Genomic DNA, 144179 nt, shown 5'->3' on the forward strand with positions numbered 1-144179 from the left:
TTTCTCCCTGTCCATGACGCTATTTATGTATAAAGACCCATTCCTATTGTCAATTTTAAAGTACGAGTAGGAACTATCTGAATTATCCTTTATTATATTATATCTAATTTGGTCAAACACATCCTTCGAAACTGTTGATCTTAAGTCAGGATCGTCTGCAATGTTTCCAATGAATGTCAATGCAAGTAGCAGAAGATACATTGTCGCCTGCATCAGTGTTAGCCTATATTCCATGTCTGGAATGTTCATCGCTCTACTCTGAGTTGTCAAAAGTCGAAATTCCAAGTATGACAAAGCAGTATGTTGTTTAATCGATGCCTCTGGTAATACTCGCATTTTCCTTTTCTTCCCAAAGGATATTTACTTTGCGGTTCTTTGAGTGACAATATATCCGCTTTATAAATTCCCAAATTCAATAATGTTTTTCTGGGTTTACTGTAACACAGAGTCAAAGGGAAAACAAAAGCCTGTAGAAAAAAGGGTTATCATGACAAAGAGAAGCAAGTAATACGTAAATAGTTATTGTTTAGTCTCAATTTAATAAGTTTACTTCTCGAGTCCGGCAAGTCAACAAAACCTCATGGAATAAATAGCAGCATCGCTGATTTCGTGGTTCTTTTCACCGTGTCAAATCTTATTAAGTGAATTGTTCTAAAAACCGAGGATCTAGGACATAGGCACTTGATTCCGGGGTAAACTGATGTGTACACTCACCAATTAACACAAAATAACGAACTCTCGCCGATCAAAATCTGAACCTTCGATGATTCTGATCTAATTTTCCGATACTATATGCGCATTCAGTCACTCATAAAGTACACCACTGTAAAGAAGACACTCCACATCTTTCATCCATTACCATTAAAGTAATAACCGCGCCGGTGGCCTAGTGGTTAGAGCGTCCGCCTGCGTAGCGGGAAGTCGTGGGTTCGAACTCCGGTCGAGTCATACCAAAGACCTACAAAAATAGTACTAACAGCTGCCTCGCTAGGCCCTCAGCATTAAGAGGTTAGTGTTAGGACTGGTCGGCCTGGTGTCAGGATAATGTGACTGGGTGGGACATCATGCTACATGATGCCCCAGTGCTAGACATCACGATAAATGGCCACACTGTAGACATCGTAGCGATATGACTGATTTTTTTTAAAGCCACGTTAAAAATCCTAATCACACACACACACACACACACACACACACACACACACACACACACCATTTAAGTAACCTTACTGATTCTGAAGGGCCAATTTTGCGAAAAGTTTATCCGCTTCTTCGTGTCTTCCACACACAGGCGACCATTCCAAAGATCAGCTTCCGGTCTACTTCGGAGTAGATGCAGTTATTTGGTAGGATGTATATAAACAACGAATACATATAAATAGGAACGATTAAAATTAAAATTAAAATGAAGTTCATTTTCTTTCAGGATCATTTAATCAACATTTGTTTTCGTAAAATTGTTTCAACTAATCTGTTCATTTACTATATTTTACGTGTATCATTGCGGTCACCAAACTTTAACATTTGCATAAAAGGAAAGGCATCCCAAATGTGATACCTCGAAAAGAGGGAAATTCAAAATATTTTTTCTTAATTCGGAAAGCGCTAAAACCCAAACGTTTAGCACGACATATAGCTTAAGAAAATCTGGTTAATGTAGGGGTATGGCAGAAATTAAATCTCAACATGGTATGTGCTGGCTAGTAGACTGAAGTCCCCCTCCCATTCCTTCCCAAACACATGTGCTCGATGCTATGTTGCCAATGCAGCAATTTTGTAACTTTTGTATAGAAACGGGTGGGGTTAAAGTACTGGAAGTTACTGGAACCATATTTTTTAAGTTGTCGAATAGATTCACATATATTTCTTGCTCTGATTTATGGACGAAGAAAGACTACATAAACTGTATTATGTTGAAAAAAATATTGATGGAAAAGAGAACAAATCACCATGGCTCCAAACAAATCTCAGTAACTCACCCCTAATCCCCAAAAATTATATGGTCGGCCCCTAATATAATATGGAGTAACGTTGTTATTTAAACTTCCATGCATCCATATGCTCATATGGACATTCAAAATCTGTTTAATACAAACCCTACCAACAATATTAAACTTGCAACCATCCAAAGTTACCAGGTGCACGTGATTGGTGAGTTCACTAATGATAACACACTTAGTTGGGTTATCATTATACATTCCCCCACACCCCAAGTCTAATGCTAGTATATGAATGGTATTCATTTTGTGTTTAGACAACAGTGGTGGGTATAAGGTCCTCGAATTTTGGGATCGAATTTTAAAGCTGTCAAACATATTTAAAAAATATTTCTTGCCCTGATATAAAAAAACAATTAAAATAATAGATTAAACTTTATTATTGGGGAGGGATCAGACAAAAGAGATTTTTAACAAAGTCCTTGTTCAAAAATGATTTCGAGACACAAACCCCCTATCCAGGTAACAAGTAGATGACTAGAATACAAATTAATAAAGGAACTGTAAAATAAATAATATCATTTACATCATTTACTTACTTTTGGACTGGGCTTTATTATACAAAGTATAATTATCATGATTGAGATAAAATCACATATGTGATATGGCTATTTATATGCAGGTGAAGATGACTTTAATATATTTCAAGCCAAATCACCCAAATTCTTTCCTATCTTCATATTATGGCATCTACTCTTTGCAATACATCTACCTGCAATATACCTTAATTTTCCTCGTCCTGGCTCTGATGCAAGTATGGAAGCTGCACGTGCAACTTGTGTGGTACTGAAAATGTCAGTAGTATTGTTTTCCTAAACAATTTCACAAGTTCTGTCAAAAATATTTCCAAATGCAAATATTATCATCGTTTGGCACAGAATTTAAGAAACTTTAAAGAATTCGGATGCATTCCTGAGACATTGAGAACTGGTAAACTTCAAAATAATATTCAGTCCATGTCTTTGAATCTGGTTTTCTGACCTCTATATTACCACATACTTTATTAAAGATATTTGGAATTTTTTGGTACAATATCTCAAAAAATGTATTCAACTGTTGCAGTGGCTTTTTGACGATTTCTGTAAGTGTTACTTTAAGTTGTTTAATTTTTGTATGGTCAACATGATGCTCTAAAATGTCAGAGTCAACTGTGGTTAACCTACATCCTTGGTCACTACATGAAGGAGGCATGTCTTTCCCAATGGGCAACATTTCATCAACTTCTAAAATTTCTCCATCAGAAGAGTCAGAGTTATCTGAATCAGAACCTGTTTCATAATCAAAGTCAACACTGAGGTTCTCTAATAAAGAAACAGAATGTCTACATCATTCTAAACTTTAATCAAACTGTACAAATTTTTTATTGTATAATTCATACATGAAAGATATATATGGAATCACAGAGTTGGAATTGAAACTGATAACTCCTAGTCCCTTTTTATTTCTGGTCCTCATCTTTTCCGCACCTAACTGACCTGGTGCAGAAATATTTGATGCCTCAACTTTCAACTCTGTATAAAGTCAATCATTGTGCCTTGTGAATGATAATGCTGAAAGGACCACAAAAAAATTGATGCCCCAAAACCATTGCAAAAACGGTGGATTTGAAACAATATTCACCTGAATCACATGTCAATGGTTCAGGTACAGGCGGAAGCTGAAAAACGTTCCCACTTGCAATAACTTGCATACCTCCAAACAAAATTCTGACTGTTTAATCATTTGGCATACATGTTCAATTTGTTTAAAAAGTATCAGTGAAAGCATAGAATTTTAATCAATTATCAAACAGTCTGCTTTCAAAATATTTTGTTTCTATGAATCACCAGTGAGAAGTTTTATACATAGCTCATCACTGTCATATCTACCGTCACCAATCCCAGACCAGGAATACACTGTGCATCCTTTCACATTCAGTGCTGCAATGACTGTTGTGCCAGTTACACTGATATTTTGACCTGCTGCTTTCTTTTATATTTCCCTAACCACACAACGTTTGCTTGTCCCACTCTGGCCTTACAAAATGATATTGGGGCCTTCTACAACCTTTTCAACAGCAAATAATTGTAATTTATTCATTTTACATTCAAAACACACATACAGTGCTTAAACAAGTGAAGTATACAAAAATAAAATAGCTTTCATTTACAAAGAGTAAATTGTTACATAACCAGATCCAATCACATACATCACATTGTTTGTTAAGTGCCGTTCGTTCTACAGGTCATAACGTGTATACACTTTGAATAAACTTTTGTGTATGGAGATGTAAACTAGTGACATATAATTACACAAGAATTAACCAAGTTAATCCTTTTGTTGTTGTTTTTTTTGACAGTGTAAATTCTATATGAGATTCAATTTTGTGTTTGGGTATGCAAATTAGTGACAAATATCTACACAAGAACTAACCAAGTTAATCCTTTAGTTTTCTTGACAGTGATAATACTAAATAAGATCGATAGTACTTAACATAAAAAAGAATGTTTACAAAGCAATCTTTAACATTTTGTAGATAACATGTCAGTTTAAATTCGGGCAATTACTTAACTGTTAATTAAAAAAGTTGTGTTGGCATCCGTTAGTCTCGAGAGACGATGGAACTGCGCCCGTGAGAGATGTCTCGGTTGGTGGTTGTGCAGAGTCTGCTGTGGCTAAGTAGTCCAATGCGGGAGTGACAGTCCCTGCTGCATTTGCTGCACTTGAAGGTTGCGTCAGGTGTTGGTTGGAGCTGATTCTTCTTCATCTGCGATCGTCTTTCATCAGCTAGCAAGCGTTGCTTGTCCTCTCCGGCTTTCAGACCAGTGATCAGAGCATGTTGCCAGCTTGATCTGTCTAGAGCGAGCTCTTCCCAGGCGTTGACATCGATATCAAGGGTTTTCATGTCGTGCTTACAGACATCCTTGAAGCGGAGATGTGGCCGTCCGATCGACCTTTTGCCAGAGGCGAGTTCCGAATAAAGAATGTCTTTGGGGATCCGTCTGTCATCCATCCGACGTACATGGACCAGCCATCTGATGCGGCGTTGGCGGAGGAGTGTGATCATGCTGAGAATCTTGGCACGCTCGAGCACCTCGTTGTTTGTTACTCGATCGCTCCAGGTGATCCCGAGTATGCGTCGGAGGCATCGCATGTGAAGGGCTCTCAGTCTTTTCTCTTGTGAGGCGTACAGAGCCCAGGTTTCACTGACGTATATGAGAGTGCTTAGCACGCATGCACGGTACCACGGTACACGGTGGTCTTAGTGTTCATGGTCAGCATGCTGTTGTTCCACACTCTCTGCGACAACCTGGAGAGAGTTGTTGATGCCTTTCCGATCCGCTTGTTGAGCTCAGCATCGAGCGAGAGGTTGTTGGTGATGGTAGAGCCGAGGTACATGAACTGACTCACCACCTCAAGTTCGTAGTTGTTGATGATGATGCTTGGGGGGGGGGTCCGCGTCCTGAACCATCACGTTTGTTTTCTTTAGGCATATGGTTAACCCAAACTCATCGCATGCTTTAGCAAAGCGGGCCATCAGGCGCTGAAGCTCAGTTTCTGTGTGGGTGGCTAGAGCAGCATCGTCTGCGAAGAGCATGTCCCTGATGGTTACTTCACGCACTTTGCTCTTTGCCTTCAGTCGTGCCAGGTTGAACAGTCTGCCATCTGATCGTGTGTGCAGGTAAATCCCTTCTGTGGACGTCCCAAAGGCGTGCTTGAGCAGGACTGCGAAGAAGATGCCTAAGAGCGTGGGGGCAAGGACACAGCCCTGTTTAACTCCACTGCGGATGTCAAAGGGATCGGATGTTGAGCCATCGTACTGCACTGTGCCTTTCATGTCATCGTGGAAGGACTGGATCATGCTTAGCAGCTTTGGAGGGCAACCAATTTTCGCCAGGATTGTGAAGAGTCCGTCTCTGCTGACCAGATCGAATGCTTTGGTGAGGTCTATAAAGGCCAAGAAGAGGGGTCTGTGTTATTCTCTGCATTTTTCCTGCAGTTGCCTGACAGAGAAGATCATGTCGATTGTGGATCTCTCTTCGCGGAACCCGCACTGCGAATCTGGGTAAACTCTGTCAGCAAGCGTCTGCAGTCTGTTCAGGATGACGCGTGCGAAAACTTTACCCTCGATACTGAGAAGTGATATGCCCCTGTAGTTGTTGCAGTCGCTTCTGTCGCCCTTGTTCTTGAACAGGGTTAAGATGTTAGCGTCTCTCATGTCCTGAGGCACTGCACCTTCGTCCCAGCACTGGCAGAGGAGGTCGTGCAGGTGGGTAAGCAGCACGCTACATCCGCACTTGATGAGTTCTGCTGTGATACCATCATTACCTGGGGCTTTACCTAGGGACAGTTTCTTTAAGGCCTTCTTTAGTTCGTCTACAGTAGGTTTCTCTTCCAGTTCGGCCATGAGAGGGAGGTTTTCAATGGCGTTGAGGGCATCATTGGTCACGTGGTTCTCTTTGGAGTACAGTTCGGAGTAGTATTCCACCCAACGCTCCATCTGCTTGCCCTTGTTGTGGATGGTATCGCCCATCGCCTATGGCAGACTTCAGTGGTGCTGTCAGTTTCTTCGTGAGACCCATTGCTTTCTTTATGCCATCGTACATGACTCTGATGTTTCCAATATCTGCTGCTGACTGGATACTCTGCCAGAGCTGAAGCCAGTATTCATTGGCACACTGCCATGCTAATCTCTGCACTTTGCTTCTGGTAGATCTGTATGCCTGTAGTGTCTTCTGCCAGGGGGATCGCTTGTATTGCAGGTGAGCACTGCGACGCTCTTCTATGGCTGGCATGAGTGTGGCAGAGTTAGCCTCAAACCAGTCATTGTTCTTTGATTGCTTCTTACCAAAGATCCGTGTGGCTGTGCTGCATACAGTCTCTCTGATGTGATCCCATCTTTCTTTGGCACTGCCGTTGGGGGGTTCTGAGTCAAACGTCTTGGAAAGAGCATAGGTGAATTCCTCAGCCTTGTCTGGATATGATGTCTTGCTCACATCAATGCGTGGTTGACCCTCTTACCTAGAGCGGTGGATCTTCTTTGGCTGAAGCTTCATTTTGCAGCACACCAGCGAGTGGTCGGTGTCGCAGTCAGCACTGTGGAAGGTACGGGTAAGAAGCACACCCTTCATGGCTGACCGTCTTGTAATGATGAAGTCCAGCTGGTGCCAGTGTTTAGACCGGGGATGCCTCCAAGACACTTTGTGCTGTGGCTTTGTCTGAAAGAATGAATTGGTGATGCTGAGGTCGTGGTACGAGCACATCTCCAGAAGACGCTGACCATTCTCATTCATCTTCCCAACGCCAAACTTGCTAAGACAGGAGGGCCAAGAGTCATGATCGGCACCCACCCTAGCATTGAAGTCGCCCAGCAAAATCAAGTTCTCTTGCTTGGGAATTTTGTCTATGAGCGAGTTTAACTCATCATAAAACTCATCCTTGGTATCTGTGGAGGATCTTAGTGTGGGAGCGTAAACGCTGATCAGGTTGACAGGCCCGTTTGTGGTGTGGAGGCGGAGGGATAGCAGTCTTCCATTTCCTTGTTGGCAGGGTTCTATCATCCCCAGCAGAGTGTTCCAGACAGCGAACCAAACACCAAACTCTCTGGCTTCATCTGCGCTCTTTCCTTGCCAGAAGAATGTGTAGTTCTTTTCTCTGAGGGACCCATAATCTGGTAGTTGTGTCTCCTGTAGTGAGGCGATGTCGACCTGGAGCCTTACAAGTTCGTCGTTGATGACTTAAGTCTTACGAACAGCACTGCTTGTCTGGAGATCATCTGAAAGCCCAGTCAGCATGGTCCGGACATTCCAGGTACCTAGCTTGAGGATTGAAGTCTTCTTTTTTATTTTATTTTGTTATTTCTTAGTGCAGTAGTTGCAGTCCGCTTGTCAGGTACTCGCGTACCTTAAGCCTTACGCACCCAGCAAGGCAGGCGAACTGTGGCGGGACGGTACCTTATTGGCTGGGGGCTGCCCAGTTTGAGGCGGGCGGTAGCTGTCCAATGAAATATGTTGGTCTCTCCCTGGCGTCTGGCTCTACGCCAATCGAGCGGTGACTTATAACCGGTAAACTGCTGCTTCCCGTGTTGTGTCGACGCTGTGGAGCGAAGCTGGAGTGTCCTCTCCAGGGCGCAAGCCTGGGCAGGGTGATATGGAGAATCAACTGTTGCCCATGCAGGTGATCCCTCTCCACGCAGCTGATGGATCCAAGGGAAAGGACAAGCCGATACGTCATGGCACCAGCTGCGTCGCAGGAGTTGCCGAGATGACACTGAAATCAATGCCAAGTCGCCTTAGGGACTCCGTCTCCGGATTTTCTGTTGGGGTTTACTCCCTTAGCCATTCCCATGAGAGGGTATAGTCGCAAGGCAGCGAATGTTTGAAATCGGAGTTTACCTTCTCCTGGATGGGCGACCAGCCAAGGTTAACAAGCCCCATCTGCCCCAAGCATCTGGTTTTGAGGCGCCAGAAGCTCGCCTGTCATCTCTTTTCCAGTCAGTTTAAACAGGTTCCGCCACTCGTGAAGGCCTGGAGCTGGATTTGGTTGTCAGAGGCTCTATCAGATGCAAGCCATTGGGAGATTTCCAAGGGAAGTGGATGCTTTATCTCCCACATTAGCCCCCGGCGATGAAAACCCTTGAAACCCAATTAAAAAAATTAAAAAAATAAAAAAATAATAAAAGTATGCAATTTAAAAAACAATCTTTCTTCACACACAACCAGATATCACCTATATAGCCATTCAGAAAGCGCTAAGAAAACATTCAATGTAATTAACATGTCAAGAAATGTTGTTAAATATTTTCCCGGCAAATGTCACATAGTCTTGAGCACATGTAACGATCGGAACAGCGAAACGACTTGACTGAAAATACCGTGGATATTCTGATCGCATATTTGCCGGGTTAAGCCGAGATGTAGCAATTAAAAGCGATGTTTGTAAAGACTCATCCAATGAAAGAACCAAACACTTAGCCGTCACGATCAAATCTCATTCACCCCTAATAGACCGGAAGTTGATTTTTTGAATGGTCGCCTATGTGTGGAAGACACGAAGCAACGGACAAACTTTTCGCAAACTTGGCCCTTCGGAATCAGTAAGGTTATTTAAATGGTAATGAATTAAAGGTGTGGAATGTCTTCTTTACAGTTGTGTACGTTATGAGTGACTGAATGCGCAGAAAGTATTGGAAAATTAGATCGGAGTCATCGAGGGGGCTGATTGTGACCTTCTAGAGTTAGTTACCTTGTGTTAATTCGTGAGTGTACACATTAGTTTATCCCGGAATCAAGTGCCTATGCGTTGGGACCAATATTTAAGTCTGAGATCACTGCCACACCTTAGTCACACCTCCACGGATTAATTTAGCCAATCTAAGGCTGCCGTCAGTTTATGTGATAATTTACCGACCTACCGAAGTGAAAAGCAAAGACTATAATATACGCCGTTAAGTAACATATAGCTTTCAACCCGTGTCGAGTGCATTTGAATAGTTTGCTGGATTTTATGTAACTCGTTTATTGTCTTAATTTGAAGAGTGGTCAATGAGAGTTACACACGTCAATGGAAGCTATGACTTATTGTTACTGGATAGAGACAGTTAGTGCCTTTGGGCAGCAAGCCGTAATTATATGAAATTATATGAAAAGGTTTGCTACAATTAAAAATGTAAGCTTGGGCACGAGAGGCCAGATTTTAAATAAAAATTCCTGTGATGAATGTTCCTCAAATTTTATACCATTTTTGAAGTGTAAAAATATGCATTTCCCCTTTATTTTAACTCCACTTAGTGCTCTACGTACGATATGTCAAAGAAAAGTGATAATCATCCGACATATATCTCTCCGAAGTTCGTACTTTCACATGCGACTGTTTTACGATGGACACTTAATTGTTTATATCATGTGTTTAAATCTTACAGTTTGTCAGTTTTCTTTCCAAATCAATACGAATATTATTAGATAAAGTACGGTCTATACTCCTGCATTTTTGTCTCGTTTTTCTGAAATAACATCAAGTTTGATTAATCGCATTAGTATTACTTAATGACTGTTTATGGTAACATGCATAGTAAAGCCACTGCTTGCAAGTGACTTAATTTAACTTTTCGGGGTGGGGTGGGGTGATGTTCTTTCTGTATACAATGGATAAATTCTTTAAGTATTTCTTTACGTTCGCGGCTCAAAATCGTTTCACCGCCCTTTTTTCTTTAACAAGGGGATCACTTTCGCAAATCCTAAATTGTGAAATATAACAAGTGACTAATGCCACCTTAGTCACTCAAATATTTTCTTTGTAACGACTGGCGTTCTGCTTGAAACATAAGTGCAGCAAACTCAGCTAAAAATTAGAGTGTACTTATTCCATTGATGTATAATATCGTATAACACTTATCTAAGCCACTCAAACTTGATTCTAATCTCAATGGTGCTAAAGTTCCCTGTTTAACCTGATTTTGTTTCCAGAAAACACTTTTCGAAAGTTAAAAAGCAAATTTGTTCCTTGAAGAGGAATGTGTACATATGATACATCGGCGGCAGAGTGCCTTCTAAACTATCATGCATGCAATTACCAGCGAAATAATAATAATAATAATAATAATAATAATAATAATAATAATAAAACAGCACAGATGATATCAAGTCGTATTGACGTGCATTTTGAATTTAGGTAGGCAAGAATATTGCTGAGGAAAAGAAGAAAATAAGAAATAAAACAGTTAAATGGTAGAGTCGTGAAATCATGTGTCCGTTTTGACAAACACGCAAAGATCAGCTGACAACATAACACCTTCGTACTATAAAGGGTTGTCTGTCACAGTCACATATATCTAAGTACTAGATCCTAACCTGTTCACTAAAGCACTCAAAACTTTTAAATTCATCATTGTTCTCTTTTACTATAAGTGTTCCATTCTAACTTAGTCTCTTTGTCAATAAACTAGTGATAAACGATCATTTCTTATTCAGAAATGCAATACATGTTTAATCAAGACGGGTACGTTATTTATGCTCTATACTTTAAATGACTAACATTAGTGAAAAAAGAAAAGAAAATTATAAAATACGTCATTAGAAGTTCCCTATCTCATTGGTTAGCGTGCTGGATCCCAACACAGGAGTGCCAGGTTCCATCTCCAGACCAAGCCGTGTTGGACTTTTTGGCTAGACAATTTAATCTCATTGCCCAACAAAAATGAATTAGTCACTAAACAAAAGGCTTAAAAGTGGACTTTGTCCAGTCGAGCACAAATTTATGTTCTGCATCTCCGATGGAAATTGATAATTTTGTTAGTTGTTGTTATGGGTTAACGACATATTTCAGCACAGTATAGGCTATACATGGCGGCCAGTATAACTGGTGGAGGAAGAACCAGGTAAAAAGCCTTGTAAAAGCTACCGACTCGCGGGAAGTACTAGCAAGCTTTCTTACATATCCACCTTGGCAGAGACCGAGACTCGAACCCACGCGAGCAAAGGTAAGATTGCAGTGATCGGTACAGGAAAGCGATTTAGACCACTCGACCACCTTAGGTTCCCCGATAGTACTTTTAGCAAAATAATTTAAATTCGGTTTATCACACCCGAACCAACTAATCGCTAGTATGTTATTTCTTCTGATCTCTGTAAAACTTTTCAAGATGGACTTATGACCTGTTTAATATCGAACGTATATACCCCCAAAAAATCACAAATATTTCAACCGTTTAAAACGACGCCTGTCCTATCTTTAATATTGTATGCTTTATCTATTTCGCAATAAATACGCACTAAGCCAAAATTATTATTGATACACTTTAATTATCACCACATTATTATTGATACATCTTAATTATCACCACATTATTATTGATACACCTTAATTACCACCAACATTATTATTATTGATACACCTTAATTATCACCACATTATTATTGATACACCTTAATTACCACCAACATTATTATTATTGATACACCTTAATTATCACCACATTATTATTGATACATCTTAATTACCTCCAACATTATTATTATTGATACACCTTAATTATCACCACATTATTATTGATACACCTTAATTACCTCCAACATCATTATTACTGATACACCTTAATTATCACCACATTATTATTGATACATCTTAATTATCACCACATTATTATTGATACACCTTAATTATCTCCAAAATTAATGTTGATACACCTTAATTATCAACAAAAATATTATTGATAAACCTTAATTATCACCAAAATTATTATTGATACACCTTAATTATCACCACATTATTATTGATACACCTTAATTATCACCACATTATTATTGATACACCTTAATTATCTCCAAAATTAATATTGATACACCTTAAAATTATCAACAAAAATATTATTGATAAACCTTAATTATCACCAAAAGTATTATTGATACACCTTAATTATCACCAAAATTATTATTGATACACCTTAATTATCACCAAACTTTTAATTCAGACTTCGAAATTTGAGAAAGAAAGAGCTTAACTGCAGTGGACACTGCATTTCAAGAACGAGGGGGATCGGACAGGTAATGTCCAACATTTTCTTCATTTCTGTATGTACTTCTTTATATTTAAGGAAACATAATTAAACGAACATTATAAAACTTCTACAGATTTCCGGTTCTATTCCTTGCATACATTATGACATTTTCTTTTTGCAGTATCCTGTGACTTATAAAATTGATTTCATAATTTTTATCAGTTGTGATATACGATGTTTAAAAGTTTTATTAAAATCTAAAACGTTTAGAAATTGTATGACACTCTCACCTTTTTGGAATTCTTGGGTATACGTAATGATCTTAATGGAATGGCCTCTATCTTTGACATTCAGTTTAAATATAATTCAGGTAATGTAGCACGATCTCTGATACGCAGATAGATATCAATCTTGACAAGCATCCGGCTGGTATGGAAAGGTGGGTAAGACTTGCAATAGTCCTAAAGGTTAGATGGGATTGTCCTACTCCCTTTACAAGATCTTACACCTGTAGGGCCATGTAAAAATATCTTGCGGCATATTGGTTAGCCAACATTTAACGTATGTCTTTCATATGATACTTCCTATGACACGTCCCCTAATGATCTAATTATAATAGTACATGTTTTGATTCAATGGACGGCATATGTCAGATCAAAACGTCGGAAGAAAACATTTTACTGATTTTATTTGAAATAAGGACGGTGGTATTTTAATAGGATAAGACATAAATTATTTCCCCTTACTTGTCATGCGTCTTTCTCTTAAACAAAAACGTTTCGTTTAAAGAATTGTCATGGATTCAGCCATTTTACAATCACATCCATCATTGAAGCGCAACGCTATGGTTGTTTTGGGGTTTAACGATATTTCTCAGCGCAAGATAACGGACAGCATAACTCGTAGAGGAAGGACCCGGGAAAATCCCGGTAAGAAATACTGACCCATGGGAAAGTACTGGCAAGCTTTCTCGTGTACCCACTTTGGCCGAGACCGAGACGCGAACCCACTCGGACAGAGGTGAAATTGCAATGATCGGTAAAAACGAGCACTTTAAACCCAAGGGGGGTGGGGGGGGGTCCATTAAAACAGAATTGTGCAAAATATAAGGATCAGAATATGCGATATTCACAATATCCTTTTTAAAATTTAGTATTCTTATACCAAACACAATTTACACTTATGGTAAAATATCAATTTGATAGTTATCTCTTTAATCATGATTTTGGATAATATTTTCCTGGACTAGAGTCATTAATTATGAAAAGTTATTTGAAATTCAAAGAAACGAAAACTTGATTATTTATATATAACAAACATAGTTTACTCTAAGTTAAAATATAATCACTAACACATCTATTATATTACATTTTATGTATGCTTACACAACACGTGTGTGTGTGTGTGTGTCTACTTCTGCTTGACCTTCGGAAAAATTGTTAAAATTATTGCTATAATAGACCACTTAATCAATCTCAACAGAACATACAGAGGATTAACAAAAAGTATATATATATATATATATATATATATATATATATATATATATATATATATATATATATATATGTAAACACTGGCAAGCTATGATGGTACAAGAAGTTTTAATCTATAGCACAAATCGGATAACCCGCCTATGTTCACTTATTTACGCGATAACAAGTCGATTCCATCTTCAAACCATACTGACCCTATCTGCTTTAACACAATACTTCGTTTGTTCAAGTGATTTCTCCCAACAGACTTTACAGACCCAGTCTGTCGGTGCATTATGCAACGGCTGGTCTGAGTCTATGCAGTTGGAAATAATTTTAAAAAATTAATGTTCACAAAACAATTTCAGATTAACGTATTTTTCCATCTCAGTGGGCTTTAATATGCCAGGGACAATGCGAATGACTTTTCGATTTAAATCAGTTAATATTTTGTTATATTTTCCAACTGCAATTATATCACTTCAAATCTATTAGCAACAAATATCACTTTAACGCAAGGGAACTGTGTGGAATGCTATTTTATGGTCTAAAACTTGTACTCCTTAATCTTCTATTTGAATTACATGCTATTATGACAACATCGTAGACGGTGGAATTCCATGCTATTTATGACGGCTATATGTACGGCTGAATTCCATGCTATTATGACAACTTCATAGACGGATGAATTTCATGCTATTTATGACAACTTCATAGACGGTTGAATTCCATGCTGTTTATGACAACTTCATAGATGGATGAATTCCATGCTGTTTATGACAACTTCATAGATGGTTGAATTCCATGCTATTTATGACAACTTCATAGGCGGTTTAACCATACGTAGCTTGACTCTGAACATGCTAGGAGGTTTTTGTCTCCTGGCCGACGCAACTATGGTACACGATACGATACACAAGACAGTACATAATACATTACATAATAGCCAATTAGTTAGTTATTGCATAATTAAACAAGCGTGTGCCTCGAATATTAAGCACGACGATGAGCTATCCGAACTTAATTGGTCAGTATTGTTATTCATCTACATTCTAAGGTAAACCATTGCTGGCATAAGGATGAAAATAACAATATATTTATAATGGCACACCGCACATATGATCTGATAATACAGTTCACGTCAAAATGAGAGTGAAATACAAATTTTGTCAAAATCTGGATTATATTGACTCTGATTAGGGGATAACGGATAAATTTGAAATGGTTCAGATGAATGACGGCGGTGGGGTTGCCCGAATCTGTATCAAATCGAGTTCCCTGTATCAAATCGAGTTACCAAGTCAAAATCGTGATGCAAATTGGCATGGCTTACTTCATTGTTTTAGACAGTAGTTTTATACAGGGTTAAAGAGAAGAAAGGAGGATTAATCAAGACCCAAAGCATAAATAAAAAAGAACAAAATAATTAGCAATAAACTAAGCAGCAAAATAAATTTTCAAAGCTTTTTAGGTTCGAATGGCCTAATGAAATTGTACGCCACATGCCATTTACAGAATAGATGAGCATGAAATGATATGCATGTTATAACTCCATGGCCCTAAACTGAGTAACAGAAAGAAGCAGAACTAACCAGTTTCATAAAATGAACAATAAATTTAGTTTTAATAGTTACAAAGTAACATTTAAGAGGAAGTTACAGTACTATGAATTTAATTCCAGGTAATCCCAAAAGTTCTATTATAAGTCCAAAAGTATAAGATGTTCGAAATGAATTCCAGTATTGAATGTGCTGATGTACCAATAGTTTTGAATAGCTTGTACCGACAGTCTTGGTGTATCACAAAGATAAAACCCAGAACGACGTTGAATGAATTAACAATAGTCACAAACAGTGCCTAGTTCAAAGAGTCAACAAGCTCGGTGTAATTCCAATGAATTATTAAGAGAAAAAAAATGATTCTTCTCAAATTATATATGAAAACAACAATGAACGAATCCACACACTGAACTTACAAAGGTAAAGAAAAAATGTGTTTAGCATAGCCTTAGGTAAAAGCCAAAGACAATAAAATGACAAGGATGTGTGTCACAAGTTCTCTTCCAGAACATTCTAAGCCTGAAAATTAAGGTTGGATATTGAACTCATATACTAGTAAACAAAATTTATAGAAATGATAAAAGTCAGGTTGACCAAAACTACACTATCCTCAATCATGGACAGGGATAAATTTTGACTTGGTTTTGTCATAATGTGTAACCACTGTCACGCATTTTTTTTCTTGTTATTTCTATTCGATGATTTTCTTTATTTCTAGAGCTAATTTTAATCTCAACACATAGGAACAATATTCTGAGGGATGGATGGGTATGTCAAGAAGATGTCAGATAGAATAAACTTCTTGATAATCTCTAAAGAATGACACGCTTTAATACATTCTGTATGTGTTATTTACACTGTATATATACTGTATATATTTAAGGATTGCCTATAAAAATGCTTGCTAAAATTTAACAGATCCAAAAACAATTAGTAAAAAAGGGCATATTAAAGGTATCACAACACAATAGTAACAGTTTTGATCTGTTTTCGTTTGAATTTAACGATTTTCAGGGGATCATGCAACCTTCTGGTATGTATTCTTTTAGTTTATGACCTTTGCGAACGGTTTTGTAGTAAAACTTTTCTCTCAAGACATATGTGACAATTTTTTTAACGTGGGATGATACGAGGCCTCTTACACACTGGAGGATACAAATTATTTCTTACACCCAATGCCACGTTCGACATGGAATTCGAAACGTATCTCCTAATAAGTAAAAGGTCACTGAGATATACATAACCATTCAATGTAAAGCCACGTCTTATCAGTAATGACATATCAAGGTTGGAATTTAATCATCCGGCTACATAGGTTTTTCTGTTACAGTCGGGAAATAGTAGCCCGATTTATATCTGTCATTTCCCAACCGTGTTGAAAATTCGGACAGTAATATTGGTGTGAGAGGTCAGAGCGCATCGGTATTGAAAAGTTGGAATAAGCCGAAACCACGAGGTGGTGACATAGGGTAGTCGCTTACTGCCAGGCCAAGCCAACTTAAGCGGACATACATCGAGCATAATCTGCATGAAATCGAGGTGAAAATGGTTTATTTCTCACACCTAACAACACATATGTAGTCTCTTTCATAAACCAACACTCTTACCAAAAACTACACTAACCAATATCCGTTGCCTTTTCCGTCAAGTGGAGCAATACACCTCTCGCGTAGATAGCCGCCATTGAAAACTAAATTCGGGATAACGGCGGAAGGAGAAAAAGTCAGAATCAACACAACTTTGAGTAAGTATGGAAGTTCCTGCGGCTACCCTATGTCACAAAAGCGTATATAGGTGAATTTTGTCTTGTTCAACCGATGTTTTATATTATTCAGTGCCCAAAGTAAACTTTTTTTAGACACAGGCTCATTGGTTGGCGACTTAAAATAAACACACAAGCCCTGACTGAAATTCCACAAGTCCGGACTTAAATTTTCACATGTCCAGTTTTTCCCCTTTTTAAATATTGTCACAAAACGTTGCAATAGATATAAAATAAATATAAATTATATAAGGTTCAAATAGATTTGAAAGTAATGCAAGTGTCATTTGTGTTCATCACTGTACGCATTAGTGACTGGACGGTCCTGGTGTTCAAACTTCTCTGCTGGATCCTGAGTGACTCCTGGTCAGAACCGAGTTGACCTATGTCGATGTTGTGTTTTAAGTGCAAAGAATGAATAGCCCATCCCCTTACCTTTTTTTTCTTTCTGGCGTGCTTCACAAGAAACACTCCGTCAACTAATAGTTGAGCTTTGTTGATAGTTAATTGCTTCGTAAATCGGCTTAAAAAATGAATTACACTTTAATCAGTTAACTAAAATAATCATGGTATTAGCATCTTTTGCGTGTCTGTGTGTATTTTCATTTCATGTTCCATCAGAAATAGTTACGTTGGTCTATATATGAAAACTGTATAGGATTAGTGCAGTAAAATCCGACTTCAAAGAAACGTTGCCGCTATTCACATACTTGTCAAAAATATAATATTTATGGCTTAAATATTCTCATTCAAGGTAATGATATGTCATGACTTTTGTTCTTGTACACGCGTCTAGCATCTCTTTGATTTAGCTATAATGGGTTGGGACAGCTCCGGTGGCCTAGCGGTTAGAGCGTCCGCCTCGGATGCGGGAGGTGGTGGGTTCGATCTCCGGCCGATTCATACCAAAGGCTTACAAAAATGGTACGAAATTGGTAAAGCTACGTTAAAAATCCTAATCACACACACACGCTATAATGGGTTGTTCTGTTGATCTTACCTATGCAAATTAGCAAAATCGGCCCACCCTCTGCAGCCTTGAAACACATCTAACTAGCTATTGTCGGCCAGTTAAGTAATAAGTGAAATGGTGGTGTACATTTGACCTCTTTTCCTTTAAGTGCCGCTATTTAAAGTGCCCAAGGCACAGGGTCTCGTTACAAAGTAAATTAGGAGTATCTGTCAATGACTCGAGGTATAAGGGCCCGTGAGGGGTCTAATCTGTAACAATGTAACACAAAGGAAGACACGAGCCCGCACACGTAGGTACTTCCAACCCTGCTACTTTGTCCTAATTTTGCCTGCTAACTTCTAACGTAATCAAGAATAGTTCAATTTTCAAAACAGCTCGACATCATTAGTTCAGTTCGTGACATATTGGAGAAAATTCAACAACAACCCCCCTTCCCCCCCCCCCCGATATCAGCATCACTAGAACAACATAGCCAAGTCAGAAATTTATGTGTGTGTGTGTGTGTGTGTGTGTGTGTGTGTATGTCATGCTAAAATTATTTTTAAAGTACATTATGACTGTAAATGTCTTGTAAAATTGTTCTTACTTTGTACACTTCTTTAAAAAAAATATTTAACAAATATTTGCTTTCGGATTAGAGAGGTTCTATGATTGATAACTAAGAGCGTGTCTCATAGTCATCGTGTGCAACCGTAACATCCATTTTTAGCATTCTGGCAACATTGTCAAGGAATCTGGGTATTTTTCCTGACTATGACGGCAACAAAGAAAATACAGAAAACATATTCCATTGCACACAATTTTAATTCTTTCTCAAGAAGTCAGTCTTAGCACACATTATACACAATGTCATGCTTTTTGCTGCTCAAAAAGTAATAACATTATTATATTTGCATAAAATATAATTTCCTTCATACCATTTTGCTAGATAATGTCTCAATATGTGATATGTACAAATCGTTTGACAGAAACTATTTTGCACAAAAACTTTAAGGTGGCAGGGGACAGATTCGTATATTGGCCCCGGGCAACTTTCTTAACTTCATGGAATAGTGTGACTTTTCGTGCTTATATTGTGTAATAATGATAGATATGGATATATTTGTGAATTTGGTCTTTCCGGCTTGTGTTGTTTTTGAAATAGATACGTGGCATGTACACCTCATGTAGTCACTGGATAATGTGTTGCCAGTGAATTACCAATGGTATAACGGTACCAACTGCGCAAGTCCAGGTGGATGGAGCTTATGGTGTAGGGGGATTGCATTCAGAAATAAAGAAGAATACTAGCTGTGAATGGTGCATTATGTAAGAGTTGTACTTTCTGTTAGGCTTTAAAAAAAAGTTGTGCCTCTTGGCAACATGTGAGATTATGTTAATTCATATCTAGATCATATTTTGTATTTTTTATGATTTTTTTTTAAAATGTGGTACACAAGGCTGAAATTGTCTGTTGTGACTAGATAACTTTTACCCCTGTCTAATTCCAGCAGAGTTATCTCTCTTAAATGCAATGGAGTACCTGGTTTTGTCCTTGTCAAATTGACAATCTAGCATTGTTCTCTATGACAGTGTGTGACATGCATGCTGAGGTAGGATAAAAAGTATATTTATTTCGCAAAAAAATTAGCATTGAGGTTAATGGAAAAACAATTGGTACCGTGATACCCAATAGTCAGCTAGGAAGCAGAGCTAGCCACTTGCAGCAGTAGACACGTTAGTTCAAGGCATGCAGAATATCTCAAAAACTGACTAGACGACAATTATTTAGCATTGCATAAAGTTATTAAGTACACGATGTTTTTCAAAATTATCACCCAGGGAAAGGGCTTGTGTTTGCACTGTGAGCATCACGTGTTCTGAAAAATGGCCTTCGGTCATGAAAAATGCTTTTATGATTTTGGAGGCTGAGTGCATCAACCTTTTATTCAAAGAATTTTCTCTGACTTGTCAGGTGAAATGGATTATATTCTTTTGTTTTGTTTTATTATACCTATAAAAAATTATAGACCTTTCTGACCTGACTCATGATAATTTTTATGAATGTTTAAATTAACCAGATGTACGCCCATACAATTTGTGCATTAAAAACTGTCCCTTGCACCCTTGATTCGCTACTTCTTGAGAAATACTGTCAATCCGACGAAAGAAATAGGTGAGGTAGTCCGAATACATTGCAAGGGATTTTGTTTCGAGAAGGTATTTCCTGCTAACAAAATATATACTTTTCCTGAAAATTAATTACTGCGCTGATACACACCCAAGGCATAGTTTTGCCTAAAAAATATCCGAAATAGTCCAGATGGTTAATTATATTTAAATGACTATCAAGTAAGCTATTCAGAGCTTCATCGGCCTTTACCGGTTTAACACAAATTTTTATGTTGCTCCTATTGTCGCAAACGCATTGCATTGTGAGGGTTGTTATGATTTGGGTGGGGTGTTCCTAATATATTATTTAAACTATTATGGAAGTCCCACCCAGGCTCGATATTGGTTGGAAGTTAAATCAGTGAACGATAGATGTAAAGCTCCGTTACCCCAGTCAGCAATGCCTACGGTTAGATAGTTAAATATACAAAAAGGTTGAAGTTCAATGAATAACAGTTTAATAACAATTGAATAATCAAATGATTCAAATTCCCAATTACACTCCTTCCGCTCGACCCTTCAATGGCCTATTGCATCACTCGATTAGCAGTGTGAGATCGATTTCCACCTGTCCTTGTATTCTTCTCATTTGTGGTATTCTTCTCTCTCCTATTTATCCCAATTCCTTCTCTTCATCCCCGACTTTCTCCAAATACCTTCTCCTCCTCATCCACTTTCTCCTTCAGACTCCTTTTCCTCCTCCTCTACTGTGACGTGTCGCGTTTTGTTATGCCGTCGCTGTGGTAGATGTGGGGTGGGGTGCTTCCAATATTTATTTAAATTATTATAGAAGTCCCACCCAGACTCGATTTTGGTTGGAAGTTAAATTAGCGAAAGATAGATGTAAAGTTCAGAGCCCACAGACAACATTGCCGACGGTTAAATGATTGAATATACAAAGAAGTGAAATTCCTACGTGAACTTACTGTAAGAACATACACGTTATTTCTCATAGCAACCGCTCGGGTGGCCTAGCGGTTAGAGCGTCCGCCTCGGATGCGGGAGGTCGTGGATTCGATCCCCGGCCGAGTCATACCAAAGACTTGCAAAACTGGTACTAACAGCTGCCTCGCCTGGCGCTCAGCATTAAGAGGTTAGTGTTAGGACTGGTCGGTCTGGTGTCAGGATAATGTGAATGGGTGATACATCATGCAAAATGTCTGCAGCATGATGCCCCAGTGCTAGATATCACTATAATCTGGCACATTGCAGACATCGTAGCGATACGACTGAAAAATTGTTAAAGCTACGTTAAAAATCCAAATCACACACACATTTCCCATTGCAGCAGGATGAAAAATAAACAAGGGAATAAAGGCATAGCTATCCCAAATGCTCTAATTTCAAAGAAGTCAAGGTCACTGTCTTGTATTGCAAGCAAAACATTTGTTGGGTCAAACTAACTCCATTCTGGTTTAATTATGGAGAATTTTGAACCATTCATGTCAAAAGGTTCCATTGCACTAAATGGTGATTCTGCCAAGCCTATCCCTGTTAAACTATTATGAGACACAAGAGCTTATGAAAGGCTTTTATTATCAGGTACGTTTCCTTTATCCGAGAAGTCGTCTTTTTGTGAAAGTGTTCTTATTCAGGGAGTAGAAAGCGCCTTTGTCATTGTCTATTATGACATTCACGACTATTTAAATTCTTTTGGAACATGTTAGACTTTTGGGCTTGTGATAGAACATGAACGATGCTTGGAGACTTAATTCACAATGCTGTGAGTGTCTGTTAAAATTTCACTTTGTGTCCTACATAAATAAATTATTTGTTGCATTTTACTTCAGTTGTTGGTTTCACTTCCTTTCTGTTAAGTAGTTTAAGACCTAGAGTGATAACAACTTTGATGTCAGACTTGATAGGATCTGAGGTGGTCAAAGACAACACGGGATGAGACTCTACCCACTGGGGTTCGTGCATCATCATTGCCGTCGTCGAAGACATGACAAACAGATCAAGCTGTATTCTTGAATATTCGCTAGAATCTCGGTATATCAGTTTTAGTGACTTTGACAAGAGTGCGAAAAAGTGAATTTATACGTGTGTCTCTGTGTATCAAAAATTATTTTACTGTCTCGATCAACACATATTTGCCTGCCTTCAGTAGCGCTTGTTTGGGAGAGATGCCACCACAGAAAAGGCCAATTTTAACAGATCTCTTAAATAATGTTGTCTTGTTGAACTATTCCTAGATATACTGGAAACACGAGTTTACAACTCACTGGAGTACGTCGGCGAAATCAAAGTTTTAACGGGAGATAGTACTCCATCAGTACAAGTCTATTAAATTTGTCGAGTGTTTTGCCAAAGTGACTGTTGAAAATGGTTGAAATCTATCGAACTGTTTAGAGGATTAAAAAGATATCCCGCTGAAATTCTCATGTCATAGGTATTCATATGGGGTTTGGCTGGTGATGTGGTTTTGTTTGCTAAACCCAGAATTATTTTTGTCTAAGTGTTCTTGTGCTTGTTCGTTGAGTATTTCTACGACGAAAGTGGTTTGGTCCCAGGCATTATTCAAAGTGTGTGTGTGATGAATGATTTGTACCAAAAACTCTCCCCAATGACCTGTTGTCGTCCAATTGTATAGCTGGATGTAATTTGGACATTCTAAGGATGTGTTAATGGAAAACTCATTTAAAGAACTATCGCTAGGTAATTTGATTACTCAAGCTTCGATTGTTCTGAAGAATCAGTCAATGTCAAAGGATGAATTTATAATGTTTGCAAAAGGTTGCAGTGAGTACGGGCATTGTGACTGGTTTTAGAATGTAAATCAGTGTTTCTTGAAAACACTCAAAGTATTCCGAAAAGCAGCTGTCATAACAGTCCCATGTTTTTCTTCTTCTTGTTTTGGTGATTCAGTAATTCCTCTGGTTCATTGTCATCTCTCTGAATGTACTACGGATAATCCAACAACGTGACTCGACCACAAAATCTAACTCGTACGTGTAACTCTTTGTCATTAGTAAGAAAATTCTGTCCACAGGCTGAACACACTTTCAAAAATTCGTGAGCAGTTTGCTTTTGTAGGAATGGCTTCATGGAATATCAATATATCAATCGTAACAAGCTAGACTCACACATAATCTTGCAAAGGATGAACACTGAATAATTTCTTGTCCTTCCTAACCATCAGGTTTGGAGGCTGAGTAGCCACGACACTTCTCTCCACAATGAATATGTTGCTACATGCGTGCTCACATTTGTCACACTGTATCCAAGAATTCCGGTGATAGGTTAATAACATTAAAATGTTTATGTGATGATAGATGTGAATGTATTTCTATCTGGAATGGTGTTCCTCAAAACAGATCTTCATGGGTGATTTGAGGGTAAGACTTCCACGCATAACGAGGGGTTGGTAAATATTGACACGACTTAGGTTTTGAGTTCATTAAATTAAACCATGTAGTTACACTTGTTCTAAATTTTCTTGAAGTCAATTTCTTGGTCGGTTGGATGTGAAAATAATCTTCAGGTGCAGCCGAACGAATTTCTTTATTGGTCAAACTTGACTATCTCGGTGGTGGGTAGGAGGAAGGGAATGATGTTAGACAGAGATCATTAATTTCCACTTTAAGTTCGCTATGGTGAACTTTTCTATCAAACCTTCTCTCATGGCATGAGGCGACACAAAAGCGCTTCTGGTTTCTCCTTGGAAGGGTCGGGTTATTTCATGACGGTTAACAATTCAAGTTTGATTGGACTAAGGTTACATCTCTTCCTAAGTATAAACCCCTACCCCTACCCCACCCACGTAAGATATTGACTCCCTTAGCTTTACATTCAACCTGTGAAGATGGAAGGAGTTTACAGACAGTGATTCACAAATACGCCTCAGACACAAACTTCTTAATACATTTAAGACTGCTCCTCTTTAGAGAAAAGTTACGCTACCCATTATGATTGTCATGAAAAGGACGCTGGGTTCCAGAATGTCCAGGACGTCAAACAAACGAAACTTCGAAAACAGGAGTGTGAATGTTGTTTTTTTTTTGTTGGTATTTTTTACGTAGCTTTAATAATTTTTCATTCATATCGCGACGATGTCTGCAATGTGGCAGTCTATAGTGATTGTCTAGCACTGGGGCATCATGCTGCAGACATGTAGCATGATGTCCCTCCCAGTCACATTATCCTGACACCAGGCCAACCAGCCATAACACTAACCTCTTTATGCTGAGCGCCTAGCGACGCAGCCGTATTACTATTTTTGTAAATGTTTTGTATGACTCGGCCGGGGATCTAACCCACGAACTACCACATCTGAGGCGGACGTTCTAACCACTAGACCACCAGAGCGGTTCAAAACATGAAAAACCTGATCCAATTACAAAAGTAAAGATACATTTCATTATCAAGAACAAGGACACTGGTTCAAAGAGTGTCCCAAGGTGAAAAAAGCAAGAAAAAGGAAAAAGGAGCTTTTGCAAGCAGAAAAAGAAACTAAAGAACCCATTCCACCAGAAGACATTCAGAGAAAATGAATTAGTCAAAAATAACAGAAGAACTCATTCCAGTGACAAAATTTAAACATTTCAAAGGAGACAAAATGGACTTTGTGACGTGTTTAAAAATGTAATTATGATCATATTTATGAGAATATAACAAAAACGTTAAGTATATTCTTGTCTTAATTTTTTTTAGTATTCACAAGATAACATTTTAAATATTAACTGAAATTTGTTATAGCTCAAGTCATTTAATTAAAGTTAAAAACGAGTACAATTATTTATGTAGAGTCAAAGATAGCTATGGTAAATTACGTGTAAAATACCAAATAGGTGTCCACTGATGCAAGAGTTAAAAGTGTCAGTATTCTTTTTATCAAGGAGTATATTGCATGTGTATTCCACCTAAACCAAATTAAAATGACCTTTCGTTTCTGCTTGATAACAAATAAGACGTCCGACCTTTCTGCAAATTCAAGACAGCTTAAAGAGTCGCTTCGAGGTTGTATTTTTTTTTTCTCTAGCTCACCTGTCTGCAAGACCAACTGCTAGGCGTCCGTTGACATTTGTTATATTGAACATAATAATACTTTGTTTCATGTAGGTAACACATTTAGTATACAAGCACTAATCTCACCTGCGACGTTAAACAAACAATTTTTATAAAATGCAAAAAGTACAACTTTAAAGTAGAGCAATCTTTTTCTTAATGCTTTTTCTCACAGCACAGATTTGTGGCTTGATTTAATTCTCTCTCTCTCTCTCTCTCTCTCTCTCTCACACACACACACACATACATACATAGACACGCATGAAACAAATCTACATAATATGAGTAACTTAAGATATATTGCTGTACTACTTCTTCTAAAGCATCATTAAAAAAATTTGAATCAAAGTTGGCAGAGGTAATTCTGGGGCGATGGGCTTTCAGTTCTGTACGAAAGGCGCCGATCAGTGTCGGTACTAAAAATAAAAGATATCAGACTAAATATAGTCCAACTAACACTTTGTGGAAAAGTCAGCCAAGTGTGTGAGATATGCTTGAAAATTTTGCCTCTAGTTCCCCTAAAAGTCGATACGCTACACAACGCCGTTTATTTTTAACATGAAACGTAGACCCACACAACATAATTATCTGGGACGACGTTGTTACATTGTAGGACTTTGTCGACTTGTCATGCAGAAGACCCAGGATCGAATCCCATTCTATGCTTATTATTATTATTATTATTATTATTATTATTATTATTTGCATATGGTTTGTAAAATTAAGAAAGAATTCTGTTACTCACATTTATTAGGCAAATGTAAATTTCAGCAGCGGGGGGGGGGGGGGGGGCGAATCCGACATTTTGTCCAATCGTTATTTTGCTTAATTATTACTTTCTGCACTCAGCGGATCCGGTGTAGTCAGCGCCTGGTAAAAAAAAAACGACGTCGGTCCATCCTACACGACGGTGACGTCATTTGGTTTAATGCGCGCCGATCCCAGCGTCGTCAGCGTCCGGTAAACACAGCGACGACCGCGTCGATGTCATTTCCGCCCCCCCCCCCCCGCTGGATAATGCTACCGCGATTGACACAACCAATGTTTATGGGAATTTGATATTTTTCCCCATCGTTGATTTTAAAAACTCTTCTGGGGTTGGTACTGGTTTATTCTTTCGTCGGAGATATTCTATTGCCGATCGATACTGTGAACCACCACAACCGATACAAATTCTAATTTTTCCTCGGACGCCCTTGCCGCATCCAAGACAGGGTTGAGGGCCGTCCTTACATCCCTGTTTTGACGTGCAATTATGTACCCCGCAAAACTCACCGTAACAATTTTTCCCGCATTGTACTTTTGATCCCTGGGGGAGCCATTTGCATTTATTGACAGCTAGTGCTGGATTAACCATTATTATTAACTATTAAATAAATATTTAATTAAACATTAAACAGTATACTGTATAATGGATAATAATTATTCCGATATTGATCTGTTTGGGCGTGGAACATCTTACTACGAGGAATCCCCGGATGAATTTTTTAAGTCCCCGGAAACGTATCACGATATGCGAGAATACTATCGAAGGCGTTTGGGTCCATCTTGGAGGGTTTCCAGTAAAAAATCCGCAATGGAACTCCTCACCGTTGCAGACCATCAGTTTCGTGGAGTAATTATCCAGCGTATGGGGAGATTTTACGTGTTTGTGGATAACCCGGACATAGTAGAATTTCAGGGGTGTTCCGCTGTTAATGAGATTATTCCGAAACACCGGTGCAGATATCCTACCATCGACGTGGATTCCAAGACGCCATCGCTGTCTGAGTTGTTGTTGTATTTCCATGAGTTAGTTGATTCCATTAATGATGTTCTAGTTTTTGAAACCAGCGGCGGTTATCACATCATGTTGAAAACGATCCCGGTGGATTTCGAGGAACATCAATCACTGTTGAAGAAAGTTGCCGCGGATAGACCAACATGGAATGTTGATACACAAGCTGGGCTGTATAGCATCAAATTACCCGGAACTAGATCGGTAAAACCAAACAGCGTTGATAAGCGATTAATTTATCCTGTTGGATTCACCAGTACGCTGCTATCTTGTCCAGTCTCTATTCAGCCGTGTTACGAAAAACTGGAACCTGAAATCACCAGTGATGAAATCACCGAATGTGATGATCTTACTGCTGAACAAATTCGACAGTTCTCTACGTTGTTGTCCGGACAACCCGATCAGATCACCGGGACTACAAATCAAACCAGCAACATGATATCGCTGGGGCGAGTTGCTGGTTCATTTTGCAATATTTGCCAGCGACGTCATGGATACAATGAGATCGGTGGATTCATTGAGGGAAAGGCCATTGATGCATTTGTTTGCGTCTATTCCGATCAGTTTGTGATCGGTTGTTACAGGAGCACACAAAAAAAGATAATAATACAGCGTGATATTGGAACCGCTAGTGACGATAAAATCCTCTACGAAAAATATTTAAAATCGTATAATTACCGTCGCGGAGATCACAGTGGTGAATTTCCCAAGAGAATCCCCGATTTCACTTACTGCGAATCACCTATTCATGAGCGCGGTCGGGGATGTAAAATCATTTTCAACGACGACTATATGGACGGATCTTCTTGCGGGCTGGGAAAATCAGAGGCCGCTTGGGAGTCTATCAGAAGTGATCAGTCTATACTGTGCGTTTCATACAGAAAGACCTTTACCAGAAAGACCACCATCGACTATAATCTCGAATCGTACGAAACGATCCATGGAGATATTATATTCGATACAAAAAAGCATCGCAGGGTTATTTCCCAGATAGAATCGATTGTACGAGTCCGGGGAATTCCTGATGTTCTATTGTTGGATGAGTGGCACGGAATCCTTCGACAGGTAGTCTCATCAAGTCGCGGCAAACAAATTTGGGGAACACTGACATGGTTGATTTCATCCGCGAAACGGGTAATTGTGCTGGACGCAGATGCTAACAATGACGACCTTGAATTATTCAGAAAATACTTGAATCGCCCGGACATGAAATTCATCATCAACGGATATCAGCCCGATCATGGTAAAAAATTCATTGTGGAACAGTCTCATAAAGATAACTACAATAAACTGTTAGATGCGTTACAACGAGGAAATAAGTGTGGTTGTATTCACACACAATAAACGACGCGGAAATTATTCTGTAGAAACACTTGCTAGATTGTTACAGCATTTAGGATACCGCGTGAAATACTATCACGCCGATACCAACTCGACTGGAAAACAGCAGGACTTTGATAACATTTCAACGGCATTTGAGTGCATCGACGTAGTGATTTACAATCATACCGTTGAGGCCGGGGTATCCATTGTGGACCCGCGATTCAAGTACATGACGGTGTTTTCTGAAGAATTAGGTTCTGTAGAGGCGACCAAACAAGCTATCCATCGGTTCAGAAATATATCCGAGATACACTATTCTGCAACACGACGACGACAAACAGAGCTTCCATTGACCCGCGATGATATTATTTCCACAATCGAATCACACGAACGGAATTTGTCGTCGACGGAGTTGCTGTTTAGAACCCCGAATCGCTGTGACGTACATACCGGTTACGGACATATGTTTATTAGTACGATTATTGACGAAAACAATTCAAAACGCTATTTCACGGGCAGACTCGTTGAAATGATGAAACGAACCGGTTATTCAGTTGAATGGGAATTACCAGATGAATACGAAACATGGAAGGAAAAAAAACAACGGAAGCAGAAACGAGTCAGTGACGCGGTAATCGATGACGATCCGCACGTAGATGAATTTTTGAAGACATCAGTCGGGGAAAGAATCGCTGCGGCGGGAAATACTGACACCAGTGATGAAATCACCAGTGATGAAATCACCAGTGATGAAATCATTGCGGAACAGGATAACGCTCGCGAGGTTATTACCGGTTGCGGTATCGCTGAGCGTCGTTATAAATACCACCGATACGATCCTGACGAACGATTAGAACCGTACAAGAAGAAATTGATGTACCTCAATCATGTATTTCAAACCGATGTGAGTAACATGGATACCATCACGATAGAGAATCTCGATAAAAACGTTTTACGGTTACAACGCGCCCAGCGAGTCATTGTTGATAAACACAATCGGGGCGGTGCGATAACAACCACGCCGTGTCGATCCGATAAAATCAATCCACGACAACAACTCGAAATTGTCAGAAATATCCTTGGCGCGCTGAGCCTCCCCGATGTGGTACCCGATCGATTAGACGTGACGCGTGTGCATGTTAACCGCGACGAGTTAGTCAGAAATATCTCAGCGATGTTGACGCAACCAGACCAACTTGACAAGTATCATACACTGATGAAGCGTTTCAACGAGATATTTCCTGATGCATGGTTCCGGAATAAAACATTATCGGTGAAAAATATAATTGAAAAAATCAAGCTGGTTTACAAGGGGTTCGGTGGAAGATTACAATCTGACGACACTAAACACGCAGATCATTCGAATTATACGTTATATTATCCTGACTGGCCGAGATCAGATTTTCTTGATAACCAGTCCTGGTTAAATACAATGATACCAGATACCGGACCAGCCGGAAATGATGTCTCCGCGATGGATAAACACACCGCGATGTTGCGATTCCATGTGTGGGCGGTTAATGGATGGTTTTCCCGATGTGATGGGTCGGATTAATCACAAGACATGATGGGGAAAGTCACATAATTAATATTTTTATAGGAAATTATGTGACTTTCCCCAAACTTGATAGAGCCGTTTGTACGACGAATTGAGGCTCCACCGAGATGTTATCACGATGGTCACAGTATGACTTTTCAACATCCCAACGAGGCTGAAATATGACTTGTTAAAAAAAAATCATCCAACGATGGTTTCGGATTAATTAATAGAAAATGGCGACCAGTCTCTCATGGTTGTCGGAGCATTCGCTTTACCTCGTCGCGATAACGCAACGGAAGATCATCAACGGCGTTATCGAATAACGTTTCGAGGTTATCAAACCAAGCGCATTTTTCATCAGGAATATCCCCGCGGAGTATGATCCAAATGTCTCCGATGCCATCAACGAGATAATAGGGGAGATCATCATTATAGACCTGATAAATATTAAAATGCCTAGCGGTTTCTGGCGCTGAATCAAACTCGATAATTTTTTTCTTTGAGATATTCAAACAGATAGTATTTATTTGCCAGCCCATAACGACGCCATCGGGTGTTGTTTTTCGGGTTTTATCATATCGAAATTGCCGTGGTGGAATATAAGGCGGTAAATCATTATTGCTGCGGTCAATCCAATTTATTCTATCATGAGGAACATGATGCGATCCAAACCCCATACTATTCTAATATCATTTTAATAATTAATTAAATAACAGCTATAATTATAATGTCGTTGTTGGAATATCACCCGGTGAAATTCGACAGCGTCATCAGCGATTATAAAAAGTCCTGCCCGAGGATGCCAATCAGTGTAAAATTTAAGAACGGAAAATTTCATGCGGTTCAGAAATCCCCCAGCGGAGATAAATACGATTGTATGGTATTTGAAAGCCGTTCAGCGAAAGCTCGGTTGTGTCTCCGCGACAAATATTACCAGAGAGAGTATGAATAAATGTTCCCAAACCATGACGATATAATATGGGTAATTACCGAACGAAACCCCGCGTTGGTGGTTTAGTCGCCATCTTGAAGCGCCTTGTCCATGCGATTCACAAACTTGATATCCTTGCGAGATACCACACCGGGAATTTCATCGATTACAAATTTATCCTCACGAGGTTTATCCTCACGACGAGGTTTATCCTCGTGGGATCTTTTCTTTTTTCTGCTGTCAGCGGTTACGACTGGCTCCTGCGTGGCCATCTCGGTGATTCGCTGAATCAGTAGCGCATTATCGCGTTGTGATTCATCCAATTCCTTCCGAACATTTCCGAGTTCATGCTGAAGCCCACCAATGGTGCGTCGCATATCATCGTGGCGCCGTTGCGCATCATCATGACGTCGCTGCATATCATCGTGGCGCCGTTGTAAATCGTCATAACGCTGTTGTAAATAATCATAGCGCCGTTGTATACGATTATAATCGGCCTCACTAGTGGTTACATGTTTTAACTGTCGTTGCAATGATTTATTCTCGTTGGACAAATTGTTTAGTTGCCATTGTAGTTCTTGAATGGTTTGTTTATCCGCTATAGTATCTATAACCGGCTCAACATCGTCGATAATTTGGTCAATTTCAAGATCCATCATTCTGATATTGTTGTCAGGCTCATTTTTCCAAATTTTATAGATGCGCTGGTAACTGATTTTGTATTGATCCGCTATTTCTGATATGGGTATTTTTCCGCGGAGTCTTATTATTTCGTTGGTATCCTCGTCGGTTAAAATTCGCCGATGGGGCATTATTTAATGAAAAATTTTTTACGACAACAACAATAACAACAACAATACCCCATAATATTGTTTGACTGACTCAATGACTCAATAATATTGTTTTGGTTGGCTGACTCAATAATATTGTTTTGGCTGACTGACCCGACACACATGACAGAGTAATGGGGAAAGTGTCAAGTATAATTTTTTATAGGAATTATGACAGTTTCCCCATCGATGGAGGCTGGTCAGAGTAAAAAAAAATCGATTTTTGTTTTGCAAAACTGCCACACATGACAGAGTAATGGAGGAAATGTCAATAGTTCCGCCACGCTTGATGCTGGTCAGAGTAATGGGGAAAGTGTCAAGTATAATTTTTTATAGGAATTATGACAGTTTCCCCATCGATGGAGGCTGGTCAGAGTAAAAAAAATCGATTTTTGTTTTGCAAAACTGACTCAATAATATTGTTTTTGGCTGGCTGACTCAATAATATTGTTTTGGATGACTCAATAATATTGTTTTTGGCTGGCTGACTCAATAATATTGTTTTGGATGACTCAATAATATTGTTTTGGATGACTCAATGGCAAACTGACTCAATGACAAACTGACTCAATAATATTGTTTGGTTGGCTGACTCAATAATATTGTTTTGGCTGACTCAATGACACACATGTATTTCACCTCACAATTGTAGAATAACAGAGTAAAAAAATTCGGTTTTGTTTTGCAAAACTGACTCACTGGCAATGCCACATGTATGGTCAACCCTGCGCAATTGTTTCACTGGCAGTAAAAAATATCGATTTGCCTTATAGGGACAACCGTGGAAGACTTATTCCGTCGTACAAACGGCTCTATCAAGTTTGGGGAAAGTCACATAATTTCCTATAAAAATATTAATTATGTGACTTTCCCCATTACTCTGACCATGCTCGACGTTGCGGTCTTATTCCGTCGTGAAAATGACTCTATCATCGATGGGGAAACTGTCGATACTTTCCCCATGCTGGTGATTGTGTAAACGCCAATCATTTACTAGGGTGCGTTTCACTGAAACCGTCTAATTTACCAACACCAGGATGGCCTTAGATTGCCAGGGACTCCGATGCCCTTGGAATATCCCCATGTCAGATCTGTGAACCCGCGCCATTACGACGGTACAAAAAAATAGCGGAGTGTTTATTTATTAATGGGGAAGGATGATGATTTACAAGTAAATTACCTATCGCGGCGATGAGTTACAAAAAATATCGCTGCAATAATTTACAATTAATTTTTTTTTCTACGATAAAAATATATCAGTTGTTTTTTATTGTTGTTGTCATTGCAAGGTTACTATCAGAAGTAACTACTTAGGGTCCAATAACAACAACAATAAAAAACAACTGATATATTTTTATCGTAGAAAAAAAAATTAATTGTAAATTATTGCAGCGATATTTTTTGTAACTCATCGCCGCGATAGGTAATTTACTTGTAAATCATCATCCTTCCCCATTAATAAATAAACACTCCGCTATTTTTTTTGTACCGTCGTAATGGCGCGGGTTCACAGATCTGACATGGGGATATTCCAAGGGCATCGGAGTCCCTGGCAATCTAAGGCCATCCTGGTGTTGGTAAATTAGACGGTTTCAGTGAAACGCACCCTAGTAAATGATTGCGTTTACACAATCACCAGCATGGGGAAAGTGTCGACAGTTTCCCCATCGATGATAGAGTCATTTTCACGACGGAATAAGACCGCAACGTCGAGCATGGTCAGAGTAATGGGGAAAGTCACATAATTAATATTTTTATAGGAAATTATGTGACTTTCCCCAAACTTGATAGAGCCGTTTGTACGACGGAATAAGTCTTCCACGGTTGTCCCTATAAGGCAAATCGATATTTTTTACTGCCAGTGAAACAATTGCGCAGGGTTGACCATACATGTGGCATTGCCAGTGAGTCAGTTTTGCAAAACAAAACCGAATTTTTTTACTCTGTTATTCTACAATTGTGAGGTGAAATACATGTGTGTCATTGAGTCAGCCAAAACAATATTATTGAGTCAGCCAACCAAACAATATTATTGAGTCAGTTTGTCATTGAGTCAGTTTGCCATTGAGTCATCCAAAACAATATTATTGAGTCATCCAAAACAATATTATTGAGTCAGCCAGCCAAAAACAATATTATTGAGTCATCCAAAACAATATTATTGAGTCAGCCAGCCAAAAACAATATTATTGAGTCAGTTTTGCAAAACAAAAATCGATTTTTTTTACTCTGACCAGCCTCCATCGATGGGGAAACTGTCATAATTCCTATAAAAAATTATACTTGACACTTTCCCCATTACTCTGTCATGTGTGTCGGGTCAGTCAGCCAAAACAATATTATTGAGTCAGCCAACCAAAACAATATTATTGAGTCATTGAGTCAGTCAAACAATATTATGGGGTATTGTTGTTGTTATTGTTGTTGTCGTAAAAAATTTTTCATTAAATAATGCCCCATCGGCGAATTTTAACCGACGAGGATACCAACGAAATAATAAGACTCCGCGGAAAAATACCCATATCAGAAATAGCGGATCAATACAAAATCAGTTACCAGCGCATCTATAAAATTTGGAAAAATGAGCCTGACAACAATATCAGAATGATGGATCTCGAAATTGACCAAATTATCGACGATGTTGAGCCGGTTATAGATACTATAGCGGATAAACAAACCATTCAAGAACTACAATGGCAACTAAACAATTTGTCCAACGAGAATAAATCATTGCAACGACAGTTAAAACATGTAACCACTAGTGAGGCCGATTATAATCGTATACAACGGCGCTATGATTATTTACAACAGCGTTATGACGATTTACAACGGCGCCACGATGATATGCAGCGACGTCATGATGATGCGCAACGGCGCCACGATGATATGCGACGCACCATTGGTGGGCTTCAGCATGAACTCGGAAATGTTCGGAAGGAATTGGATGAATCACAACGCGATAATGCGCTACTGATTCAGCGAATCACCGAGATGGCCACGCAGGAGCTTGTCGTAACCGCTGACAGCAGAAAAAAGAAAAGATCCCACGAGGATAAACCTCGTCGTGAGGATAAACCTCGTGAGGATAAATTTGTAATCGATGAAATTCCCGGTGTGGTATCTCGCAAGGATATCAAGTTTGTGAATCGCATGGACAAGGCGCTTCAAGATGGCGACTAAACCACCAACGCGGGGTTTCGTTCGGTAATTACCCATATTATATCGTCATGGTTTGGGAATATTTATTCATACTCTCTCTGGTAATATTTGTCGCGGAGACACAACCGAGCTTTCGCTGAACGGCTTTCAAATACCATACAATCGTATTTATCTCCGCTGGGGGATTTCTGAACCGCATGAAATTTTCCGTTCTTAAATTTTACACTGATTGGCATCCTCGGGCAGGACTTTTTATAATCGCTGATGACGCTGTCGAATTTCACCGGGTGATATTCCAACAACGACATTATAATTATAGCTGTTATTTAATTAATTATTAAAATGATATTAGAATAGTATGGGGTTTGGATCGCATCATGTTCCTCATGATAGAATAAATTGGATTGACCGCAGCAATAATGATTTACCGCCTTATATTCCACCACGGCAATTTCGATATGATAAAACCCGAAAAACAACACCCGATGGCGTCGTTATGGGCTGGCAAATAAATACTATCTGTTTGAATATCTCAAAGAAAAAAATTATCGAGTTTGATTCAGCGCCAGAAACCGCTAGGCATTTTAATATTTATCAGGTCTATAATGATGATCTCCCCTATTATCTCGTTGATGGCATCGGAGACATTTGGATCATACTCCGCGGGGATATTCCTGATGAAAAATGCGCTTGGTTTGATAACCTCGAAACGTTATTCGATAACGCCGTTGATGATCTTCCGTTGCGTTATCGCGACGAGGTAAAGCGAATGCTCCGACAACCATGAGAGACTGGTCGCCATTTTCTATTAATTAATCCGAAACCATCGTTGGATGATTTTTTTTTAACAAGTCATATTTCAGCCTCGTTGGGATGTTGAAAAGTCATACTGTGACCATCGTGATAACATCTCGGTGGAGCCTCAATTCGTCGTACAAACGGCTCTATCAAGTTTGGGGAAAGTTAATTAATTATGTGACTTTCCCCATCATGTCTTGTGATTAATCCGACCCATCACATCGGGAAAACCATCCATTAACCGCCCACACATGGAATCGCAACATCGCGGTGTGTTTATCCATCGCGGAGACATCATTTCCGGCTGGTCCGGTATCTGGTATCATTGTATTTAACCAGGACTGGTTATCAAGAAAATCTGATCTCGGCCAGTCAGGATAATATAACGTATAATTCGAACGATCTGCGTGTTTAGTGTCGTCAGATTGTAATCTTCCACCGAACCCCTTGTAAACCAGCTTGATTTTTTCAATTATATTTTTCACCGATAATGTTTTATTCCGGAACCATGCATCAGGAAATATCTCGTTGAAACGCTTCATCAGTGTATGATACTTGTCAAGTTGGTCTGGTTGCGCCAACATCGCTGAGATATTTTTGACTAACTCGTCGCGGTTAACATGCACACGCGTCACGTCTAATCGATCGGGTACCACATCGGGGAGGCTCAGCGCGCCAAGGATATTTCTGACAATTTCGAGTTGTTGTCGTGGATTGATTTTATCGGATCGACACGGCGTGGTTGTTATCGCACCGCCCCGATTGTGTTTATCAACAATGACTCGCTGGGCGCGTTGTAACCGTAAAACGTTTTTATCGAGATTCTCTATCGTGATGGTATCCATGTTACTCACATCGGTTTGAAATACATGATTGAGGTACATCAATTTCTTCTTGTACGGTTCTAATCGTTCGTCAGGATCGTATCGGTGGTATTTATAACGACGCTCAGCGATACCGCAACCGGTAATAACCTCGCGAGCGTTATCCTGTTCCGCAATGATTTCATCACTGGTGATTTCATCACTGGTGATTTCATCACTGGTGTCAGTATTTCCCGCCGCAGCGATTCTTTCCCCGACTGATGTCTTCAAAAATTCATCTACGTGCGGATCGTCATCGATTACCGCGTCACTGACTCGTTTCTGCTTCCGTTGTTTTTTTTCCTTCCATGTTTCGTATTCATCTGGTAATTCCCATTCAACTGAATAACCGGTTCGTTTCATCATTTCAACGAGTCTGCCCGTGAAATAGCGTTTTGAATTGTTTTCGTCAATAATCGTACTAATAAACATATGTCCGTAACCGGTATGTACGTCACAGCGATTCGGGGTTCTAAACAGCAACTCCGTCGACGACAAATTCCGTTCGTGTGATTCGATTGTGGAAATAATATCATCGCGGGTCAATGGAAGCTCTGTTTGTCGTCGTCGTGTTGCAGAATAGTGTATCTCGGATATATTTCTGAACCGATGGATAGCTTGTTTGGTCGCCTCTACAGAACCTAATTCTTCAGAAAACACCGTCATGTACTTGAATCGCGGGTCCACAATGGATACCCCGGCCTCAACGGTATGATTGTAAATCACTACGTCGATGCACTCAAATGCCGTTGAAATGTTATCAAAGTCCTGCTGTTTTCCAGTCGAGTTGGTATCGGCGTGATAGTATTTCACGCGGTATCCTAAATGCTGTAACAATCTAGCAAGTGTTTCTACAGAATAATTTCCGCGTCGTTTATTGTGTGTGAATACAACCACACTTATTTCCTCGTTGTAACGCATCTAACAGTTTATTGTAGTTATCTTTATGAGACTGTTCCACAATGAATTTTTTACCATGATCGGGCTGATATCCGTTGATGATGAATTTCATGTCCGGGCGATTCAAGTATTTTCTGAATAATTCAAGGTCGTCATTGTTAGCATCTGCGTCCAGCACAATTACCCGTTTCGCGGATGAAATCAACCATGTCAGTGTTCCCCAAATTTGTTTGCCGCGACTTGATGAGACTACCTGTCGAAGGATTCCGTGCCACTCATCCAACAATAGAACATCAGGAATTCCCCGGACTCGTACAATCGATTCTATCTGGGAAATAACCCTGCGATGCTTTTTTGTATCGAATATAATATCTCCATGGATCGTTTCGTACGATTCGAGATTATAGTCGATGGTGGTCTTTCTGGTAAAGGTCTTTCTGTATGAAACGCACAGTATAGACTGATCACTTCTGATAGACTCCCAAGCGGCCTCTGATTTTCCCAGCCCGCAAGAAGATCCGTCCATATAGTCGTCGTTGAAAATGATTTTACATCCCCGACCGCGCTCATGAATAGGTGATTCGCAGTAAGTGAAATCGGGGATTCTCTTGGGAAATTCACCACTGTGATCTCCGCGACGGTAATTATACGATTTTAAATATTTTTCGTAGAGGATTTTATCGTCACTAGCGGTTCCAATATCACGCTGTATTATTATCTTTTTTTGTGTGCTCCTGTAACAACCGATCACAAACTGATCGGAATAGACGCAAACAAATGCATCAATGGCCTTTCCCTCAATGAATCCACCGATCTCATTGTATCCATGACGTCGCTGGCAAATATTGCAAAATGAACCAGCAACTCGCCCCAGCGATATCATGTTGCTGGTTTGATTTGTAGTCCCGGTGATCTGATCGGGTTGTCCGGACAACAACGTAGAGAACTGTCGAATTTGTTCAGCAGTAAGATCATCACATTCGGTGATTTCATCACTGGTGATTTCAGGTTCCAGTTTTTCGTAACACGGCTGAATAGAGACTGGACAAGATAGCAGCGTACTGGTGAATCCAACAGGATAAATTAATCGCTTATCAACGCTGTTTGGTTTTACCGATCTAGTTCCGGGTAATTTGATGCTATACAGCCCAGCTTGTGTATCAACATTCCATGTTGGTCTATCCGCGGCAACTTTCTTCAACAGTGATTGATGTTCCTCGAAATCCACCGGGATCGTTTTCAACATGATGTGATAACCGCCGCTGGTTTCAAAAACTAGAACATCATTAATGGAATCAACTAACTCATGGAAATACAACAACAACTCAGACAGCGATGGCGTCTTGGAATCCACGTCGATGGTAGGATATCTGCACCGGTGTTTCGGAATAATCTCATTAACAGCGGAACACCCCTGAAATTCTACTATGTCCGGGTTATCCACAAACACGTAAAATCTCCCCATACGCTGGATAATTACTCCACGAAACTGATGGTCTGCAACGGTGAGGAGTTCCATTGCGGATTTTTTACTGGAAACGCTCCAAGATGGACCCAAACGCCTTCGATAGTATTCTCGCATATCGTGATACGTTTCCGGGGACTTAAAAAATTCATCCGGGGATTCCTCGTAGTAAGATGTTCCACGCCCAAACAGATCAATATCGGAATAATTATTATCCATTATACAGTATACTGTTTAATGTTTAATTAAATATTTATTTAATAGTTAATAATAATGGTTAATCCAGCACTAGCTGTCAATAAATGCAAATGGCTCCCCCAGGGATCAAAAGTACAATGCGGGAAAAATTGTTACGGTGAGTTTTGCGGGGTACATAATTGCACGTCAAAACAGGGATGTAAGGACGGCCCTCAACCCTGTCTTGGATGCGGCAAGGGCGTCCGAGGAAAAATTAGAATTTGTATCGGTTGTGGTGGTAGTAGTATATGGGGCCACCCTAGCGACAATGGGAATTAGCATTACAAAACCCCTTGGGCCACTCTAGCGACAAGGGAAATTTAACATGGAGAAAAACCCTGGGTCACTCTAGTGACAAGGGAAATTGAACATGGGAATGTCACCTGGGGATCAGTGGGAATTAAACATTGGTAACGTCATAGGTTTATAGGGTCAAAACCTTTTATAGGGTGAAATGTATTTGTAGGGACAAAGGGTTGATAGGGACAAACATAGACATACAGAAACAAACAAATACACATTGAAACACACAGAAAAGAGGACAGAAATATTCTAAAGAAAGACTCACAGATAGAATAGAGACTCGATAAAGAAAAGTCTGTTGTATGGGTTCAAAACATTTATTCAAGTACATATATACATGGGCTCTCTGGCCTGTGCTTTGGTCTAAGCACTATCCATTAAATACATAAACATTTGAACATAAAAGAAACATATTTACGAGTTGTTTAGTTATTGACTCTAGTAAACTAATGTTTAAAATTAACGTTCACTCCTTTCTAAAATCACTTCATATGCAACGAATTTACATTAAATGTTCGTTTATAAGAAAAAGTCAAAACAAAACAAGTAACAAACAATCAAATAAGAGAAAGTTCGTGTTTGTCTCTCTATCCGTTACACACGTTGTTTAATATCTGGTCAGCTACCACTTGTGTCCCAGCATAGATGTTTCCGATCTCGTATTCCCTGTCAGTCGTAAATCTGCTGTTACGTCCATCGTGCTAGGTACACTTATCGGTAAGCAGATCAAGAGCAGTGATCGTCTTCTTCCCATGGAGGTGCAACATATGCCATATGAATAGTCACTTTTCCATCGGTGATGTCAAATTTTTCTCTCACCGACCGCACGTCTTCAATAGCCCTCAAAAGTTTGGAAGAAGTTATTTCTGCAGGTGTGCTAAATCCGAGACATACAGGCGAGTTCAAACTGTCGTGATACATAGATAGGCTCAAACGACCTTCATCTTTGACTTGGCAATGACATTTGAATTCCTCTAACAGTGAGTCAAGTAGATCCGTAATGAAACCTGATACTTCCTCGGCTGGAACGTCAGACGCGAAGTCTTTAAATTTCATCGTTGAGGTGTAAGTTGTCGTTCTAAATTTTCTCGAGGTCGCTGTCTGGGTCATTTGGATGCTAAAATACTCCTTTAGGTCTATTGAATCCTTTCCCTTCTTGAACGCACTTTGCTGTGACGGTATGGTGGTGAAAGAGGTCAATGATGTTTGTTCCTTCTCTTTTTTCTTCTGCGTAGAGTTATTCATCTTTCTCGTCGCTTGTCCTCGCAATGAAGTGTCGTTCTTGGAAGTCGTCCCTTTTTATACTGGGTGATATCAGCATGTCCATAAGGTAAAGTTTTGTGGTCTGGAAGTTTCACTGGTTGCACGTAGTTTGTCATGGCATTAGTACATAACAACTAAGATGTGGTATTGCATTGGTGATGTGATCGTGAGGCATAGAATCACACCCGAGTTTCTCGTTGGACTTGAGTCTTACGCTCTATACTTGCTGTTTGAAAGGATTCATTTTTGTCGATTGGTCTTGGTAGTGACAATGAACTATTGGTCTTGGACGTTGTCCCTTTTTATATGCTGACCAATATCGATGTGACCGTACGGCAACGTAAAGTGATTGGGAAGTCTCACTCGCTTCTGGTACACGATTTGATAGACTTTTTCCAGGGGTCGACTGACGATGTGGTGAGTGGGTAAACGTACAATCTTGTTCGGTTGGTGAGTGGTCACTTTAAAGTTTCCATCCTCTCCCGATTGCAAGGCTTCTTTCAATACCCCAAAGTTGACCACTCGACTGGTACGATAATTTAGAGTCAGTCCTTTCACTTTGCACTCCGTGTGCACTTCTCCTTGTTTGTCCCGGTATTGGTAGCCGTAATTTTTAGGACCTCCACTCGCGAAACTTAGAATCTTGTCGTCGGGATGTTCGTCTGTCCAGGCTCCTAAACGGTTTTCTTCGATGTTAGGGTGTTGCTGACCCGGTCGATCGATGTAGATGCAACTGTCCGTGTCAAAGTACAGGACGCGTTCCCCTAACAGTTCTAAAGCTTCGTACAATTTTAAGCGAGCATGAGCTGTCACGTAAGCCGCAATGATGACATTTCCAAAAGGGTCGTCTTGTACAAAGTCCAGATCTTCTTCGTAATTGACCAAGATCAAATTCTCTCGAACGACGTCCACGTGTTTCATGTATTTGGTTTTGTCGTGAATCATCTGGAAGTAGCGGGAAGGTTCTGTCAAATATTCCGTCTTGGGTAAACACGGTCGTTGTGCCATTTTACCCCACAAGCAATTTAACATCACTTTGGCAAACGATCGCCTGCCTTCGTTTTTCTCGATGTGGTCTAAAGAGATGCCTTCTTGTTCATAGTATTTCTCTTTGAATTGTATTTGGTCTTCGGGAGTGTGACACCAGGAAGGATAGCCGCTGGCTTCTTGTTTCAGTTTCAAAAAGGCATCCACGTAGTCAGCGAAAATGCCTTTCTGACTGGGATCACCCTTGTGGTATTGTTGTGTCTTGGGAAAGTGGCAAATTTCGTACACTTCTAACAGTTGGTATCCCATGTCCAGAGCTTTGAACAATTCTACGCTGACCCAGGTTCCCGTCAAGGCCCGTTCTTCCTGGGTGTGCTGACAAGGTTGGTCTTGGTTGCACGTTTCGGCACAAGTACGGCACAATGGAAACATCAGCTTGCCTTGACAATGGTGAGGTAAGACGGGATGGTATAGGTTCGTGGGAGGCAAAACTTTACACTTGATCAAGCCTTCGTATTGTCGAATGTTTTTCAGGTCGATGTGTTCCGTTAACAATTGCGGGTGCCCTACAGGAAAGCGACAATATTTGCACACGTAGGGATACAGCGAACACACGTCCAAGTATTTGATTTCTTCTCCTTTCTCTTCGTCGGCTTGGTACAGCAAACAGGTGGCATTGGTCCTTCCTCCGTACAAACTATCCCTCGGGTTCAGCGGGTCCATGAACTGGTAACTTTCCACGAGGCGTTTAAACTCGGGATCGGTTTTCAAGCGGTGATCGTATTCGTGTTCCCACATTTCCACCACTTGGTATCCTTCCTGTTCCAACTTTAGGCGTCGCTGACAAGTGTCCTGGTACAAGTCTTCCATGGTTCGTTGTAAAAACTGATTTTTAGTGCTACGATCAGGGTAACAGACGGGACATCCGTGAAATAAGCAACCGTTAAACTCGTACACGATCTTGGGGTTTTCTAAGTCCCAGCCATCTACCGAATATGTTCCGATGGTCTTTTCACCCCCTCCGTTGCGGGCATGCTGAATCCATTTGTTTTCCTTGTCGCACAAGTAATGTAACCAACGTAGGGCTTTGACCGAGTATTGACGTTTGACAAAGTTGGTCGTTTGAGGGCTGATGACAGCCACGGTGTTTTCAGGCATGAATCGTTGTCGATACACTAAGGAACACGCTTTGGCAATGGTGCAAGCTTCTTTCAAAGGATCGACCCCTCCGTGTTCCATGAACAGTTCTCGAAATTTTCCACAGCAACGCCGTAAAATGTCCACGTCGGAACGACAATACTTTAGCATTTCTTCCTGAAAGTCGAAAGGGTCCGAGGCGTGAGCCTGGTACCAATTGTAGAAAGCTTCTCGTTGTTCGGTACGCATGTTGTCGGGGTCGTAATAGTGAGCCTCAGGCAAATGGGGTAGAACGGCGTGTTGATTGGCTTCCGTATTGAAAAAGTGTGGAAAGTACCCTTTAGCTATTTCTGTCATTCCAAACGTTTTAGGCATTCGACTCAAAGGCATGGCCAAATAGCTCATCGAATCTTTAAACTGTACTTGTCCCACTTGCATGAAAATGATTTTGGCTCCGTTCAAAGTCACTTTAGGACGTTCGGTGCCATGTTCCGTATAGTATCTGAGAAGAAACTGTCCATCGTATCCGGAGAAATTGTGAGCCATCACCGTGGCATGACGATGACAATCTCCGTAACGTTCGATGTCCTCTTGGCTCCACGTCTTGTCGATGGGGTCTAAGACCCATCGAGCGAAATCGGCTAGCGTGTTCGGTCCCCGAAAGATTTTTTCACGTCCTCCAGGAATCTTGCTGCAGTGAGGGCAATGACTGAAGATAGGTTCTTGAATGCACTTCTCGCACGCTCGATGAGCCACGCAGAAATTAGGAATGTGAATGCCAGTCTCTTGCATGCATTCGAAATCGAAAAAGATGAAATTGCTTTTCTTCTTGTGACCATCCTCTTTCTCTGGTGGGGGTTGGTATTTTTGCACGTAGCATTGGTGTTTCAAGTCCACGATGTGATGACAAATGTGACATTTCTTTTTTCCTGAACATACGTGTGCCTTGGTACTATTGGTACGTATGCCTTGTCCACACGTAGGGCACAATCTCAGGAGTTGACAAGCACATTTCTTCTGTGAACCTTGCGTCTTCAGATGTTGTTGGTAACAGGCAGGGCTGAAAAACGTGCGCAGACAAGCAGGACAATGCAATGGTTTTTGCCCTTCGCTCAGACAGGGTGGAGAGGCCAAACATCCTCGGCATTTCGATCCACAATGTTTGTGTTGCTCTCGATTATTATAACCACGGTCACATTTCTCACAGTAATATCTGTATCCCAGGAATCCGGGGATGGCGGTAATGGTATCGAAATGTTCATCGTGATAATAGACATGAATGTATTTTCCGTCCTTAAAGTCTTGGCCTCGAAATAACAGAGGTCCGCGCACTTCTTGAGGGTGCACTTTCAAGGTGTATCGTGGAGCTAGGGCATCTTGCAATTTTTGCATCTCAGGAATGCCACAGGGTGTGTCTTTGGACAGTCCGGCTTGTTGTAACAGGAGTTCTGCTTCATTTCGTTGTTTGGCTCGATCGGATCGTTGAATAGTTTTCCAGGTTCTTTTCCATTCTACCGTGTCGTTCTTGTTGGCATAGGTTCGTCCCACCACGATGGCACGGGCTAAACACATCTGGTCTTGAGGGTTGTTAATTCGGACGAGACTTGTTTTGGTGTTGCGAAGGTCGTCCACCAATAAGACCTTTTTGCGTCCAGTCCCTTGAGGAGGAGAGACGTGGGCCATTTTCAGTGTGGCTTTACCATCGGTGATGTCAAACTGATCATTAGATTGTTGTACGTGTTGAATCTTGTCCATGACTTTGGAAGGGGTTAGTTCTGCGGGTCTGCTAAACTCGATCCAAACAGGGGATTTCAAGCTGTCGTGATCTATGGATAGTGTCAAGAAATCGTCTTCTTTGGGTTGACATTGTTGCTTTAGTGTGGTGAGCAAAGAATCCCACATCTCGGTGATAAACCCTTCTGCTTTCTCCAATGGTACGTCGGACTTGAAATCTTTAAACTTCACCGTGTAGGTGTAAGTCGTGGTTCTAAATTTTCTAGAGGGTCGCTTTTCCGTCTCTCGAATGTGATAGTACTTTTCAGGGTTAACTGGTGGACTTTGGTTTGGAGTGGGCTCTCTATGTCTGGTCGCAGACGTGGAAGGTGTTGGTTCAGGTTTGCTCATGTCTTCGTTTTGAGCGAACACTTCTTTTCGTGTGTGAGGCGATACGTCACTTCGCTGCCTCTTACGTTCTTCTTCTCTCTCACTGAAATCGTGCGATCGTTTCATCTCGATTGCTGATTCAGAAATGATTTAACCAAGTTCATTCTCTCCATATATACCCTCTCTACCTCTTGTTGTCACAATGACTTGGTATATTTCACAAGGGCAAGTGAAAGCCAAGCATATAGGAGCCCAACGACAGCGGTGCGTCTTAAACACCTCATGCATCTTGATGACCCTTCGATTCAAACCCTACCACGAAAGAAAAAAGTTGCAAGAAAAAAACCCAGACAGTTGGTGTCTTCAAGAGAGCTAGAGACGCCGGCACTGTGTCGCTGGGACACGTACGTACTCCAGAAAACTACGCCACTCGACAACGTTGTCTCCTTCTCTCAGTCACTTCTACTTTGTCGCTGAATACATTCTACCAACTCTGTTTTAACACACGTTTCTTCATCTGATATTTTTAAAAAATATACTAAACGCATTTTTAAAAGAACTACCCTTTTTCGACAGCAGTGACGGCGTCTCCTGCTGCTGTTACCACTGTTGCTGCACAAATATGATCTTTCCTTAAGATCAAAATATGAGACAGAGCAAGTAAGTTGTGAAGTTGAGCGGAGGTGTCTAAACAACAACTGTCAAGCCCCTATGTTCCATTTCTGTTTGTGATAATAACTTGTGATACTTCACATTTTCTAAAGTGGAAATCTTTACAAACCGTACAAAAGTTATATGACTTTGGCTTCTGACAGTTGTACAGACTCTTCACTTTATAAGTGTCACGAGAAAATAGTGTATCCAAGTTTTACCATTTTCCAAAACACCCACACACTTGCAACGTGACCAGAATCTGTACTTCTTTATTTGTGGATATCCAACAGACCCGTCCCAGCATATATAGCTGGTTAAGAACTGTAGGAATATCACCTCATTTTTTTCAGAAATATCAAAGCTTTTATGTGTATCTTCCCTGTTCCACCCTTTATTAGTGCTTAGGTATATTCCCTAAACAACACAAACAATTTGGAACAAAATTAAATTTTGAATTAAGGTTTCTCTCTGTTTATACATTTTTTTTCAAGTTGTTGGTACATGGCATATGACATCCAAATACTTTCTCAAACTGAGAGGCATTTCTACACATGTCATTGCCTTTGTTAAATTCGGTTTTGTTGGTTAGTCATCGTTAATCTTTAATTCTATTTTTATGATGTATTTCTTTTTTGCTAGAAGATTTAATTTATTTATGTTGTTTAGTCTGCTGCTGCAAAAAAGAAAATGCATGTATCTATAGCAAAGTGTTTAAGTTTGTTCAGTTTTTTATTTCAAGCTCTACAAAAGGTACCAAGTTTGTCTTGCAAGGGGATTGAAACTTTAAGTTACGCGGACGTGAAGGAAAACATACCTTTGTTACTACAATTTGCTGTCTTTGTGTTCGTTCTAATCATGCTTGCCTTATATCTTTTTGTTTTAGGATCATATTTCTTCTGATGTAAATACATACATCAATGGATAGACAGCTTGGGTTATCATCCTTGAGGTTCACTGTACTTTTAGTTTCTTTACTTCATACAAACCCCAAAATCACTAGCTTGAAGGGAAAAAAAATAACAAAAAACTGACACCTGGTACTGTAACACATCTGTCTCTGTTGATGTGAGTGTGCTTGACAAAATGTTTGAGTAAGATTAAAAATGTTTGTCAGTTTCAAAACTCGAACCAGTACTCTGGCCGTTTAATATTTTCATGTGGCAAGAAGAAATGGTACAATACGCAACAAAGGGATTGTACATTTACACTTCAATCTGTCTGCACTGCTATGGTAACAACGCTCTTGCGTTGACATTATTTTGCCACACTACCTAAGAAAAAACAATTCATCACTCATCATAAACGATTTCATTGGCTATACATATTTTCTTACCGCTTTCGCTTCGAATTGACTTCAGTACCTTTTCGCACAGTGACAAGATCGGACGTGTTTTTTTCCTTTTTTTTTATTCTGCGGCTGGTCGCTACACTACTTGCTCTGAATTTACAACCAAACATTGTGTTACGCATTTTAAGTGACTTCATTGGGCCAACCGATATTTTACACTTCTGTCTCTATTCATATGAGTGTGCTTGTCAAAATGTTTGAGTAAGATTAAAAATGTTTGTCAGTTTGAAAACGCGAACCAGTACTGTGGCCGTTTAGTATTTGATCTGGCAAGAAGAAATGGTACAACATGCAACAAAGGGTTTGTACGTTTACACTCTCCAATCTGTCTGCACTGCAATGGTAACAACGCTCTTGCGTTGGCATTATTTTGCCACACTACCTAAGAAAAAAAAACAATGCATCACTCATCATAAACGATTTCATTGGCTATACTTATTTTCTTACCGCTTTCGCTTCGAATTGACTTCAGTACCGTTTCGCACAGTGACAAGATCGGACGTGTTTTTTTTTTTTTTATTCTGCGGCTGGTCGCTACTCTACTTGCCCTGAATTTACAACCAAACAATGTGTTGCACATTGTAAGTGACTTCATTGGTCAGTCGATATTTTCCACCGCCTTAGCTTCAAATTGGTTTCACTTGTTATTGGCACCGCGAAATAATCAGACGCGTTTTTCTGTACCTGACCATCAGTCACTTCACAAACAATAAAACTAACACACAAATGATCACGCCATGGGCGACTCATGGAAATTTTGTTAGTCATGTTACGAAATATATCACGACTTTTTTGGATGTACTTTTCTGTGGTCACTCTTTAATCACATGCGTCTTCAGTTCACTCTTGTCATGTCTTTTAAAGGGTGTATTTTTTCTATGGATGTGATTGTTATGTTCTATATGTTCTTTTATGTTTTCAGTGATTTTACTTTATATCTGTATTTTAATTTAGATGTATAGACTATGTAGTCTGAAATAAAGAATTCTTATCTTATCTTATGTAAGTGGAATGAGTGTTTCTTTGAAACTTTCATAAGGCAAATATACCGTAAAAAAAAAAACAAACGTACGTGTCGTGACATTTTTAAAGTAGGAATATATGCTTTCTCTCTCTCTCTCTCTCTGTGGTTTTGATTTATACGCTAATGAAATATGTTCCCGTTTGAAGATACCTCTCCAAAATTGTGATCAGTGGTCACCATAATTACGCGAACTGTTCCGTTTGTCATCTTATTTTTTTCAAAAGTTTACACTCTAAAAAATTGTAGAACGATTTTTTTTCTTCCATCAGTAAATCTTTGGATAAAATAAAAGCTTGAGTTTGCACAATTCTGGTATCTTAACTTTATCCTATTTTGGAACTGAAACATGTCACGGAATTTTTTTTCTTCTAACATTAGATTTACAGTTTTTCAGAAAAAAAAGACAATCACACGGCTTTTTCAAGAATGAAGCAAGCGACATTGCACTGTATAACCCTGCCTATGGTTAACTCTGAATTCTAAAGTCAAAACATGGGTTCAGGAAAAAATGTAACAATGTTCGTCTTAGGAGGATAGGACGAACATTGTTACATTTTTTCCTGAACCCATACAGTGCAATGTCGCTTGCTTCATTCTTGAAAAAGCCGTGTGATTGTCTTTTTTTTCTGAAAAACTGTAAATCTAATGTTAGAAGAAAAAAAATTCCGTGACATGTTTCAGTTCCAAAATAGGATAAAGTTAAGATACCAGAATTGTGCAAACTCAAGCTTTTATTTTATCCAAAGATTTACTGATGGAAGAAAAAAAATCGTTCTACAATTTTTTAGAGTGTAAACTTTTGAAAAAAATAAGATGACAAACGGAACAGTTCGCGTAATTATGGTGACCACTGATCACAATTTTGGAGAGGTATCTTCAAACGGGAACATATTTCATTAGCGTATAAATCAAAACCAGAGAGAGAGAGAGAGAGAGAGAAAGCATGTATTCCTACTTTAAAAATGTCACGACACGTACGTTTGTTTTTTTTTTACGGTATATTTGCCTTATGAAAGTTTCAAAGAAACACTCATTCCACTTACATAAGATAAGATAAGAATTCTTTATTTCAGACTACATAGTCTATACATCTAAATTAAAATACAGATATAAAGTAAAATCACTGAAAACATAAAAGAACATATAGAACATAACAATCACATCCATAGAAAAAATACACCCTTTAAAAGACATGACAAGAGTGAACTGAAGACGCATGTGATTAAAGAGTGACCACAGAAAAGTACATCCAAACAAGTCGTGATATATTTCGTAACATGACTAACATAATTTCCATGAGTCGCCCATGGCGTGATCATTTGTGTGTTAGTTTTATTGTTTGTGAAGTGACTGATGGTCAGGTACAGAAAAACGCGTCTGATTATTTCGCGGTGCCAATAACAAGTGAAACCAATTTGAAGCTAAGGCGGTGGAAAATATCGACTGACCAATGAAGTCACTTACAATGTGCAACACATTGTTTGGTTGTAAATTCAGGGCAAGTAGAGTAGCGACCAGCCGCAGAATAAAAAAAAAAAAAAACACGTCCGATCTTGTCACTGTGCGAAACGGTACTGAAGTCAATTCGAAGCGAAAGCGGTAAGAAAATAAGTATAGCCAATGAAATCGTTTATGATGAGTGATGCATTGTTTTTTTTTCTTAGGTAGTGTGGCAAAATAATGCCAACGCAAGAGCGTTGTTACCATTGCAGTGCAGACAGATTGGAGAGTGTAAACGTACAAACCCTTTGTTGCGTATTGTACCATTTCTTCTTGCCAGATCAAATACTAAACGGCCACAGTACTGGTTCGCGTTTTCAAACTGACAAACATTTTTAATCTTACTCAAACATTTTGACAAGCACACTCACATCAATAGAGACAGAATTGTAAAATATCGGTTGGCCCAATGAAGTCACTTAAAATGCGTAACACAATGTTTGGTTGTAAATTCAGAGCAAGTAGTGTAGCGACCAGCCGCAGAATAAAAAAAAAGCAAAAAACACGTCCGATCTTGTCACTGTGCGAAAAGGTACTGAAGTCAATTCGAAGCGAAAGCGGTAAGAAAATAAGTATAGCCAATGAAATCGTTTATGATGAGTGATGCATTGTTTTTTTTCCTTAGGTAGTGTGGCAAAATAATGCCAACGCAAGAGCGTTGTTACCATTGCAGTGCAGACAGATTGGAGAGTGTAAACGTACAAACCCTTTGTTGCGTATTGTACCATTTCTTCTTGCCAGATCAAATACTAAACGGCCACAGTACTGGTTCGCGTTTTCAAACTGACAAACATTTTTAATCTTACTCAAACATTTTGACAAGCACACTCATATGAATAGAGACAGAAGTGTAAAATATCGGTTGGCCCAATGAAGTCACTTAAAATGCGTAACACAATGTTTGGTTGTAAATTCAGAGCAAGTAGTGTAGCGACCAGCCGCAGAATAAAAAAAAAGCAAAAAACACGTCCGATCTTGTCACTGTGCGAAAAGGTACTGAAGTCAATTCGAAGCAAAAGCGGTAAGAAAATATGTATAGCCAATGAAATCGTTTATGATGAGTGATGAATTGTTTTTTCTTAGGTAGTGTGGCAAAATAATGTCAACGCAAGAGCGTTGTTACCATAGCAGTGCAGACAGATTGAAGTGTAAATGTACAATCCCTTTGTTGCGTATTGTACCATTTCTTCTTGCCACATGAAAATATTAAACGGCCAGAGTACTGGTTCGAGTTTTGAAACTGACAAACATTTTTAATCTTACTCAAACATTTTGTCAAGCACACTCACATCAACAGAGACAGATGTGTTACAGTACCAGGTGTCAGTTTTTTGTTATTTTTTTTCCCTTCAAGCTAGTGATTTTGGGGTTTGTATGAAGTAAAGAAACTAAAAGTACAGTGAACCTCAAGGATGATAACCCAAGCTGTCTATCCATTGATGTATGTATTTACATCAGAAGAAATATGATCCTAAAACAAAAAGATATAAGGCAAGCATGATTAGAACGAACACAAAGACAGCAAATTGTAGTAACAAAGGTATGTTTTCCTTCACGTCCGCGTAACTTAAAGTTTCAATCCCCTTGCAAGACAAACTTGGTACCTTTTGTAGAGCTTGAAATAAAAAACTGAACAAACTTAAACACTTTGCTATAGATACATGCATTTTCTTTTTTGCAGCAGCAGACTAAACAACATAAATAAATTAAATCTTCTAGCAAAAAAGAAATACATCATAAAAATAGAATTAAAGATTAACGATGACTAACCAACAAAACCGAATTTAACAAAGGCAATGACATGTGTAGAAATGCCTCTCAGTTTGAGAAAGTATTTGGATGTCATATGCCATGTACCAACAACTTGAAAAAAAAATGTATAAACAGAGAGAAACCTTAATTCAAAATTTAATTTTGTTCCAAATTGTTTGTGTTGTTTAGGGAATATACCTAAGCACTAATAAAGGGTGGAACAGGGAAGATACACATAAAAGCTTTGATATTTCTGAAAAAAATGAGGTGATATTCCTACAGTTCTTAACCAGCTATATATGCTGGGACGGGTCTGTTGGATATCCACAAATAAAGAAGTACAGATTCTGGTCACGTTGCAAGTGTGTGGGTGTTTTGGAAAATGGTAAAACTTGGATACACTATTTTCTCGTGACACTTATAAAGTGAAGAGTCTGTACAACTGTCAGAAGCCAAAGTCATATAACTTTTGTACGGTTTGTAAAGATTTCCACTTTAGAAAATGTGAAGTATCACAAGTTATTATCACAAACAGAAATGGAACGTAGGGGCTTGACAGTTGTTGTTTAGACACCTCCGCTCAACTTCACAACTTACTTGCTCTGTCTCATATTTTGATCTTAAGGAAAGATCATATTTGTGCAGCAACAGTGGTAACAGCAGCAGGAGACGCCGTCACTGCTGTCGAAAAAGGGTAGTTCTTTTAAAAATGCGTTTAGTATATTTTTTAAAAATATCAGATGAAGAAACGTGTGTTAAAACAGAGTTGGTAGAATGTATTCAGCGACAAAGTAGAAGTGACTGAGAGAAGGAGACAACGTTGTCGAGTGGCGTAGTTTTCTGGAGTACGTACGTGTCCCAGCGACACAGTGCCGGCGTCTCTAGCTCTCTTGAAGACACCAACTGTCTGGGTTTTTTTCTTGCAACTTTTTTCTTTCGTGGTAGGGTTTGAATCGAAGGGTCATCAAGATGCATGAGGTGTTTAAGACGCACCGCTGTCGTTGGGCTCCTATATGCTTGGCTTTCACTTGCCCTTGTGAAATATACCAAGTCATTGTGACAACAAGAGGTAGAGAGGGTATATATGGAGAGAATGAACTTGGTTAAATCATTTCTGAATCAGCAATCGAGATGAAACGATCGCACGATTTCAGTGAGAGAGAAGAAGAACGTAAGAGGCAGCGAAGTGACGTATCGCCTCACACACGAAAAGAAGTGTTCGCTCAAAACGAAGACATGAGCAAACCTGAACCAACACCTTCCACGTCTGCGACCAGACATAGAGAGCCCACTCCAAACCAAAGTCCACCAGTTAACCCTGAAAAGTACTATCACATTCGAGAGACGGAAAAGCGACCCTCTAGAAAATTTAGAACCACGACTTACACCTACACGGTGAAGTTTAAAGATTTCAAGTCCGACGTACCATTGGAGAAAGCAGAAGGGTTTATCACCGAGATGTGGGATTCTTTGCTCACCACACTAAAGCAACAATGTCAACCCAAAGAAGACGATTTCTTGACACTATCCATAGATCACGACAGCTTGAAATCCCCTGTTTGGATCGAGTTTAGCAGACCCGCAGAACTAACCCCTTCCAAAGTCATGGACAAGATTCAACACGTACAACAATCTAATGATCAGTTGGACATCACCGATGGTAAAGCCACACTGAAAATGGCCCACGTCTCTCCTCCTCAAGGGACTGGACGCAAAAAGGTCTTATTGGTGGACGACCTTCGCAACACCAAAACAAGTCTCGTCCGAATTAACAACCCTCAAGACCAGATGTGTTTAGCCCGTGCCATCGTGGTGGGACGAACCTATGCCAACAAGAACGACACGGTAGAATGGAAAAGAACCTGGAAAACTATTCAACGATCCGATCGAGCCAAACAACGAAATGAAGCAGAACTCCTGTTACAACAAGCCGGACTGTCCAAAGACACACCCTGTGGCATTCCTGAGATGCAAAAATTGCAAGATGCCCTACCTCCACGATACACCTTGAAAGTGCACCCTCAAGAAGTGCGCGGACCTCTGTTGTTTCGAGGCCAAGACTTTAAGGACGGAAAATACATTCATGTCTATTATCACGATGAACATTTCGATACCATTACCGCCATCCCCGGATTCCTGGGATACAGATATTACTGTGAGAAATGTGACCGTGGTTATAATAATCGAGAGCAACACAAACATTGTGGATCGAAATGCCGAGGATGTTTGGCCTCTCCACCCTGTCTGAGCGAAGGGCAAAAACCATTGCATTGTCCTGCTTGTCTGCGCACGTTTTTCAGCCCTGCCTGTTACCAACAACATCTGAAGACGCAAGGTTCACAGAAGAAATGTGCTTGTCAACTCCTGAGATTGTGCCCTACGTGTGGACAAGGCATACGTACCAATAGTACCAAGGCACACGTATGTTCAGGAAAAAAGAAATGTCACATTTGTCATCACATCGTGGACTTGAAACACCAATGCTACGTGCAAAAATACCAACCCCCACCAGAGAAAGAGGATGGTCACAAGAAGAAAAGCAATTTCATCTTTTTCGATTTCGAATGCATGCAAGAGACTGGCATTCACATTCCTAATTTCTGCGTGGCTCATCGAGCGTGCGAGAAGTGCATTCAAGAACCTATCTTCAGTCATTGCCCTCACTGCAGCAAGATTCCTGGAGGACGTGAAAAAATCTTTCGGGGACCGAACACGCTAGCCGATTTCGCTCGATGGGTCTTAGACCCCATCGACAAGACGTGGAGCCAAGAGGACATCGAACGTTACGGAGATTGTCATCGTCATGCCACGGTGATGGCTCACAATTTCTCCGGATACGATGGACAGTTTCTTCTCAGATACTATACGGAACATGGCACCGAACGTCCTAAAGTGACTTTGAACGGAGCCAAAATCATTTTCATGCAAGTGGGACAAGTACAGTTTAAAGATTCGATGAGCTATTTGGCCATGCCTTTGAGTCGAATGCCTAAAACGTTTGGAATGACAGAAATGGCTAAAGGGTACTTTCCACACTTTTTCAATACGGAAGCCAATCAACACGCCGTTCTACCCCATTTGCCTGAGGCTCACTATTACGACCCCGACAACATGCGTACCGAACAACGAGAAGCTTTCTACAATTGGTACCAGGCTCACGCCTCGGACCCTTTCGACTTTCAGGAAGAAATGCTAAAGTATTGTCGTTCCGACGTGGACATTTTACGGCGTTGCTGTGGAAAATTTCGAGAACTGTTCATGGAACACGGAGGGGTCGATCCTTTGAAAGAAGCTTGCACCATTGCCAAAGCGTGTTCCTTAGTGTATCGACAACGATTCATGCCTGAAAACACCGTGGCTGTCATCAGCCCTCAAACGACCAACTTTGTCAAACGTCAATACTCGGTCAAAGCCCTACGTTGGTTACATTATTTGTGCGACAAGGAAAACAAATGGATTCAGCATGCCCGCAACGGAGGGGGTGAAAAGACCATCGGAACATATTCGGTAGATGGCTGGGACTTAGAAAACCCCAAGATCGTGTACGAGTTTAACGGTTGCTTATTTCACGGATGTCCCGTCTGTTACCCTGATCGTAGCACTAAAAATCAGTTTTTACAACGAACCATGGAAGACTTGTACCAGGACACTTGTCAGCGACGCCTAAAGTTGGAACAGGAAGGATACCAAGTGGTGGAAATGTGGGAACACGAATACGATCACCGCTTGAAAACCGATCCCGAGTTTAAACGCCTCGTGGAAAGTTACCAGTTCATGGACCCGCTGAACCCGAGGGATAGTTTGTACGGAGGAAGGACCAATGCCACCTGTTTGCTGTACCAAGCCGACGAAGAGAAAGGAGAAGAAATCAAATACTTGGACGTGTGTTCGCTGTATCCCTACGTGTGCAAATATTGTCGCTTTCCTGTAGGGCACCCGCAATTGTTAACGGAACACATCGACCTGAAAAACATTCGACAATACGAAGGCTTGATCAAGTGTAAAGTTTTGCCTCCCACGAACCTATACCATCCCGTCTTACCTCACCATTGTCAAGGCAAACTGATGTTTCCATTGTGCCGTACTTGTGCCGAAACGTGCAACCAAGACCAACCTTGTCAGCACACCCAGGAAGAACGGGCCTTGACGGGAACCTGGGTCAGCGTAGAATTGTTCAAAGCTCTGGTCATGGGATACCAACTGTTAGAAGTGTACGAAATTTGCCACTTTCCCAAGACACAACAATACCACAAGGGTGATCCCAGTCAGAAAGGCATTTTCGCTGACTACGTGGATGCCTTTTTGAAACTGAAACAAGAAGCCAGCGGCTATCCTTCCTGGTGTCACACTCCCGAAGACCAAATACAATTCAAAGAGAAATACTATGAACAAGAAGGCATCTCTTTAGACCACATCGAGAAAAACGAAGGCAGGCGATCGTTTGCCAAAGTGATGTTAAATTGCTTGTGGGGTAAAATGGCACAACGACCGTGTTTACCCAAGACGGAATATTTGACAGAACCTTCCCGCTACTTCCAGATGATTCACGACAAAACCAAATACATGAAACACGTGGACGTCGTTCGAGAGAATTTGATCTTGGTCAATTACGAAGAAGATCTGGACTTTGTACAAGACGACCCTTTTGGAAATGTCATCATTGCGGCTTACGTGACAGCTCATGCTCGCTTAAAATTGTACGAAGCTTTAGAACTGTTAGGGGAACGCGTCCTGTACTTTGACACGGACAGTTGCATCTACATCGATCGACCGGGTCAGCAACACCCTAACATCGAAGAAAACCGTTTAGGAGCCTGGACAGACGAACATCCCGACGACAAGATTCTAAGTTTCGCGAGTGGAGGTCCTAAAAATTACGGCTACCAATACCGGGACAAACAAGGAGAAGTGCATACGGAGTGCAAAGTGAAAGGACTGACTCTAAATTATCGTACCAGTCGAGTGGTCAACTTTGGGGTATTGAAAGAAGCCTTGCAATCGGGAGAGGATGGAAACTTTAAAGTGACCACTCACCAACCGAACAAGATTGTACGTTTACCCACTCACCACATCGTCAGTCGACCCCTGGAAAAAATCTATCAAATCGTGTACCAGAAGCGAGTGAGACTTCCCAATCACTTTACGTTGCCGTACGGTCACATCGATATTGGTCAGCATATAAAAAGGGACAACGTCCAAGACCAATAGTTCATTGTCACTACCAAGACCAATCGACAAAAATGAATCCTTTCAAACAGCAAGTATAGAGCGTAAGACTCAAGTCCAACGAGAAACTCGGGTGTGATTCTATGCCTCACGATTACATCACCAATGCAATACCACATCTTAGTTGTTATGTACTAATGCCATGACAAACTACGTGCAACCAGTGAAACTTCCAGACCACAAAACTTTACCTTATGGACATGCTGATATCACCCAGTATAAAAAGGGACGACTTCCAAGAACGACACTTCATTGCGAGGACAAGCGACGAGAAAGATGAATAACTCTACGCAGAAGAAAAAAGAGAAGGAACAAACATCATTGACCTCTTTCACCACCATACCGTCACAGCAAAGTGCGTTCAAGAAGGGAAAGGATTCAATAGACCTAAAGGAGTATTTTAGCATCCAAATGACCCAGACAGCGACCTCGAGAAAATTTAGAACGACAACTTACACCTCAACGATGAAATTTAAAGACTTCGCGTCTGACGTTCCAGCCGAGGAAGTATCAGGTTTCATTACGGATCTACTTGACTCACTGTTAGAGGAATTCAAATGTCATTGCCAAGTCAAAGATGAAGGTCGTTTGAGCCTATCTATGTATCACGACAGTTTGAACTCGCCTGTATGTCTCGGATTTAGCACACCTGCAGAAATAACTTCTTCCAAACTTTTGAGGGCTATTGAAGACGTGCGGTCGGTGAGAGAAAAATTTGACATCACCGATGGAAAAGTGACTATTCATATGGCATATGTTGCACCTCCATGGGAAGAAGACGATCACTGCTCTTGATCTGCTTACCGATAAGTGTACCTAGCACGATGGACGTAACAGCAGATTTACGACTGACAGGGAATACGAGATCGGAAACATCTATGCTGGGACACAAGTGGTAGCTGACCAGATATTAAACAACGTGTGTAACGGATAGAGAGACAAACACGAACTTTCTCTTATTTGATTGTTTGTTACTTGTTTTGTTTTGACTTTTTCTTATAAACGAACATTTAATGTAAATTCGTTGCATATGAAGTGATTTTAGAAAGGAGTGAACGTTAATTTTAAACATTAGTTTACTAGAGTCAATAACTAAACAACTCGTAAATATGTTTCTTTTATGTTCAAATGTTTATGTATTTAATGGATAGTGCTTAGACCAAAGCACAGGCCAGAGAGCCCATGTATATATGTACTTGAATAAATGTTTTGAACCCATACAACAGACTTTCCTTTATCGAGTCTCTATTCTATCTGTGAGTCTTTCTTTAGAATATTTCTGTCCTCTTTTCTGTGTGTTTCAATGTGTATTTGTTTGTTTCTGTATGTCTATGTTTGTCCCTATCAACCCTTTGTCCCTACAAATACATTTCACCCTATAAAAGGTTTTGACCCTATAAACCTATGACGTTACCAATGTTTAATTCCCACTGATCCCCAGGTGACATTCCCATGTTCAATTTCCATGTTCAATTCCCCTTGTCACTAGAGTGACCCAGGGTTTTTCTCCATGTTAAATTTCCCTTGTCGCTAGAGTGGCCCAAGGGGTTTTGTAATGCTAATTCCCATTGTCGCTAGGGTGGCCCCATATACTACTGGTGGTTCACAGTATCGATCGGCAATAGAATATCTCCGACGAAAGAATAAACCAGTACCAACCCCAGAAGAGTTTTTAAAATCAACGATGGGGAAAAATATCAAATTCCCATAAACATTGGTTGTGTCAATCGCGGTAGCATTATCCAGCAGCAGGGGGGGAAATGACATCGACGCGGTCGTCGCTGTTTTTACCGGACGCTGACGACGCTGGGATCGACGCGCATTAAACCAAATGACGTCACCGTCGTGTAGGATGGACCGTCGTCGTTTTTTTTTACCAGGCGCTGATTACACCGGATCCGCTGAGTGCAGAAAGTAATAATTAAGCAAAATAACGATTGGACAAAATGTCGGATTCGCCCCCCCTGCTGCTATTTCAAGGGTATGTGTTGTCACCTTGAATTACGAAAGAATTATGCTACTGTTCAAATGTAAACAACAAACTACGGACCTAAATGAACTTCTATTCGCCGACGACCAAAGCGTACTTCACTCTTCAGAAAAAGACTTTCAAACTCATGTTTCTCGCCTTAACAACACCTGTCAAAAGAATGATATGAAGATCAACGTAAGAAAAACCACATAAAGAAATAAACGTTAACCCTAATAACACAAGATTAAAGCAAGTAAATGAATTCAAATACTTCGGTACTCTATTCACAGAAGTTGGAAGGATAAACAGAAAATGAAACATCAGCTCAGAAAGCCAATACTGTAAATTAGCAATTAACGGCTGAAACAAGCTCAAACACCGAAATACACAATTATTTACATATTTTGGTGTACATCATAGTGTACGCCTAGATATTATTGTTTGCAAATGATTTAATAATAATAATAATAATAATACCTCCAATCTTGAAAATATCATATACTTATGTGTTTAAAGTAAATAAAGACGTAACAGATATACAAAACGAAGTAAAACTCTCCAGTCTAGTACGCCGAGCAACTTCATTACACGAATGGAGCAATGCTTATAAAAATGTAAATAATTTTTTTTTAAAATCACTAAATAAAATTTATTTTGCTTTTATATCATTATTAAAACACATGCCAATAATAATATATTTATCTTCATGAGTATCAGAATGGAAAATATGTTTAATTCAGTCTTTCTAATGACCTATCAATTAACAGTAACACCCAAATATTTCCATGGAAACAAAAAGACAACTAATAAACACTATATTTATCAGAATTCGGTGCTATCAATGCCAGACGTGGGCACTAAACAAGAAGCACGTGCACAAATCACCACATTTAAAGTGAAATGCTTGAGAAAAGTGGTAACAATACCAACAAGGATCGGATAAGGAACGAGACGACCATAAATGTCTGGAACAACACCCGTCATAGACTTTACATTGAAACATAAAGAATTAAATGGCTTGGACACCTCTTCAGAAAGAACCCCCAACAACCCGCAGCTCAAGCTTACGCCGTCAAAAAAAAAAAATAAAAAAAAAAAAATCGGGCTTTAAACCAAGATGCAGACCAATGACTATATAGACAGATGGAGTAGCGGTGACACAGCGAAAACACAATATGACAACAAGACGAGCATCACACCTAGTTTTAGGCAGATAACTCAGCCCTTAGTAATTTTCGGGTGAGGGGTTGATATCACCTATTCATTAAAAGCTGGAATTATCTGCAACCAAATTTGCTGCACACATCGGTGAACATGTTATACACTTACCAGTATTTCTCGTGGCTGTACAGCTACCTTCGGCTGAAGGGTTCTTTTGGTGACACATAGATTATATTTCCTGTGCAAATCATGTTTGGTGACTTGTAAATCCACCTGGAATAGCACAACCATCTGTCCTGTGACCCTTTTGAATTTCGCGCTTGATATGGATGTTACCAATTACCAGTATGTGTCTAAAGTGTACCCGGGTTTGTTCCGGAATCATTTGCCTGCAGCAAAATTGCACATTTTAATGAGTAGGTGACATCATACCCGACCGCTCCGGTGACCTAGTGGATGCGGGAGGTCATAGGTTTGATCCCCGGCCGAGTCATATCAAAGACTTACAAAAATGGTATCAACAGTTGCCTCGCTTGGCGCTCAGCTTTAAGAGGTTAGTGTTAGGACTGGTCGGCCTGGTGTCAGGATAATGTGTCTGCGGTATGATATGCCCCAGTGCTAGACATCACTATAAACTGTCACACTGCAGACATCGTTGCGATATGACTGAAACATTGTTAAAGCTACGTTAAAAATCCAAATCACACACACATCACACATGCTACCCACAACATCGTCCATCAGTATCAACACAAATCTGTGGAGTTGTTTTATCGGACTAACCTAGTTGGAATCGGGTCACAGTGAATACTTCCAGTTCAGTACCCACGAATGTAGTTCTAGTCTATTTTTAGAACATTTTTCCCTCTCTCATTTTGGTGGTGATAGAAGAGTTTTATTTATGTTTTTTTTGGTAGGGATTTAAAGGTAATTGTTTATTGTTGAGAATATGAGCTCAGGGTGTTGTTGTCTGTGTGTATTTCGGCGACAGTGCACAGTGAGTAATAAGGCCTTGGTGATGATCCGGAAGTGAAATCTGTGTTCTGTTTACATGCTGCTATGTTGACAGTCCAGCATCTCAAAAAAGAGCAGGTCAACCTTTGACGAGAACTTCACTGTGAAGTCATGTTTGAGGGTATTTTAGATTAACATATGATTTGTATTGATTGTCACACAGTGGAAAGGTCAGTACTGAGAAACAAATGTAGAGAACATATAGCAAAATTAATTGTGTTCTATGTCCAGTTATAAGACCGGAAGCTCAATTAACTGCACAAGAAGTATGACAAGATAATAGACAAGAATAGTGTGAATGACAACAAATATACTCGTGTGAATAGAAAGCATCATCAGCTTCAAGAGGAAGAAGAAAAAAAAAACCACATAAAGTTACACTTTATGGTTTTTCGCAGTTAAACTCGGTAGCGGAGTGAAGGGATAATATTTCAGTTGTACGAAAACAACTCAACACCGATAAAGCGGAAGTCGAATATGTGTGTTTAACAAGCAGCATCACAATTATGGTTGAACACGTCGAACACGTTGATCACGCTCTCCATTTACCGAGTAACACCGTAAGTTGTATCCCTACTTTTAGCAAAATTATGAAAATCATAAATTTGAGTGAAACAACTGATCGATTGAAATAACAGGAAAATAAACAGAATGTAGTCAATAGTTTAGAGCCACTCTTGTGCTGATTTCATTATTCAAGTGTACAAACCGGTAACTAACTAAACAAATATTACATTTATGCAATTTGTTTCTTCTTCTATAGAATGCCTAATGATTTGACAGTTTGATTCTCAAGTCATAAATCCAGAAGATATTTCGGATACTTGTGCAAACAGTCAGTGCTATATGAATGTTTACTTACTACAACGTAGTCTTCTGACTTCAAAAGGAATGGCATGTATAATTTCGTAGTCACTGAACTGACTATATTATACCGTGTGCGCTTCGAGCGCAGTAAATGAGTAACACAGGCTATTCATGGGAGGAAAATAACGTGATTGCTATTTCTGAAGACTCCTGACGAAAATATTAAATTTATAAATTTACACATTGGATACTTGCTAATTGATCTTCTGGCTCTTGTTATAGTCCTACATGTAAGACCTAGACGTTGATATTTATATTGTGGGTGTCAAGGTCTTTCAGCCTAGCTAACAGTGGTGTGTAGCATGTTTTGATGTTAACTAACATCGTTACGAAAGTCATATTTTCAGGAATATTTCACACAACTGACAGCTAAAATAATGACGCGTTTCTACAAAGTAAAGTCATAATGTTTTAGTCAGACTTTACTTACTCTGATGTCTTTTCTCTAATAAATTCAAATTCTCACCAAAGAAATGGACCTGTTTTCAAGTTTTGTTGGCCTACATTTCAGTTGGTTGGAAAGCGATGAAAGCTGGGAATGCCGAAATCGGGTTGAAATATTATTCTTTAATGAAATGAATAAAAATATATTATGCCTATTGGAACTGTAAGCAACAGTTCATTTAGTTCAAGAAACATATCCCCAACATGTACCTACTTGAACTTACTTTGGCATACCTCAACTGCTGTCGCATTGCAACAAATTCAAATGTATGTCAACAGAATGTGAAAATGTGTCCATTTGCTAGTATCATATTTTCATTCTGCCACGATAAAGACAGCACAGTAAGTATATGTTAAATACACATAAATAAGTGGAAGAGTGTCAGTATAGGTTGCCAATTGTTTGAGACGTTCCTGAAACTTTGATTGCTGATTCCGACATCTACGACATCGGAACATGCTATACTCTACCAGGCCGTTACTTGGATAGTAAGACACCACTAAAACAAAAACAACATGTGCTGTGTCTTACATTGTAGGACTTGTTCTTGTTATAGCTTGTAATCAATTAGGTACAGAGTCATATAGTCTGTTGGTTAAGATTGATTGAAAGAAATCCAGATGTCAAGAACAGTGCTAAAAATAATATCAGATAGCTCAATTTCCAGGGCCCCACATCAGTTTGAACCTATCCTATATTCTAAGAGAGATGCCTATTGAGCTGATAATAATAAAAAATCACAATATGCCAGAGAAATCTTTGATCACACTGATGAAATGTGTAAACGTATTTTCAGAATGTTGAAAAACCTGCTATAACATGGCACAATCTGATTAAACTCAGATCACCATTGTCCTTCGTATAGTGGAGATCCAACTTTAATCATACTGTAACCTGGCATGTTATGCTGATACATGATTTTGTAGTATTCCCAAACCCCCTGAAAACACAATTTCTGTAACAATCCAATTTAAGCAGCAATTAGCCATCAGCAAAGTCCAAGAAAAATAAGTTCAGAAACCACTGGTCAACTGAGTTTTACCAGCAAAAAAAAAGGGGAGTGGCAAACATATCAACATTACATTAACTTTGTTCTGACCAGGAGTTGTTCGTTCCATGGGGACCCAAACAATAATGAACAGGTAAAGACTAAAACAATTCTGTGCATGGCCCGTGAGCCCACACTCAGTTTTATCATTGCCATAGAATCTCAGACATATGCAGTTGAGTTGCATGGTCATCAGTAAAATCAGTTTTAATTGGACTTGGCCACACTCCAGATGATAAATGATTTTTACATGTGAGATATCATATTGCTCCTGACCGCACCAGTGGCCTAGTGGTTAGAGCATCCACCTCGGATGCGGGAGATCATGGGTTTGATCCCTGGCTGAGTCATACCAAAGACTTAAAAAAATGGTACTAACAGCTGCCTCGCTTGGTGCTCAGCATTAAGAGGTTAGTGTTAGGACTGGTTGGCCTGGTATCAGGATGACGTGACTGGGTGGGACATCATGCTACATGTCTGCAGCATGAAGCCTCAGTGCTAGACATCACTATAAACTGTCACACTGCAGACATTATAGCGATACGACTAAAAAAATGTTAAAGCTTCATTACAAATCCAAATCACACACACGCACACACATATCACTCCATGACATTGTGAGAATTACCTCAAGAATGCAACCTGTGATGCTATAACGTGGTAGGTATGAAAGCGGGTCTAAAATGACAGGAGTACTTGTTCAGCTGTAAATACTGTTTGGGTTTTCACCAACCACGGAACCTGGTGACTTGATATTGATTACGCCCACTACACCTGTATGTCTGCCATGTTGCTGACATGTTTGTCAGATCTACACCTCGTGGATCAAGGTGGGCAAATGGTGGATCTGTGCAGTGAAACCTTAACATTACAACTGTACATTATAGATTGACCTGATATTTAATAATTAACGGTTGTGCATGGACATGTTAAACCAATTTATGTAGTTAACACAAGAAAACCAGTTTACGTGACATACTATGGAACTTGGCTCCATGATGTTGTTCGTGTTTATATGTGAGTACACCTAAAGCATTCACAGCCTTATCAATGTGCACTGCTCTAATCGCTAAGCATGTTGCAATGTGAGTTGTGAATAGTGTTGAAAGTGCTGCTGTGGATTGAGTAAAACAACTGGGTTTGCAGGCAGCTCAGATGCTTTGAAATCAAATATGATGATTAAAATTATGAGCACTAAAGATAGTTCCAGTTACATTACCACCAACTGAATCAATGCCATCTGCAGTTAGTAATGTCATTGATGACAGATTCAGCAATTGCATATCTGGCAGTGGGGTGTAGATTTGGATGGCACGTTGTGATGCAGTAGTATTAAAGAAAATAATGTACAAGTGGGAACTAGAAGTTTATGCAATGGCTCAGTTCAAAGAGATATTTGATCCAGCATTTGACATGGGAGCACCTGTGCTCATGGAACAAAGCAAGAGAATTTTCAGCACTTGGGTACCATGGGTCCAAAAATTTTCCGCACTATAAGCGATGGTGCGAGTTACCTAGAGACCTCTGACAAATAGGAAGTTATGATGGTGCTGTTTATTAATGGCTGAATACTTGAAGTTGATCGTTATTCCATATAAATTACATTTATTTTTAAGATGCCCAACATCCGAAAGATCGTTAACATTATTCTAGCTGATTGCAACAGCCATCAAATGTACGTGAAAAAATTTGTATATTATGTCATTGAATTTTGTAATGTTGATTTTTCTGGTTCCCTGCATATCATGTTATTGAAAAGTCCAAAGCAGGAAGAGAATCAGGCAAATTTCCTTCTTTTGTTTTAGAAACTAGTGACATTTATTTCGGGTAACAATCATCTGTGTCAAAACTAAATTTTTATACGTTTCAGTTATTATAATACAGATGCCATGACTTCATTGCAAGTAATAGTGAAACTTCTCATCTTTGAGGATATCTTTAAGTGCCAATTCAGGATTTTTCTGAAACTTGCTTTTCCACAGTGATCTGGTTGTGTGAAACAAAACTCTTCATTTCACAAAGTATCCATTTTGCTGGGATACCTTGCAGTCTTTGATCAGATTTATGGTTGAGTAGCATAATTTAAGTGGTCTGATTGTATTATTAAGTTCACAATAATATTTATAACAATGAGTTCACCTGACACATGCTGAGGCTGCTAGGTCTTATGCATGTAGGATTTGCAGTCCTTTTAACTTTTATTTTATTCCACATCCTTTATTTGATGCAAAAGATGCAGTTAATGTGATAATATAAAGGAGATCAGCTTTTAATTCACCTCAACAATGCAACAAATACTACTGCATGTCAGATATCAAAACATGGTCTGCACTTAATTAGGTTCTCAGAGAAACACTCACAGACATAGCTGAAGCTAGGGAGGCTGAACATGCCAAATATTAAGGCGTGGAACAATATTGGGTAGGGGGCACAGGCCACTTCGCTATTGGATTGCAAAAGTGCTTGCAAAAATCGTCACCCAAAAATTGGGGATGAAATGTTTTTAAAAACCAAACCTTCTCACTGTAGTAAAGAAAAAGCAGTTACGGTTGAGACAAGTGACGTAATTAAATCGTTCTTATAACAGCAATAATGAGTGATTCTACAATGACTGCAGAATCTCGTACAGTTAAACTAGCTTGACAACGACTAGAAGCACTTAAGAAATATATCTCCATCTGTGATTCTGTCAGACAGCAGCTACAATGTTGGGAGGCTCAGGTGGAATTTACAGAAGGTTGAAAAAACCAAAACGATTGTTACAGCAACTAGGCAACATGAAAAGCTATTGAGATATTGCCTGCTGCTACTGATGGTCATCTTTGACCCACTCGACCACCACACCAGCAACCTCTTCAACCACAATCTGTAGCTCAACCGCAAAATGAAGTTCGACCTTCATCACCACCAAAAGTTAGAACTGATATTATGGATAAATTTGCTGAGCAAGGTATTGCATATATGAAAATGAGATACTTAAAATTGCTGCGTTAGGGTGGGGTGAAAAATGTGAAACCTGAATATGTTAAAAGTATAAAAAGTTGTATTGGTTGGTGTAAATATGTGTATCACATAGCCCTTGATGCTCTGCAAGTCAGAGATGATAATGAAGATTTCAAACTCATTTGCCAGACAGAAAATGAGTATACTGAGCAAGTAACACAAGAAAAGGAACAAAGACAAGAAGAAATGAAGCATCAACTTGAAAAATCAAAAGAAGAAAGGATAAACTCAGGAGTAAGAACTAGGTCTGAAACAAGGAAGGAAAAGCAGAAGCTGCGTCAAAGGTACTCAGTGACAAAACAACTGGAAGTGGTCTTGCCACTTGAGAAGATGCCTTAGCACTATACATGATAAACTTTGCCCCAATAACAACCTTGCTAATGTTGATAAGACTAGAAATTCTGATTGGTGGAATGTGAGCCAGTAATAATTCCTCTAAAATCATCAGTGAAGCGATTTGGTTGTGATTATTTACATTTTTTTTTTTATGGACATCATTTATCGGGCTCTGAAATTACCAAAGATTACTACAGAGATTAGGTATGCAGTTAGATCAGTGACAACCAAATAACATGATCATACTCAATGCCCAACGTGGACCTCTGCTGGTCAGGGTGATAAATTCACAATTATCAACATATAAAGCTATCTGTGGACTCCACAGTGTTCAAGATCTATTCTGAATGGTAGCCCCAAAGGTGATACTGATCGCAAAAAAATTAGTAAACAAAAGCCATTGATGATGTTGCTGGTAAAGCAGTCTCAGCAATCTGAGACAGATGAGCACGATTAATTAGATGAAAATGCAACCAGTAAAGCTGTCCAGCAACAAAGTGATGTCAGAAAGTGTCAGTAAAATGATAAATCAAGCTGCAAATGAACGGTTGAAAGAATTGGCTGGCGTGTCATCAACAAGACAACATGCTGCCGAGACGGGGAAAAAATATAACAGCAAGTCTGATAACAAGAAGTGGTCTGACTTGATGTTGTCACTGATCCACCAATGATCAATAAGTGATCATGAGTATCTTGTGAGATCCTTGGCAAATCATTTTAGACAACAGTAAATATAATATATTGCTCAAGTGTACGTCTGATCCCACATTCGATATGGACGCACCAATCCTCAAGGATGAATTAGTGTCTGATTGTCAGTATTAAACTTGTGATGCACTTGTATCTGATGGCAGTGATAAATGTGGACGAATCAAACTACATGTATAAGTTCAGGATACAAGCATATATTTCTTGCCTGTTCAGGCATTTATTGAGATCAAAGGGAAACTTTTGAAAGCAGATGATATGGCTTATGGAATTGGAGATCAAATTGGTTTTGTTAACAGTAGTGTTATGGCATTGTTTGGACCGCTCCGGTGGCCTAGTGGTTAGAGCATCCGCCTCGGATGCGGGAGGTTGTGGGTTCAATCCCCGGTCGAGTCATACCAGAGACTTACAAAAATGGTACTAACAGCTGCCTCGCTTGGCGTTCAGCATTAAGAGGTTAGTGTCAGGACTGGTCGGCCTGGTGTCAGGATAATGTGACTGGGTGGGACATCATGCTACATGTCTGCGGCATGATGCCCCAGTGCAAGACATCACTATAAACTGCCACATTGCAGACATCGTAGCGATATGACTGAAAAATTGTTAAAGCTACGTTAAAAATCAAAATCACATCACATCACCATGGCATTGTTCAACAGTGCCACATACTTGATGGAAGAATATTGAATCATGTCTCATAAGTGTTGACGTTGCCATGGTGATACTGGATTTGGCAAGGTATTCTTATGATTATTCACAGTCCGCTGGTCCATCAGTGATGTTCGTGAAGGATAGTACTGATCACCCAGAAAATCAGAAAGTAACAATAAACGCCGCTGAAAGTCGCATCAATAAATGAATATTTCAACCACGGATTCGCAGAACATCATTTGATGTTAAACAGTGAATTTTATTGTGCAGTTCCACTATCACACATCTTTTGATTCTGCTGTAACGTTAGAAAGTTATGTTTGGCAATATGTACACAGTTGTACTTGTTTGAAAAGCCACCGACAATGACACAATCAGGTGTCCTGATACGGTTGATGCTGGAAAGGTGAAATTTGCAAAACTTTCTTTGTGTATGCCAACAATGACACCATTGCTGATGGAAGAATGTTTGCTCTCTTTCATGGATAGTGGAGGCAAGTCAGTGCTATCATGGTTGACGATAACCACAGACAGTATTCAAAGCAATGTTAATGGTTTATTCACATGGCAGATAGCATCATAACAGGGAGTTTGAGCACCACAGCATATATATTTGTTGCTTTTCAGGATAATGCCCGAGTAGGTTCAAATGGGTGAAACCCATTGATGTTTTATATGCTTGGGGCAGACAGCATAGCAGCAGAGAGTTCCAGCACCACGACATATATTCATAGAGCTTCAGGATAACACCCAAATAGATTCACAAGCACGAAACCAAATGGTGCTTGACACGCTTGGGGTTAGTGAATATTAGAGAATAAATGGACATCAAGAACCATCGGAAGAATTTTTATTGAATTTTGAGAACAATCATGTTGCATGTGTGTATCCTTGTTTGATGACATTAATGGAGCATGATCAGAATGTTGATTCCAGTTTGCAGATATCTCAGTATGATTTCAGGGCATTATATCCAATTCATTCTCACTGGAACACCTGGATCTGTTCAGTCAGTCATTGACATAGACTTTCAAGCTCGTTTAACACCACCAGCTGTTATTACTAAATATAGATTAGTTGCTTTAATATTATCAGATAAAGCATTGCAGCTTGAAGGTGTTGGTTGATAAACGAGGGTCGTTGATGCACTTGTAAAACATTTAATTCGATCACAAGCGAGTTACATTTTAATCATACATAATGTTGTTTAAATGTCTTATCAGCTTGTCAGTGTTACAGTGAAATGATACACCTGTACCACATATCGATATGATGCACTATACACAGCCTGCGATACGATACATAATCAATACTCATATGATATAAGAAATTGATGGTCTTTCCATCTTTGGAAGGTAGGTGGTGCCCCTTTATGTATGTTGACATACTGGTTGTATTTCCAGTATGCATATTACAAATAGAGATATGGGGCTCTGAGTGGCCGAGTGGTCTGAAGCGCTCACCGTTACAGATCACTGTCATCTCACCTCTTTCTGTGTGGGTTTGAGTCTCGGGCTTGTCCATTGTGGGTATGCGAGAAAGCTTTCCGGTAGCTTCTCATGGGTCAGTGGTTCTTTCTGGAGTTTTCTGGCTTCTTCCTCCAATATTTATACTGGCCTCTATGTCTTGAGCTGAAAAATGACATTAAACCCTATAACAACAACAGATAGAGATACAGTTATCATACATCTATATACAATTTTCATCATTGGCAAGAAAATATAAATACTTTCAAACAGACTACCTGTTGGTTGTTGGGGAGTTTTATTTGTTGTTTTAGGCCATTTAATGGTGGCTCCATTTAACTCACTTTAGCCACCTGCTATTTGTTTTGCATGGCATGACTGCTTTGAAAATATCTGATCACAAATTTCATATGTCACTTGGAAGACATTCAGATGCTTTATTTCTTTTGTTTTGAAGATAATATATTAATGTCTTTCAAGTTTAAGTGCAATATGAAATTTGTAATAAGATATTTTGAAAGCAAAGAAAATCTCATCTAGAACAAATCCAGGCATGAGAGTTAAGATGAATACCCCAAAAAATCAATCTCATTGTACTTCCTGCAGATGCAAAAGACTGCTGTGGCCTCAGGTACTTGTATTTGTTATTGAAGAAGGAAAACTATTGACAACACCCAGTCCTTTTCTTTATGGGTTGTCTTTTTTAAATTTTACTCAAGGTGATAAACTTGAGCGGTTCGAAATCTGCCCCCTGCTGATTCTGTGCCAATTTTATTTATTCCACTGGCATTTTCATTCACTGGTTAAATATCTCTGCATAAAAAGAGAAATTCTCAATAATAAAATTGTTCCCCATGTACAATTAAAGGAGATATGCTGCCAGGATTTCATCTTATGGGCAGCTGCACCCTTTGTCACAGAAAGAAGGGGAGAGTAGAAAAGAATAAGGGAAAGGAAGAAATGGTCATAGTTCAATATTTACTGAACACTTCAATATATCTCTTTCTTCCTGCTCCACTATTTTAGAACTCTACTGAAAACAAAATCTTTTAAAGATGTCACCTAGTGGTATAAGTATTAATCTGTTAATTATTTCTGAGTATACTCTGTTCCTTATCTGTGTATGAGTATTATTCTGTGCTTCCTTCTGAAGGGGCATATGCATAGAAAGCTTTGTTGGAGAACTGATCTTTATGGCTGTTAAAAGCTTACTTTCTTGAACCAATAGCTCACTAACTACCATGCCAGATTTCTTGTCTGTTCCTATATGCTGAATTGGGAGTTTTAGTCTGCCATTGTCATAGTCCGCTTGTGCAGACAGAGTTCAGATAAATATCTTTCCTTCTCAGTTTTTTTCTTCTTCTCACCCTTATTTATTCAGTTTATCTTAACCCTGATATGGTTTTGTAGCATATGATCCTAGGGCTAAATTGATTAATTAAAGAAAATGAAAATTGCATTCTAACTTTAAATTGTCTGCATTTTAATTAGGTTTAGAATTCTGTCCTTTCTACATTTTATTTCAAATACTGCCTATCAGAAAGGGAGATTCACTGTCTTTTTTTGTCCATCCAATATATACATCTGACTCGTATTTGACACCACTTTCAGGCTCAGAATCATGCACTGGTATCTCCATTAACAATTTCCTAGCTCCAGTAATCCAATATACCTCACAACTGTAAAAAATTATTGTCAACATCACTATCGCCAGCCAATAATGAATCAACGCTGGGAATCAGACATTTTGATTTTTTTTAGTTAGCCCATACTTTAAGAATGCATTTTTAAAACTATGCCATAACGCTTATTCCAAGGCACAGTGTGCCAATCAAGTTTAGTTTAACAACCATCCATGTCATGTTTGAAGAAGCCAAATGTGTGAGCAGTTGCCTACCTGAAAAAAACGTCACGGCAAGAATGGTTCAATAAAATTTGTATACTTCGCTGAGCACATTTTCATATGCGAGACTTTCAACTAATTAGTGAGAATTTTTGTGCATCACTCTTCTCCAAATGTGCGAATTTGTACAGGTTTTGTACACTTCACATGCCCTGACAGAATCTTTGTTTAATTACTTTACATATCAATAACTTGAACACAAAGTTTCTCTGTCGCTTTTCTAGTACTTCATGTTTATTATGCAGGGAATAAGCTATGCTAATTCCTGATTGGTAGTTATTATTTAACCTGGATTGGAACAAGCAATAATGATCAATGAGATTTCAATATAACATATAAATGATATTTCACCAGTAGTGTAGCTTTCAAATCGACCAGAGCAGATGATAAAATTCAACATAGAAACTTTGAGAAAAGTGGTTATTAAATGATGAGTAAAGTACTTCACTTTACATGTGGGACCATTTGGAATGCATCCTTTATGCTGAGCATGCTGCTGTGTCATTTTGTTTTAATTTGCAGATTTTGAGCGAGTATTCTCAAGTCTTTTCCACTTTTACTAATAAAAATGAGTGTCCAGGACTGCAAATGCTGTTTCAGATGACTTCTATATTTAAAGAATAACAAGGCAAACTAATAATAATAATTAATGACAGCTGAAGACTAAATTAACTTACATATGGCAATTATATTGTATTGATTCTCCATCTTTTGTATCGATATGCGTATCATTATAGCAAAAGTATCGATATATCGATTAATCATTTAACCCCTAGTCAATGTGACACCTGGTCAGATTAAAAAAGCTACAATGAGCATCAAAAAAGAATTCTGGAATAAAAATACACTGAAATCAACGAAGCCTAAATAATATATCACAAACAAAATATCAGCTCAGGCACTTTAATGATGCCAGGAAATCAAAGACTGGTATAAGACTTTCTGTAGGTGCCATTGATGATATAGCGAAGACTGGTGGTATTTCCACTTCTTGCAGATATACCAGCATTAATTGCTGCTGCAGCTCCGGCTGTTGCAAAGGCAGTCGCACTTGGTGCCATTCAAATTGCTGCCAGGATGGCATTGAAAAAAGTGACAGGACAGGGTCTAGGGATCTTAAAAAAATAGGGGAATGTGGAATACGACTGCTAGGAACAGTCCTTTTGTGGTACTGTCGGGGTCTAAGCTTTCCATGTCTAATTTTGATTTACTTGATGCTGCTTATCGATTAAGCATAAACAACTTGGATGGTTCTATTTGGTGACAAAACAACCAAATTGCGTTGAAACTGGTATCATTAATCTCAATTGAAGTTCTTTCCCTGGTGCTCACTGGATTGCATACACTGTTGATCCATGTAGCGTTGTTTATTTTGATTTTGTATGGATTGGCACTTTCTGTCAGCAGCTTGGAGAAGATGAAATTACAGACACAGACAGATGGACCCACAGAGGTTATGATATACCCAGTGCTTTTAAGAAAACAGTGTCATTAGGATGATTGTGACTTCTTCTGCCCGTGTAATGACAAGAAATTGTGTTTTCCGTTGAATTATATTGATTTATGTACTATATACAGCACTACCTCACTGTAAAGGCCATTCATTATAACAATTCTTGTTCAAAGGTGAGTATGGTCAAGAATCCTATTTCATTAGGTAGTAAAATTGTATCATGTACTTCATTATAAGGCTGCCTGACTTCAAGGTAATATACTGAATGACTCCTATGGGAAGTGTTATAATGAGGTGTGTGTGTGTGATTTGGAATTTTAATGTAGCTTTAAAAAATTTCCAGTCATATCGCTATGACGTCGGCAGTGTGGCAGTTTATAGCAATGTCTAGCACTGGGGCATCATGATGCATACATGTAGCACGATGTCCCAACCAGTCACATTATCCTGACACCTTGCCAATGAGTCCTAACACTAACCTCTTAATGCTGAGCACCAAGCGAGGCAGCTGCTAGTACCATTTTTGTAAGTCTTGAGTATGACTCAGCCGGGGTTTGAACCTGTGACCTCTCGCATCTGTGGCGGATCATCTAACCACTTAGGCCACTAGAGCAGTCATAATAACTAGGCAGTACTATATCATGCACTTCATTATAAATTAGCTTCATTGTAAGGTGATATGCTCAATGACTTTTATGGGCAGTGTTATGATGAAGGAGTACTGTATCAAGTACATTATAATAAGGCAGTCTCTCTATAAGCTGGTATACTCACTGGCTCCTATGGACAGCATTGTAATGAGGGAGTAATGTATTGCTTAAATATCATTTATCTCTCACCATCATGGTAGTTGCAGACAATTACTGAAGTTCACATATTAAAATTTTGTAAATTTTGATAAAATTATTACTTATGAAGTTATATTAACATTCTTCATACCATTGATCAGAATTATTATAATAGCTGTTGTTTCACTCACAGTTCTTGCATGCTGTTTCAAATACTTGTTTCCAAAATATTCATTTTTAAGTGAGTATGTATTGTGAGTCATAATAGTTTATGTAATAATTGCTTATATTTTACAGTGGTCTCATTATCTGTCTCTTCTTGAGTAGTGGCCATTAACAAGCTTAGTAATCAGAGTTCACAGTTGAAGACCAATGACAGTCAGAACTAGGTTTCCTCATTACCCAATCAGCCACTATGAGATTGACTTGGAGGTATCGTGACTTCACGTCTCCATTGATATAGTGTAGTAGCAAAGCTTTTGGGGTATGGGAAATCATTTTGATTCCAGATGTGTTTAGTTTAACTTGCATGGCATGTTTGTGACTTTTTTGTTGTTGTGAATAGGTGAACTTTGATACCAATTTTAATTCTGTTTTTAATAAATATTGTACATGCAGTCATCACAGGAGGAAAATACTTTCCTATTTAAATATCTTGAATTTTACCTGAGTATCTCCTCCTTATCCTTGTTTTTAGTGATCTGGGGACATTTTTTTTCAGTAAGGCATGGGAATATAATGCATGTTATCTTGAATCCACACTTGCCATTTTGAGAGTATATTTTTATATTAGCCAGGTTAGACAAGTGGTGTAAAGCACTCGCTGTTACTGATCACTGCCACCTCGCTGCTGTCTGCTTAGGTTTGAGCCTTAGGATCAGCTAATGTGGGTATGTGAGAAAGCCTGCCAGTTGCTTCCAGTGGGTTGGCAGCTTTTAATGGGTTTTTCTCCATGTTCTTCCGTTACCATTTATACTGGCTGCCATATATGGCGTATCATGTGCTGAAAAATGGTGTTAAACCTACAACTCTTATCCTTAAATGCCTAATAATTTGGCTGTCAGTACTCATACCTTGCATAGGAAAAATGCCTAATAATTTGGATATCAGTACTTACACCTTGCATAGGAAAACTACATACACACTTTTAAATGCCTAATAATTTGGCTATCAGTACTCATACCTTGCATAGGAAAAATGCCTAATAATTTGGCCATCAGTACTCATACCTTGTGTAGGAAAAATGCCTAATAATTTGGCCATCAGTACTCATACCTTGCATAGGAAAAATGCCTAATGATTTGGATATCAGTACTCATACCTTGCATCAGAAAAATGCCTAATAATTTGGCCATCAGTACTCATACCTTGCATAGGAAAAATGTCTAATAATTTGGATATCAGTACTCATACCTTGCATAGGAAAAATGCCTAATAATTTGGCCATCAGTACTCATACCTTGCATAGGAAAAATGTCTAATAATTTGGATATCAGTACTTACACCTTGCATAGGAAAACTACATACACACTTTTAAATGCCTAATAATTTGGCTATCAGTACTCATACCTTGCATAGGAAAAATGCCTAATAATTTGGCCATCAGTACTCATACATTGTGTAGGAAAAATGCCTAATAATTTGGCCATCAGTACTCATACCTTGCATAGGAAAAATGCCTAATAATTTGGATATCAGTACTCATACCTTGCATCAGAAAAATGCCTAATAATTTGGCCATCAGTACTCATACCTTGCATAGGAAAAATGTCTAATAATTTGGATATCAGTACTCATACCTTGCATAGGAAAACTACATACACATTTTTACCCATGATGTGGTTGCTGGTGCTGAATGGGTTTCAAACATTTTATACATGTTTTTGTAATGTTAAGGCCAGCTGGCATGCAGAACTCTTTCAAAAAAACACATAATAAGTTGTAGCAGCATTGTATTGTATGTACTAAAAATGATAATCAATGGGATGAATAGAACTTTGCATGCAGCACTCTACAATTGAGCAGACCAGGCACAGCAGTTATATAAGGTTGCCAATACCTGGTTTACACAGTTGCATGATTAAATGAGGCCAAGCTTAATTTCTAGACCATTGATTTCTCTTTGTTACAAGTATACATTTACCTATTTTGCATGGGTCTAGTTGACGTAAGCCTTGTTAGTTTTAGTAGATTTTAGAGATGTTATATTTTTCAGTGGTTCAGCTATTACCCAGTTTTTGCTATCTTGGTTGTGCATATCTGTGGACTTCATTTTTTTCCTGAATTATAAATTATGCATGTTGTGCTTATTATTCTAAAAATTGTTACTTGTTCATGATGCAGTCAAATTACTCACTAAATGTATTTCATTATTTCTAGGGATTTGACCTGAATTTTAGTCAAGAATAAAAAAAAATCATATACATTGCGCATTTCAAAATGTTTTGAGATGTGAGAAGATTTTTATACATTTCTGAGTTGTGGACTCTTCATTCAAATTAGGTCCAAGAGTAACCATAATTTAACTTCATTATATGTGTTTAAATCTTGCCCAGTAAGTAGTCATATTTAGTGGATTTGTGAATCCAGATGTTATTATCTTGCATTCTTTTATAATATCCTACAGGGTTATTATAATGAAGGTGGAACAAATGAAATGTTGCAAATCCTGCATGCTTAATATCTAGCGGCCCCGGTCGTATGTCAGGTTTACTTGTTTCGATTGATTAATTGAACACTGTTATAAATGTTATTGTGTACGAAATATAATTGAAGTACCTTAATTTAACTTACACAATCATTGTATGTGATCAAAGCTAGCAAGGCTACAAGCGAAATGAATACTTCTTCAAATAAATAGCTTTGTTTCACAGATATGGGCCATTGTGGAGAAATGAGTTTCAAGGAATTCCTGAATTGGCACTTAGATGTCCTCAAGGATGATAGGAAGTTTCACTATTACTTGCAATGAAATCATGGCATCAGTACTTTAATAATTGAACAATACAAAAAGTTTGAGTTTCAACGTAGATGATTGTCTCACGAAATAAATGTCAGAAGTTATTTTTAAAAGCCATCTTGTTCTGTGGTGTATCAACAGTCTGGTTCTCTGCATCATAGAGTCCCTGCTTCAGGCTCTACTGACATAAACCATTCATAGAACCAACTAAACAACAACAAAAATACTGACGTGGTGCACAACTGTTTTCACATGTGTGTGATGGCTGTTGAAATCAGTTGGAATAATGTTAATGATCTTTCAGATGTTGAGCATCATGAAAATAAATCTAATTTATAGAGAATAATGAACAGCATTATTAGAAAAAGCGCTTTATTGACAATTATTCTCAACATGATTATCAAGCGAGAATTCAGTCATTAAACAGATCATTTTCCTCACACACCACTCCCTTCCCCCCCAGTTTTCTTGATATCTAGTGGTGATGGCAACACTTATTTTTGTGGAGGTCCCTCAGTAACTCGCACCCTTGCTTAAAGAGTGGTCAATATTTTTGGACCCCTTGTATGTGAGTTACCGAGGGAGAGGTGTACATGGGGAAAAGATGAAGGATTGGAATATGCCGCAGAAAGGTTTATGATTTATGATGGTTAGACATTGCGATAAAAATCTTTAGGATTTGTGATGGGTAGACATTACAGTTGTTAGGATTTTTGATGGGTAGACATTGCAGTTGTTAGTATTTGTTTGTGACGTTCTGTCGTATTGGGGTGGGGTTCTCCCAATATAATTTAATTAAATTAAATTGAAAGTTCCACCCTGGCTCGTTAGGTTAGAAAGTTAAATTAGTGATGATGTAGATTTACAGCTCTGAGCCCCCAGTCAGCATTGCCGACGGTTAAATTATAGAGAACACGAAGATGAAATTCAATCAATAACAATTTAATAAATGTGATAATTTAAAAACGATAACTTCCAATCACTCGTCTTCCCTCGACCAAGTGACAGCCTAATTCATCTCTTGATTTACAGTGTGAGTTCAATTTTCCCCCTGTCCTTGCATCTACTCATCTATTCCCGCTGATTCTTCCTTTTTTCCGTTCCTCTAACTCCTCCTTTGTCTCTGTTTTCCTCTCTACTATCTCCTCCTCCAACTTCGCTCCCAGACTTCAACTTCTCCTGACTTCTCTCCTTTCTTCTCCTTTCCTCCGTCTCTACTCTCTGAGACTATGGGACCAAACTGAAACTGGTCTGTCCCTCAAAGCTTCCTGTGAAAAACCACAAGGCGTTAACAAATGTTTTATCGAACCGCACCTCACACTATAACAACAATTAACCATCAGATAGCTGTCACTGTTTTGGCCACGCATGCATGCACATCGAAATTCCCACACACTTCTTGCAGGGTAAACAATAGCGTAATAACACAGTATCAGCAAATTGTTATACAGACATCAATACATTGCGTCACGTCAGTATATACACATATATATTTAATCTCATTGTACTACAATCTGACAAAATCAGACGCATGTCTGTACATTACAAATATTCAACAATGGCAAAATCTATAATCATATGAACATATGTGTTAGTCTACTATAAAATACCCACATAGTAAATTACAATATTAACTCTTACGACGGCTGGCAAGCTATATAATTCTTTACAAATATCAACTCATTTCTTCAAAATATGCAAACATATTAACAAAACAAAGTATACATACGACCTACAATTAAAATGCAGTCGCATTCCACAAAGACCGAACAAATATCTACTGACCTTTTGAAGCTTTCTGTACTTAGAATTTCCCGCTCTAAGATTTTCCCGCCAATAACGAATGGCTATTCAGAGTTACGCTAACCTCTTCTCGGGGTAATTTCTCTCAGCGAACCAACTTTTGCCGGAAAACGCAGGGATATCATTCTACCCAAATCAAGGTCTCCCCCATCTCGATTCTGATTGGGTGGCGCTGTGCCCCTGTCCAATTGTCTTAGCGTCCAGTTCAACCTGTCTGTCTGTTTGCAGGGGAAAGAAGTTAGGACACTCCCACTTCTTCATGCAATTTCTTTTGATCTTGGAAACATTTCGACACCTATGTGATAACTGGCTATCGGGCGCCTCACAACTCCGATGTCCGGTTTTTCGATTCTAGCCACAACAGTCTTACGTAACGGATTAGTGCTAGCCTTCGGCAATGTTCGACATCAAACAATGACCCGTCAGAATTACCTTGATTATACATGTTTCAAACTGGACTACTCTGGGTCGGGGTAAACATGACATTGTTCTAGTATTAGGTTTCTGGAGATTTTTTTTATTTTGTCCCTCTTTATTTAACCTAGTTATTTCAGCAGTAAGAATTTGTACTTCACCATCTAACATTTTCTTATATTTCTTATTCTTTCAATAATGCAACATTTTTGTCTGTTCAGATATCTAAGAGTGTAGTTTACATGAATTTTTGTATAATAAGTAGGTTTTTATCCCAGTATTATATATTACTAAACAACCTGGAAGCTTGGCATGAAACTACACACGTTCATCCTAAGGTCTTGTTGGTCCTCATTGAAAGTGGTGCTTCTCAGACCTCCAGTATGGCTGACTCTATGGCTATTTTGAAACTCTTGCAATTGTTACTTCTGATGAATGGATGGTCATATTATAATGGGAATTTCACAAATGGACTTCTTATGATGACTAGCTCATGCTAAATGAGAATGGTGCCATTAATGGTCACCACAGCAACCATCTTGAAATTATTATTATTGCTGCTTTAGAATAAAAGGTAATATTGGCATAGGGTTTTCACCCAAAGACTTCAAAAGATATCTAGTTTGTCCTACATTCAAATGATGCTGCCCATATGTCCAAGATGGCTACTACAATGGCCATAAAGAAAGTCTTTTTACTGCTTCACCTGAATTCATAGTTATGTCACATGAAGTATTCACTAAATGACTTCTTATGATGTTTATTTGGTCCTAAATAAAAATGGTTTTGATCAGACATCAAGTTTTTCCACTGCAGCTGCCATATTAACAACCTTGTTATTGTTACTCCACTTGAATGGAATGTCATTTCAGAAAAGTATTTTAACCAGAAGATGTCTTACGGTGTCTAGTTGTTCTTGAATAAATGAGAATTAGTCCATTCTGATTTCCAATATGGCTTCCATAGAGACTACCATGAAACTGCTTTTGCTTCCTCTAGATGCAAAGTTAACATTGGATTTTCACCAGAAAACTTCTTATGATGCATAGTTAGTTGCCATTTGGAAAATTGTTTCACAACTCTTCCTAAATGGAAAGTCATTTCCTCATGACCTGAAAACTTATTATGGTTCATTCTGATTCAGATGCTTATCTGTAAAAAAAAAAAAATAAAGAAGAAGAAATGGTCTTATCTTGAATGCCTGGAAATTCTTTTAGGATGGTAAAGTGTCAGTCCCTTTGAGGGATTCTTGTTTTTCTAACAATTTAGTTATCTTTTATTTTTGTTAAGTTATGATTAACTTTGTCCTGTGCATGGTATTTCAACATCAACTTAACCATTATGCAATAACAATAAAACATTAATGTAGAAATTTGAAGCATGAATATTTTCCTGTTCAATCATAATATGAGAATTAGTAATTTTTATCTTTTGTTGTGGTGCTTTTGTTCATGTTTGTATTGTTATTACTGTGTTTTAATGCAGTTTTTACATTTTTTAGAAATACAAAGAGTCCACAAAAAAGCAATCAAGTGGCAAATGATGCTTTTTTTAAGTCAAACTCAAAATGTATCTAACATATTGATAAGGCAAAATGAGGGATTACATATGTGAAAGTCCATTATCTGATGTGAACACAATACTCCTGCCATACACTTTCTTGATTCAAACCCTGAATGTACTATGATGGTAAACATATACAGCTTTAATGCTGGGGTAGAAAAGACACATAAATTGTTCTTTTTGTTTTTCTTTTAATGCTTGCAGTTTTTCAGTGTTTTATTTAAGGATTCTGTTTCATTTACCTGTTTTGTTTTATTTATTTTTTCTGTCTGTAATGTACAGAAATTGATTGAAAGATTTTATAATAGATGTTTCATCAGTTATATATATATATATATATATATATATATATATATATATATATATATATATATATATATATATATATATATGTGTGTGTGTGAGAGAGAAATTTGTTAATTATGAAAAGGGTTCATAAGATGTACTCTGATTTGAGCATACACCTGCTTATAAGTTCAGTCGAGCTGCAAACAAGATGGACTGTAATGTGCTGTCACATATTGTACAGGTAATGCTTACTATATGTTAATTTAATTTTCTCACTTTTATTTTAGTATCATTTATAATGGAGAAATAATATTCAGTCTGCACTGCTGTGCTTGATTTTATGCCATCACTGGCACCATGTGCTGTGACTTGCAAGCGGTTCACATAATTATGTATTACATGCAATAATTTGCTTGAAAATTATGCATAAGTAATCATTACTTGAAAACCTAGAGGTGTAATTAGCACAAGAACTTCTTAGTTTACTGGTATCCTGTGGGAAAATTACTTTTAATTTATGATATAACCTCAGGAATGCATTTATGGGATGAAATGAGTGTAACGTGTGATGATATGGAAATGAGCTGTCTGCAGTTTGCAGTTGGATTCATTTTTTTAGTGACTATATGTTGTATCCTTTATAAAGGGCTGTCCACATAGGCAGATTTCACTTTAAATGGTGTTTTATTTTGCATGTAGCTTGTCTTTTTTGTATTATAATATTTACATCTGTACCAAGTGTGGACATCAGATTCAACAATAAAGGTTTGGTTGAACAGAATAATATTGAATTCATTATATTGATTCCTTTCGCTGTATATGCTATTTTGTAAGTTTTTCCAGGTTAATTGGAATAATAATAATAACAATAATAATAATAATAATAAATTCTGACTTAGGTAACTAAAGGGTAAATTAATTTCAAATGTTATAGTAATTGTTGCATGTATACATGATAGCGTTCATCAGTGAACAGCCTATTAATCTGTCAAAACTCTTCATTTTTTAAAATACTTGCTTACACGTTGTGGTTTTAGATGTCAAATTATTTTTTTCTTCTTTTTGATGGCAGTAGTATATCAACCTATAACTCTCAAATTTTCACAATGGTTCTGTCAAAAATGAATAAATTCCAGGGTCTGAAAATATTTTCCACATTAGAAAGAAGCCAAATTTGTAAAGCGTTCGCCTTTACATAATTAGAAATCCAAATAAGTTTTTTATTTTCTGTTCCATGTTTAATATATTTTACATAATATTTTCAGACATTAGACCTGTCAAAGTTACCAGAGAAAGAAAGATGGAGGTAAGATTTTGTTGTAGTAAAGGATTCCTAAATAAAACTACAGGATGCTTACATAAAAACTACACTGTCAAATTTGGCACCTATTGAGGATTGAGTACCAGCATCTACACCAGTGCAGTGATTTATTTTCTGAATCTTTTGCAAGTGCAATATTTAGCTGTCATGTTGGTATTTTCCAGGCTTGATTCAATAAGGTTTCATACATACTAAAGATTTGAATAATTTGGGCTTAGTTGAATGAAGGTGGCATAGTTCTAAATGTGTAGTAATCATGTTCTCCAGGTATACATTGATCTGTCTCTTTATAATGTAGTTTCTAAGGAGCAACTTTCATGGGTCTAATTGGATTTTAACCTGATATAGTGTTATGTATTTGATTTAATTATATCTGATGTAACATATATTTATTTCAATTTAATTGTCACTTTTAAAAATTTTATTTTTCATTACATGATATTGTAATATAATTTATTCACTAGAGCTGATATTTTTTTTAGAAAATAGTTTGACCTTGACTGTTAGTTTATAAACACCAGGTGAATATCTAAATCCTGACATTGTTTTAGAATTTGTAGCAACCTTCGTAAACAAGTTCTGTTTTATTTTAAAATGATTGGTTGTTTACAAGGTCATGATGGGACCTTGTCTTTAAGATATAAACAATTTTTTTAATTTGTTATTTCTTGGAGTAAAAATAATTGGTTTTCATCAGGGTCATACTGTAAAAAGTATTTGCTTCTATAAACTTCTAGAAGATAATCATGTGTCCCTTGTTTATGTTTTATAAAGCCCATATAACCCATGTTTTGGAAAATTAATCTCAGTAGAAGTTGGGCTGTTAAACTGTTGTATGTTGTGCTGTTTGGAGTTATTTCAAATTACTTGGTTTGGAGTTATTTCAAATTACTTGGATTCAGAAGGATTAATTCTGTTATTTTTGTGGAAAATATGTGTGCTCATGTACTATTGTGGAACAGTGAGTGATAATTCTTGTTTCTACAAGGAACTGTAGACTTCAACACTACGGATTGCAGCATATGCCATGGTCTTCCATCTTGGATTCTTCATCGGGATTTTAACATGAAATCAGTAGAGCATTTATTTATTAGGACTTCAGAAATGTTATTCTTGGATAATTCTGATTATTTTTGGATTTGATGCTATAAAACCATAAGTTCATATTTGTTCCACTGTTTATTCGAGCCTAAACAAGTGATATAACATTAGTATTTAGCTTTACAAAACATTGGATGACTTAGTTGTTTCATCATTTAGTGGAGTTATGTTGTTGAGCTTCTCTGGATTAATATATGATTGTGAACTTCCTTTTGTTTTGGGGTAATACTTTGGGTGGATTTATTACTGGCTTAGAGTGATTTCGTTTCCTCTTTTATGTGAAATAATGTCCCATCACTTTTACAAAGAATATAATTTCTGTTACTAGTTATAGTAAGGACGTGTATGGTCTTACATAATGAGTAACAATATAGATCATCTGGTCTTTCGTGTCCATTTTATTTAAGGGAGGCAACTGAAATTTAGTAGATGATTAGACTACATGTATATAGTAGTTGCTGTTCCACAGATGGCAGTACTTGAAATAACAGTTGAATATGCTTTTAAAAGAAATAACCACAATAAATCCTCAAAATAAAGTTTCAGATCTTAATATAAATTATCTAGGGACATTTAAAGAAAAGAAAATTTAGAATAATATCACTAAGATTATTTGGAGCTGTCTATTTAAAAGAACCACGAATAAGCAAAATGTTTGGAGTTATGTTTTTCTCTCAGATCTGATATTAATTTGTTTCACTTCACCCCTCAATGTCATCAGTATTTACAATGCTATTATTTCAACAAGCCATGAATTTTATAATGTTTGCTCATAAAATGTTGAAATATTGAACTTTTTGCAAAATAGATAAAATATCTAGCTAAGGGTCCAAGCAATTCACAATCAACAATCACTTCTGTTTTATTGCTCCTGGTTGAGTCGGTTCCCAAAGAATTTTAGTGTTGCATTAGAAATAATGGGAAAATATACTCTGGTACTAATGCCAATGAAATGCTGATAAAAAATGCATCATACTTGTATTTTCACAGGTTAACGGTCATAGACTCTTTATATTCACCTTAGAACTCTTGACTGATCCACACACTTTTATGTTCACTGAACATTGACCTCAACACGACACAACGAGCCAGCACCACTGTGGTGTTTGATAAAGAGTTCTTCAAATTTGTGAACAATAGTGTGTTCAGTAAAACCATGGAAAACATTAGGCATAAAAAGAGAGAAAAAAAATGAATAACCGATACCGAATGAGTTAAGCTTGTGGCCGCCGATGCCTTTGTGAGCATGAAAATATTTGATGACCTAGTTGCGATCAAATCCAGAAAAAACAATCTCAAGCTGGACAAACCCATCTTCATCAGTACAGCAGTTTTCAATCTCTCCTAAATGCTCATGCTTGAGTTTCATTACAACTTCATCAAACACAAGAACGGAGACAAGGGAATGTTGCTCTTGACAGATAGACTCACTCGTGTATGAGATTCATGCTGACAATGCCTGTGTGGACCTATATCAGCACTGAGAACTATTTGATCTCTGAGATTATCCATGAGACCACGCCTTCCACTGTGACAATAGTAAAAAAATTGCTATGAAAGTTTAAAGAAGAAACTTATGGCATGCCTATCACTGAATTCATCGGACTTCAGTCCAAAATGTACTGCATCATACTCGACGATGGAACCGTCATGGAAGAAGCTAAAGGTGTCAACAAACCCATCAGTGCACACATCGCTACCAACCATCATTACACAAGGACTACATGGACATCTTTAATACTACTCTGAGAACTTTCCAATTACAACAGCACAAAATATCTACAATGCTCATTAACAAAAAAGAACTATGCCCATTCAATGATAAATGATACTCCACCGATGGCATTCATGCACTCGTGCATGGACACTACCAAACCACTATATAATGTGTAAACACTGATGCAGCCAATAGTCCTCCATGACCAGTGCTGTAGTGACTACCCACTGGCCCAGAAGCCACCGTGAATGGATCAAAAACAGCCATTTTTCTACATTGGAGTGACCATGCCAGGTCCCGAACCCCCCATTTCTGTATCAAAAACATCCATTTTTTTCTGTTAGCCATCTCCATGACTTGAAAAATGTGGTCCAGAACCCACAGTTCTATATAGTACTAACAAGCAGCAGAGAGAAGAAGAAAAGATTTAATAAAGTTGTTCAATTTACTTTGTTTATATGGTACAGAAATTTGAACTGCTAAATTTGCTTTGTAGATATATGGTGGAGAAATAACTGGATAGCAAATGTAAGAAAATGGTAGGAAATAATGTACCATATTTAAAAGAAGACCATGTACTGGTTTAAAAATAACTGCAATTTATTTTTTAAGAGTTATTGTCTTTATAATGTGGCTTTATAATATAAAAGTTGGAATGGAAAGCATGCTGTGATCATGTTTCATTGAGTGATTCCACAATACCTGTTTCATCATGCTCATGCAAGCAATTGCACACTACTTGTTTGATCATGCTTCATTGAGAAATTGCATAATACAGGGTTCACATGCGAATGGGAAATCTCTAAAAAGTCGGGAGAAATTATACTTTTTTCCGGACCATAAAAAGTCCTGGAATTTCGCAAATATTGATGAAAGTCTGGAAAAACCTGGGAAATTTCCGCCACCACCCGAAACAATCATGTAATTGAGATATAACTAAACTGATCGTGAGTTAAATTTATTGAGTTCTAACCAGAATATTCAGAGGGTGCATTATGGATTATTTGGTTGCTTGCAATAAACATATATGCTGAGTCAATCCAAATGCCCAATGGATTAGATTCGTCTAGTAGACTTTTATTTTCAAAGTCAGCTCGATATCCGTATTTTCCTTACATGGAAGGTATGTAAATCAATCTAGCATCACAAGAGGCCAACATTGTGGTGGCAAAGCGTAGCCACTTACCAGATGGACTAGCAAACTTCAAACATTGCTAGATTGAATGAGACTTGCATGAAAATTAAATGAAAGTCGTGTACTGGTTGTAATAAAAATACAAAACGAAAGAACACAAAACTCTCCATATTTATATATTCTGAGGAAAACTTTTGGAGTATTGTTGTATCACATGACCACCACATTGACATGTGATCTCTGCTTGATAAATCAGACTGGCCAGATTGCTGGTTTTTACAAAAAGTATCTGACTTTCGTTTAATATAATTGAATTTCTGTACAACAACATTATAAAGGAGTTTGTTATTGATATCACGTGAATATTGGACTTCAGATTTCCTCATTTGAGATTTGTGAAGTCATGTGAATAGTAATGCAAATGGCGTGTACTGGGTCAGGTTTCATCTACACTGTAGTTTCATCTTGTTTGACTGTGGATTAATGACATAACGATTATAATACTTGCCATTTCTGAGAAAATATTGGTGAAAATAAAGGTTAATTCGCCTGATTGGATTCATGCAATGGTCGTCTGAGAGTTATGCATGGGTACATCACTGTCTGTTGAATGTATATGGGTAGTTTTTCAGTCTTCTTGTGATTCTGAAGGGATAAAGACGTGTGAGAAAAGTCAGATCGAGCAGAGGGTTGTGGTTACGCTTGCACTCCTTGTGTTCATTTATATTACCGATAAGGTGATTTCATGTTGTCAGAGATTTCGCTGTACTTTATTGATAAAACGTCAGATTCCTGTGCTTGAACCTTTAACCCTGAAGATCTGATTTACTATGTGTCTGTTAGAATCATACAAATAACTACATTTTATAAAAGATGGAAATTATACCTTTAAAAAAATTATGCATCTTAATAAAAGTTTCCAGTTTTGCAAGAAGTTGTCCCACACATATAAAATTGTCTGCTGCCCAACATGTCAGCTTACCACAAGAAAGGGATTCCCACAAAATTTCCAGTGTATAGTCTGTTTCTAAACAGTCTATAGTCTCACAAAATTTCCAGTGTATAGTCTGTTTCTAAACAGTCTATAGTCTCACAAAATTTCCAGTGTATAGTCTGTTTCTAAACAGTCTATAGTCTCACAAAATTTCCAGTGTATAGTCTGTTTCTAAACAGTCTATAGTCTCACAAAATTTCCAGTGTATAGTCTGTTTCTAAACAGTCTATAGTCTCACAAAATTTCCAGTGTATAGTCTGTTTCTAAACAGTCTATAGTCTCACAAAATTTCCAGTGTATAGTCTGTTTCTAAACAGTCTATAGTCTCACAAAATTTCCAGTGTATAGTCTGTTTCTAAATTCTTTAGTGATTGAACATATTCCATCCACCGGATTGTCCAGTAGTTTTGATTCTGTACTTTAACTCCCCTTCATGGAGAATGGGGATCCACTGACAAAAAATTTGTACAAGGTGGGTTTTTTTCAGTTACCACTGTTTTGTACAAGGTGTGTTCTTTTTAGTTACCAATATTTTGTACAAGGTGGGTACGTTGCAGTTAATGAAATCTTGTACAAGGTGGGTACTTTGCAGTTATCCCTCTTCTTGTACAAGGTTGGTACTTTGCAGTTACCACTATCTTGTACAAGGTTGGTTATTTGCACTTATCAGTACCTTTTACAAGGTGGGTACTTTGCAGTTACCACTATCTTGTACAAGGTGGGTACTTTGCAGTTATCAATATCTTGTACAAGGTTGGTGCTTTGCAATGACCTGTATTAGCTTTCATTTCCATCGAGAAATATCCTTCTGTGTGCATTGATCTGAAATGCTAAAGGCTGTTATTGAATTTCTTCAAAGGAGTGCACCACATTGTATTGGTATTTATACTTAATAATAATCTATATGGGTTTTCTAGTATTTATTTGCCTTCATGTTACTGACACATAACTTAAACTGAATCTTGTTATGAAAGCGCTAGCAAAAATTGGTCATGATGTTTTGAGATTGTTCAAGTGAGTAATGTTTTAGCATGTAGCTATCTCAAAATAAGAGAAATTATCATTAAGAGATTTTTGTGTGTGCCAAATATAGGTACATATATAGATGTTCAACTGATAAATTAATGTCCCATGGGCTGGTCCGTGATGGTAAATCACATGAATTGTAATTTAGTTGTGCGAGTATTTGTCTTTACTGGGCCTTTCTAAATTTGCTATATAGATACATGATAGCAGAACAAATGAATATGGTCATCTTTATTGTCTTCATATTTCCATTTTCTCTTTAGGATAGAGCACCAGCGGTTACACGAGAAGCACCGCGGACACGAGTCCATGCACATGGAGATGGTGCTTATTCTGATAGCTACACTTGTGGTGGCACAAATTCTTCTGGTACAGTGGAAACAGCGGCACTTTAAATCCTACCAGGTAAAAAGACAAGTGATACCCATATTGAAATAGGGGCACTTTAAATCCTATCAGATAACTAGACATGTGATATCTCTGTGGAGAAGGGGGCACTTCATATCCTATCAAGTAAAAAGACATGTGATATCTCTGTGGAAACGGGGGCATTTGAATTCCTATCAGATAAAAACACATGATATCTCTGTGGAAAGAGAGTTATACTTTAAATCCTATCAGGTACAAAGACATGTGATATCTGTATTGAAACAGAACCACTTGAAATCCTGTCAAGTTACTAGACATATAACATCTCTGTGATCAATATGAAGTGTCCTGGATTTGTTTAACTTACCACTGCTGTATTTCATTTATCCTCATAGAAAATTATTTTCAAGCTAGAAAGTAAGTAACAATGCTTTATGTTGCACTTAAAACTTGTATGTAGAAAGTACATGTATGTGGCGCACAGTATATGCATGAAAGTAAAAAGTGACCTGAAATTTGAACACGAGTTTCTTTACATTGGTAGAGCTGTGGATACTGGTTTGATTGGGTATTATGTACTCCTGGTTTGGAACTACCAGTACATGTAACAGAGATGCTCCCAGGGCACGCGATCACATGACTTGCACAAAATTTGTATGAATTTATACACTTGGAAAGTTGTGATGCATAAGAACTCCCGCAAATTGGTTTCACATCATGCATATGAAAAAGTACTCTGCGCAGTATGCAGTTTTATTCAGCTGTTAATTGCTTGTTAAGACAAAAGTCAAGCCATTGCAAACATTGTAGCACTTGTTGTGATGTGTATTTTTTTGTAACTGGGGGTAATCTCTCCTTATGATAATATCCTTGGAGCATCTCTGATGAATTGACCGCTCAAGTGGCCTAAGTGGTTAGAGTGTCTGCCTTGTATGCGGGAGGTTGTGGATTCGAACCTTGGCAGAGTCATATCAGTGTCTTATAAAAATGGTACTTGCAGTCGTCTTGCTTGGTTCTCAGCAATAAAAGTTAGTGTTAGGACTGGTCAGCCTGGTGTCAACATAATGTGGCTGGGTGGGACATGATGCTGCATGTTTATGGCATGATGCCTCTGTGCTTAGACATCACTATAAACAGCCACACTGTAGACATCACACACCACCACATACAAGACACCTACTAATAAAGGACTTTAATTAGAAGTCCCTTTTTAATGTAATCATTTTTAACCTGTATATAATTACACTTATATACTATATTGCATTTTCCTGTATAGAGGTTAAATTCATATTCCTTTGCAATATTAATTATATGTATGTTTGACTAATATGCTAAAAGAAAGTTCTGTTTCTTTTTTGTTTTTATAGAGGGAGGTGTTGCATATATCTATATTATGTATATTATTTACATAACCGTGATTTTAGTAAGGGACAGTTATTAATAACAATTTTTAATGTTAATATTCTATGATCATAGTCTGCACTTTAAAGAGGAGTCATGTATAGTACATAGGATGTTTCATTCATAAATTTCAAGGTTGAGTGGAATTAGTTCAAGTGCACATCATGTGATGTGAATGGAGGTCATGGTTATTCTGGATAATGGATCCTGACCTAAGTCAAAAAATAAAACCATGTGACCCTTTCTCACTGTAATCAGTGGTTCAAAATTAAAGATTGATTCATTTAAAACCCCAGTTTTGCATTTTCTTTATTGTGTATTAGCTTAATATATGAAATGATTTTTATGCAGAATTATTTTTGATAGTATTCCTGGTCTTAGAAGAGATTGAGAGGACTGATTCATTTATTTAATATAATCATTTAATGGAATAGCAGTGCTTTAATATTAATTCATTTAAAGACTATTTTGGATAATAGCTGAATGGAAATGCTGTAACATTCAAGGATGCTTGGATTTATTACTGTTGAATTTACAGTGAATTCATTTGAAGACATTTTAGTTCAGGCCCATCCTGTATTCAGAGTGAGGTGCCTGTCAGTGTATGTGTGTGTGTGATTTGGATTTTTAATGTAGCTTTAACAATTTTTCAGTCATATTGCTAAGATGTCTACAATGTGGCAGTTTATAGTGATGTCTAGTATTGGGCCATTATGTCACAGACATGTAGCATGATGTCCCACCCAGTCACATTATCCTGACACCAGGCCGACCAGTCCTAACACAAACTTTGTAATGCTGAGCGCGAAGTGAGGAAGGTGTTAGTACCATTTTTGTAAGTCTTTGGTATGACTCAGCTGGGGATCGAACCCACAACCTCCCGCACTAGGCCACCAGAGCGGTGTAGGTGCCCATTGGGTTTCTTGAAGAAAAAAATAGTTTGTCTGAGGAAACTTGGATCACACTGATGAAATGAATAATAAATGTAATTTCAACATGTTGGCATCCATGCCATAACACGGCGCGATCTAAATCAGATTACCACTGTCCTACGTGAAATTGAGATCTAATTTTAATCAAATGGAAGCTTGTTAAATATAATTTTGTACTTCCAAATCCCTGGACATGTTTTGTTTTGAGGAAACAATTTTCAGCAATCTTAACAAAACCCAAACAAATTAAATATATTTAAAAAATAGCCCCTCAAAACTTAAAGTCTATGCTGGTTAGATGTAGTATGTATAAACGATAATCTGTATTGATTGGAATTGATATAGAACTAACTATCCCTTGGGCAGTTTAAATAGGGGCAATAAAGAGAAAAAAGGTCAGGTATAAAATCAAAGTTGCACATTAACTGGCTGACAATAGCTAGTGAGATCTGTTTGAAGATTGCAGTGGGTGAACCCATTGTGATAATTTGCATAGGTAGGATCAGGAAGTGTAAAACCCATTATAGGTAAATCTAAGAGATGATAGATGAGTGTACCAGAACAAATGTTATTACATATTGTTGCCTTGAATGAGAATGTTTAAACTGCTATGTATTATACTTTTGAAAAGTTTGTGAACAGCGGCAGTGTTTCTTTGAAGTCAGATTTTACTGCAAATATAGAAATGCAAAGCATGATCATTTAAGTTATTGGTATAATGTTCAAGTGTAATTCATTTTTATTAAATTTATATTCAAATTGTAGCTATTGTAACGTTGTGTGACAATATTGAAAAAGGGGAAATTTTGGGCATGTGGAAATTGTAGTCCGACATACCTGTCAACTTTTCAGAAGCCAAGTAGGGAGAATAACAACTAAAATAGTGAGATTTGAACCTAAAATGGGGAGTTTAAAGTGGCCTTTTTGAAGAGCATATTTCAATAAATATTGACCAATCTTCCAAGTCCGATGAGGGTGAAATTCTCAAAGGACAAGCCAGAGGTGCCCGCAGAAAGATTTTTTGTGGAGGGAGGGGACATGTAGTGGTCAGCCATTAAATTTTATGAATGTAGACCAAAACATGTTTAAAAAGCGAAATTGGTGTAGGCTACTATTGCCCTCACCTTCTTGTCCCAGTGTGCGAGCGCCCATGGGAGGAGCCATTTCTCCCTGTGACACTGCATATTTTCCCCCAGGACAAACCCATCTTTTCATATTCTGGTCGGCTATGTTGTTGTAGGGTTTAACGCCATTTTTCAGCACACGATAGGCTATACATGGCGGCCAGTATTAATGGTGGAGGAAGAACCCGGGAAAACCCCGGAAAGAACCACCGACCCACGAGAAGCTACTGGCAAGCTTTCTCACATACCCACATTAGCCGAATCCGAGACTCGAACCCACGCAGACAGAGGTGAGATGGCAGTGATCCGTAACGGAGTGGTCGGCTATGGCTAAACTGCATAATAGCTAAAGGTGAGACTTCAGTACACAAGTATAAGGCCAGTGTGACTAATTAACAGATAATCCTTATTATTGCATTTATCTTGTGAAAAGGACTGTCGTTCGGACATATTTCAAAGAAACAATGTTTTACAGTGAGTGTATATAAGCCCCAGCAATTGGCTGGCAAATAACTGATGCCCTATTATCATGTAACTTGCATACAAGGACTTTATTTTAACAGTTCAACTCTGCAGTCACAAGTTACCATACACATGGCAACTGTTTTTCCCATCTTGCTTCCTTAGGTTTAACTATTAAGGCATGTAACACTGTTTAGTAAATAAAATATTTACTCTGAATTAGTTCTTTGGGGGCACATATACTGTGTGGTATATTTTAAAAAAAATTCCTTCTTTTAATTTAATCATGGTAATTAAAGCATACATATATGGTAGATGAATGTCAGGTGTTTACTGGCTGAGTTTCTTTGGTGGAAACAGAGATGTGATTTTGTTTGCAGAGAAATTTACACAGCATTCACAGTGATCATTCATGGGACTGAGTACTGTTGTGGGGGTTAACAAAATCTGAAATTTAATGTGCATGTTTAGTCTTGACATTCTATTTACTGAAGAAGAAAAAAAACTTTATAGTGTGGTATTAACTATTTCTTTACAACAGTATTCACAAGTGATAGAATATGGCATATTATCTGTTTATGTATATTTTTTTCTTTCTGAGAAATGATAATTGACAGACATAATGTAATATTAATGGATAGTCCTCTGTGAAAAATTGAGATATTATGAGATCAGGAGGTAGATACGGAAATGCCCCCAAAATCGGGAGGTTATTCTTCCAGCTTGAGAGTTGACCATTATGAGCTGTCCAGGCTTGTGGAATTTCAGTCAGGGCTTGTGCATTTATTTAAGTCACTAGCCCATGGCCTGTGTGTGAAAAAATAATCTTTTAGCACTGCATTCAAATAGACTTCCTCTTGTACTCAGTGTTTTAGGTCACTTAGGCCTGCTGTTATGAGTCTATGCTCTTAAAATAAATAACCAAAAACAGTGAAAGACAACAGGCTTTGTAAAATGAAACATATAATTTATTTCCCTAGAATACAAAGTGAAAATGAGTAAAAAGAACTTGTGGTATTGCAAATTAAATCCCAAAACAATCCAGGATTTATAGACACAGGTCCTAGCAATTTAAAGTCCTTAATAAAGCTAGGTACAAGTCCTGAAAAAGTCCTCAAACTGAAGGCAGTGACGTGTCAGTTATAGCTTATAGAGAGTTGATGTGTCAAAAGACATTTGTTGAATCACAGTAATATAATTCCTGATTTGAATTCTGTATAAATTGTAGTGAATACATCTCCGGGATGCTGGTTTCATACCATTTCAGCCTCAGTTCCCCCATTTCTTGACATAATCGTTTCTTTCACAAGCTTTTCCACCAGACATTCAGGAAAAAACTTGAGAGAAAAAATCATTTTGATTGCTTAGTCCAAGCTTGATTGTTGAACCAACATGAGAATGAAAATCATTGATCTTGAATACGGCAAGGTCATAACTCCATTGTGCAAGTGGGACTATGTCTGCCTCATCATCTCATTAAAAATCACTTGAATCTGGTTTTGAAACGGGACTAATACCAATATCCGATCCATTTTCTATGAATGATCCATTAAGCTCTTCAATATCGCTTGCACTGAACCATTTAAAGCTGCTCATATCTGAATCAGAATCCATCTTTGTTTATCTCAACTACACGTGTTTCGTAAAGTGCAGAAAAGCCCCTACAGTGTGTCTAAATTTAACCTCTCTGCTTTCACACTTGTATCAAAATGTTGAGTAAACAGTCCTCTCATTGGTTATGATAATCAAAAATATGTAAACTTCTGTACTTTCAACCAATCAACGTTTAGTTAACATAGCAGTCACATCCGCATAGATGTGACACTACGGTTTCGAGTACTGCTGAACTATACGCACATAAGCGACACTGGGGTAGTAAACTAGGCTTATTGACACTGCATATATGTGTCAGTGGGGTTCAGAAGCTATTTACAGGTGATGCTTAGATGCGGCAGCCATAGCTAAAGGGTTAAATTTAATCAGATATAAATTAAATCAAATATACATAACAGAAGTCATGAGTACGAACCTTATCTGAGTCATACCAAAGTTTTATAAATATTGTACTTGCAACTGCCTCGCGAATTAAGAGCTTAGTGTTAGGACTGGTTGGCCTGGAGTCAGGATAATGTGACTGGGTGCGACATCATGCTAGATGTCAGCAGCATGATGCCCCAGTGCTAGACATAAGCTGCCAAAGGACAGAAATCATAGCAATATTACTCAGATTTGTAAAGATACATGTACATAAAAAATCCTTTTCTTCTTCATACTCTTCATTTTTTTCTGATTCTTCTTTTATTATTATTATTATTATTATTTTACATTGCATCTATGTTATTGTTACTACTATTATTACAGAAAGCCACCTTGCTGGGGATGTGGCTGATTCCTGTGGGAATCAGTATAAAATTTAACTGGTTGAGATTCATCCTCATCTGGACTGTGTTCTCCAGCATTACTGGGTTTATGACATTTAAAGCCACAAGAAAACCTATTGCTGGCACAACACCAAGGTCTGTATGATGTTTTGCAGTCCCTGGGAGACATTGTCAGCAAATCTTGATGTCTACTTCAGATTAAACACTACTTTATTACCTAGATATTTAACTAAATATTTCATTCATAATGCAAACAGATGAATTAAAAAGAAATTAACATGAATTAATGAAAAAAATGGGCAGGTTCTATCTGAGTAATTGGTTTTGATCAAATATAAATAAGTCACATAACCTTGACACAATATATACATACATAACAGTTGTAATTAAAAAAAATACATGCTCCATCAAAAGTGTACAAGTTAAGAAAGTGATATCGTTGTTTGTGCCCTGCCATGACAGTCATTGGGTATATTGTAATACCCTTCTTTGTCCATTGGTACATACATTCTGTTTTAATGTGATTCAGTTTTGTGCTGTGGTAACTTTTTGTGTACTGTGGCGGGGAAGCTATGTTTTATTAACAAATTTATAAACCTGAACTGCTTTGTTGTAGGTTCAGACATGCCAACCCCCAAGAGAGGTATAAGCGTAATTTAATACTAATATAAGTGGCAAAAAGCATAATCTGAGCATACAAAGAGCATTCTGTATATTACATGCTATAATTACTGAAAACTATGAAAAACTTACATATTTATTTTATTTAACGTACATTTATTTTTGCTTCTTACCTGGATCAGGAGTTAAAATTTTGTCACAAATCGACTAAATCCATGTGGATTGGTAGTTAATAAAAGAGAATTGACATAAAAGAATTTGATAAATTATTTATGCATGATGCTAACTTTAATTAGTCTTCATGTCTACAGTAACTTTCATGAATAGTCGTAAAGTCCACAAATGATGATTGTTGTAGTATCCTCAACCTGCCATGGTTCGTCCTTTAATAACAGTCCAGTACAACATGTTTTTAAGTTGAACAGAATCCCTCTTCTTACATTTTTCAGTCATATGACATCCAACTGTCATATTGATACAGCCTGTTTTTTATGACATCTGGCGCTGTTTATTTTCAATTTAGTCTGGTCAGGAACGTATGTATTATAAAAATATAATTTATCTATGACAAGTGGTTTCACAATCAACAATCCTGTCTGTTTTCTAGGAACTGTTTCAAGTAAAATTTATGAAAAAATTGCCATATTTACACACATGGTCAATTTTTATTAGATTTTTTTTCAGTGTTTTTAAATAACAAAGATTTCCCTTATATTTAAATATTGCAGTGAAAAATTTCATTCTTTATAGTTGTCCATTTCATTAATTTTTTCCTAACATGGTATGCGAAGTGCATGTTACGGTAACCAAGTTTTTTGTGTTGCTTTTGCCATGACAAAATTGTTGGGTGTCCCGCTAATAAAAAATTAGTACAGTAAACAAACATGTGAACAGTGGCCCTGACTTGAATAGCTGATACTCACTCCAGGGTCACAGACATGAGGCAAATATGATGTTAGTTCAACTGGACATTTATATTGTGTTTTCTTTTATTTGCATTGTAGTACATATTTAAGTTTTATTTCATCAAATATTTCTTAATCAGCACTTACTGTCCTTGTCATTGAAAGGTATTGACCTAGATAATGTCATCAGGATCTCAAAATAAGCATGTTAAAGTTGCAAGAAAAATGGCATACAAACCATGGACAGGCACTAAATTAGGACGGTCTAGGTTTAAATATCAGCATTGATTCTTAAATAGGTCACGTGAGAAAGGAGAGAAGTGTCCTCCCTTGTATTATATAATACATGTATGACAAATTGTAAATTGTAAGCAGCCATAAGAGCCCCGTGATGAATAAATGCACACATGACACAAACCTTGAACTGTAATCGTTAGTCTGTGTCTCAATCTGAACTTGGAATACTTTGGTTTTTTTAATAGGTACCCGGTTGATCATTTTATTACTTGGGTTATTATTATTGGAAGGGTACCCAAGTAACTGGGTACGCATTGGCATCTATATTAATTATATTTTTCTTGCAGGTGGGTATACAAGTGGTTCCTTTTAGTCTACAAGCTTAGTTATGGAGCAGGAATACTAGGCTACATGGTTATAATGTTTGCTCTTCTGGGACTGAACTTACTGTTACTTATAAAGCCATCAACTGCCATGGATTTTGGTCTGCTGGTTATGTTCTATGGATTATACTTTGGAGTTGTGGCCAGAGACTTTGCTGAAGTGTGCGCAGATTCAATGGCAGCTCATATAGGGGTAAGGTTGTTATTAAAAGGGAATTCTTCTTTTACCTTGTTACATTTCAGTCATGATCATCTTTACATCAAGTACTCTCAGCATGACCCTGACAAAAATCAATCATTTTACTCAAAGAATAAAAGTACACCGCTCCCTCGATAACTCGTGCCCGGATAACTCGTGATCCCACTTATAACGCAGTGTCCGTCTTGGCTCCCGATTTTTTCCAGAGAAAATGTATTTAAAATATCTTTAAAATATGCTGAACATGAAAAAATTACGATAAGAATTGATAAATTAAACCTTGATACATTACTCGTTTTATCATCGAAAATGGTGATTAATGCCCGTAAAAATATAATCCATATTTTGAAATTTACAAGTTCTAAAGAAGAATTAATTTTAGAGATCTCGAAAACGCTTAATTACGCGTATTTGGACGCCAATTTTTGATCTGGGAGGCAGAAAATCACTGAGGCGGGAGTCCTTCGTACGCATGTAATAGGTGTGCGGGAAAATTCAAAGATTTGCCGGTCCTGTTTCAGCCACCTGCTTTGTGGGAAAATGTGTTGATCAGTTAACTGTGCTGATATTTACAATGACAGAATTCAATGACTGAAAGACTCTTTGATGTACTGTTGCCATTTTATAAGAGTACATTAAAAAAAAAAAGAACATGATGCAACAGCTAGGCGGCTAGTTCAAAGGCTTTGACTAGCGGCCGAGTGAGAAAATGTACTGATATTTAGTGATTGAATTCAGAGGCAGAAAGACCCAGTTTTGAAATCCTAGCGAGACCTCTGTTTAAAGATATCATATATTATGTAAGTTTTTATGATAAACAGTTGTCAGTATACTGTAAATAAACAGTCTGGTGAAATAGCGATCAATGAAAACTTCTGGTAAATGCTAACAGGTGGCAACAGAGAATGAAATAAACACCAATTAAACGTCTTCCTGTGTGAAAGTCACCTTCTAATCCTTTAATTCCGTTTCAGTGTAAACATTATAATCACAACATATTCTGTTCATTGAAAACATGAAAAGAGTCAATCGACCGTCACATCGAAACCCATGAGTACTTCTGTGAGAACCTAATTACATGTACATGCCGGCTTTGTTTTGATCAACAACTTGGGGAAGTGTTTGTTGCATTAAAAAAAAATCGATTACAAGAGACCTCGGGTGCTGGATTAAGGGTCTTAGAGCTGCCTTTGACGTAAAGCAAAACAGTAACAGAGACAACGACGATGATAGTGACTTCGAATGTTTCAGTGAAACTGATGTCATTAATGCCGAGGCTGTTTGGGAGAAATTCGTACAGACTCATGGTCCTGAGATGGGCGTTTCTCTTGATGATATGGAGGAGTGGATTTGTGCTGACAATGTTTGCCCCACAGCCGAATACATGTCAGATGAAACTATAATTATTTCTATAGCAAACAAATTTGCAGCAGAAGACGATTCTAACTGGAATAACACAAGTGTTGAAAGTGATGCAGACGCAGATTTTGCACCCCCCCACCCCTCTGCACAGGAAGCAATCAAATATTTTGATATTGCCATAAGGTGGCTGGAGACCCAAAATGTTGACTACATAAAGCTCATGCAGTAGAGAAACGTGAGGGATTTTGCTCGGCGGCAGAGAAACCAAGGAGTAACACACACAAAAAAAAAATAACTGATTTTTTCAAAAAGTGAATTGATATTTGTCAAGCGTGGCACAAACGGCAAGTATTAACTTGTTCTAATTTACGTTGTTTTAAATTTGTAAACCAATTAAATATGTTAGTACTGATTAACCCTTTTTTTTTTGTTTTCCATTTTATTTCTATCACATTAAAAAATATTTATCTATCTATCGTTCGATCGACACTGTTTCTCAAAAAGAGTCGATCTTTTGTATATAAAAAAACCGTCTAATTTGGATCAAAGAATAAAACTAGAATGTATTCAATTCAACATAAAAATTAGTGACATAGTACACAATGTGTGAAGTGGTACACATGTTAAGCGAACGGAAACCACATGGAATAATGTTTTCTCAATATACTGTAATTTATCCAGAAATTAATGTTGTCCTATGAGGAAATAATAAAGTACACCGTTATGAAGAGATATTTATTAACATTTAATCTCAGAACGATTATAAAGTGAGTATTCAACAGTATAATCTGTCTACCCCCCCCCCCACTTATTTCTCCGTTATGTCGTCAATCACTTTATTGGCTTTGGGCTTATTTTATAGGTCCCTAGATAACTCGCGCCTCACTTATAGTGCAGTCAATGTTTCTGGACCCCGATGTGCGCAGTTATCGAGGGAGTGGTGTAGTTTACTTCACTAAAGCTTTTTACTAGCCTAGGGTCACATATTCAATACAGCCTCAATCTCACTCTTATTACTACCACAATAAAGAAAAATGAAAAAAAAAGAACTTGTTGACGTGACTGTTACTAAATTTGAATTAAGGTCGGAACCAGGTCAGCCTAATGTGTTTACAAAAATGAACAGTCATGGTCAAACTATTTTCCGGAAAAAGTACGAGTTCCTAATAAATAGAACTACATTATTTTGACATATAATGAAATTAAAAAAATAGATAGATTTTAAAACTTACAGACAATTAAATCAGATATAAATTAAATCAAATATACATAACAGGTCATAAATTAAAGTGTTCCCAATCCTGCATCCAATAAGGCTGCCATGATGGCCTGCTTCACCATCTTTTTATCACTAATCCTCCTAAATGGGATTTCATCATGAGACTTGTAATAGTGCATACTATTTTAGTTAGTCCTAAATGAAAATGGTGCCAGTTTTTTCATCCACTATAGCAGCCACAGTTGTAATTGCTCAAGATCAGAAATAGTTTCAACAACTAAAAGGAAGTCTTGTCATGGACTCCTAAAAATTCTTTTTGGACAGTCTGTGTTCCCAAAATCACCACCTTGGTCATCATCAGAGCTAGCATGAGGCAATACAGAACCCTGTGCAAAACAGACATTTGGCACACCCATCCCCGATCATTAAAATATTTGCTGATAAGAAAACTTGGAAGAAATTTTATATAAATTGATGGCCAAATAAAACAATTTTCATATGAAAAAGTTTTTTCCCTTGTGTAAGTTTTTGGTTCCTTTTCTTCCCCAATGTGGCACCCCTCTGAAAACAGCACTCTGTGCAAGCACACTGCTAACACATAGCTTGCATTTGTCCTAGTTTAGGTTATCAACCCCACTCCCAGAATAATATTTGATTGCCAAATAAAAAATGTCCTCAACAAATTGTCTCATTACTTTAGATTTTTAAAAAAATTGAGTGATACTCCTGTCATGGCCATGTTTCCATCCCAGTATACAGAAGATTTGAAAGATAGAGAGAAGGTTGGAGCTCCCATTGCATCGCTTTATGGTACCATACCAAGCTGGTTATTGGATAAAGCTGACATTTCTACCACAGAAATTTGAGTCATACTGAAATTATGTACCTACATTGAAATGTCTCAGGCTTCCATTTCCTTACTGAAAGCCTCTAAAATAATAAATCTTATTCCCTATTAACATCCCATGGAAACAAACTCTTGCACAGTCACAGGCATGTGTTTTAATGGCCGACTGACCATTAACTTCTTCCTGAGTAAGTTATTGCCGATATGTGTTATATATGTCTCTGGTTATTACAACTATCACTGGCCGATTTCCACAAATTATCATTTTATCATCAAAACATGAAAATTTTTTAAAAAAAAATTAAATAATAGCATTTAAATAGCAATTTGTTCTTTTAGAGCATAAATGGTGACATGAAGATTTTAATTACCACATGTGCATTATTTTCTTCACAAATTCAAATCAAAACCATAAGTGAACCTGTCAGGTGGAAATAATGGTGGACATCGCTGTGTCTGGGAAGTACCATGTTGTTAGATTGTCTGTTTTCGTAAACATTTGGGCAAATATATTAAAGAAAATATCAACTCCGAAAGCAAGGTCTAAATGTTATGTAATTAAATATTTTAGCATAAAAATGCAATTATGTTCGTCCCAATGTATGGGGCAATGCTGTGTTGTGGAATTCAAGAAGCACTGTAAGGTCAAAGATGCGTTCACTCATTTTTGTAAAAATATGGGGGTGGGGGAGTGAGGCACATACTATTTAATCAATGCCTGATGTTAATACATGTATGTAGACAAATAATTAAACCATACATTTGCAATCCTATCAGTGGACTGTTGCAACGAAGCTAGAATGTGAGTGTTTACGTTAAGAAAGCCCCTCTTTATAAAAATAGATGCACTCCAATGTTGGCTGTTTTAATTTGGTTATATATTGACTTTAATGCTTCATTTTGTTATCTATGAATAGTTACAGTAATGTTTTAACAATGAAATTAAGATGAACAAAATGGTACAAAAGCATTGTGGGGACATGTTACAGGGGCTGTTTCAACAAGGTTACCAATTTTTTCAACTGCCATTTTAAGGTGAACTTTAATAAAGTAAAGAAAATTCTTGTTTACGGTTTGTTGATTAAGTATTTTTACTAACTTGGACAGTACTGTAATCTAGTTACTCCCATCAGTTAAAATTCATGCCAAAATACACTGCATATGTGTATGATAATTCTTGTTATGCATACAAAATGTGTTAGTAGCTTACATACAATTTGGAAGTTTCTACATGAAAATAAAATATTACTATATTATTAATAAGAGCTGAGATGCATACTCATAAATACAGAGCATAATTCAGATAAAAAAAACACATACATGCACTATATATATATATATATAGAGAGAGAGAGAGAGAGAGAGAGAGAGAGAGCATATCTTACCTTGCTTCCACTTCTGCCTGTTCTGCCCAAAAGGAGAAGTCACTTTTCCCTAAAATTCAAGTCTAGCTTGCCCCATGCAAGTGTATTAACTTTCAGTCTGGGGGACAGAAGTATTTTGATATGAACTCAAGTAAGAACTTTATGATGATTCATCGCTTGGGGAAAATCATGGACTTTTGAGGGAGTGCTATTTATATAACAAATTTTGATTCTGTATTTTGCATTTAGTACCTTTTTCATTGTTTTTTTGCATATATTTTTTCTTTACATTTATCTTTCTCAAAAGCCATTAAAAACATTTTTAACCAAAAAGGCAGAAAGCATCCTGGCATGAAGGCCTTTAAAATTTGTACAAAGGATACAAATCTGCCATCAAGAATGGCCACTGTTACTATTAGATAATAGAAAAAATCTATAAATGACTTCTCAGAAGCTGCTCATTAGAATTCGAGCAAATTTGACAATCTTATTTATACAGATCCAGTCTAACATACAGCTACTGTAACTGAAACTAAAATTAAAAACCCAACCTTGAAATGACTTCTTTTCAAAAGCTGGTCATTAAAAACTGACCCAGTTTGCCAAAAGCCTCCTAGCATGAAGTTTTTTTTAGGTTTTTACAAATGACTGTGTGTGTGTGATTTTTAAAGTAGCTTTAAAAAGTTTTCAGTCATATCACAATAATGTCTGCACTGTGGCAGTTTATAGCGATGTCTAGAACTGGGGCATCGTGCTGTACACATATAGCATCATGTCCCACCCAGTCATATTATCCTGACACCAGACCGACCAGTCCTAACACTAACCTCTTAATGCTGAGCGCCTAGCAAGGCAGCTGTTAGTACCATTTTTATGTCTTTGGTATGACTTGGCTGGGGGTTTGAACCTGCAACATCCTGCACCCCAGGCAGATGCTTAAACTGCCAGGTGACTGGAGTGGTCTACAAGTGACAGTGATCTGCCATTAAATATGGTTACCAATTGATGAAAATAAAAAAATCTAGAAACTTTTTAGAAACTACACAGCATAATTGACAAAATTTGACAGAAATCAGAATGGCATGAAGGGCTTTAACAATTTGTTTTCAAAGAAGCAGATTTACTATCAGATATCTCAACCTTTACTAAAAATATCAGATGTCACTATTAGCAAACATCTGAATGGCAAACTATGATAAACACAAACTGGCAATGATTCTGAATTGATATAAAATATGAATGATTATACCAAAAACAAAATCTTGAAACTTAGTTGTTTAGCAAGCATATGCAGTTAACAATTTTTGGAAGATATTTTCATAGAAATCAATTCGTTAGGTTTTTTTGGCCGTTAGAATGTGTTATTTATATTTGATTTGATTTAATTGTTTGTTTGTTTGTTTTAAATTTTTTATTCCATTTTGCATGTTATAGTAATGTAATTTTGTTACTGGAATTTGACATTTTCCAGAAATTAGTTTGACTTGACTGTTATTTCGTAAACACCTAAAATTAGAACTTTGTATCCTATTGCTGACCTAGTTCCTGACCTTGATTCAGAATTAGTACGAGTTGGAGTAAACAACTTCTTTTTTTAAATCTTTTTTCTTGTGGGATTTTTATAGCGTGGAGTCATGGTTGTACTGGTAAACGTGACTTTAGACATGTGAATAGCCACTATTTCAAAATTCTGGTTTTACCAGAATTGCGCAGTAGTCAGATTTAATAGTGATGTATTGAGATATAATTTTAGTCAGGCTTTTAAACACTTTGACGTCAAGGTGTTCATTTTTGTTATGACCAGTTGGAGTTAAATTTTAATTTTTCTTGAAATCATTTTGAATCCAAGAGATAAATTCTTTTCCCTGGGAATATTTAAGTGCTCATACAGAATTCTCGGACAAAGACATTTATTGAAATTTTATTCGGAATTTAAAACTGGAATATTATTTTTTGTGGTTCAGCGAAGAACAGTAGATTCATCAGTATTATACTGGTTACAGTATACATCATCACTTCCATTTTTGATTTTCATCGGGACTCGAACTCAAATTCATTAGAACATTTTATTACTAGGACTTCATTGCTGATTGATTGAGGGAGGCTTATTTTATGTTCTGAGTTTGTTTCCTTTTCAAATAACATAGGAGTCATTTTTAATGCCCCAGAATTTGTTTAAATGATATTAATGATATTTATGTAAAAATTTACTGGAGCCATTGAGGGAAATATTTAAAGCATTGCAAGTTCATACACATAAACTTGACAAAAAATTTCAGCAATTATAACACTCTTCTGTCTCATTTCAGTACTACACAACAACAGGCCTTCCAGGCAAGAGACTAGATCCTAATATATGTGCTGTGTGCGGGAATAAAATCCTAGTTATGGATAATGAGGAAGGAGTTCTAGAAAATTCATATAGACTTTCATGTAATCATATGTATCCTTTACAAAACCTTGAGGTGTTCAGCAGAGTACAACATCCAACTGTTCTTATCCATGCCATTTTTAATATACTTACACCTATGTTTTTCAATGGAAGCTTGTTTTTAGGCAACAAAAACTTACCATATATACAAGCATATAAGCTGAATAATTTAGGAACAAATAAAGGCCTGGAGGTGGGGGGTAGCTTATCTTTGGGCTAGTGTCTAAACTTGACAGTTTTTAGGTCTTTTTGTTGACTACTGTAATGGCTGTAAATCTTGGTACACGAAAATAATAACACATTTAACTGTGAGACATCAGTTTGTGTTTGTTGTACTGTTTACATTATTGTGGTGGCACCATCAAGCAAGCATAGATGAACAGAGATATCAGCCTGCATAAAAAAATTTCCAGCACAGGAAAGATCGGCCAAAAGCTATGATTCATGATATACACTGGCATATTATATCAAGAATCATTCCACATTGATCCATCAAGAATCCAGGGAAACAGAGGTCTCAGATTTCTTCAGGAAATTGACATAATATGTATAAGCAATCGTAGTGTTGTGTATTTGATGTGCTAATTGTTAAAGTCATATTTACCTATATATACAAGTGCATGTTATAACAAAGTTAAATAAACACTACATATATATATATATATATATATATATATATATATATATATATATATATATATATATATATTTATTTATTTATTTAAACCATCATCAAATTTACAGTGCATGTACATCTAGCAAATAGCAGAAGTACAACACAAAAAGGATGTGATTCACAGTATAATTGCAGAAAGATGACTTAAATCGTGAAATGATGACTGCTCCTGTGGCCTGGTGGTTAGAGCGTCCACCTCAGAAGTGTGAGGTCGTGGGTTGTCTGTGGCATGATGCCCCGGTGCTAGACATGACTATAAACTGCCACACTACAGACATCTTAGCGATATGACTGAAAAATTGTTAAAGCTACATTTAAAAAATTCTAATCACACACACACACGTGCACTTAAATGATGAAGTTTTGAGCATCCAAGTAATAAACATAGAAAGGTTTGATGATGCCCAGATTATTGGATGTTAGCTAAGGTATCAGACTGGAATAATGTTTTTGGACTGAGGACTCGTGCCAGAAAAATATGTAGCAGGTAAGTATTCAGTAATTAAAAGTATTACTCGTCACCAAAACCGTACATATTTTTCCAGCACTATACATGTATTATCTAGACCTCAGTGACGTGAAAATTTTTGTACCTTGGTATACCACAGCATTTCTGAACTTGCTGCAATACATACCATGGTATACTGCAATTAGAGACAACAATTTCATGTTCTGGAACAGGGGCCTGACACATTTTTAATAAAAAACACTCCATCAGCAGCTGGAAAAAATGTCTGCTGCCTGCTTGTTTGTAGCAGAATAAAATATTATATCCATTACATTTTTTAAAAAAAGTTATCTTCAGATAAAATATCTCAGCTCAGAAGAAAATCACAGTTCCCCCAGTTCCAAATAGTAAATAAATTTAATATGTTTATTGTTGTATAAGTTGTAATCTAAAATTTGTACCTTAAGTGAGATAATTAAACTTGCACTATAGCTTACATCCTGTAAAAGGTATTATGCTGACATCAGTGAACTTGTTGATAAAAATAGGAAGTGTTGGCACTGAAGCCTACAATTTGCTAGCTGCACTTTTAATACGATAGGCAGGGAAACTTTGAGATGGATGCCAGCACTCAGGCAAAATATTTATCAGCAAGAGCCAGTAAACATAAAACACACTCAGCAAATGTGAAAATATTTAAAGAACTTCAGAAATTGCATGCATATATATATATATATATATATATATATATATATATATATATATATATATATATATATATATATATATCCTGAAAGTCTTGGGATGATTTGCAATTTTACTAAAACAAAGTGTACATACTTAACACATTAACATATGCTAGTAAATAAGTAAAATCTGAATCCAAAATTTTTCACATCACATGTGGCCACTGTGTTGCCATATGTAACACCTGTCAAAGATGTGATGAAAGGATCATAAATATAATTATTCTTGTAATAGTTACAATTAATTTGTTACAAATACACATTTTTTAAAAACAAAATTAAGAAATATTTTGTTATGAATAATGAAAACATAATATAATTAAATTCAAAACAAGATTACTCTGAATTGCCATACGTTCCTTACTGGCGGGAACTGCTGAGATGTCGGTACAGTAAAAAATGTAGTACATACCACCAGAAAAAATTAACTGGGTAAACTGATACACTGGTAATACCTTGCACTCTGATAATAACCCACATCATGGAAGTCTTTAACAAATGTTTTAATTAAATGATAGAAGTATTTTAATCAAGGTTGCTAAACAAAATCTAGCTTGCTATTGTTATAAATGTATGTTGTATTTGTAAGTTAGCAGCGTCTAAGACTGTACATGAATACACCAAAATATTAAATGATAACCGAACCTACTCTGGCTAATGACATTTTTGAAAGTAAACATACACATGTGTTGGATTCATTCCATTCCAAACTAATTTTGGCAGCAGATTTAAAAATCTAAATGGAATAAGAACATGTGGATTCTATAAAATGTTTATTTACAAGGTTTGTATTCTTTCATTGTGCATATGTCCGTGACACATTTGTATAACATTATTCCTTGTACATATATCCATGACACATTTGTTTATACATTATTCCGTGTACATATATCCATGACACATTTGTGTAACATTATTCCTTGTACATATATCCATGACACATTTGTGTAACATTATTCCTTGTACATATATCCATGACACATTTGTATAACATTATTCCTTGTACATATGTCCGTGACACATTTGTATAACATTATTCCTTGTAGATACATCCAAGACACATTTGTATAACATTATTCCTTGTACATATGTCCATGACACATTTGTTTATACATTATTCCTTGTACATATATCCATGACACATTTGTTTATACATTATTCCTTGTACATATGTCCATGACACATTTGTGTAACATTATTCCTTGTAGATACATCCAAGACACATTTGTATATACATTATTTCTTGTACATACCTCCATGACACATTTGTTTATACATTATCCCTTGCACATAAATCCATGAATATTTCCAAGTCTGTATTTGCTTGTAATTATTCCTTGTATGGATATACATGACACATTTGTGTATACATTATTCCTTGTACATACATCCAAGACACATTTGTTTATACCTTATTCCTTGTACATACATCCAAGACACGTTTGTGTAGACATTATTCCTTGTACATACATCCAAGACACATTTATTTATACATTATTCCTTATACGGATATCCATGACACATTTGCTTATACCTTATTCCTTGTACATACATCCATGACACATTTGTTTATACGTTTTTCCTTGTACATACATCCATGACACATATGTTTATACATTATTCCTTGTAGATACATCCAAGATACATTTGTGTATAAATTATTCCTTGTACACACATCCATGACACATTTGTGTATACATTATTCCTTGTAGATACATCCAAGACACATTTGTGTATACATTATTCCTTGTACATAATCCAAGACACATTTGTGGATACATTGTTCCTTGTACATACATCCATGACACATTTGTTTATAATTCCTTCTGCATACATCTGTAACACACATTGAACCATATGCACTATTCCTTGCAATACTTTGATAACACATTTGTGTTTTCATTGATCCTTGTTCATACATTTATACTACATTTGTGTATATATTATTACTTGTGCCTACATCTATACCTCGTTTGATGTGACATATTTCCTTTAACAAAGACTAGATTTCATGAGTTTTGTATACGAGGCTGGTGCATAGTAGGAAAGAGGCAGACATGTCCATACTGCAAGGAAAAAGTGGATTTAAAAAGAATGTTTCCAAGTCCGTATCCTTTCATTTCTGATAATGCTAGTATTTCTTCCATGGTAAGCCCACAGTGTAGATATGATGTCAAATTGGGGACTATAAGATATTTGCTTACATTTTGTCTGTATTGAGGAATGGTTTATCAGTCAGCATGACTGCTCTGGAGGCCTAAGTGGTTAGAGCGTCTGCTTCAGATGTGGGGAGATCGCTGGTTGAACCCCAGCCAAGTCATACCAAAGTCATACCAAAGGCTTATAAAAATGGTACAAGCATCTGCCTTTCTTGGCATTCAGCATTAAGAAGTTAGCATTAGGACTGGTCAGCCAGGTGTCAGAATAATGTGAATGGATGGAATATGATGCTACATGCCTGTAGCATGATGCCCCAGTCCTAGACATCAGTATAAACTGCCACATTGCAGACATCATATCAGTATTATTCAGATTGTTAAAGCTATGTTAAAAATCCAAAAACATGCATCATAAAGCAAGCGTTTGTCATTAGTGTAGAAAGTACGATTGTTTTTGTCTTTTCTGATTGTGATACATATTTATCATTTGTTTAAGATCCTTATCTTACAGATATCAATCTTTTTTATTCATATGTAATGCCAGAATGTAGAACAAACATACAGCAGTTTAAATGAAAGTTCACAGAGACACAGACTCAAGCATTTCAGTGAAACCTTAGTGTTTGTGACCTTGTTTATTGGTTGATGTTGGTATTTAAATTGTTATTAGCTTACCTTGTAATTACAGGCCAGGTGAGATTACATTGCCTAAAGGCCAAGCGAGCTTACCTTTCCCTAAGGCCAAGCGAGCTTACCTTGCCCTAAGGCCAAGAGAAATTACCTTGCTCTAAGGCCAAGTGAGATTATGATGTGTTGTTGTAAAGATTGTTATTCCTGTCATCCTTTCCATCTATAAGTTTGATTCTTACCACTTGGGAGGTAATGTTTTTTAAAATAAGATTTTGATCAGACTTGAAATATAGAGAACATGTCTACATTTGTTGAGTAGATAATAAGGAAATATTACCCAAAGTGAAGTGGGAAACTTTATATTGTTATGAGTGGCAAAGCCATGATTGGAGCTGGCAGAAAGAGAGATCGATATTTAGGTGTTATGTAAATGTTCAAATATGACTGTTTCTTCCCCTCTCCCCATTTTTCCTCCCCATTTATTTGCTGACAAAGGGGGAGACAAAATCCTATCTATGATACATTCTTTAAATTTGTTTCAAGTCTGCTTCATTTTATGCCATTTTTGAGGTTGCTATAAATGATGAATTTAAAGATTGAATTTTTTTATATCTTTGATGATTGCTGGCAAGTCATCATTTTTAGTAAAACTTCAAAAAATATGCCTATGAAAATACATCAGTTCAGTGTAGACACACTAACAAATAGTAAACAGTTGATAGATAGGTAGCCATTGGTTTATGTCTTTATTTGTTATAGTTATCAACATCCGGTTTTCTTTAACTTTATTCTAGCTGGGACAGACCACATGTACTGTATGGAAATTTTCTTGATTGGATAAGATACCTTGTTGCTTGGCAACCAGTCATTATACTTGCAGTTCAGGGAATAAATTGGAGTTTAGGATTAGAATGACACACATAATTGTTGGTTTAATATTAAATATATGATTGTTAGTTTAATATAATTTTAATTTAATCCTTTTTTTTCTAGCTTGTCTCTATGAAGTAGAAGTAAGCTATTTTACTACCCCATCATATTTTCACCTGTACATGTCTATATATATATGTATGGCCTTACTTCATCTCAGCCATTCATTATGGAGTAGATTTCCTTGTGTCTACTTCCTGGGGAGGGGGCTAACTTTGTGCATGTGTGTACATTATTTGTACATTCTTCATTAAGTTTCTGTCATTAACTCATAGTCACATAGATTTTTTGCACATTGTGTGCACACTGCTAAATTTGTAACCTTGAATCACAATTATAGGTCCTAGTTACCAGTATTTCATGATTCACTGATGTAAGAAATATGTTTAGTTTGTTTCTGTGACACTGTTCTTTAAGGATCATTAGTTGATTGTATATGTGACTCTGTTAGCACCACACTCATACACAGAAGTCACAGAACAAAAGAAGTTCACTGTGACCTGTATTTCACATTTTACTGTCTTAGTTTAAATTTTGCTTTTAAATCATGAACACATAGGTTTTTTAATGCCATGTACATCTGTTCATTGAAGAATCATGAAATTTGATGACGGAATGAATCAGGAGTACAAAACCGTAAGTGCAGAAGTGGGTTATTATTGCACACATTTTATGCTTCATTGACTTCAGTTAAAATTTTTTGTTTCATTTTCATTTGTCAGACGCTGCTCGTGCTAGAATTATGAATTTGATGATGATATGCGTCATTGCTGGTACAACACCTTTACAAAAGAAGATCACTGAAATATTTCACATTTTATCCTGGCTTTGTTTACATTTTTGCATCTATTTTATGACAACATTAGTTTTTTGGGATGCTGTATGCATTCTATCCTACCTAAAATCAGGAAACCTGGTAAGGGAATGAATGTATTTTGATAAGCACTATATGCTTATTGCAAAAAGAAGTCTCTATAAACTCTATTTCATGCTTGAGTGAAATAGAGTTAATGACAGGTTACCTGTAAGTGTGAATGAATAGGTATTAGTAAACAGGACTGACCGCTTTGGTGGTTAGAGCATCCATCTCGGTTGCGGGAGGTCGTGGGTTCGATCCCTGGCTGAGTCATATCAAAGGCTTACAAAAATGGTACTAACAGCTCCCTCGCTTGGCGCTCAGCATTAAGAGGTTAGTGTTAGGATTGGTCCACATGTTGTCAGGATAATGTGACTGGATGGGACATCATGCTACATGTCTGCAGCATGATGCCCCAGTGCTAGACATCACTATAAACTGTCACACTGCAGACATCGTAGCAATATGACTGAAAAATTGTTAAAGCTACGTTAAAAATCCAAAATCACACACACACACACACACACACACTCAGTAGACAGGACTGCATGCATTTTATTTTAGGCATGAGCTATGATCCTCATTGATACATGAACTATGCTTTTAATAAGTAGTCATACAATACTTGATGTCACTCCAAAGTTGCTCGAAGTCTGCATGTTTTCATTATAACATTAGCTTAATTGGTTAATCAAGTTAATTACTAATGCATGAACTATGCTTTTAATACTGGTTGTCACTCCAAGGTTACTCAAACCTTTGATGGGTAAGAATGGATGATTGCTTTTCCTCAGCTTTAATGGCTAACAAAGTTAGTTGCTGAGTTACTGATGTGATGCTGATCTATGCTTTTATTACTGGTTGCCACACTCAAAGCTTGCATACATCTCAGGAGACCTCATCTAGCATGGCTAATGGAAGTAGTTTTTGAGTTATTGAGCATAAACTATTTTTAATAGTAGCTTTCACTTCAGAGTTGCTTAAAGTCTGCATTATTGTCATGTTAGCATTAAATGAAGTGGTTATTCAGGGTAATTACTTTTGCCAGAACTGGGTTTTTAATACTAGCAGTCACTCCAAGGTTACTGAAAGCTTGCATGTGTCTCACAGACTTCAGCTATAGTGGCTAACAAAGGTAGTTACTGATGCATGAATGCTGTTTTTAATACTGTCACTCCAAGGTTACTGAAAGCTTGCATTTGTCTCACAGACTTCCGCTGTAGTGGCTAACAAAGTTAATTACTGATGCATGAATGCTGTTTTTAATACTGTTACTGAAAGCTTGAATGTGTCTCACAGACTTCAGCTGTAGTGGCTAACAAAAGGTAATTACTGATGCACGAACACTTTTATATACTAGCTGTCACTTCAGTGTTGCTTAAAAACCTGTGACTACCATCCATGCAATCTAGATTCTTCGTGTGGACAATGGAAATACCTTCTAAAGATATATATATATATATATATATATATATATATATATATATATATATATACATACACACACAATTTGATGAAGGAAAAACATTTCTTTTGAACTGAATATTGTACCTCTTTTCTGATTTCATGTAAAATAATGTTTTTTTGTTTGATGTATTTTGTGCCTAGTCACAGAAACCAGCGATTCCTATACCTTGATCACTTTAGCCTGAATTTATTTTTTTCAGCATGATAATTAATGTATACAGTGGATGCTGGAGACCTGAAAACTTTGTGGTGGCAGGCTTTGCAATTATTGATTACATTCAGGCCCAATGATATTAATTACTTCCCATGGACAAATGGGGAGGCATACATTTTGTTTTGTGCTTTGTCATAATGGCACAGAAAGATGTTAGTAAAAAAAATATTAGTTGTTTAATAAACAATGAGGAAAATTAATTTTGAAGTACACTAAATGCTTGAATATGTTAGAATTTTATTTGACATTCAAAACACTACAACTTTGTATTAAATTATTTCTGCATTTTTTGTGTATGTTAAATTCCTCTGTTGTTTTGATTTCTTTTTATGTTTATGGAAAATTATTGAAATAATATTTAGCCATTCTTGTATATACATCAAAGAAAACAAAATTTGGATTTCTTGAAACTGTTGTTTGATCCACATTGTTATTTGACTTTTGTCATCCATGCTGTCTTTTGGAGACATAGTGTTCAATTTATGTTAGGTAAATCCATCACAAAGTCCTAAAATGTTGCTTCATGACCATACATGTACTTAGCAATTTGAAATTTTTTATCCTTGAACACAGAATTAGTGGGAAGGTACACGCTAATGGTGTTTTTATGGACTGTTATGACTTTACTGACTTAAATAAAGTAACTGAAAAGAGTGAAAACCAACAAGTTTTGTAAAAATAACAAATAATTTATTCCCCAGGAAGACGGAGTGAAAATTTAAGAAGAACTTCCAGTATTGTGAATTAAATCCCAAATACTTATAAAAATTCTACCACAAGTCCAAATTTATAAAGTTCCAATTGAACTCCAAATAATAAGTTCCAATATTGAATGTGTTGATGTGCCTGTGGTCTCTAATGTGCTGATGTGCTAGTGGCTGGATTGAGGCAATGAACTAAGAGTCTTTTGATGCATCACAGTAGTATAATCCAAAAATGTTCTTGCCTGAATTCACTATAATTCCAAATTAATGTCTGAGTCCAAGAATATTGTTGATGGGCACTTTCTGTTTCCAGTGAATAATAATAATAATAATAATAATGAGCGCTTTACAACATTAGACAACACCTAAAAGATAATAAAACATATAATGATATGATTACAAAAACAAACACCATGAAATTAGAAAACATTAAAAAACATGCTGAGAATATTTAAGATAGGAAACATTATTAGGTCTTTAAGTTTGTTTTTGCAGTCGAAATAAGTGAGTTTTGAGAGCTCTCTTGAATGTGATCACTGTCTTTATGTCTCAGTTCAGTGGGCAATTCATTCAACATTGCTGGGCCCTGGTATGCAAAAGAATGCTGTCCATATGACTTTGTTTTCAACGTGGGAATAATGAGTATACGATTGTCAGAAGAGGAGCATAAGTATCTTGCTGGTGTGTACACGTGTGTAATAATCAGAACCAATACATTCACTCAAATGAAAAACTGAACACAACAATAAGATTGATACTGCTTCAGATGTTAAGGCAAGAATGAGCAATTTCTCAAGTAAACAACCATATTAAAAAAGACCAAAGACATAATAATTGAGCCTGGATGTAGATACCTATCTTCTCATTGGTATCGGCAATTCTAGGAATTTCCAAGTGGAAATTTGTTGCTCTAGACCCAGACCCAAATAAACGAGTTTACCTCCATTGATAATCTGAATATTTAACCCACACTAATAGAGAAATATTAGCTATGTATTCTGTTGCTCACAAAATAAATGCCCCTGGTCATTTACACAGTGAACTTGACTTTGGACAAGGTCAGGTACTAAATACAAATGTGTATAACATATAATCAATAAGTAAAGCCAGCAAATAATACAAATTAAATACACATAACAGGCCACCGTTTAGAAACATGGACAGCTGTTTCAGCTTGAATGTGGAGTATGAGTTGCTTTAAATTGAAAAAGTAGTAGTCTTCAGTGTCATGTAGATAACATTTGACTTTTTTTTTTGAAACATACCTTCTTTACTGATACTTTTAAGAAGTTAAGATGTGATATAAATACATAATCTGGAATTGTTAAATTTCAAATGGCTTGATCAATTATCATTTCCAAGAAATGTCAAAATACCAGTGTCTGTTTATAAAATGATTTTTGTTTTTCTTTTGCCTTTTGCCTTTTTGCAGCCTGCTTCATAAAATAGACAGTAGAAAGAGTTTTCTTGAATTGTGCTACAAAATAATTAGTTGCAATTTTGATGGATCAGTCAGGGGACAGCAAACATATATTTTTTAAGGATTGACTATTTCATTATTTTTAATCCTGAGTTCATGTATTTGTTTGCGTATGTATTTTATGTTTTTATGTTTCATTTGATATTGATAAATGAATTTGCTGTATGATTATTTTTTATTGGTCAGCAAAAATATATCAGGTTATTATACATACAGTGTCTGATATTTTGGGATAATTAGCTACTAGTGAGGTTCATTTATGAAAAGGATCTTTTGAAAACCCAAGTTCTATTGGTCCTAATTGAAATGGTGCTGATATGACATGGCCACCATGACAGCCATCTGGAAAATCTTGTTATCACTATCCTGAATTGATGGTTATATTCAAATTAGGTTTTCTCTAAAATGCTTCTTATGATGTCTGTTTGGTCCTAAATGAAAATGGTGTCAATCTGATATCCAGTATGGAGACCACAGCAGCCATCTTGAAAATCTTATCACTATTCTATCACACTGACAATGGGTTTTCACCACAAGACTTTTTATCTAGTTGGTCCTAAATGCAAATGTTGCTTCTTGTGTATCCAATATGGCTACCATGGTAGCTGTCTTAAGTATGTTATCACTATTACTCCTGAATAAGGGGGCCCCAGGTGGCCAAGTGGTGTAAGGCACTTGCCTATACAGATCACTTGCATATTCAACCAGTCCATGTGAGTTCTAATTCCAGCTTGACCAACATGGTTATGTGAGAAAGTTTGCCAATAACTCTGGGTTGCTGGTTCTTTTTGGGATATTCTTCCTTTTCCAGATATACTGGCTGTCATGTTTGGTTGTATCAGCACAGTTTTTTTACTAAGAGCTTCTGATAACGTATAGTTGGTTGGAACTGAAAATGGTGACAATATGGCCACCAGATTGACTGTATGGAAAATCTTATTATATCACCTAGATGGTTGGTCACACTAATATAGTGCTTTCTCGAGAAGACTTCATTTGATGTCTTATTGGTCATAAATGGAAATTGTGTTAATCTGATATCTAGTAAAGCCACCCTAGCAGCCATCTTTAAAATCCTTATTATTACTCATCCAGAAACATAAAGTTTTATCAATATGGGTTTTTCACCAAAGGACTTCTTATAATGTCTTGTTGATTCTAAATTAAAATGGTTTGGAGTTGATAATTAGGGAATAAATTTTTTTAATAAAAGTCAGCTTGCCAGGGAGAATTGAACTTACCCTTGGAAAATTTGAACTTGCCCAGCATGAGTAAAACAATAAGATAAAATAGGGTATATTTAAAGGAAATCACATTATATATACTGAAATATTTGTTTCCTTTGTATTGCTGTTGTCACCTTACAAACATATGCTGATATTTAAAATTTATCTTAAAATATATATGTAATTCGCATGTGTAGATAAGTTGATTAGAACGAGTTAGAATGCAGATATAGTTGGATGAACAAAAGAAGGCATGTATATATGTGTATATATATATATATATATATATATATATATATATATATATATATATATATATATTTAACAGATAACAGGATAGATGGAAGAGATTTTGGAAATATCTTCATTTTAAGAAGGGATAGAATTAGAGCAAGACTATTAGTAATGACTTATTCAATTCAAGAATTTGTGCACACATAATTTATCTATTTACTTAACAATTATCATGTAGTCACCTTAAGATCAGTGACATGCATCAAAATATTTGAGAATATGACTTTTGAGTGTGATTTTAGAATGCATAGCAGTTTGTATCAAGTCTCCTGTAATTATTACATAAGCGGCATATCATAAACACTGCTTGTGGCTGCTAAGTTTTCCTAACATCAATCGTGCTTTAAATTAAATCCTTCTGGTACAGGTAAAACCTGTTATAACGCGATGCTCAGGTCAGCTTGGCGATGCTTCTGGTCCGAATAAATAATATCGCGATATAAGCATGATTGCGTTAACAAATTTTTCGAAAAACTTAAAAATATCAGTTTTAACTAACCTCTCGATCATGTTTTGTTCGTTTGTTTTGTCTGAACTTGATAGATTTTCTTTATTTTTGGTAACAAATATAACGGTACGTTTTAGAAAATCTCTGAAGTTAAGGCAACTTTAAACGCAGTGCTGGCATTAAAAATCTGCTCGAGATTTGAATAATCGGCTTTTCCAAGAGCATGTATTAAGAATGTTAAAAAGAGATATCACCTTAAATTAAATAAACGAGAGCCATGCTGCCATCACGTTATACGCAGAATTACACTATAACGAATCGCGTAATAAAGGGTTTTACCTGTAGTTAATCATTATGGATGAGTGCCTTTTGTTTCCAAATAATACATTTGTTGGCAAAGCTGGGGTGGTGATATTGCTGCGGCACTCTGGAGATTGCCAAGAACTACTTGGGGTAAGTATCAGGGTCAGAAACATTTTCGGGGATATCATTATTGTGGCCCTGGAACCCAATTTGTTATCAGATTCTATGGAAAAAAATTCAACCAAAACCAGGTGAATTTCCAGTGAACGCGATTGATCAAGCTTGCCATGCTTATTACTTCTCATGTAAAAATAAAGATTTGCAACAACGACATATCACTAGGTCATATTCATTCACACACTGAAGTCAATAAAAAGAAGAATATAAGAGAGTCAATTGCCTAATGGTTGATAGATAGGTTATGAGTGGTAAGTTAGTGGTGATAGCAGGCAATGAATTGTCTGGTAATTAGTAATGGAGTCGATTTATTATAGTCCAAGAGGATACTGGAAAGGTTGGGCAGCGATTAGCAAACTCGTCGATGCAGCAAGTGTTGCGCTTGGTGTTGCCACATTAATTGTCCCGACAGGTAATATGGCAAATTTATCTACTGCCACCTTAATCGATTCAACATGAAAGGTTTGATATCAGCACTCCCAACGAAGTTCATCAGATATCTTGTTTTTACCTCATGACACTAGTATAACTGGCGCATCAGCTCAACGCAAACGACTGACTCGCACCTACAAATACACAGCAGATACAAGGAAGCGGAACCATTATTGACAAAAACAGCATATGAATTCGTAGTCGTGTTTGAATGAATTATGGTTGTGTTAGAGCCTTTTCAACAACCTCAGCAGGAACAACAACGACAACATTAAGAACAAATTTTTGCTGGGTCGCATAACCTGGAGTTGCCACAAGAATATTCTGAAGACGAGTATCAGCTGGACAATAACATAGTGGAATTGGCAACTCGGGAAATCTTTTTTATGAAGCTTAAATAATTCACATTAAAGTGAATCGCTATTTTCCTGGATGCAACTATCAGATCATTAGGATGCCATAAGTTTAAGAAATTGTCAATCGTCGTTTCTAAATTACATTGTTCATTATCTCAAATTGAATCCTGTCTAATTTAAGTCTATTTAACGCTTTTATAATTTTAATGACTCATTTTTGGCCCTGTGGTCTTCTAATATTTCCTTGTAATAATCGACTTTTTATTGCTAGTTGTGTGGCGAGATATTTTCACTAATTTTACTGATAAGTGAATATTTATCAAAACGCTAAACAACACTTGTAAAAGACACTAGTGATATTGATTGGGCAATGGTAACTGTATAAACAGGTGTATAGTTACGCATGAACGGTATGTTATCGATCAGCTTCGTGTGGCTGTATTTAGTAAATCCAGGTTGGGCCTCTGGCAAAGCAAGAAAATAAAAGGAAGGGAAAACCCCCAGAACTAAAATGAAAGAAATAGATATCCCTTATTGTGTTTATAAGGCACAGAAATTTAGCAGTCATCAGCGCCAGTATTTTTCCATTGAGCTTATAATAGTGAATTTAAAACTGGTCTGTCAGAGTCATCAATGCCAGTATTTTTCCATTGAGTTTATAACAGTGTATTTAAAACTGGTCTGTCAGAGTCATCAATGCCAGTATTTTTCGATTGAGCTTTTTTGTGATATTTAAAATTGGTCTGTCAAGAGTAATAAGCGCCAGTATTTTCCACTGCGCTTGGAATGGTGTATTTAAAATGGGTCTGTCAAGAGTAATCAGTGCCAGTATATTTCTATTGAGCTATTTCGTGATCTTTAAAATTGGTCTGTCAAGAATAATCAGTGCCAATCTATTTCCATTGAGTTTGGAATAGTGTATTTAAAATGGGTCTGTCAAGAGTAATCCGTGCCATTGAGCTTTTTCATGATATGTATACTTGATCTGTCAAGAGTAATCACTGCAAGTAGTTTTCCACTGCACTTGGAATGGTGTAATTAAAATTGGTCTGTCGGTCATCAGTGCCAGTATTTTCCCATTGAGCTTTTTCCTGATATTTAAAATTGGTCAGTCGAGAGTAATCAGTGCCAGTAATTTTCCATTGAGCTTGGAATGGTGTATTTTTAATGGGTCTGTCAAGAGCAATCAGTGCCAGTATTTTTCCATTGAGCTTTATCGTGATCTTTAAATTGGTCTGCCAAGAGTAATGAGTGCCAGTATTTTGTCATTGCACGTAGGATGGTGTATTTAAATTTGGTCTGTCAGTCATCAGTGCCGGTATTTTTCCATTGAGCTCACAATGGTGTCTGTTTAGTTTAACACTGATCAGTACATATCGAAAAAATAGTATATGAAACATCAGCACATCAGCGGCCTGTGTGTGTGGGGGGAACGCATATGCCCCCACCCCACCCCAAAAAAAATACTGGGCACGATGATCTCCCTTTAGTGATTTATTAAAGAAATATATTTGCTGTATAACGAACCAAGAAAGTATTAGCGCTGTTATCTCTGCGATTGAAAAATTATAAGAAAATGACATGAGGCATCAACTTGATCCTGAAAAAATCGACAACAATTTTGAAATGATACAGCAGCGGCGGCAAAAGGGTGGATATACGCTATGTGCAGAATATCGATTTATCAAATTACTACAATGCACAATTTAAATGTCCCTTGCGCTAATCAACAATGATAGCGCAGTTAAATTTGATTTCTGGCAAGTGCCATTAAAAAAAATTAGATCAGCACTGTCTCGAGAATATGAAACATCAAAGGCTGTAGGTGTACGATTGGGACAGTTAAGGAAACTTGTAGCAGAATGCGATGCATTCCAATGCAAGCAATCGGAATCCACAGATGATGAATCAGAATCGGATTGTAAGCACCTGGAATACAGGGAATCTAAGCAAGTGGTTATTTGGGCAGTGTGAAACTGGCTCAAACATTCCCCCTCCATGGCCACGGAGCGACAACGTCGCCAGCACAAAAAAAAATGTATCCACGGGCGACAAAAAAATATTATAGACTGCCTATGTCGTGAAACTGCCCGCCGTAAGGGACAAAAAAAATTTTTTTTTTGGTAATGGTGACGAAAAGAAGTTAAACGCGCGCTATTTTTTATTACTCTGTTCCAGTCGTGTAGTTATTTCTGTGGTCATTGCTATCCATGCAGATTCTAAATGTAGCGTTGGAACACCGTGCTTGACCGCTTGTCTACGTGGCGACTCGTGAAGTATCTCTCTCTCTCTCTCTATCTGGAAGCTGACGGTATCTCTGGACACATTTCTCTTGACACTATCTTTTAGATACCGATGATAAATATCACTGATTGCAGCAAATTCACTATCTGATAGTACACCGTCGTTTAACCCTGTTTATATTATCGATGATATATTTATACACGCATTTATTGCTGCCCACGCTATTTTTGCATGTTCATGTAGTTTCTTAGCCGCACATGTTGAGTCATTTCACGATAATATTAAGTACATCAGCAACGCCGAGAACAGCGACACCGATTCCTATCACTGGCGATATCACGTACGTTGCTGATAATGCGCCGAGAAACGTCTTTGTTTCAGCAACCAGCGCGGACACCGCATATACAATATTGTCGATAACGATGATACGTCAGCTATATCACTTTTTTATTATATGCTCGTGGATGTTTTGCCAGCGACGCCTTCCACATACACATTTGACTGTATCTGTAAGATCGTGTGGGATTCATTGACATTATATCTAATACTAAGTAATCATTTGAGATGTTCATGCTACGAATTACAGACAGCACAAGTACGTCTCCGCAGTTTTTTTTATCTTCCTGATCCAGTATTAATATTTCCTCGGTATCTTGAATTAGCATGATTGACACGGTTCCAGAAAATTCATCAGTTGAATGACGCCATGGATATATCGTAAATATACGAAATTTTGCAGCGCCTAACATTAAGATCCTATACATTACGGTGGCCCCAGCAGTATGTCGATGTTGTTGTTTTGTTCTGAAGATGTTGCTGATTCAGACCTCACCGTGTGTACGGTGTTGATGATAGGAACCGCATGAATTGCATCATCTTCAAATCTTTATGATTTTTTGGCGATGTCATCGAGCCTTATGCAAATTTCGGCGAGCTTAACATCGACGAGCATTGGATTCCAAAACAAAATCTACAGTGACTGTATAAACTGTATTATAACTTCGAAGATTCGTAATCGCAGCCACGTTAGCATCATACGTTGGTTAATTGACCACACATTGTCGTTAAACGTATTACTGATTGTGGTGTCGCTGTCGTCGACGTACTTGTAGCGAAATCGTCTGCTGCTGGTTCTCTCAGAATAACAATTATATTTATGTAGGGGGCCCCGAGTGGTCTAAAGCGCTCTCCGTTATGGATCACTGCCATCTCACCTCTGTCTGCGTGGGTTCGAGTCTCGGATTCAGCTAATGTGGGTATGTAAGAAAGCTTGCCAGTAGCTTCTCGTGGATCGGTGGTTCTTACCGGGGTTTTCCCGGGTTCTTCCTCCACCATTAATACTGGCCGTCATGTTTAGCCTATCGTGTGCTTTAAAGGAGACTAGAAATAAAAATTTTCCTTTTACATATGTAATTCTCTACAAATTTTAATTCGACTGTCATGTTTATAAATTAAATATCGTAAGCGGGTAGTGATTTTATTGCATGGAAGATACCACGATTCTGTAAATTGCCGAGTTTTTCCGAGTTTTCATGAGACGACAGATCATGTGGTACCGTGACGCAATACTAGCCAGTCCTTGAATACAAACATAAACATTGGCGAGCGAGGCAGACGGAAGGAGACCACATTTGGGTTGCACATTCAAAACTTGAATCTGCAGTCTGATATAATAGTTTATGTACTGTACTGGTCAGTGCTAAAAGAAATTTTTTAGGTACAGGCCCCGGGCTGGTGACTTAAATAAACTCAAGCCCTGACTGAAATTCCACAAGCCCGGACAGTTCATACCTGTCAACTCTCAAGCAGCAGCAGAGGGGGCGAATCCCACAACTTTTAGAAGCCTCCAAACGCCGAAATAAGCCCTTTAAAAAAACGCGATGACGCTTGTAAACGCAATTGTTGCCGTTGTTGCTGCATTTTTGTTGTTGTCGTCGTCAGAAGGGGCTGAATCCCACAACTTTTTAGAAGCCTCCAAACGCCGAAATGGAGGGCTCTAACCCTACGCCGTTGCAAACGTAATTGTCGTCGTTGTTGCTGCGTTTTGTTGTCGTTGCCCCCTCTGCTGCTGTGAATTAAAAATTTAAGTTAACAATAATGGCCAACATTGGAGAAGCACATTCCGCTAGACTAGCTCGAGAGCGATTAGAAACAATAAATAAATTTCTTCCTGTGAGAGATTCTGTAAGACAAAAACTTCAGAACGTCAGCAAGCACAAGTTGAATTTGCGACAGGTACACAACAATTATTTAGACCTGTTACGACAGCTACTGAAAAAGCTGCGGTGGTCACTGAAAGAGCTTTACTGGGAGATCCTAAGGATGATATTAAGGAGGAAGAAGAAAGCGCGCTGATATAGATTTATCAAAATATGCGACCAAAGATGAAATAGATAATCTTTTAAGTCTGACTGGGATAGACCCAGATGAGGTTGTTATTTTTCAGGACCGACACGGAAAACTAAAAACCAGCAATATCAAATGGCATGAAATAATTCGTAGGGTTATTGGAGCTACTCCGGGTAAAATCCCTGTGTTCACTGATAGCGGAAAAATCAGAGATTCGCTGATATCAATTGCGGCGCTTCGAGATGATATGCAGAAAGTTGCAGTGAAAAAGACCGGTGATACAATGACAGGTGAACTCAGCATGAACGGTAACAAAATAACTGTGTTAAGAGATCCAACATCCCCGGAAGATGCCGCGACAAAACATTATATTGACACCATTGACGGTAAATTATCCACGTTGCGAGCCGAGTGTGATGTTCATGTAAACACGTTTACAAATCTCCGTAGAAACTTTAGAAAAACCGATGAGACCACGGATAAGTTCTTTGGAACTCCTCCCGTCATCGATGTGAAGTTTTCTGATATCAAGACCAACATTGACACGATCAAACAAACACAGCAAGATATAGTAACGGCGATTCTTGAGATCGTTAACAAAACCAGTTTGATTAAAATCCTATCTGGAGTTGCTCCCGGGCATATTACCAACATAGTATACACGGTATCATCTGGATTTGCAACATGGTCTAAACAAAATAATACTATCAAATATGCAGCAACAGTCACTGGAGTATACAGGCTGTCTGTGTTCAGTGCTGCTAAATTTGAAATCTTCACAACATATCCCTGGAGGTATTCCACTGACAAGTATTCTGGGGAAAGGAATATCATGTTAAACAAGGGGACTGAAGAAACATTTATACTGGAATCCGTCGACAAGAAATTAACCGCAACATCTTACTGGTGGTGTTTGGAATTCGTAGCTGAAACGCCTCAATTGGTTACTGCGTAAAATAATAAAATGGCGTTCAGAAATAAATCAGCATCAATGACAACACCGGATGCGCAACATTACAGATATGATCAAGTACGCGAATGGCAATCAGAGTTAAAAAATACTATCAACGAATGTACAGCAAAGGTAAAAAAATACAAGCCGCGTGTAACCATGTTAGATACAATAGTGTATTCAGTGTCCGCGTTAGTTGCATCCACAGGCGTATTATTATCATCGTTAACACCAGTGACAACTGCAATCGCGGTCACAATTACAGTTTCAACATCAACGACAATTGCAGGAGTTGCTAATATTATCGCGAAAAAAAGTATCCTCGTGCGCGCTAACAAAGTTGCACGAATATGAAAAGTTAAACAGCGCGGCCACAAGCACCTACTCGAAATTGTCGTTGTTGATATCATCCAGTCTTGACGATACAACAATATCAGATTCCGAATTCGCGCAAATGGCAAACATGTATGAAGACTACACTCAAAGTACAAAGTACTTCGATTTGAAACAACAAAAGATAAATAATGACGGAATTGCTTCAACAGATAGCCACAAATACAAGCCCAGCGCGAACTTCTTTAATAACAGTAACCTCAACTAAGCCAGAATTCAATATTAATTTTCCAACTGCGATTCCAGTAAGCGAGATCACTTTAGCACAATTGTGAGTATATCACAGTTGGCCCAATATCAGATCAAAATCGTTTGGTGGATTACCAGCAAATAATTCGTTTGTGTTTGCATATAAAAATAAACCCGATGGCACGCCAGACTGGAACGTCATTGGGTTACCAACCGGGTCTTATCAAATCGAAGAAATCAATGAGGAATTACAACGTCGAAAAAAAAAATATCACGACAAAGGAATCTAAGATAGCAATAACTGTTCATGAGCCAACGCTGTCTTCTGCCATCGAAATAAACACCCCAGACTACGCCGTGGATATATATAATAGTTCGATCAGAACAGTGTTAGGATGGCCTAAAGATGTTCCGCCGACGCAACCAATACAACCAGAACCTAAAAAGTCTGATTGTGTCACTGATAAACAAGCATATCACAAAGTTGAACCATCACACAAGGATCTTTTACTTAGAATAAAAAACGAAGCGTTGGGTAGTGAATTTGAATTCACTAGTGAGTTTATTTGGAGTTTTCCCTTAAAACAAAAGATCATAGTATCAGAGGGAAATAGAATTACAGCTTTATATTTTATTCAAAATGATATTCTTAAGTTCTTTACAGTCATTAATCAAGAACATAAAACACAACAAGGGCGACTACGGCAATATTTCCAAGAACATCTTTTTGATATAACTAGTTCACGCAGCGAAATCATTTCACGAATCGAAATATTAAATCAGCTCGTATCCGACATGGAATATTTTAACCAGCGAGCAATTCAGGCAGTAATTAACGATAAAACCGGTTCTAAACAACGATTTTTAACCGCATACAAGATGACAGAAGCAGATCTGCCGAATTATAAATTTCCCAGATAAAATGCAGCCGAGTTAAAAATATCAGCGATATCATTGATGAATATTTTCCCGACATACTCGCACAACACAGAAAAACACTACCGGAACCAACTATCCTCAGACACAACAATAGCCCAACCGGAGAAGGCCGGCATGTATCCCCGGGCATCGTAAATATAACTGAAGTGGTCGCGGTCAGTCTTGTGTGTGATGTTATTGATGGCAGTTACAGCACGGACACAGCAGTATCAAATCAAGCCCAGCAAGGATTTATTCTTTATTCATTTACTCTGAAAGATGTACCACCTGGATTTCTGATTGTACAATAGCCGATCAATCCGGTCTATCTACGATGTCATAATCCGTGGCTGACCAGAATAAATTTCGCGCTGACAGACCAAAGTGGCCATCTTCTTGATTTTCGAGGTGAAACACTACATATTAGTCTGCTAGTAAAGTCTTAAAGACTTTCAATCCTAGGGATTTTTCAGTGAAAAATTAATTTTATTTTATATTTCCTGCAACGCTGACAATTTCACTGAAATTTATAGGGTAATTACAAGTAAAAATCACAGAAATCGACCAATTTCTCAATTTGGAAAGGTAATTTACTAGTAAAAATCACAGAAATCGACCAATTTCTCAATTTTGATAGGGTGTTTACTAGTAAAAATCATGCGAATTTAGCAAAAAGCAAAAAAATATATATAAAATAAAATATTTTTACTGTAAGACCGAAAGTCGTTTACGATTTCACAATTAATCAAGCAAGTATTATATAATGTATCACCGTGTAAAATGTTTCATGCATAATAAAGAACTTCTTGATGAAGCTGTCAGTGCTGGAAAAGTTACCCCGGAAAAAATAATTGTTGATGAATATGGCAATGACGATTTTATACTGACTGATACGCAACTACAGCAACTAAAAAAAAGATGATATTGTGATCGCGCATTGCTGTATACATCAAATTTTAGAATATATACGCGTATTTAGATCTTAGATTAGATTTATATGTACCACCACATAGATGTTTTCGTGTATGACAAACAAGCGCTCGAGCAAGCAGTTTGGGCTGCATTTTCACAAGAAGAAATTAACGTTAAATTCATTATTGACGAATACGGAGACGAAGACATCTTACTAACACAGCAACAGTTAGATAGTCTCAGATTCGAGCATATTATTTCAATTGTGTGCGACAGAGATGAAATTCTCAATTATGCACACTCCTGCATTAAACCCCACCGACTAAGGGCAATATTATCTAACTCGGACTGATGCAAGTAAAAAAAAAGTGATACATTTTTTTTACTTTCAATTTCATTTCCAAGTACTTGACTTCTAGGTATCCTTGATGATCAAATCAAGTGAGATATTTACTTCCTTGATGATCAAATCTTTGACTTTGTCAAAGTGAGATATTTACTTCCTTGATTTCGTCAGCCTTGATTTTGCCAGCCTTGATTTCAGCGGATATACATTTCTTTAATCTTCTTACACGAGTATTTATTATCTTCCTTGTTTCATATTCTTGAGTTAATTCCAACCTAATCTTTTAAGTTGCACGAGACAGTGAAACAAATTCATTTATTTGTGCTTCTTCTACTGTAGCCAGTGATTTATACAAATTGGCCTGGATCGTCTTTATAAATCGGTACTGAGAAGGAAGAATATAATGCCCTGCGCATTTAGCTTCATGTAGTGATTCAAAATCGGACATAATTGTTTCAGGGTTTAGTGATATATTAAATCCGCGCTCTTCTAATTTTTTAATAGCAGCAATCACATCATTGATATTTTCGTAATTCATATATATAATATTATATATTTAAAAGAAAAAAAAATTGACACCACATCTCCTTGAGTCTCCAGCTTATCAAATGATAGGCTACCAAACTCAGGAGCGGAAACACAACCCCCATGTGAGCCCCTAACCTGTCAAATAACAGTCTAGAAAGCCCAGAGGGTGTGTTTGCGAAAGACGAGACATTCCCCATGTTGAACCTTTAGCTTACCCAAATGATATGCTGGCAGGTTCATATAGGGACAGTACAACATATAGTATTTACATGTATTTACATTTGTAAAGCTTCTAAAATGCCACCGCATCTTAGCAAGCTTACAGTAGGACAGTACAACATATGATATTTACACTATTTTACATAATATTTACATGTATTTACATTTGTAAAGCTTCTAAAATGCCACAGCATCTTAGCAAGCTTACAGTAGGACATAGTATTTACACGTATTTACAGTAGGACAAGTATAGTAACTAAGGACGGCACAGACAGATACGGGGTTATATTCTACGCTCAACAAAGTTGCACACCCTCCCCCAAAATCAATCCTGCGGAGTGCAAAATGTCACCCCGTCAGGGTGATAACGCAGAAAGTTGTGCAACTTTGTTGCGTATCGAAACCTCGTACATAATTCGGACGCTATAGTATATAAACTGACTGATACTTGGAAATTTTAAAATAGCTCACTCGATTTTTTGTATTTGTTTTCTTATATATAATCACAGAAAAAAAACCAGATGAACCATAAAACCGAACAAATGTAATAAAATAAGGATTTTATCTGTGAAAAAAAAAATTATTTATTGTACACCCGCCCGTGCTGACAGTTTTTGATAAAGTCACCTTGACGAAGTCAAAGGGGAAGTAATTGGAGACCGTGTTACCTGTACACGGAGAACTGTTTACCCGTTTGTAGTACATGTCGTTAACAAATTCTGAAATGGATTTTAAATTCTGAATTTGAAAAATGCATGTACTCGTAAACGCGGAAGTGTTATAGACTGTAAAAAGAAAATAATTATATACCGCTCTGGGTATTGCACAATCTCAACGAGTGTTGCACAATCACCTTGACAAAGGGAGGGAACTAATTGCATGAGATATACTTAACAGAGTTATCTCCAATTTGCATTAAAAATCCTCGGATTATAGTGAAGTAAATAATGAAAAACAAGTTTTTGTTTATTTTTTTGAGATGGCAGGCTTGTATATTTTTTCTGCGACTCTTCGTACTGAGGGTACACAAATATCAAAATACTTGCCAGCTGAGTTCATCCATTGAAATATTATTTTTTCATTCGTATCTAAGTTTATGGATACAACTCTCTTGGCACCCTTATTACTACAGCCAGTATTACCAGACCTACAATTTTGGCTTGTGTGACAACCCTCAGATTGGATAAAGCATTATCGGTTTTGACACCATTGATGTGATCGATCACAAGATCATCTTGGATCACTCCGTTAAATACCTCGAACACGAAGCGATGGCAGAGATACTTCTTTTTCCCAACAGTAAATCTAAGATAACCAGCATTATCAACAACACCAACTGGTTTTTCAACCTGCAATGTCTGACTATTCCCTCACGATTCGCTTCGTAATTCTTAATGATAGGATGTGAGACAAATTCTTGGTTCATTTATATAATAATATATTTGTCTAATTTATAATTTGTCTGAAAACTTAGTTAAATAATCGCGCTCACATTTCAGCGCAACATCGTTATATTTTTTGTTATAATATCGCTTGAGTTCACGGTATCTCTTTCCTCCACAACTTGCACATAACTGTGTTTTACCCCGACCCCAACACCACATCGCAGACACTGTATTGGGATGTTGATATACCAGGACAGACCGAGAAACAGAATTTAGTATTGAATGATATTGTGCTAGTTGACATTGATGCTGCTAAAGACGCACTGCGCATGAGTAAATCCCCGTGGACGCTAGGATACGCAATGCCGATACATTCATCTCAAGGACTAACTATCAGTGATACAACTCTCTGAATCGTTGATGATCGAATCGAATGGTCAAACTTGGTTTACTTATCTGTGTCCAGAGTCAGAAGAATATCTCAACTGCGAAGAATTGTCTTGGAAGAGTCAATAGCTGATAATAATGAAAACAACAATGACATAATAAGAAAACAATTAGCCGGTTACAAACAGAGTGACAAAAAAAAATAATCGCGATTTCGACCTTGATGTTGAATTTATTAACGCGTTGAAACAACAGCAGAATAATCACTGTGCAAGCTGTAATTGTATAATGTTGTGGTGTAATAAAAATCCAAGACAATTCACCGTAGACAGAAAAGATAACAGTCGCGGTCATACACGCGATAATGTGATGCTGACCTGTCTTGAGTGTAATCGACGTCGGGGTGCTAGTTAAATGATCGGGGTGGTAATTGTGTGTCCTCGGGAATTACTTGTAATTGTTCACGTGTGAATCCACGTTGAGGAGCAGTCGAATCCAGCCTGAAGATTGCTGGTCTACCAGTAGATCTAGTTATGTTAGATAGCTTGTGTGTGGTAATACTCCAGATAGGATCAGTCGCTCTTTTTTTACCACCTTCAAGTTCAACTGGTTCATATAAATATCTCACAGTGACATTACCCAGTATTGGCTGTGCTGAAAAACCACGTCGCTGTACAGGTATATGTTTTTTAGTGACCGCGATGGCAGGTTTCATGTTGGTTGTTCGAGTAATTTCATTATTTAATGCAGCTATCACGCTTGGTAATCTTGCAACCCATTCGCGCGATCTCGTATCCTGAATGAATTCCTTCGCGTATTGATATCCAAATAACCGCTCAGCAAGTGTTCGATTAAATCGCTCAACAATTGCCTGATCACTGTGAATTGCAGTATGTCCTCACCTGATGGCGACATTATGTTGCTTCATCAGTGATGATACTGCGCTTGAAATTCTTTGCCAGGATCAACTTGTAACAACTGTGGCCATCGTAGACCACCTCGTTGATAAATTCGTTCAAACGCAGAAGCAATCTCAGATGCTGTTTTAGTCGTTAACGGTTCCGCATCTTTGTATCTACTTGCAACATCAACTACAGTTAACGCATACTTGTATATTTTGCGACGAACGGTATCATGTGGCAGAAATAATATATCAGCCTGATGAACTTCATTTGGCACACTAACATTGAAATGTGCAAAGTGAATTTGTTTAGGACGCGGTAGATAAATTTGCCATATTGCCTGTTTGGATAACCAATTCTTAGCAGTATCACGTGTGACTTTTGCTGCACTGGCAAGTTTACTAATTGCTGCGTTACCCCTCCAGTATCCTCTTGGGGAATAACAAATCGACTCCATTATAATTAATTACCAGTGCCTAATACAAGCTTAGATTTCATCGCAGATTTTATTAACCAGCTAGCTAACTTTTCTTTGAAAGATTTATCAGTGATGGCATTTAACGCGTGAATTAATTTCACATCCGCGAGATGGCGCTGTTGCAAATCCTTACTTCGGTAAGCTACATCATGGACATAGCATGCTTTATGGATGGCATTTACTGGTTCTTCTCCGGGGTTTGGTTGATTCTGGTCATCAAGTCTGGTTCCAGGACCACAGTAATTATATCTTGGGAGATGTTTTTCTCCTGGGTATTTAGCCAACGGAGCTCCTGGTAACTGTCCTAACTTGGCTGCAATATCACCTCCTTTTTTTTTTTACTTGACTTTGATTTTGGCTTTGGTTTTGGCGCTGACTTTGGTTTCGGCTTTGGTTTTGGCGCTGACTTTGGTTTCGGCGCTCCACCTGACAGAATAAATTTGAACTTTTTTGTGCCGCATCGTTCACACTTGCCTATAAGCGCTTGTCGATTATTTTTTGTTGTAGTGGTTGTTATGTCTGCAGTTGGGGTACGTGCTCTACATTTCATACAATATAAATCCATATTCTTTTATAATATATATAATGGAGATCACTGACTTTTCTGCTACAAGGAAACGAGAACCAGTTAAGCATAACTCGGTGCTACCAAATGATAATTATAGGTCCATCTGGGACTGGTAAGACGCAGTTGTTACTTAATTTAATAATGAAGTGGATGAAGTGGGATAAGTTGTATTTGGTAGCTCCATCTGTGGACGATCAGCGATGCTACAGCGTGCTTAAAGATTTTAATGAAAGTGCAAAGTCGCTAAACGACGGTGATGATGTTGTTGAATTTATTACTAGTATTGATGAATCACCAAGTATCGATGATATTGATGGGAGAATTAACAATTTGGTCGTGTACGACGATGTGATGTTGGACAAACAATCAAATCCTGCCAGGATATTCTCACGCGGCAGACATAAAAACGTGGATGTGATTTATGTAACTCAACGATATACACAAATCCCGAAAGTGATCAGGGACAACTGTAACATTCTTGCGCTGTTCAACGGCGTTGACACACACACGTTACGAAATATACATCAGACTTGGTGCAGCGGCGATATGGATATAAATAAGTTTAAACACTTCTTTAGTCGTCCTCAGGCAAAACCACATGGGTTTGTAACTATTAAATTACATGATCCTCGAACACGGTAGCGAGTTGGGCTAGATACGATTTTTGGATAGAGAGCAGCAGAGGGGGCGACGACAACAAAACGCAGCAACAACGGCGACAATTACGTTTACAACGGCGTAGGGTTAGAGCACTCCATTTCGGCGTTTGGAGGCTTCTAAAAAGTTGTGGGATTCAGCCCCTTCTGACGACGACGACAACAAAAACGCAGCAACAACGGCGACGATTGCGTTTACAAGCGTCATCGCGTTTTTTTAAAGGGCTTATTTCGGCATTTGGAGGCTTCTAAAAGTTGTGGGATTCGCCCCCTCTGCTGCTCAAGCCGGGAGAACCCCCCCCCCCCCGATTTTGGGGGTATTTCCTCATCTACATCCCGATCTCGTAATGTCTCTAAATTTTTCGCAGCGAAGTCCCGATTATTACATTATGTCTGTCAATTTTCATTTGTCAGAAGAAAAAAACCCAACCCCAAACCATTTATAAATAGATATAACGTATGCAATCCACAGTCTAAACTGCCACACTGCAGACATCGTAGTGATATGACTGAAAAGTTGTTAAAGCTACGTTAAAAATTCAAATCACACACACACACGTTTAAATCCGGCACTGGACGAAATAATTAATATCACACAACAGTTTTTTTCTTTTTTTCTTCTTCAGTAAATAGAACGTGAAAATTAAAAAATTATTCAAGTAAATTTCAGATGTTTTTAAACAACTACAACAGCACTATAGTATAAAAAATTAAAAGAATAAAATTGTCACCAATTAGCTTAAATGAATGATCACTGTGAAATTTTCTCTGCAAACAAAATCGCATCTCCATTTCCGCCAAAGAAACTCGGCCAGTTAACACCTGACATTCCTCTACCGTATATGTAAAGTTTAATTACCATGATTAAATTACAAGGAATAAAACAAAATATACCATGCAGTATATGTGGCCCTAAAGAACTAATTCTGAATAAATATTTTGTTCAGCAAACAGTGTTACATGCATTAAGACTTAAACCTGAAGTCCATGGCATCGTAAGTAACAATAAAATAGGCATCGTTTATTTTGGCAATCAGTTGCTGGTGCTTACACATACACACTGTCGAACATGGTTTCTTTGAAGAATGTCCGAAGGGCAGCCCTTTTCACAAGATCAATGCAAGGATAAGGAGTATGTTCATTAGTCACACCAGTTTTATTGTTTGCGTACTTAAATCAAAACTTCAGCTATTTTGCAATTTAGCCAGAGCTGACCAGAATATGTAAAATGGGCTTGTCCTGGGGGGAATAATAAGGCGTATCACATGGGCGCTCGCACATTGGGACAAGGGGTTTGGGGGTTGGGTCAATAGTCCCCCCCTCCCAGTTTCTATTGTCAGCCATTTAATGTGAAACTTTGACCTCTTTTCTTTTAATCGCTGCTATTTAAACTGCCCAAGGGATAGTTTAATATCAGTTCCAGTCATCACAGATTACCGTTTATACATACTACATGTATACAATGATTTTTTTTTAATTTGTAATTTTTATAAGATTACTAAAAATTGTGTTTTCTCGAAACACGACTGGTTTAGAATATTATTTTTGGCAAAGCCTCCATTTGATTAAAATCAAATCTAAATTTCACCTTGGACAGTAGTGACTTGATTTAGATTGTGCCTTGTTAAGGCATGTATGTCAACATCTTGAAAATGCATTTACTCATTTCACCAGCGCGATCAAAGTTTCCTAAGGCAAACAATTTTTGTTTCGACAAGCCTGACGGGCACCTCACTTTGAATACAGGATGGGCCGGAACTAAAACCAGAGGCAGTGGCGTCGCTAGGGGGTGCGGAGGGTGCTGACCGCACCAGGTGACACCATCTCAGAGGGGTGACACCAAACTGAAACATTGCAAATTTTACAGAGCACACACTGCTCGGTCTAGTCGGATTTCATAAGCGGATAACCGATCATAGATAAATACATGACTAGCAGGCACAGGGTACCACCATGCAGTCTGCAGAGCGCCTAGTGCTTATTTTTATATTATACTGTGGACTTATTTTAAGAAGAAGAAATCCATGGTTGAAGTCTGGAGGGGTGACACCATGAGTTTACCGCACTGGGTGACACCAACCCTAGCGACGCCGCTGACCAGAGGGGTCCAGGGTGTCGGACTATCAGATTTATTTTTAGCACTGCTGGTGTAGATAAAAGATCTGTGAATTAATTGTTGCGTTTTATGGTCACTTACTCGGCCTTCTGCCTATTTTCGTAACTCGCACGTTTACCACTTTTCCCAGGATTTAAAATATTCAACGTTATGTCTGGAACAGCGCCAACTTTTAGTCTAGGCCTAGCATTTGCGTATCCTTGAGCTGCCATTTTTTCAGAATCCGTCTCGTAACAGTCCTTTGAGAAATGTAACGAACACATAGTGCTGTATGGTGTTGCTTTGAAATCGACTCGTTTGTAATAATGTATCCATTCTTTCATTATGCCTTTATCTTTCGGAAAAGAAAAAAAAATGTTGTCCACAGGCTTTTCTTAATGTTCTATTACACCCGTAAGCAACGCAAAACGGTATTGTCTTTTACTCTGGCAACTCCCACTTGGGCTGCTGGAGTCGCTACTATGACGTCACATCCCGAAAGTAACCGAATAGGCGCGGAAATTTTGCATACGAGTTCACGGAAATTCAGCTCCTAGAAGATAGGCCAATATTTTAATATTGGCATTACGGTCGCAGATGATACTTCAGAATAAGGTTTTCTGCTATAGTACTTTTATTATTATTCTATATTTCCATTGGTTTCTGGTCTCCTTTAAACCCTACAACAGCAATTTATGTATATGTTGAGTCATTATATCGCCGGTTTTAACAATACATCTATGGATCTCATTTCTGATCGCTGCGATTGATATGTTGGAGTCTCTGATATTTCCACTATCAGTTAATACCGGGATGTTATCATTGGTTGCACCTAAAACTCTCAGGATAAAATCGGTCCACATAATATTGCTCATCTTTAACATTCCATATTGATCCTGAAAAACAACCTCATTCTGTTCAACCCCGCTGAGAGTCATATGTCACCAGGACCCTTACCCCTAGAGGATCTTCCTGAAACATTTACCATTATAAACTATTAACCTGTTGGAAACGACCGCTCGTGTATTCGTGTACGACATCATATGGTGGCGCTGATGACCTTGATATAGTGCTAAGTACAACAAGTTCTCCTGGATCACATATAGGTGGATCTGTTAATGTCTGCTTTTGTAATGTTGAATACCAGATTGGTATGTTACTAGTAAATCCAGTGATATATTTTAAAAATTCTTTTGGTGGTGCCAATCCATACGAATAAAAATAAGCAACACCACGCAGATCAATAGCATATGTAACCCAATGAGTACCTGGACCCAAACTTACATAGAGATTAATGATGCCGGTTGCAGCACGGTTTGGTTTTTCCGGTAACTGATCACGCATGAAAACTCATGTAACGTTTTTGATGCTTATTCGACAAGCAGTATCAAGTAAACCGATATTGGACAAAGAGAGTTTTAGTGAAACGTTTCTGGTAGTCACAGACCCTTGACCGTACAGGTTCTTGGTAATCTTAGACCCTGCCGCTTTTGTGATGTCTTTAGACCTTGCCCCGTTGCTTTTTTAATGCTATGCCGGTAGCAATTCGAACGGTACCGAGTGCTGTTGAATTTTCAACGGCTGCAGATGCATCTACAATCAGCGCTGGTAATGCCGTTAGAAGTGGGAATATACAACCAGTCTTTGCTATATTATTGATCGCACTCGCAGAAAGATGAAGTCGCACGCCAGTCTTCGGTTTACTGGCATCATTAAAGTGTCTGAGCTGACGCTCACTCAATGCCTGGTTATTTGAGCACAGCAACGGTGTTGATTTCCGTTAAATGATATTGTTGTTCCACAATTCTTTTTTATGCCGATTGCAGCTTTTTGATCTGATTAGGCGTCAGGGTGCCATTGACGTGTTAATATGACATTTTGCATAACATTATGAATGATTTAATTTCACGTTTTCCATAGCGCGTCAACTACCCTCATTCGTCCACCAACAGCTTCGAGCAGCATTGTTTTGTCTGAGAATAAAACAGCAATTGCTCTATAAGCAGCAAGAGCAGCTAGTGGTCATGCTACACGAGTTCGAAGATGTATGCCAACGACGATTGTCTGAACAATCCCAAATGTTCCAGTGAGAAATAATAAATCATATATAGCGTTGTGAAATCCCGCTGAGATATCCGGAGACCAGAATAAACATTCTGAACACGCCCTATATGTGTCATTAAACGATTATACGTGCAATATGATTGTTCTCAAAATCCAGCAACATTTCTTCGGATGGTTCTTGATATCCATTTATTCTCAGATAAACTTCACTAACCCGAGCGTGTCTAACACCATTTGGTTTCGCATCCGTGAATCTATTTGGGTGTTATCCTGAAGCTCTATGAATATATGTCGTGGTGCTGAAACTCCTTGCCGGGATGATATCTGCCATACGAACAGACCAGCAACTTCACTTTGAATACTGTCTGTGATCGACTTTTACCATAACAACGTTGACATGCTGCCGCTTGATGGTATCGTTGTTGGCATCCACAACGAAAGTTTTGTCAGTTTCGCCTTACCGGGGCCCCGAGTGGTTTAAAACGCTCTCCGTTACGGATCATTGCCATCTCACCTCTGTCTGCGTGGGTTCGAGTTTCGGATTCGGCCAATGTAGGTATGTGAGAAAGCTTGCCAGTAGCTTCTCGTGGGTCGGTGGTTCTTTCCGGGGTTTTCCCGGGTTCTTCCTCCACCATTAATACTGGACGCCATGTATAGCCTATCGTGTGCTGAATAATGGCGTTAAACCACACAACACCAACACAAATTTCGCCTTACCGGCATCAACCGTATTTGGATGCCAGATTACATCAGTTTCAGTGGCTTTTCGAACAAGTACAACTGTGTGTTTTGCTTCAAAGATAACTTTTCAAACATTTCTGCAAAATCCAAAGACATGCGATAGTGGAATTGCACATGAAATTCTTTATCACAGCGGCGTTCATTGTTACGTTGTGATTATCGGGATGATCAGTGGCATCCTTTGCGTACATCATTGACATACCAGCGGGCACTGACTCTAACGACACCGTCTCTTACAAAATAATCTATTGGTTCAAATATGCAAGGATTCCTACTCCAAATTCATTAAGAACAAAGAATAGAGGAAGAAAACTCGTTCACATAACTTGATAGTAAGTACATTATGTGAACATTTTTTTTCATTCTGAAGAAATTTGGGCTTTCAAAAAAGGTGACCTGTCACTAGTTGCGTTGACACTTCTTATATTTGGCCTAAGTTTGTTACTTCCAAGACAGTTGCATTGCATTGTGGCAATAAATATGTTTAGACTAAATTCAGATGGGACAGCCAATTTAAGAGCTAAATTCATCCTGGCCAGCTTCACGGTCTGTATCTAATCAGGTCAAAAATCTATGAATGAAACACTTTCTATCACAATTTATGATTACTAAATTTATGCGGTGAATTCTTTTAATGAGAACATATGCATGTTGCCTATACTAATATGTGTTGTTATAGGGTTTAACGCCATTTTTTGGCACATGATAGGCTATACCTGGAGGCCAGTATAAATGGTGGAGGAAGAACCCGGAACACCTCAGAAAGAACCCCACCTACCCACGAGAAGCTACTGGTAAGCTTTCTCACATACCCACATTGACCGAGCCCGAGACTCAAACCCACGCAGACAGAGGTGAGATGGCAGTGATACGTAACGGTGAGCGCTTTAGACCACTCGGCCACTCGGGGCCCTTATAATAATAATAATAATAATAATAATAATAATGGTATTTTGTGCATGGTATTTGTTCTTGTTTGAAAGTTTAACCTGCGTTCAGAGGGTCTCCTCTGTACACAGACTACTTTTGTCTTTTATCCTGGGTGGCTGCTATTGACAGATTTGACTAGTTTGATTTCTGTAATTTTTTGTGGAATAACCCACAGACAAAAATATCCAGCACCACATACAGGGTTGTAGGCTGTGTAGAATGAAGCAATGTGGTATGGTGAAATGCTGCAAAGGTCGGGCTGTTGAATTAACAAAGAAACTAATATTAGTTAGGGCAAGTACAGAGTTTAGTCAAAATCGAAAAGCAGAAATCTTGCCGCCAGAACGTGGAGTCAGATTGAGTAGAAACAAAACATTGCTGTCAGAACTGTGGGTTATACAAAAGATTTGTTTGCCCCTAATGCACAAATGAAGGTAAACGGAGCACTAAGGAAGATTCAGCTCGATTTGTTCTTCAACTATAACATTCCAAATGTCAAATAGTTTCACTGCAGTGTTAACTTTGAAGAGTTGTCATAGCTTGTGTATCTAATTTCCTAAAATAATATGTTTTCCAGCTATTTCTCTTTCAGTGCAATAACGTTCTGAGAAACTCCTAAAATCATGTGATGAAGAAAAAAATTATGTTTACTGTAAGATAGTAATTTTTAGCTCACCAGACCAAAAAAAACAAGCATGTTTTAGGTGTGATCTTGTGCCTGGCATGCTTTATTCATTGGACATCATCCGTCAACTGTAAACAATTGCTATTTTCGACTCTTTCTCAGAAACCTTTCCAGCCTTGTGGAATTGTTCGTGAAAATTATAAGGCATGCAAAAATAAATTGAAACCACAAACAGTTGTGGTTGCACAAGCACATATACAACAAAAAAAGCAATAAAATGGAAATAATTGAAATATTACCCAGGACTGAAGTGAATGCAGTTTCTGATCCTGATAAAACACAGTAAATAAAACAAGGCATCAACAGACTTTCCCATTTAGAGAGATGCTTCACCCTCCCTTTAGTATAAGCATGCCTACTATCTCACCGCTAAAATAACTCTAACGACAGCATGGAATATACATATAAAATTGCATGAGGAAGGTTGACGTTAATTATTGAGACGCATATTTGTACTGAATTCATCACCACCCCTGGTAGCTACTGCAGCAGCAAGGATGGCAAATAACGATGCAACAACTAAAACAATTTACACGTAAGCATTATATCTGAATATCAAGGGGTGCAAGAAAAGCTGACATCCTTGCTGTATTGGACGAATATGAACAAAATTGTCGCACATCTGCTGTTACTTTTTAAGTGGCTGAGTATGTACACGCAAATACACAACAATCACACTACCCGAATTCAATTTCAGAAGCAAAGAGGTGAATTGGAAAATCACGTGGCAGTATCCCACTCCCATACATACCAGATAAAAAAAGATAAAGGATCTAAACAACTGTATACAAATATGATTCCTGGAGTCGTACCGGTGTTAAATAAAATTGGTCACGCTGAGGTTAAAGTGGAGATTATCCTTAGCGCGCGTTTGGTTTTGCCGCTTAGTCGTGACTAGCGTGGATTTAAAACTACTACCCCGTGGATTCACAATGATGCTCGAGTAATTCTAAACCGCAAAGATAGCAGCTGATGAAATTGACAAAAGTATTGAAAAGATTCTAGAAAAGCTGGAGAAATATACCAAGGCAGGATCGGAGTAGACTATCGAAAGATGATCACCAGTCGATGTACATCTCTCACCGTATCAACCGTTTCGTTGATCCACTTACATAGTAATACCTAACTGGTTCCCACCAAGGTCAGGTATAAACGTGAACAATTTTAAAATGTTTTGAATGGGCAATAATATCGATACTACATTCAGCTAGCGACTTGCCCTGAAATAGCAGCAACACCTAGGTGAACTTAAGTTTGGTGATACTGAATTTCCCATGTAGATTGCTAAAGTTACACTGAACAAATTTGAGACACTTAATCCATGTATCGCTCTTAATGTGTTTATTTTTGACAAAGGCTTTTATGTGTTGATAATGTCTCCCCATGGAAAGTATGGACGAACTCGGGCTGATTTATTGCTGCTGAATGAAATAAAAGAAACAGAATTAATTTGGCAATATTAAAGACTCTTGCTTGGTTACTTAACCTACGTAGAAAAATTCATCGTAAGTAATATGCATGCAGACATTGTATGCGTGTATTTAAGACTTGACAAATGCTCAGCAGTCATGCCTTTTACAGCGGTGGTGTCGGTGAAAAATCATAGCGTATAATAATGACAGTGTATGGTAAAAACAGTCAAATTTACTTCAGGACAACGAAAGAGTCTCTATATCATACACTCATATTTTGACTGCTTGATACCTTCAGTGGCAGACACGGCCAGCTCTGAGATCAAAGACATAAATGCGCCTGATATTGATCAAACTGTGCAAATCACTTAACAAATTCCATGCGGGCTCTGTTATAGAGTGATATGATGCAATGGAAAAATCGAGCAGCCAGTATGTATTTATACGAGTACATGAGAGACTGGGAAAAATTTGCAGAAACTCACTTGCCCCCGATCGAGGCGTTTTATTCATCACTTTGACGTGAACGTATTTTCATAAAATGATTATAAACATGCAAAGAATGTTTGGCCTGCATTCGATTACACAAAAGGAAGCCCCTAGCACGATCTGTATATGTGCTATGATGTGTTGTTCCTCCCAGATGTGTTTGAAAAAACGCAATGCCATGCACGTCTACATGCTCGATCCTGCACATTAATTCTTGTCACTGGGTATAGGGTGGGTTGCATTGTTGTCCAAAACCAAAATCGTGCTAGAATTTCTCACCGACATTGATCAGCATTCGTTGATCGAACGACCACTTCATGGCAGAATATCAGTGTCCAGTAACAAATACGCTCGTGCCAACAACCCAAACATGAACAGGTATGACCCCTCTGACCAAAACAGTTACATCATGTATCTATATACGAATAACCTTTATGAATGGACAATGATACAACTACTTCCGGTCGGTGGATTTCAGTGTATCGTTCCTGCGCACATTGATCTACAAAACAAGTGAACGATCACAACATCAAAAGTGATCAGCTAGACCAGTGAGACTGCCAGGCAAATTTCTAATTTGCACGTCTATCTGAAGTCGGTAATACCGCCGAAGAAACTGCCAGTTAGCACAGACAGGTTGGTCGATTTGGTGTCCTCCGTTTGAGGACGAAAGTCACCACTACGGACGTGTCAGACATAATCAAAGCATGTCCTTCCAGAGCTTAACGGCTTTCATTTCTAGAAGCTTTATATGAAGAGGCCGTTCCCTTGATCCACATGCGCTGCTGACCGTATCAGACCCCAAAAACATTTGCGTCTGTACAAAGTCATTTCCTGTTATGGTTTCTAAAGAGGAATTCCTGTCATGGGCTACCGTAGTTGCGTCACTCATAACAACAAGGTACCTCGTTTTATGACATTGATATTCAGGTTGGGTGGGCTGGGAATGGGGCACCATGGAGCCAGTAAAGTCATTTCTGACGGGTGCATATAAAGGTGGTCCTGTGGTATCAGATCCGCCGTTACAAGAACTCTCTCACTCAAAGCCATGTCCTGTTGGAAACTGCATCGACGTCATCGACGATCCATATGAAGCTGGAGGCGTACAAGAAGACTGAGATTGGTTATAAGCTCCATACCCAGGTGGACAAAACACGGAGATAGGTAACGATCGGATTTTTCCCAGCTCACTAGAAAATCTTGATGATTAGAAAGGGATAGAACATTGTTTCTGTTGTTAAGGAATAGCACTTACCATGTTTTTGGAGGATATTATTCAGATACGCCGTTATTGCCGTAGAGGATGTCGACCAAACAAGGTGAACACACAGTCCACAATTTTGGTGAAGACCGGTAATCAGACCGAAGTGAAGGACTCAAAATTGGCAAACTTTGTCGCAGTAAGGAAACCGAAGAAACTTTCGCGACGCCAAGCAAATTGGAACCTGAGTATTGTATAAGGGAGTTTCTGGCCCCAAACCCTTTTTTTTGTATTGGACGACAGCACAATTCCCCCATGCCCCCCCCCCCAGTTAGTTTAAACAACTACAAAAACAAACTTTGTTGAGACAACAGCGTCTATTTCATAATTGAATCGTTGCCGTCGTGAAACAAAATAGGATTTGATTCTGAAACACCCCTTAGATGTTTCACACAGAATTACATGAAATTGCTGACAATTTACTTGAGAATATTTTACGATATTTCACACAAAATTGCTAGATATTTCTAGAGATATTTTTAACGTTTCAGCTTTTGCAATAATATAACTCTCAACATCATTACAGAACAAATACATATTTATTTTACAGCTGATAAGAGAATCCGGTTCTAACATTTTGATAAAGTTTCCACGAGAAACTATTATCTTATTAACGTAACATTTTTATCTCATCGTCAACTGTAATTTGTGTGTATTTGTTTTGTGATATTGGAGTATAAAGATTATTAGCAGTTTTAACGAGCTCTTTATCTTGTTTCTTTTTTTTAAGTCCTTGCTATAATTTTCGTTGTTTAGCACAATCGTCATATGCTTACCCTGGAAGAGAATCCTCTTCAACATTAGCGTGGTATCTTCCACCATAATATCTTCCATTATATTTTCATATTTCACACAGAATTTACCAAAATACTGTTGTTCATATTTTACAACTCCGGTATAATACCTACAATAAAATCGACTTTGACTCGTAGTTCTTGTATCAGATCGAGCATAATAAACGCTTTGCCTGTGAGATAAGCTTGAATTTGGTTTAATATTTTATTATAAGTCGCTGTTGCTACCTTACAAGACGCGTTTATGTTCTCATATTTCGGTTCTATATTTTGTGTTCATCGTTGATGACGCAATACCTGCTGCTGACCCTATCAGCAATAATGGATTTGCTGTTCCTCCTGATGATGTTATTCCTAATGTTGTTAATACAAGTGGAACATAGCTTAGCACGCTTCAGATTCTGCTATAATATTTTCTAGCGCGTCTGATACAATAAAGTTTTTATGATAGTACCTGTAATATTTGATCAGCTTGTTGCTGGCGTTGTCTGAGAGACTAGATGATATGTGGTTGAAGTTGATTATTTCTTCTTTTTTTTCGTTACGAAACTGTTTCGTTAATTATTGAAGTTGCCATAGTAAAACTATTTTCAGCTGAAGCTTTATCAATCAGAGCACTAAAAATTTGTATTGACATGACTGGCAAAAAACTATATACTTCTCGTATATTTCAGATGAGATACCATCATATCTGATATGTGTTAAAGATGAGGACGAACAGGGATGACCAAAATGTGTTGGTATTTCACTAATATCCTTGAATCTATCACTATAAACATCTTCTATTTCGTCGATATAACTAACTACATAAGACAGCTGACCCAGTTTACATTTTTAAGTACTAGATGCTGCCTGAGAATTGCACATGCTGTTGCAAAACTTAAAAGACAAACTTAAACCCCACAATAACAATATCAGCTTGCCTTACATCTATGGCAGGTAGGTTTAGGTGCCCAGCAATCAGCTCTTTGATATTTCTGTATTTTGTTTCTGTCAGTAACTTTCCAGCTTCTTTTGTATAGTTTTCCAACAGTTTATTTAAAACTTGTGTATTTTATAATTTTACTCAATAATGGGTTTTACACTTGTAATGTCGTCAAGATCATGATAAAATATGTCTCGTTCGACATCATATAACTCAATTCTAGATTCAATTTCTGATACTGTTTTTAGCGCATCATTAATGTGATATAATTCATACTTTCTTTATCGCTAATGAGAGTCTGTTGTTAGCATGTGTCAGTACTGTTATCTACTATTTCTAAGAGCGTCTTTTTATCATAGTAATCCATGACTAGCGCACGAAATGCTTGACGTTTAGCAAATGTGTATTTGAGATTACGTTTTTGAAGAATCTTATGTTTTCTTGTCTCAGCTAGTTTGTCAAGCTCGTCATGAATCTTCTTTAGTCGCTCTTGTTCTGGTTTCTTATCACCGTGAACTTTGTTTTTATAGGGTTAGATTTATCAATCGTCAGACATTTTCTTTATTTAGTTCAAGCAGTATATGTATCAAATATTTTTCAACCTTTAATCGCCTTTCCTCACAGTCGCTTACATGACATTATTTGCTAATTACATCAAAGTCTCTGATCGCGTATCTCATTCCTGAAACTCTACCAAAGTAATCGCTGTTCTCAACTAAACCGAGCGAACGTAAAATTAATTTTTTTATTCGTGCAATTATATTGACCGCTCTTGTTTCCTCAGTGCTATCTGGGTCTAGCAAATCGGCATCAGCTATTTCGATCTGTTTGCCGGTTTACTATAAAATTCTACAACTCTTTTGCCACCCTGATCTATGGAGGATCAGTAGACATTATAGATTACAATTATATTAAAATCTCAATGACTGATGCTAGGTCATCGAGTGTAATATCTGAAACATCAACAAACCTGGATAGGACCTACAGCTTTGTAAACATAAATCCGGAAATACGAGTACTTGTTTGTGGTTACTTTAGGACGAAGTGTAAATTTGCTAAGAAGTAGTAGTAAAATGATCACCCAACCCCTTATATAAATCATCCAATATCGCATTATCGTTAGATCCTGCTAATTGCTAATCATAAATGAATCCGGTATTAGCATATAATTGACCGCGTTAATGAAATTTCCATATTGCTACAGCAGCTGGACACTGTATTTTTAATCCAAAAGTTTGATATTTCTGCGTTCCTGATCCACTCTCACCCTCCAGTTATAAAGCTGTTAAAGGCAAACGCATAACTTGGATTATTTTCCAAATAATAAATTGATGCGATTGCAACAAAACCATAACGATTATAAATAGGATCCGTGAGATGTGGAATGTGACCAACACTATTTTAGATCGTTTTATGATACCATCAACTGCAATCGCTTGTGTAATACTATCCACGTACTGTTTATTGGTGAGATCGGATGAAGAAACGAATACATACGTGGAAGTTATCTTATTGGACGCCATATCGATAGTACCTGTAACTATGCCTCCGGATTTTTTAAGACACATGATATCTGTAGAAGTAATTGTACATACTGATGCTGCACTTATCTCAGCGTCCATGTACAGTTTATTGGTAAGATCAAATGTGGCAACTGGATTATAGATCATTGTTATTTTATTCGACTCGTGCTTGACATGCCTGTCATCGTATCACCTGATTTCGTTACTCGTGATGCAGTATTAGTTGCTATGTTATCGTCGACGTAATTTTTATTTGATAAATCTGATACTGCTGATTGCCATAGTTATTTTATTCGATCCCATGTCCAGATTTCCAACCATAGTATCACCGGATTTTATTACAAAGTTATCCTTGACAAACCTGACATTTTATTACAGAATTGTTATTTATCAAAGT

General features: G+C 37.7%; 1 protein-coding gene across 2 annotated transcripts; it reads left to right on the forward strand.

Annotated features, from left to right (window-relative positions):
• The first annotated feature begins 61104 nt into the window (after nucleotides 1-61104).
• On the forward strand, nucleotides 61105-116803 carry LOC149797395 (E3 ubiquitin ligase RNF121-like). Of its 2 annotated transcripts, XM_089962171.1 has the most exons (9): nucleotides 61121-61225; nucleotides 73631-73765; nucleotides 81626-81666; nucleotides 87918-88059; nucleotides 94304-94458; nucleotides 96434-96662; nucleotides 103770-103903; nucleotides 107768-107869; nucleotides 109345-116803. In XM_089962171.1, the coding sequence occupies exons 2-9, from the start codon at nucleotides 73706-73708 to the stop codon at nucleotides 109463-109465; spliced, it is 984 nt and encodes a 327-aa protein (XP_089818297.1). In that variant the 5' UTR covers nucleotides 61121-61225; nucleotides 73631-73705; the 3' UTR covers nucleotides 109466-116803. The 2 variants fall into 2 exon arrangements, with proteins under 2 accessions (XP_089818298.1, XP_089818297.1); XM_089962172.1 differs by lacking the exon at nucleotides 73631-73765 and having other exon boundaries at nucleotides 61105-61225.
• The last annotated feature ends 27376 nt before the right edge of the window (nucleotides 116804-144179 follow it).

This window comes from Sinohyriopsis cumingii, chromosome 6 (assembly GCF_028554795.1).
Source record: "Sinohyriopsis cumingii isolate HCF-2022 chromosome 6, ASM2855479v2, whole genome shotgun sequence".
Classification (NCBI taxonomy): Eukaryota; Metazoa; Mollusca; class Bivalvia; order Unionida; family Unionidae; genus Sinohyriopsis; species Sinohyriopsis cumingii.

Coding starts and splice junctions, on each gene's coding strand:
- LOC149797395 (XM_089962171.1), top strand. CDS start 73,706: ATGACAGTCAGAACTAGGTTTCCTCATTACCCAATCAGCCACTATGAG. Junction 73,766..81,625: donor ACTATGAGATTGACTTGGAG/GTATCGTGACTT, acceptor TAATATTTTCAG/ACATTAGACCTGTCAAAGTT. Junction 107,870..109,344: donor AAAAGAATGTTTCCAAGTCC/GTATCCTTTCAT, acceptor ACTTTATTCTAG/CTGGGACAGACCACATGTAC.